General features: G+C 32.4%; 5 protein-coding genes and 2 long non-coding RNA genes across 19 annotated transcripts; 4 read left to right on the plus strand and 3 right to left on the minus strand.

The window, feature by feature from the left end:
• Nucleotides 1–793: 793 nt before the first annotated feature.
• On the minus strand, nt 794–33,368 carry LOC148620668 (myotubularin-related protein 10-B-like). 7 transcript variants are annotated; one of them, XM_088574354.1, is made up of 17 exons: nt 33,257–33,368; nt 30,356–30,379; nt 27,470–27,511; nt 25,421–25,484; nt 24,696–24,835; nt 22,840–22,915; nt 22,425–22,507; nt 21,730–21,786; nt 20,344–20,431; nt 19,866–19,995; nt 18,123–18,210; nt 17,642–17,730; nt 17,026–17,043; nt 13,591–13,718; nt 10,450–10,599; nt 8,895–9,067; nt 794–3,040 (listed from the first exon to the last, which is right to left on the minus strand). In XM_088574354.1, exons 1-17 carry the CDS (start codon nt 33,308–33,310, stop codon nt 2,216–2,218), a joined length of 2,229 nt encoding a protein of 742 aa, XP_088430480.1. In that variant the 5' UTR covers nt 33,311–33,368; the 3' UTR covers nt 794–2,215. The 7 variants fall into 7 exon arrangements, with proteins under 7 accessions (XP_088430480.1, XP_088430479.1, XP_088430482.1 ...); XM_088574353.1 differs by lacking the exon at nt 30,356–30,379 and adding an exon at nt 32,072–32,110; XM_088574356.1 differs by lacking the exon at nt 30,356–30,379.
• LOC148620669 (complement C1q-like protein 3) lies at nt 4,837–6,245 on the plus strand. Its single transcript, XM_088574360.1, has 3 exons — nt 4,837–4,955; nt 5,421–5,474; nt 5,803–6,245. Exons 1-3 carry the CDS (start codon nt 4,880–4,882, stop codon nt 6,222–6,224), a joined length of 552 nt encoding a protein of 183 aa, XP_088430486.1. The 5' UTR covers nt 4,837–4,879; the 3' UTR covers nt 6,225–6,245.
• A 4,191-nt stretch (nt 33,369–37,559) lies between the features above and the next one.
• LOC148620670 (uncharacterized) lies at nt 37,560–38,590 on the plus strand. The gene has a single exon (XM_088574361.1). The coding sequence runs from the start codon at nt 37,623–37,625 to the stop codon at nt 38,316–38,318; it is 696 nt and encodes a 231-aa protein (XP_088430487.1). The 5' UTR covers nt 37,560–37,622; the 3' UTR covers nt 38,319–38,590.
• Nucleotides 38,591–40,536: 1,946 nt separating this feature from the next.
• Nucleotides 40,537–63,048, minus strand: LOC148620671 (lysosomal acid glucosylceramidase-like). Of its 3 annotated transcripts, none has more exons than XR_015920934.1 (10): nt 62,482–63,048; nt 50,556–50,747; nt 50,031–50,174; nt 49,274–49,407; nt 48,115–48,287; nt 47,438–47,675; nt 46,464–46,685; nt 45,209–45,374; nt 44,447–44,563; nt 40,537–43,595 (listed from the first exon to the last, which is right to left on the minus strand). XR_015920934.1 is itself a non-coding variant. In XM_088574363.1 (10 exons), the coding sequence occupies exons 1-10, from the start codon at nt 62,540–62,542 to the stop codon at nt 43,493–43,495; spliced, it is 1,539 nt and encodes a 512-aa protein (XP_088430489.1). In that variant the 5' UTR covers nt 62,543–63,048; the 3' UTR covers nt 40,537–43,492. The 3 variants fall into 3 exon arrangements, 2 of the variants coding, with proteins under 2 accessions (XP_088430489.1, XP_088430490.1); XM_088574363.1 differs by having other exon boundaries at nt 45,220–45,374; XM_088574364.1 differs by lacking the exon at nt 62,482–63,048 and adding an exon at nt 51,872–51,989 and having other exon boundaries at nt 45,220–45,374.
• LOC148620672 (uncharacterized) lies at nt 52,412–63,169 on the plus strand. Of its 4 annotated transcripts, none has more exons than XR_015920937.1 (9): nt 52,479–53,094; nt 53,361–53,726; nt 54,930–55,148; nt 55,432–55,500; nt 58,659–58,701; nt 59,224–59,399; nt 61,266–61,401; nt 61,839–61,965; nt 63,043–63,153. XR_015920937.1 is itself a non-coding variant. In XM_088574365.1 (6 exons), exons 1-6 carry the CDS (start codon nt 53,016–53,018, stop codon nt 59,381–59,383), a joined length of 990 nt encoding a protein of 329 aa, XP_088430491.1. In that variant the 5' UTR covers nt 52,412–53,015; the 3' UTR covers nt 59,384–59,495. The 4 variants fall into 4 exon arrangements, 1 of the variants encoding a protein (XP_088430491.1); XR_015920935.1 differs by having other exon boundaries at nt 52,782–53,094; nt 55,378–55,500; nt 63,043–63,169; XR_015920936.1 differs by having other exon boundaries at nt 52,782–53,094; nt 55,378–55,500; nt 61,857–61,965; nt 63,043–63,169.
• Nucleotides 63,170–63,792: 623 nt separating this feature from the next.
• On the minus strand, nt 63,793–110,270 carry LOC148620673 (uncharacterized). Of its 2 annotated transcripts, XR_015920940.1 has the most exons (5): nt 110,251–110,270; nt 88,915–89,243; nt 65,902–66,007; nt 65,144–65,222; nt 63,793–64,052 (listed from the first exon to the last, which is right to left on the minus strand). It is a non-coding gene; the product is annotated as an uncharacterized LOC148620673 (long non-coding RNA). The 2 variants fall into 2 exon arrangements; XR_015920939.1 differs by having other exon boundaries at nt 63,793–65,222.
• Nucleotides 103,579–113,026, plus strand: LOC148620674 (uncharacterized). The gene is made up of 5 exons (XR_015920938.1): nt 103,579–103,712; nt 104,663–104,708; nt 106,740–106,808; nt 109,379–109,487; nt 112,171–113,026. It is a non-coding gene; the product is annotated as an uncharacterized LOC148620674 (long non-coding RNA).
• The last annotated feature ends 17,238 nt before the right edge of the window (nt 113,027–130,264 follow it).

Raw genomic sequence — 130,264 nt, forward strand, 5'->3', positions numbered from 1 at the left:
CAATTTGCTGTTAATCCGGTGAAAGCAAAGCGAACAATGTATTTAATAAAGAGATAAAATATTTCAGAAAAACTGGTAAAAATGATTATTTTAATACTAGCAATGTTTTTTTGTTTTTCATGGAATATAAGTTTAGTCTTAGTACTTTTTGTAGATAATTGAGCTAAAATATTAATGTTTAAATGCAAAAGTTTCTTCTGAGAACTAATAAAGTGTATATGGTATCATTTATATGCATTTTGTAAACCGGATAAATATCGGCAAAAAAATACCGAAACGTCATCAGTTGGTGGGATATTTCAAATACATATGTACGTCAAATCTAAAATCGTGGCCTGAACGTGAACACTGGAAACAAAAACGATCTACATTCACAATGTAGCAAACCGAATGAAACATTAAAAAAATGAAGATAAGGAAAACAATACGTCACACCAAAAAAACTCGACGCAAGCACCTCCTTTTATTTTTCAAAAATTCTACACCCCTAATTGTTTTGCCACACTTTGCTTTCTTTTTTATGCCCCTAGGCCTGAAATCCAGGATCGACCTTGGACTCTGGTTCATTCAGAGAACCACAATTTTGTTTATTCATTCGTTAAAAGTCAGTTTTAATTATTTGCTTTATGTTATTTGAATTTTTAGTTCTGCTTTAGAATACATGTAAGATGTGGATGTTTGTCTTTCTTTGGTTTTCGCTGAATATTTTCTTTCAAACATCACTTGAATTACTACTCGGCCGAGGATGACAATTCTCTGCCTTCCATATAAAAAGCTTAAAATAAGGAAAACATTAATTGTAACCATTTATTATTGGTATTGGATCAACAAAAACAATTATAAAATATATTACTATAAGATATACAGAGCTTCAAAATAAAAAAAATTCATAACTATATTTCAAATATATATCATTGTTCTTGTAGTACAATTTTTTACCACTTTCACATTTCAGAAAATGCTAAGTATTTCAACAGAGAATTTGTGATTCTAAACTTTTTGATGTAATGTATGATCATATTACATTCAAACTGGTCTAAACTAAACCGTGAAAATCGAAATACCAGTCTTAACCAGACACTTTTAAAGATACAAATTAAAAGTATTAAGGACCTGCAGAAGCATAGCACCAAAGTCTTAGAAAGGATGCCTAGCCATGTTATTTATTTAAACTTATTTAAATTTGAGAAAAATATCTTTTTTTTGACATAAATTTTAGGTATGGCATGCAGTACCAATTAAAATTATTGTTACAGCACTAGCAGTACATGCCATACAAGGCCCTCTGACCTGGGTAAACTGAACACTTGTTTGGTTTAGATAGGTTTCACTGTTTATTCAAGCAATCCACAATGTCTGTATCATATCTATACCAATCATTCTACAAATTAAGAAACATTAAAATCTTTATCTAAAAAACAGATCTATTTTTGCATGAACTGAAAAGAATATCTATTGGACTGCCAAGTTTTGCTGAAGAATTTTATTTTATCCAGATTTACACAACAGCTCAAACTTGCCCTTTTTACAGATCTACAATAAACTGGGTTAAGATAAAAAACAACTATATTTTCAGTTTTTTGTAGTTGCATAACATGATATGAATTAAAATCTATTTCTGGGTGTTTTAAATATATATCACCTGTGTCTTTATCCATTTAGAAGTCTTTTTTTTTTCTTAATTCCAGAAAACAGGCAACCTTTTTTATGAAAGAAATTGTGAGAATATCTTCTTGAAGTTTTTGGTCATGAGCAATCAGAAGAAATGGTGAATAATAAGGAGAGATGGGAAATTAATCGTAATTAATTTGTGAGAAGTACAAAGTGTAAAAACACTCTGCACTTCTCCAGCAATATTAACTTGTTCATATTTGTGTTTTTCTTTATGTCAGAGGGCAAAGTATCATAAGTTCTCACAATACACCAGTTAAAACATTTCTAGATTTTTCCACAAGAAATAAGCAATCTTACCATTCTTAACAAAATATCATAGAAGATCTAGGAACTGTGTTGGAATAGCTTTTTTGTGAAAATACTTTTACCGCACTACTTTCTGAAACCATAAATTAAACAGAAAACATTTATGAATAAGCTACATGCGCATCTTCAATTCTGTGAAGACAAAACACAAAACAAGAAACTTGAAACAATTGCAGCTCGATTAAAGTAAACAGTAATCCCACAACACTAATACATTACGAGACCAATGATAAACTTAGTCCTCCGAATCTCTGTAATCATTGTCTATAGTACTATTTTGTAAGTAAACACTGATTGGTGTAAAAATCAGTGATGGTTTGTTCTTGGTTCGCGGCCCTGGAGAAAACGGGAATGATGATGTCAGATAAGTACTATCCAGCATGCTTTCTGTTTGGTCCTTCTGTTTATCAGAACAAAAAATCAGATTACTGCTCGGGCGACGCTTGTGAGATTTCTCATTTATTGACGATAGTCTGTGTTGAAGGTGAATAACTTCTTCCATCATAATGCATTGTTGGAAATATTGTGATGGGTTACCTCCCCCTACTATTTGGGCTGGCGTTTGCCATCGTAAATAGCACTGTGCCCAAAGTTTCGTCACAGCTTCTCCTGTAACTGGCCGTAAAAGAGTAGAATTTACATAAGCAGATTTATCACAATCAATATCATCATAAAACTTATTCAGTTTGTATAAATAGGCATCATTGCGCGACAAAGTACCATTAGAGCTGTTTTTCTGCGGCACCAATCCCTTTGCAGGACCATTCAATTGAGATCTACACTTTAAAACATACAATGGATTATTAAATATAGCTTGATCCTCATTACTAAACTGTAAATTCCAACACCACACAGGAGGAAGGCGGAATTGTCGCATCACACGATTTTCAACGTTGTAGCGAGAGCGTTGATGAGCACCATCAAATAGGAATGTCTCAAACAGTCCAAGCTGTACACTGTCCCACAATGAGGTCAGATAGGTCTCTGTAAATGCAAAGGATGATGGGAATTGCTGTAAAAGTTGCCATACACAGTCAAGAAATAGCAAAAATACTGGCACCTGAAATGAGAAAAAAAGATTTTAATTTCAACATTACCATTAAACAAAGACTCGTATCTGTTAACCCCCTAACATTTTAAGGGATACTCCCACATTTGAGCTCTGTCTCCCATATAGAGTGTGTATCCTGCCAGGGAGACTTAAAACTCCTACTCTGAAAGATTTCTCTTGCATTGTATAGCTGCCTTTGAAAATACAAATTCTCCACCAAAAGACTATGACAAGTGTACATATATATTCCCTGCATCCTGTCATGAAAATAGTTATTGTTACTATTTCTATTTCAGTGATTTATGTTATTTTTTTTATATCTTATAGTTTTAGAGCAAAATCAAAATCTTCACACATAAAATATCAGGAACATCTCCCACATACCCATTCTTCACACATAATCTCCAACATACAATATCAGGAACATCTCCCACATACCCATTCTTCACACATAATCCCCAACATAAAATATCAGGGACATCTCCCACATACCCATTCTTCACACATAATCCTCAACATAAAATATCAGGAACATCTCCCACATACCCATTCTTCACACATAATCCTCAACATAGAATATCAGGAACATCTCCCACATACCCATTCTTAGAGGTTAACAGAAATGAAGACTTCATTATCATGTTTCTATAATCTTAGAGAGCCACACACAAACATTGATGACAAACTTCATATATGATCATGACCTTGATTTAAAAAATCATAATAATATAAAGCATTTTGAAAATTAAAGAAATTGGGTTTTACATAATGATAGTCCAGGTATAGAATTTTAAGTGTGGTGCCAATACTTTGAAATATTGGCTAAAGTGCTATTCTCTGTAAGAATCAGGCAGTCAGAGAATCATGAGAAAATTTCATGAAATCTTATTCAAAATGCCATTTGAAATGCAAAAATACCAGTCATTTCTTTTTTAAGTGTCAGTAATTCAAGAGTAAATTAAATAAAATATATTGCAATTTCATCGTCAAAGGCAGATTACTCACTTTCCCCTATTATTCTATTGTAATTTTCTACATCCTCTGACATGTCTAAGACCAACCAATTGTTAATCTGTCTTCAATAGACCATATTCTATGTGCCCCCATTGACAAATTTGTTTATTTTTTCTGAGCATGATTCATTATTTTTCAATTTTTGCTTAATAAATCTGACAGACGAACGACAGACGACTACAGTAACAGACGCCTAGTGATGAGAAAAGCTCATATGGCTTTTTAGCCCCGGTGAGCTAAAAATAAAAGGCAAAAATTGATGAAGTCATAAGTAAATACACTGGTCCATTAAAAAATAGAATCGAAACTATACAGTGAAGATTTGAAATATTGAATTCCATTTAAAGTGAAAAAATGCAGGTCCAATATTCATGAGACAACCATTTGAGAATATTTATTTTCATTATACTGTACAGGACAATCTAGAGACCAGAACATTTATTTTTTTCTATTTTCTAGATAGTGGAGGCCAGAATAATTGTGTTCCAATTTAACAAAAACTGCAAAACTGCAAAGCCCCCCGGAATCAAATAGCCTTCCCCTTAGTAGAATTTTAAGAAAGAAAAAAATGCCCATAAGAAAGCGTCAAAAGTAAAAGTGAAGGGTAAGTCTGCAGACATCAACATAATACTGTTTTGTCTACAACGATCATGTCATCCTTCTGAATTCCACCTGATGAACTGATACCTTTGCATGATATATAGTCATTAAATGTATCCCATTACAGCCACAATGAAACACATGGGAGCTGTAGGGGTATAAAATCCTACATTTGTGAAGTGATACATCAAACACCTTCTGACCGACTGACTACAACTAAAAGCAGATAGAAGGATGTGGACTGTTTTACTGGTATTTCTGTGGAGTGGGGCCATTGTCAGAGCTAATGGGTCATACTGTCCTGAACTTGGTGAGTACACAGACATACATTCAAAGATATGTTCGCTTATGTACAAATAAATATTGAAACTAAATTGTAGGGTTTCAATGAAACTTTGTATATTGTACACTGTATAACTAATTTCAAAAGTTAAGGAAGTGTAGTATGCCATTTGTTTTTGACAAATATTCAAAAGTGTTCTTTACAATGGACTTTATCACAAAAAGAACCCCACCCTAAGTTAAAACCAGCCATTCCCAAAGAAGAAATTTAATAAAATTATAAATCTTCAAAACAAATTACCCCCTTAACTTAAAACAGGCTACTCTCTGGTTCAAGTGAAAAACCAATATGTTTTTGTTAATTGTCATAATTTGTAATGAAAAAGTAAGTAATTATTCCTTTAATTCAACAAAAAATGTGTGCTTTATCATCTTTGAAAGCTTTCCACACAAATCATTATTAAACACTAAGTACCATTATTATATATTTCAGAAAAGTCTCTTTTTAAGGACCTTCTGAACATGATGATGAAGCTGAAACATACTGGTAACAATATCAACATTTAACTATATATTGTTTTAAAACTTATCTTAAAATTTCTTGTTCTCAAGTTTCATTTCATGTTATACATTGGAAAGTTTCAGAAAAAAAATAAAGCAAAGTTTCTTAAACATTGAGACATTACATAGCCTATCAGAGCATGGTTTTAATAATAATAATAAAAAACACAAAAAAACTCATTTTTGGATTCAAAAACTCATTCTCCATTCATATTGCAATCTATCAGATCAGTTGAACTTTGATTAGATATGAAGAAAAACTATTAATCTCTATCATTTCATTACATTTCATTGCCTTAAGATCTTTATTTCAGATTACAGAAGCACTACAAAGAAACAAACAGTGACTTTTACTGCATCCCTGGACAAACCAGTAACTGTCCCCAATCATGGTATAGTAAAATTTGACAAGGTGTGGACCAACATAGGGAAAGCTTATGACCCCAGTACAGGGATCTTTACAGCTAAAGTTACTGGAGCCTATCACTTCTCTTGTACTGTTATGAATGCAGGCAAAAGCTCTGTAAGAGTGCATCTGTACCAAAATGAGACACCAACAGTGGTAGCATACACTTACGACAGTGATAACTATGACACCGGATCACTGAATATCAATCTTGCACTGAAAAAGGGGGATAAGGTCTCCATAAGAATGAGCCCACGTAATGGTAAAGTAGTTTACAGTGAAAGAACTAGTAATATGAGTATGTTCTCTGGATTTTTAATTGCACAATAAAATGTATTGAAACATTAGAAATTGTTTTCTTCATTTTTTGGATATAATACCAATTTGATTAAAATTAGACCTATAATTTATTCCTTTTAGTCACTGCATATAGGATCTAACAACACTCCATTTTACTTTCTGTTCTGATGACCTTTCTGATCAGCCAATCAAATATCATCTTACATGTTTACTGTTTTATGTTTCAACTGATAGGTCTGATTTAATCTAAACTGATACATGATGACACACAACAAGACACATTCAAAAGAAAGACAGGAAAACAACCAATCACACATTTTACACAGAAAATATGTTTCAAACCTCAACTGAATAAATTTCACTTTTTCCATACTCATACAATATATATAGTAATACTAAAAAATGTGACCTGAAACCAATGAGCCACAGCTCCATCATTCTAAATTAAAGACAGTATTTAACAAAATGCAGAAAACATTAAAATTTTTATTTATTGTGTTTGAGAATATAAATGATGCAATCATACATGGACACTGTTTAAAGTACCATTCTGTGTAAAAAAAAAATCATGGAATGTGCCACATCATTTTTTTCAATTTAGTCTTTTTTTCTCAAATAAATTCAGTACATTTAGAAAACAACCGAAAAGCTATTTAAATTTATCCTGAAGCATGTTATGATAAGCCAACCCTGTAAATTTTTTTTCAAAATAATTTCAAAAGGAACCAACTGACACCTGTATCATGAAAATCAATCAACAATAAACTTTTTCCTTCAGTTCTAATGATAACACCTATTTTCTCCCCTTAAGCCCAAATTTTCCAAAAATGGTAGGCAAACACCTCCAAAAAACATAGAGCCCTCTGCCATGTCCTTAGGAACATGTGTAAAAACTATTGAAAAATCTTTTTAAATTTAGTCCCTATGTTAAAGCATGTCAAAGAACAAATATTGTGATATTTTAACCCCCTGCTGCAATATTTTAACCCACTTGTTATAATATTTCCCCTTGCTGCAATAAATTAACCCCCCTGCTGCAATATTTTCAACCACTGCAACATTATAACCCCCTTTTATGATTTTTAACCCCCTGTTGCGACAAATTAACCACCCTATTATGATATTTTTACACCCTGCTGTGATAAATTAAATCCCCTGTTGCCATATTTCAACCCTCTGCTGCAATATTCTAACCACCTGCAATGCTATTTTAACCCTTCGTCATGATATTTTAAACCCCTGCTGCAGTAAATTAACCCCCTTGTTATGAAATTTTAACCCCTTGTTGAGATATTTTAACCCTTTTGTTTAATTCAACTTGAAGTATATATATTTGGGGGGGGGGGAATATCATACATGGGGGTCAAATTATTTTAACGGGGGTCAAAATTTCGCTATGATATTTTAACCCCAAAGTCAATATTTCATAGGGGTCAAAATATCATATGACAACGGTTTACAAAACAAGTGCCAAGTTGACAAAACAAGTGCCTGTTTTACAAAGCAAGGGCCCAGTTGAGGCTAAGTAAACAATTCAGGTTTCATAGGAGATGTATCTACCAAGTTTATGTGATGAACTGGGACCATTACTAATTCCACTAAGTTCCTAGTGATTAGGTAACAGAAATAACAGTATGAAACATTTGAAATTTAATGGGATAGAAACATAGAAAAAGTAAGATGTAATGGTCAGAAGAACTATAAAAATGTTTTTTTAAATAACTTTGCAATAATGAAGAGAACAGATTTTAAATGAATATGTAGTATAGCAAGCTCACAAAGAGAATACCCACCCTCTTCCACCACTTCAAATGCAGTTGAATGTATAACCTGTAAGTCCCCTGACAGTAACTATATCTCTTCATGCACGTCTAAATAAGTTGCAAATTCTTCCTATTATGTTTCATCAAAATCCCTCAAGCGGTTTTGGAGGTGTTGCGCTTACAAGATTTTTACGTGTTAAAAACACTTAATTTGGATTATCGTCCTTTGGAGTCCCCTGACTGTGACTATTTCTTCATGCACACCTACATGAAAGGCCCAACCTTGCTCAAATGTTTCATCAAAATCCCTAGAGCAGTTTATGAGGAGTTGTGCTTGTATGATTTTAACTTGTAAAACCCCCAAGATTGATTATCTTCCTTTGGAGTCCTCCGACAGTAAGTATATTACTTCATGCACATCTACATTTGATGACCAACTATCCAATAAAGTCTCATCAAAATCCTTTGAGCAGTTTAGGAGGAATCATGCTTATGAGGTTTAAACATGTAAAACCCTTTAGATGGATTTTTTCCTTTTGGAGTGCCCAACAATTACTATATTCTTTCATGCACATCTACATATGAAGCTCAACCTTCCTATAAAGTTTCATCAAAATCCCTTGTGCCGTTTAGAAGGAGTTGAACTTACAATACACAAACAGACACACAGACAGAAAGAGTGAATCCTATAAAAATAAAGTTAAATATAAGAATATTTCAATTTTTTATTTTGGAACCAGATGAAATCAGGATTTAGGACATTTATAAACATGGGTACAGGGTTATGACATCACATTGTTTTCTTTTTTGTTTCTGTTGGTATTGTTTTCATTTTTAACTGATGAAGTAGTCTGTACCTTTAATACATACTGCAAATTTAAGTTAAATCTGACCGATACAGGAAAATCATGTGAAATAATTTTGTCTATGTACAGACCCTATCATTGTTCCCATGCTGTATCAAATTGTTGTGTCTCTGGAATGGATGTCCCATCATCACCCACTCACGCTGGACCAGTGACTGGAACCCAACTTGAGTCCGGAAATTAGGATCCAGTAGAATCTGTGAAAGACTAGAAACAAGGCAGGCATAATTCCTACTGTCAGATTCTGAAAAAATAGTATATTAAACACTTAAATACAGCAAGAGAACTACTGAATCAGTCAAAATTAGCTTTTGGTAAATATGAAAAGCCTACATTAATCATTTTTTCAAAAGAATAAACTATAGGAAGAATTGCCAAACAAAAATCTTTACAGTCTTAAAATAATAAAAATACATATACTTTAAATACTATACCCATTACTTGTGTAGACCTGCACACAGCATCACAATCAGATTTTCATTATATGCATGGACAATACCCAAAGAATGTAATAATGACAGCATGCAATAGTTTAAAACATATTTATTCTAATATGACATGCCTCAAAGCTCTTTAGACCACAGCCGTGGTAAAAAGTGATTAACACATGACCAACATTTCATGCAATACACAGGCTGCGTCTTTTCAAAAATATGAAGAAACCAGTCTAATTAGAATCAAAATAAATCACAAAAACTCTATTCTATCATTGTTTTACCAAAAGCTGGCTATTTATGATGTTATTTATTTTTTAAATATTTGTCAATTTTTTCCAAGAAAAGAGGTGCATGTCATAAATATATGTATTGTATTTTAATAATAAATACTCTATACTTTTCTAGTTTCAGATTACACAATGTAGGTACCATCCACAACAAAAAGGACGAAAAATGCTGAAAATGTCGGAAAATATTTGTCAAATTTCTCCATGAATTATTTACTATATAAACACTGAGCAAAGTTTGAATGATTTTGGTTCTAAACATATTGAGTTATAAATTACAAAAAGTAGGTAATGTCCACAACAAAAAGTGCAAAAATAGGCTTTGCTTAACATGCTGAAAGTGTAGGGAAAAAATAAAAAAAACACATCTACAATATGAATATAAATATTGTGCAATGTTTGAATTACATTGGTTCAATACTTATTGAGTTACAGACTACACAAACAGGTATATCCTAAGTAAGACAGACAGAGCAGAGGGACTACTAGACATGCTTTTACCATTGAAAACACAGCAGAGGCATAGCACCCAAATCCTTGGTATGGCAGAAGTTATTTTAATTTTTTAATTTTTTATTTTTAATTAGTTACTGAGTGAAATATCCTGTTTTTTCAATGTTTGACAAAAAGTTTATGTACTGCATGACATACCGACAAAAATTATTGGTACTGCTTCAGCAGTACCTGCCCTACCAGATGCTACGCCCCTGCACAGGTAAAACTTGAATTTGTGATGCATGAAAATAAAGATTTATGGCAATGTTGTCCATCCCTCATAGAAAACAAATTTCAACAGAAACATTAACCTGGGTGTAACAGTAATTATTTATCTTCCATTGTCACCAAATTCTTCAGGAGTACAACCTTGAAATGTCCTTGACCTTACAATAACCTTGACCTACCTTTGATAACGACAGTTTTCTGTCTATTTACAATATTGTCCAACACTTCAACAGATACCGACAAACATTGAGACACCAATGACAACCATTTAGTGTTCTCCAAACTTGACATCCAATTAATATCCTGAACCAAGAAATCTTTCTCAGAATCTATAAATAGAATTGATATTCTGAATAATTAATTTGTTTTGTTTAAGGTTTTGTTGATGTTATTTTCTTTGTTTTTTGTCCTTGTTTTTGTATAAAACAAAACCAAATCACTGTTTTGCTTTTGAAACAACACAAAGAAAAAGAGTTAACAAGAGAAGCATTAGGCCATGATTAATACCATTCATAATTTTTTTTTGACAAAATTATATTATTCTGGTGGCTGTCTTTTCAGCATTTCACCTTCACCTTAACAACACTTAAAATACAGTTAAAGTAATACAACATTTCATCAAAGCATCATCAGGAAAAATTTGCAACATATGTTTTCATGCCTTTTTAAAGACATATGGAAACATATGTTTAGGACCAATATTAAAATTCATGTTCTGTGCCTATAAAATCAAATGGAAACAGAAGTTTTTTCTAAATCATATGAAAACCATACCTTAATTATTTGTACATTCAGTCCTATGGAGGACATATGATTACCATTTGATTTTTATTTACCTTTTTTCCATGAACTATTTGTTAGTCCTAAACATATGTTTTTCATGGTGGTCCTAAACATATGAAAAACAAATGAGAAACATTTTTTCAGGTGTTTTCAGAACATATGTCTGTGTACCTGATTATACCATGCTGCATCCAGAAATTACTGCAAGTTTTTAGCAAATAAGATTAAACAACAGAGTGTGATTCTTTTTTTTCTGCAATTACAAAAGTATTACTGAAATCAGTGTTTATCATTAGTGATACACTGAGAGATATTTCTATGAAAAATCATGCAGGTCTACACTAAAATTCAGTAATTTTACATACAATCAACAGAAAATTTCATGAAAATTTGCCATAGACCTATGATGAAATAAATGTAGTTTCCAAAAATGTGAAATTTTCATATTGTTGGCCATTTACATTTTATATGTTAATCTTTAATTACTTCTTTATCTATAAAACATAAATAGATTGCAAGTTAAAACATGAAGTTGCACATACTGTCACGCTAAGTACCCTCCCATTCATTTCACAAAGAGAACAAAATGGCAACATCGCACTAAACAGGGGAAGTTGACATTAGACAGCAACCATATTGCCTACAATGGTGCCCTATTTATATAAAGTCATACACAAAATTTGGAATAAATCCATCCATTACAACTCAAGATGATTGTGACAATTGGACAGCAACCAAAATTGCTTACAATGATGCCCATCTATATAATAAAGCCATATACAAAATTTGGAATAAATCCATCCATTACGAGACCAAATGATTGTGACAATTGGACAGCAACCAAAATTGCTTACAATGATGTCCATCTATATAATAAAGCCATGTATAATTTGGAATAAATCCATCCATTACCAGTCCTGATGATTGTGACAATTGGACAGCAACCAAAATTTCTTACAATGATGCCCATCTATATAATAAAGCCATGTATAATTTGGAATAAATCCATCCATTACAAGTCCTGATGATTGTGACAATTGGACAGCAACCAAAATTGCTTACAATGATGCCCATCTTTATAATAAAGCCATATACAAAATTTGGAATAAATCCGTCCATTACAACTCCAGATGATTGTGACAATTGGACAGCAACCAAAATTGCTTACAATGATGCCCATCTATATAATAAAGCAATATACAAAATTTGGAATAAATCCATCCACTAAAAATCAATATAATTGTGACAAGAATTCAGGCAGACAGATGGACGGACGATGGACAAACAAGATGATTCCAATATACCAATCACTCAATGACTTTGGGTATAAGTAAGCAATAATTTCTTATTGTGAAGCATGTTTTTTAAGTTGTGTTCAATGATTAAAATTCATCACATATTTAAAGTAGAAGTTATAAGTAAGGATACAGTAAGTTGTTCTATGTATAATAAATATAAAGACATTCTATTTCAAAAATAAGAAATATTCATTGAGTATAATACTATCTAAGAACCGTGCAGAGAGTCAACACAATTTTAATTCTGCTCCTTAAAGGAATAATAAACCTAGAAGCAATCTCTGATTAGTCTGCTTAAAAAGGAACTAAACTGAAATTAAATCATCTCTTATAGTAAAAAAAGCTAAGAAAAAAAACTAATATCTAAAATATGTTACATTTTTGTATTTCAATACAATTTTTGTTTTATTCAGACACACATGATGCTGAATTTGTCAGAAAAAAGTTATTAACAATAAATGAACCAAGTTCTATTTTTGCATGATTCTTAATTTGACAGATACATCATACTATTTACACATGTACAAGTATATGCTAATAGAGTCCCACATTTTTACCTAGTTCACTATATCTGATTTTGTCACCTGTTAAAGTAAGTTATGAGAATGCAATGGACAATTCAGAAACAGTACAGCATTCTGGGATTGCTACTGTTCCTGGTTGGTCAAGACATATTTTACAAGTTTGCTGCACCATTGCAACTTGTTTAAGAGGATGGAAGTTGAATTTCTGATTGGTCCATAACCCAAACGTAAGTTCCAATCAGATTTCTACACTTCATGTTCCACATAAGCATTTTCTTTGATTTAAAAAAGCTGACCTGATTATGATACATTATAATCAAAATCATTGTACCATGGCATATTGTCGAAACCAGGGAACTACGATAATAATTAATTTTATTTTTACCTCTCAATGTACAAAATAGGATCTAAAAATAGTTCTATGATTTTTATGAGTGCCTGTCATAGATTTTTTTTAATTACAAGAATATACAACTGTGGTGGGATTAAAGTTCGTAGATGTCATACCACATTATTTTTTGTATGGACCCAGTTTAGGCAGGTGTTTGGTTAATCAAGATTAGAAATACATTTTTACTTATATAAAAGGAATTTAAAAAAGATTATTCATATGAATATGCAGTGTTCGGTTTGATAAGGTTTCACTATATATTAAATCACAATTAAGATTTTGTTTAATGACCAAAAAAATCTCTATATAACAAGTCTTACCAACCTATAAGGCACAATTCCTTTAACTTTTCAAAACTGCTCTGTAAGTCTTTGAGAGAAGGACAAGATTTATTCAGGTCAATGATTTCAGGAGGTCCTTTGTTATCTGCCATTTGTACTGCTGTAAGCAACCTGCAAAAGTAATTGAGCAATGAAACAGAAACTGACTACAGTGCAAAAAGTGCCACACACGATAATCATATTAAGTGCAACGTATGATTATCATATGAATCAAACATAGTATGATTTATGATTGACATATGTTTCAGTAAAGATATCAGAGTTCAACACTAGCAGTGGTTTGATAGTCTTGTGCCTACCTAATATAAGAGACGATTACCTTGAAATCTTAATTGTTAGTCCTTGAGACTACCTCAGTCAATTCTTAAAATGACAGGACATCAAAATAAATTTGCGGACCACCCAATTTATCCATCAAAGAGTCCTGTGGACTACCTAGCGAGTGTCAAACCTTGGATATGATTATCATATGATTATCACAAGATGATCATATAGTAAGCCAATATTTACATATGAGAATCGTATATAATCATATGTCAATCATGTGTTAATTACCACATAATAATCACATGATTACCATAAGATTATGATGATTTGAGTTACATATGATTATCATATATGGCAGTTTTAGCTGTGTTCCTGGTACATTTAAGCAAACAAATATTACATTTCCTTCTAACAGTATATGTGTGATCATAAATAAAATTTAAACAATTTTAACCAGTTTATATAGGAATAAAGGAACTATTTGGGACATTTATTAAATTTATACCGAAGTAAAATAATTTATTACTGGTAGTTGAGGTTAACCAATCATTATACACATCATACAAACTGTAATGTAAAAAGTACAATACCTGTATAAATCTGAATAAGATCGACTACATGAACTAATTGTTCCTTTGAAACAGAATGTACATGTAGATTCTGACAACATACATTTCTATTTTCTGATCAAATGACCTCTTATAAGACAATCAGATTCCAATTTTGAAAGCATTATTCAAAACCAAAGAATCTGAAAATGTCACCTTTACAGAAAATAGAATTAAGTTTGGTTAGATCCTAGAAACAGTGACTAAATGAACAAAAATTGTAGGATGTCTGGCCATTAATGCCATTATTATACACCATGCCATAGTTTGTGGTAAAATATAGTGAATTACACAGGCAAATATTTTTCACGTGAAATTCATGTTAATTGAGCTTCACATGAAATTCATATGAAATTAACATGAATTTCATGTGAAACTCACTAAACACGAATTTCATGTGAACATTTCATGTGAATTTCATGTGAAGGCTCCATTCACCTGAATTTCACATGAACTCTGTCACTTAGTTTATTTTCTCAATTCAGGTGAAAATCATGTGAAATTCATGTGAAAATCATGTGAAATAACTTTGCCTGTGTATATCTTAATTACATAGATATACATTTTCTATGATTTGGTCCTTTTATATACTTCTTGGAAAGCTAGATAATGCATTGTGATATCACACCATGGAGGATGCATGTTGTCATTATTGTAATATCTATGAAATCTCATTGGTTGATAGGAATGTAGCAGTATAACTTAATAACTCCTTTTCTTTAATGTCAACATTATAACTAACCTACAACTTTCTTGTTCATCTGTTATGATTTTGTATTTAAATAATTTGAGTAAGATAGTTTGTGAAACTTAACTTTCACTCATCATAAAACATATTAATATAAATAAATACTAATTATCTGTTAATCATGCATTATTGCCACACCTCCATTGTAAATAAAAATAATATTTGTATAAATGCTGTATAAATAGTTAGTTCTGTTTAAAAGTTTTTTGGGGTATCTTATTTAAATTGTCATTTTTATTAAAATTAGACCAACTTATTATTTCATTCATTCAATCATTAAAATTAGGATCTAACAACAATTCATTCAACATTGTTTAAATGACCTTTCTGATTAGCCAATCAAATATCAGCTTTCATGATTATGAAAGTGTTACTTAGAGGGAAAACCCAGAGGATTCTGAAAAGATAATCTGAACAGAAAGTAGAATGGATAAAACAATTAAGGGTCTAATTTGCATAATTGCAACACTACAAATGACAAAGTAACAGCTGTTTCGTGTGTCATACTGCACATCAACATTCACAGAAAAAATCTTAAGTTACAGTAAACTGAAATAGAGTGATACTGATTAAAAACAAATCTAGCTAGGCTTCCAGGTGATTTCAGTAGCTTTCTAAGTAGAAATCTTCCCTACATCATACAAATGTATATTACTTAATTACAAACAAACACCTGTGTGATCTTTCACATTTGAATACCTTTCATTTACGACCATCTTGTCATAATTTACCCAGTGGTTCTGTTGTACGAAAGAAGGACACATTGGTATCAGGAAAATTTCTACCCACAGAGCTTATCACCCAATAACCCACAGTTAGATGTATAAATATCACTCTATTTCAAATCGATATAAATACTTAATGATCATCAACATAAAACTTATTTGAAAATCAAAAGAAACTTTGTAGGAAGTTGGGTTTCATCATAGCATGTGGCATAGCATGTGGTTAAGTGTCTTTGTTCATGCAAAATATCACAATGTCATTTTCAAACGTATAAATATAACTCTACTATTCAGCCCTTGATATATTAAAAAAAAACATAAATTAATGAAATAAAAATACAAAATTCATGCCATTTTTTTTTTTCCATCTCATGCAAGGCAAAAAGCCACTTTAATCATCAACACCTACAAGGTTATTGCCTTTTCTGGTAATAAAAAAAACAGTCAAGTACCTGAACTTGAATATAATATACTGGATACTTGTGGAAAGCCAAACAGACTTTTCTATGGATGAAATTAATGTTAAATTTGTATACTTAATTCTTGTATGAAGACTTAATGTGAATTTTACATCAAGTACTGGTATATACTGGGTAGCCGAAATCGAATTTCTAGACATGAATTTAACGTTAAATTTGTTCACATAATTTTTGTAAGAGGATTTAATGTGAATTCAGCATCAAGTTCACATGAGGTTTAAATTAAATTTTTTCACATAATTTTCACGCCAAACTACTAGCCAATCAAATCACTTGAAATCAAAGACTTCAGGTAGAACTGAGGTATCAAAGAACAATTTCAATTAGGATGTGATTTTTGAAGCTAAATTACGTAACATGGCAATTTTTATTCTCCTTATTTTACAATTTACTGATACAAACACATATCTCACAGCCCTCCCACTTTGTAAACAATTAAGCAGGAGCAATGTGGGATTAGTTTTTACTGTTTTACTGCATAAATATGTATAAGTTTTGTCGAAATACAAAAATACTCCTAACACAGAAAAGGCAATAAAGCACAAATTACACTATATACATTTACAGAATATTACAATAGATATTACATACATTTTGAACATTGTTTCCCTGTCAAAGTAATGAAAGATAGAAAGTCACATAATCAATATCAATCAATGGTCAGCAAGAATAAAAGTCAGGCAAATTGGGTTATTTTAAACTCACAAAGTGTATTATAGACGGCAAAAAAGTCAACAAAACATAATATTATAGAACAACATGTGGAAAACGAAATAATATAGTCAATTACCAACCACAAATTTTAAATACAATGAACAAACAAAGGCTGTCAAAGCTTCCCAAAAACCATAAAAAGATTTATACCCAAAATTTAAGGTGCTGAAGCTACATACCAAATAAAAAATCCTTCCATTGAATAGATTTCACAGAAATAGCTTACAATGAATTACACAGTACTAAAATTCAGACTAATGAAGTCATATTCTACTAACAGGAAACAGTTGTGTAGTAAAGAAAAAGTCCAATGAACAGTTCAACCCATCATGCTAAAGCTGTATACTCAATATCAAATTATATCCATGAAAGGCACACAAGTTCTTGAAACAGCAAAAAAAAATAACTGGGCAGATTTAGACATGTATGTGTATGTAAAACTAAATGCCCCATATTTCTAGAGTGAGGGGCACATAAGAAAACAAAATATTACCTTTCTTCGTAAGTTGCCACATCAGACTGAGGTAAAAGGTTTGCCATTCGCACAAGACTGACACCATTAGTATGTGTATAGCACCAGGTCTGTAATATATCAAAATATCTTTCAAAGAAAGGTGTACTCTCATAAAACCTCATCTGTTTTCAAGAGGAAAGGTTCGGAATAATTTACAAAATTGAAGAAAAAGAAAAAATACTCATAAGCACTCGGTTAACGTGTTGTTTGATGGGGACAGAGTCCCGTTTTTTTAGCAATATAATGCTTTAGTTGAATCAGATAACTTCACAAATGTAATTATCAGTACTTTGCCTAATGCACATCTATATAAGAGTTGGATTTTTTTAGAAAGTATCACTAATGGATCAAATCACAGAACGACAGATGGACACAGACAAAAGAAGACAACCTGGAGGATTTAAATATAAACCAAATCATTGCTCTGAAGTATATTAAGATCGTGTTTCTATGAACTTACTGGTATCCGTCTGTCAATAAAATGTGACGATGCTTTCATAAGGTCAAAGTTCAATAAACCACATGGCACAACAAATCTTTCTGGTAAACTGAAAGTATCACAGCATGAAGTATTATCACAAATACATGTATGGAAAATGCTTAATTTATCAATTCACAAATGATATCACTACTGCATTTATGAATTTCTACAATAAACTCTGCACAATAGATAATAAGGAATATTAAGCTGAACTTTGATTAAAGGTGAAATTTTTTGTTGAACTGTGGTGCTTGCAAATTCTAAGTTAAGAATCCTAGTAACATCTGGTTTTAGGAGTTAAAATTTGAGATCATAAAAGCGAAGAATCCTATACACAGGCAAAATTATTTCGCATGATTTCAACACATATTTCACATGATTTTCACCTGAACTGAGCAAATAAACTTACTGACAGAATACATGTGAAATTCATGTGAATCAAACCTTCAGGTGAAATTCATGTGAATCAAACCTTCAGGTGAAATTTATACAAGTTGTTTGCATGCAATTCATGTTAAGTGAATTTCATGTGAAAATCACATTAATTTCATGTGAAGTCCAAATGAATTTCATGTAAAGCTCAATAAACATGAATTTTATGTGAAAAATATCTGCCTGTGTATACTGGTACATAAATGTGTCAGTAAAACAACCAAGTTCAACATATAATAAAGTGGATATTTTTGGAAAAAAAATCTTGAAAAGAAAGGTGTTTCAACATGAGACCAGCTGTATAAGGGAAAGGGTAATATCTTTAATATCCTGTGAAATTTCTTACACAAAAATAAATGTTTCTCTGTTGATATTATTCATTGAAGACCAATAGGTGACCTAGGGCTGACATTTTCATCCTGATGGGGTTTTTGTCTCTTTGACATATACATCATACCTATTCTCGTTATATTCTTGATTTCATGTGGTACAAAGTAAAATTATTCAATTACTGATACCAAATTTAAGTCTTTTTTTGAACCTACAATATTTTCTAGAGTTTAAATTTTGCTATTTTTCATTGAAAAATAATCCATTTTAGCAATTTTAGATTAACTGTGACTACGGAAATTGTAACAAACTCATCGAAAGAAATCAAAATGTAATAACTGTGATAGTATCTGTCATAAGATACCAAATACAACATATTTTATTATATCATAAATATGATATCAGTTTTGACAATTAAAAACTGTCAAATAGAGCTATTCATCAATGTGGTTGAGGTACATATTTCACATATAACTTAACAACCAACAATAATCCTTGCAATTTTATTAATATTCTGACCAAAATTGGTTTGTAATTAGGACGCATCAAGGTTACATCAAAATCATGTTGGAGTATCTGCTCTTTAACTACAGTAAAACCTATAAAAACCAACCCTAAATAAACCAGAAACCTGTCTAAACCAGTCAAATATAAATATAACAAGAATGGATATGGTGAATACGTCAAAGAAACAACAACCCAAACGGAATGAAAAATGTCAGCTCAAAGGTCACCCCTGGGTCTTCAATGAATGACAAAGAAATTTTTACAGCACAGGGCAGGCTGCAGCTGGCCCAAAAAAACATTAAACAGAGGTACAGCAAAAAGGTTTCCATCATAAACTCCAGCAAAGCTCATTTAAATAAGCCTTATTTCAATTTAAACTTGTGAAAACAAATCCCCTCTGAAACTGAACAAATCTTTGAGTTTGGTGTTCAGTTAACTTTCCCTGATTTATACCTGGTAGACATATTGTAGTTATTGTTGACATCTGTCACCCACCACTTATTAGAGCACCGACATCGATTTATCTCCCTTTCCCAATCAGCTGGACTATCATATAAAGGTGTGTCCACTGAATTATCTGAATCTGAAAATACAATTCATATGATTTATAAGATGGTCAAATTATTGATAGATAAATACAAATACATTGATCTAGAATGTTAATATAAACTAACTTGACCTCCTGAGTTTAAATTAAAATGCAAATGCATGATATCCCATGCATCTTTATGTAAGCTTCACTATCAATGCCTTAGTTACATTATCTGAATATTTCTGAATTTATTTCCTGACCTGATGAGTATTTAGAATCCTACTAATAGGTTAAAATTTTTTTCACTGTTTTTTTTTTATGAGTCATTCATGTTTCAGATCCCCTACATATACATGTAAAAGCCATTACTAATGCTCCTTCCCAAATACATGTACTTACTAAACTGTTGATATTCTCTACCATAGTAGAAAGCAAACAACAGGTTGGACTTTGTTGGATAGGCATAATGTACTATTGTGTTCACAATCTGAAGAAAAAAAAATGATTGATTGATTGATTAGTTTATAAACAGAATTTTGACATAAATTTGCAAATTACATCACACTTAAGCATGAGAACTAATGATCAACCAAGGGAACCATAATATGTAATAGACAAATACTCAAACCCAACCAAGATGTCTCACTTTCTTCCTCTTACTTAACTGCAAGAAATACAAGCATGTTATTATATGGACAGTAATACAGAGTTAACTAATATCATCTTTACATTTTGTACTTGGATGAGTACCAGAAAAACCAGTAATTATTATGTTATGCACTTGTTGTGTAGAAGCAACTGGCTAATTCAAAAGATATGAAGCAGCTGGGTGCCAACAACCACTAATTCTCAAGTTATCTTTTGACCAGACAGTAGTAACTTTACTTTTTATATGTCCTTTTTTTTAATGTCCCATGCTTTGACAGTAACTTTATTTCAGTAAAAATCCTGCTCACATTCATAAGCTCAACTACCATGAGCCATGATAAAGTCTCTATCAACATTAAAATGCTCTTTTTCCTTTGTTAATCAATTTGCGTTTATTATTCAACTGATTCCAATTCTTTACTGCCATTTAAAAAACTAAGTTTTTGTGACAAACATGTTAAAATTAACCAAGTAACAACTATTAATTCTTCAATACACAAGTAAATATTTAAGAATCCCCTGCCTTCTTGCTAATGACTTTTTAATGAATTTATCTGTGGTGGTGTTGATGGATTTAATTTACAACTCATTTTATCATGAATTGATATTATCCTAAATTCTTATTTTCTTTTATTATTAAATTTAAAAGTAGGGTTTAAATATTTGAATTATGCTAACATACTAAGAAGAAATGCTTTTCATCATCAAATAAGTTACATGTACTGCATAATCTTTTTTCTCTCCCTAATTTTAAATGTCTCTCTTTTTCTATCATTAACCTATGCTCACTAATTCTCATCTTTGTTATCAAAGTTCTATATTCTGTATTTTCAGATAGAAAATAATTTCTAGAATTTATATTGTTCTAGACTCTATATTCCTATAGCAACTATCTACCATCAGATCAGCTTCACTTTATCTTATTAGATTATGTATGCATGGAATAATGTATGTATATGTGAAATTTAAGAAATTCTAATCAGTATTAAAACAAAGTATAATTTGACTGTAAGGCTCTTAATTATTATGGATTTTTGAAAAAAAGAAAGAAAAAAACATAGAATTTTACAGGTTTAGCCTACTTTGAATGTGGGGCTTAATATAAATACATTGAGTAGACAATGTATAAAAACTTACCATTTTGTTCTGTTCTTTGGGTGTGAATTTAAAACCAAATACATGGACACTGAAATTCTGTAAAAATAAGATATTTACATTTATAACTGAACAGCTACACAGCCAAATGTGCCACATATGATAATCATATGGTGCTCGATTCATATGATAATCATATGGTAATCATATGACAATCATATGATATTATTCTCATATGGTAATTTTGGCTTAAAAACATATGACAATCATATGATAATCATGCAATAATCATATGTATACCGATTATCGTATGGAGCTCAATTTATATGATAATCATGTGATGCAAACCATATGATTCTCATGTGTGGCACATCTGCCTGTGTACATCTAAATAGTTATCAACTAATAAACACATAATTTGGGAATTAGTAACACATGTAGTCCTTTCTAGTTACTGCTTTACTCTGGTCATCAGACATATTATCCAACAGGAAATAACACACACACCATACAGGCTGGATGACTCAGATATAGTGGTATAACCCAAAGAAATTAAACTCATTTTTTGTTGCTGTTGAAAAAGGTAATTATCAAATTTCAATTTTCTTCAGTTTTGAAGATTTTATTTTACCGGTCTGCCTCTCCTTTATTAGGCACTGAACCAGGTGAGTTACCTTATTGATTTCAAGGTATTTTGATAGGTATTAACAGTTGTACCAGGGGAAGATAACTCTTACCTTACAATGGATTTCCAGGTATTTAGTATAAGTACTGACTGTTGTTCCAGGTGAAAGTTTTCTACGTCTTCCTCCAGATATTACTGTAATATAAAACAAGAAATGTGTTCATTTTGTATTTAATGAAAAAACCGAATGAACAAGATCATATGTCCTATACCTCCACACTGAAGAAGATGCTTCTGGGTTGGAGATTTTTGTGAAATGATGACAATTTGGCCAATTTTGACTGTATGATGAAGGAAGTTTCACAGAAAAGCTGTTTCAGTATTGCATTTAAAAAAAAATCAAAGTTCACTTGACATAAATCCAACAAATTTGAGGAATCAAAGTAATAAGACTTCATTTAATTGTTCACAGAATTCCAGAATATTTTTTTTTTTACAAATAGGAGTCAAATAGTAAACAAACCTACTTTGGTAAATGGTATCGATGGACGTCAATGGAATGTCAAGGTCATCTACCAGCAGGTTTCTCTGTCTATTGGATGTCTGAAGTAAGAAGTCAAATTAATTATTCTTATATATTTTGTGAACAAAGTACTTTTGTTTCTGGGATCCAATTTTTGTGGTTTTCATGGAATTCCACTATGTGTTAATTTCCATCTAAGATATAAATAATGGAATAGAATTTACAAGTTCAAAATATCACAAAGCAAAAAAAAGATTTGCAAAATCATGCAAAATATTATAGCCACAACATATGCATGATATGATAGGATTGTTGTTTAGGGAGTGTGGTTATCTAATAACAACATAATTATCATGAGCATCACAATATGAGATTGTCAAAGAAACAGTCATCCACCAAGCAAAGAACAATTAAATTCCTACAGGTCACCACAAGGTCTTCAATGATGGGCAAAATCCATAACAAAAAGCAAGCTGTTAAAAGACCCCAAAATGTATGAAGTGAAACTATTCATAAAAGATTAAAATCAACCCAATCTATAGAAAAAAATATAAAACAAATAACAATGAACATAAAAAAACACTGACAACCACTGTACTACATGTTCCTGGCTTGGGACAGGCACATAAAGTATGTGGCAGGGTTAAGCATGTTTGTGAGCACTCAACCCTCCCCCTTTTTGTAGTGTGGCATGAGTTAAATTTGTAAGCAATCTCACCATGCGAGGTCATATTTATGAAAATAAATTTATATAATACGAATTTTGTTGTTCTAGAGAATATCACTGACTTTGAACACTGACAATCACCTTCAAAAAGTAATACCAACTAACTGTAAAACCTTAGGTTAGCAGAGACTGAAAAAATGTCCCAAAAAATAATAATAGGATAATGAATTGGAAAGAGTGAATAACAACATGAGTGCTAAATACACTTAGATTTAACTAATGAATGGAACTTGTTCAAGGCACATGTTAAATCTTCATGCGTTCTTGCCTTGGCACAAGTAATTATATTTTGATTATTCACAATAACCAATTGATTATCTTATTAATTATATAGATTTTACCCTTAATTCATTACTTTTTAAACATAAATTTTAATTTTTTGGATCAGCGAATACATATCTATGTTGAGATATTTTGACAAGAGAAAGTCTGAAAGTGAAATAACCACATTTTTTTTCACAGTGTCAATAATCATTTTTTTTTTACACAGGGAACAATTGATAAATCAGTGCTATCTATTTATTAAAAAACGGTGTTCTTTGGTACTCATGCTAATATTTTGGTTATTCACTCTATCCAATTAGTTATGATATAAATAACACATTCATTAATTTATTCATTCTTTCATTCTTTCAATGAAGTTATACCTTCTATTCTTTTAACTTTCATACATAATAAGAAAAACAAAACTATATAGAGAAAATTGCTTCTTGTAACAGTTTTAAATTAAAGAAATAAGATAGTAAGACTGTTCTTTGTTTCTTGAATTCAGACTTGACAACAATATGCCCTATTAAGATTTTTACACCATAAAGAAGCATTCTTATTTGTGGGACAAAAATCTTCACATGGCATAGTGTTACAAGTCTGAATTGCTAGAGCACTTGGTCTATGCTACCAAGTTGAATAGAATCCATGTTGCTCACCATCAGTAATATACAAAACAGTTGCTAGACACTTTAGCCATTAACAAATTGCTTCAGAAATTATGACATTTTTTCCAACCCCCATTTGTTGCTTAAATTTTTCAAAAGGTTTTGCACTTGTTAAAATAGGCTCTGATAATCTATTCATTCACTTAAACCATAGTAACTTTTCATTTAAAAGGAAAATAGACTATCAGAAAACATTACCCCTTCATAAGAAGATCTCTCCTCAGTTACGAATGCCACTTTAAAGTTAGTCAGAAACAGTTTGCCAGAAACACCAGACTTTCTGTCAGTGAATGCCATGAAACTGAGAGTCTTGTCTGCTTCAGCTACTTTACTCTCCCCTATAAAAGAAAAAAAACACTTAGGGTTACAAACAGTATATGTATCATGCAGCACATACATGTACTATCAATATTCAATTTCTTTCATATCTAATTAAGCATATTAAGTTTGGAAATTAGCAAGATGACACTACTGAAAATAATTTAATCCTATTACAGTGAGTGAAATGGATAATAGAGGATCAAGTTAGTCATCCCTTGATAAACGACCATTACCTGATGAAATTTCTTAGTTATGGACAGTTATAATTAGCAAGGGGACATTCTTTTATTCTAAAAGTTTATTCATCTATTTCTGATAGAAAGATCAAATCTCCTGTAAATTGTCAAATTAACTAACTCGGGCAGTTAATCCAGCTATGGTCATTCTAACAAAACCAACTCAATTCCCTGAAATGAACTATTTGCTCACTGTAAATGGCTAAGATTCCTGACAACAGACATTTTCATAGGTTTAAGAATAACTTTCATAGTTTAATAAGGAATGGGATTTTTGTTGGTACTTATTTACATATATGCTGATCAATATTCACCAGGAAAATAATAAGGACCAGTTCAAAATACAAAATACGACAATAACATTACCTGGGAGAAGTTTGGGTGCAAGGTCAGTCTGGAAAAATGAGGAGGCCTTTTCCTTCATGTCATCCTACAATGAAAAATAATAAAAAAAACCAATTAAACAAGTTAACAATTCATTCATAAAGAATAATCAACTCAACAATGGTTTCTGTTTCTTTTTATTTCTCCACTCTCCACAGTTAAGATGATGTGAGTGGAGTCACAGTGTCTCCACTCTCCAAAGTTAAGATGATGCGAGTGGAGTCACAGTGTCTCCACTCTCCACATTTAAGATGATGTGAGTTGAGTCACAGTGTCTCCACTCTCCAAAGTTAAGATGATTTGAGTGGAGTTACAGTGTCTCCACTCTCCAATGTGAAGTTGATGTGAATGCATGGAATCACAGTGTCTCCACTCTCCACAGTTAAGATGATGGAGTGGAGTCACAGTGTCTCCACTCTTCACAGTTAAGATGATATGAGTGAAGTCACAGTGTCTGCTTCCAATACAGTGGAGTTACCATTTCAGAACTTGTCAATATCTATATACCAAAAATGTATTAAATGATTCTTGCAGTTTAATATCATTTCATTTACTGTGAAAGTATTATTGTTCATGGGGTACTAATTTTCATGGTTTTCCTGGGCTAGGTAAACCAGGAAATTTGGTTCCCAACAAAAAAGGAAATTTTCCATTCGTCTGTATGGCAGAGTTGTCAAATTCATGAATTCAAGAATCTACAAATTGATAATTTTTCCCTAAATCACAAAAACTGATACCCATGAATAGAAGTATTTTCACAGTAAGACAGAAAATAATAGAGCAGTATTGAAGCAAAAGTTTTTTCATTACTGTAGAGTAAATATGAATACTGTAGAGTACTGTAGAGTAAATACGAATACTGTAGAGTACTGTAGAGTAAATACAGATACTGTATAGTAAATACGGATACTGTAGAGTAAATACGGATACTGTAGGGTAAATACGGATACTGTAGAGTAAATACGGATACTGTAGACATGGTCGAGGAAAATAAACTCCACTATGAAGAGGCTATTGTAAAATCTAGGAAAATTACAGTGTACATGTATGTTATACATTGTTTCTGTCACAATTTTCATTACTTGGTACTTGTTCCTTGGGTTGTGACTTGAGATATTAGTTTAAATTTGGCCATCCTTCATTTCATGGGCTACATTTCATGAATTGTGACAATATGGTGTACTTTGGACTCTTCTATATAACTATACCTTTAGTGAACTTCTTAAATCATAATAAATGCTTCTACATGTACATGAAATAAATAAATCAAATTGATTAGCTCAGGTCCTACTGCCATAAAAGCCCTAATATAAGACAGACTCAGCTTATGCAAGAATTTCACTGGACAGAATTACCTAATATTTAATTCTAAATAATTACAAGTACAGGATATGTGGGCCAGTGGATCAATAGTATTCACAATTAAATACAAATACATGTACCTGTATTTTTCAGCTGACTTTTGAAACAACTGCCATACATCAAGAAACCATAAAATAAATTCAAATCTTTTTCATATTGTACAATATTTACAAAACCTACCACACTCAACCCAATTTAATTAAACAAGTACCAGTCCATAAAAAATCATAATGTGGTCAGAGCATCCTATATCACTTACTTCCTTACAAGAAAAAAGTACTTAAAAATATTTAATTATTCATTATTTCTAACTTCCAGTAATTAAGATTTTCAATGAAGAAAAGATTTACATTGTCATTTACCGGTTATGGCAGAAAAATGCAGTTTTAAGTGTTCTCAATAACTTAAGATTCATAAAATACATGTACATAGTGTATACATGTGATTTGGGTTAAACTTTCAGGAAAGCTCTCTTTTTCTTATCTTAAGTTTTATAAGTTTCCTATGACTTTATTTCAAGTTACATGTATATAATGTACTTATTTGGCTAGTCTAAATGCTTTATCTCAAATACATGTATAAATCGAGGGCAAGATTATGTACATCAGTACTAATTCCAATACATGTATTTCAATTCACAATAAAGGAAACATTTAAAGCAATACTTGCCTTTTCTGTGTCATCCTCTCCATCAATGTAAGACTTAAAAGTCTGTAAAATAAACATCTATTTATTAGAATAACACTAGTGAAATTGACTGGTTTTTTTTTCAAATATGTCCTGCTTCCTTGTACATGAAAGGCAACTTAATATAATTGGTAATCAGCCATATTTGTCACCCTTTAATAAGAAATGTCCTGTTGCTTCTATAATTTCATGGTGCATGATATTTCAATACTAAATGTTTCACTGAAAAACTGAAACAAAGTGTCCTAATATAGAATTAACTTATTTAAAATTGAAAAAACATATAAAGTATTATTTTAATATGTATGAATTTTTTTTGCTATTTTTTAAAATATGTACATAAATCATATTAAGATTAAAAATGTATTGATCAAATAACTGATTGTAGTTTTCCACCTATGTCAGATATTTCATGAATTTCAAGACAAGAATGTTTGATCAATAAAACAGAATCTGCTTTGTACAAGTCCAACATGCTGAGCTGGATTTTCAATGGGCTACACTATCTCACTAAAGCACAACTGCAGTAAGGCATTTTACCTGACTAGGACACATTATTCTGGATCTGAGCCAACCAGTGGTCACTTTATTTCCTGCATGCTGTGTGCTTGGTAGAGAAGCAGTGATTACCAATTTTTAAGTCTTTGGTATGATTTGGCCAGGGATCAAACCCATGACCTCTTGAACCAGAGACAAGCATGCAACCACTAGACCATCAAGGCAGTGAATTCTACTTCAAGAACATAACTATCAGGTTGTTGACATACAAATATTTTAATTTAGGCCTAATGTGATTGGCATACATGTAGTACAAAATGTACCTAAGGCCAAAAATAATATGTCTGTTTCCTGCTACCCTACCTACCCTATTTTTTGTGCCTATCCTAAACATTTTATGGCATTTTTGGCTCAAGCACTCTTAAAAGCTAGATTATTTCCCCATTAATTCAATGTAAAAATATTTTTGAAAAATTAAATAATTTTTTTCTTGCTGGTAGCAGGAAACAAGACTATAATTTTTTTTTTTTTGGCCTAAGTCAGTCGAGAACATAATATAAGTGAGAACCATTAAGCATCTGACAAAATCACAGCACTTGAAATTCACCTTATGGCAAGTACATGTACATTGCAGAGACATTTTTTTTCAATATTACATGTACATGTAAACAATACAGCTACAGATAAAAGTAAAACAGTGTATTCCTATAATGTCTGGACAGCTAAAAATTTTTTTATTCTTATGTCCCCTAATCCACTAATGTACACTCTGGATAGTGAAAATGACATTGCATAACTTTTTTTTAAATTCAATACCATATTTGGTAATGCCCATTACAAGCATAAATAGTAATTAACACAATTTAAACAAATTCTTCAATGGTTGAAATGGAAATAAAAGTGCTAAAATGATAAATTAAAATCAACAAACACCAAGGATGGAGACAAAAATGACAGAGTTATACCATCATACGACTGAAAAATGTTTGCTGTGGTATAAAAATGGTAAAAAAACCTACAGATAATGTCATACTTCCATCAATTACTGGTTTCACAATTCAACCATATACATAAACTACCGGTACTCCTGCAAGCCTTCATCCCATGGAATATCAGAAAAAGCCATTCATGCTATTTTATAAATGTTATCAGCACATGTATACCACAAATACCCAATCACTACACCACTTTCCATCTAATATACACGTACATGTAAGCATAACATATAATTAAAGCAAGTTCAACTCAATTGGAATCTCGTCCACTACTTGTTTCCCATTGTATCAGGTTTATCAAACAGGAAACATAGCTGATAATATCAGGAAATAAACGTGTACAAGTCATCATCACAAAGTTTCATATCAAATTTGAAGATATTTTGCTCAGTAGAAATTGAGAAAAATGTTTGTCTTAAATTTCATGGAATATTATAAAGTTTAATTCTCATAAAACAAGAAAGTTTTGGTCTTGAAAAACAGAACCTTATAAACTTAGTATCACTCGACATTCCAAGTCTTCACACCAAATAAATGTATGAAGTCATTCTGGGCAGAAGATACTTAAAATGGTAATAGTAATATGTGGTAGTCTAGGATCTTGGATCCTCAATTTCTGACTAAGACCTTTAAAATTTTCTTTAATTAGGTCCTAGACCATCAATCCTTTTCATCAACACTTCACTGTGGACTTCAAGAGTCCACAAGAAGAAAATGATACATGTAGGTCCCCAATAAGGGTAAAGGTAAAGTATGGTATGTCAAGGATCTTAGTATACAAACTAACTCATCCTGCATCAGAAATAAAGGATCCTGGACCACAGATCAGTAGTTATGACTCTTCTTACAATTATGAACAAACAGTTCATATAAAATAAGCTTTTGGTTAACACAGATTTTTTATGTGATCCTGCATTCATGTTAAGGAATCGATGTTCACTGGTTTATTTAAGAATAACAAAGATTTCAAACGGTTAAGATCTTTCAAGCTAGTACAATATATGAAGAAAAAAATAGAGGAGTCAATGTGTTTGGTTTTGAAATATTTGAAGGCATTTGAAGTTTTGGTGAGAAAGGATTTCTCTAGATTTTCCATAGGTTTTGTCTTCGAAGGTTTTATCTATTAAAAACACTGAAGAAGTAACAAGAATTTCATAAAAACTTCCAAAATTACATTTTAAGGTATGTTTAAAGAAATTATGAAAACAAAAGTGGGGGTCACTGGGCAAAAAATATCAATACTACGGAATGAATAAAACCAGAGGAGTCTGAAAATCTGATAAAATGGTTGAACATGACCAGTGAACATCCTAATATGCACAGTTGAAGCTAGTTAGTTTAGTTCTGGTTACACATGAACTATAAAGTTCAGAACCTTGACTTGGATATTGGCATAGTACTGTTAAAAATAAACATAAAGAAAATTTGATAAACATTCGATAAAACAATGTCTTGATATGTGCTTTATGCTGGCCAATACTAGTACTGTAAATTTTGAAATTATTGTAAAAAATGTGTGGGCTTAAATTTAAAACTTGCATTTATTGAATTTTAAGCATGACTGTAGATGGATTTTTTTCAAAACCATATCTCAAAATTACATAAATTAAAATAAAATCATTTTAAGGCTAAAATGGCAAAATCACAATAATTACATGAAATAATGCACACAAAAATTCTGGATTTACTTGTGACTGACCAGGCTTAAGGCATGTCTGATTAGAAAATCATGATTCATCATTTTACAGACTAAAGGTATGTTTGATTAATGCATGTCCATACATGTACCTATAATTTACCAGTGTACAGATACATCTAAAGGTGTGTCTGATTAGTACTCTTTAAATCATGATTCACCACTGTACAGATTCAAGATATGTCTGACTAGTTCACTAGTAAATCCCTTTTCACAAGTGTTGTCTGATGAGCGAATCAAAATTCAAATGTGTACAAATTCAAGGTGTGTCTGATAAATGGATCATGACTGACATGTACAAAAATGTACAAGTGTACAAAAGATTCTAGTTGCTCTTTAGTGTCGCACTCAATTACAAGTACAGTGTTATTAGCATAGGCTAAGACCAGACACAAGAACGAAGGTAGGTATTATAACGGTGAATACACATGAGGGAAAATTTAACAGGAATTTATAGTTGACTGTTTATAAGTGAAGATTCAGAGTCAAGTATTCAAGGTTGAAACTCATTGTACTTTACACTTAACTACTTGTTTTTCAGGCCTAACTCATTCCCACTTCCACAAAAATATCCCCTCATTTTTTTTTCTTGTATAATCTCATTTCACACTTACTAACACATTCATGTACAAATATGTACATTGCAATCAATATCCCTGCTAATATCAATTTCATGAAATTTAATTTAAAATCCTGATTATTAAATATTGATAATTGTATGTAAGGATGTTTGAATTCATTTGCTTTTGATAAAGAAACAAAAACATAAATATGGCTTGCTCTCATGAATAATTTAGACATTTCTTGCTTGAAGAACAAGAAATCAACTACAAGAAGTAGACATTTTAGCCTTTCACAATATTTTAAGAAAATGCAAACACATTTTTCTCCTTAAAAAAGTTGTTTGGAACCAATGGCTCCAAAAAACTGTCTGAAAATTATACAGAAAAAGAAACATAAATATTATACATGTACATGTGTACATGTATAAATGTACAAGGGCTGAAGTACATACATGTACATTTAACTACTGTGTTAAGTATTTTTTTTAATACATGTATTTCATTAGACATATAGGTATATGACAATTGATTTTCCAGATTAAACATTCTGTCTTATTCATTGTTTATGATTTTCAACATGAAGGACCAACCATAAATTGGGACATTTTGGTGACAGGTCATACATTTGAAATTTAATATAAAAAAATATGCAAAAATAAAACACCCATCATGTAGAAAACACCAATATATTTATTTGAGATAATTTATCAAAATTGAATTTATAAAATTTTGATAGAAAATTACCAAAATATCCCAATTTGCTGCAGTACACATAAAGTCTTTGTGATGAGCTTACAAGGGATGATTGGATGGCAGGGAATTGACAACCTACCTCCATGCGATGATAAGACTGTATTTCGACAGGCATTGTCTATGTGTGAAAAAGAGCACAGTTAATAATATTGTCATAGGACCAGCACATGTACAAGATCATCATATATTTGCTTACAACAGACATTTCTTCATAAATGTTGGGCTGTAATTTTAAGGTGGTAATTGAGTGGACACATGCTAATTTTCCAAAAAGAAATTTGCAGTCAAAATATTTGTTTGTTTGCTGACATCAAACACATGTACATGTAGTAAGAAATTTCATGTACAGATACATTTATTAACAAAAACAGTTAATATATTATAAAACAGAAACTAAAAGTGGAGTAAATGTGCATATACATGTATGTAGCCATAACACACTTATGAAAGAGTAACCAATAAGATGCATAAATAAGGAAAATTGAATATTTCTGTACACATGTACACTGAAGAAACATTGTACATTGTATACATGTAAGTACATTAACAAAAATGTACATGTTGGAGACTTACATGTACAGTATACATGTACTGTATGTACACATGTACAGGCATTGTGTATATCTTCAGTTTTGCCAATGTTTGTAATAGCCTACACTAGGCTAATGTCTGCCCCATACCAAAGTTTGTGATATTATGATACATACTGGGGCTACAAAAATAGCCCTCAACATTTTCAACTCATTCTTAAATCTACCACTACAGCAGATAACCAATGTCATATAAATGATTTAAACAAACTTTTGGGAAACTTCAAGAAAAAGCGAACAGGTAGTTTCATTTTGTCAAAAGCATTCACATTTTAAATTAAAAAAATGAACTTAATGTAAGGTATGTTTTACTTGCAAGTGTAAAAGTAAACAAACCATGACAAGAAATCAAGGGAGAAGGAAAGAGACTTACCCAGTGGAAGATTGCACATATTCACTGTACAATATGTACATGTAGAATGTACTGATGTACATATACATAGGTATGTGAAAAACTGAAAATATCCGTGTGTTCCCAATCAAGCTACTGTACCAAATAATATGTCATAAATACCAGTACCAAATAGAGGACCTAATCTCTATCAAACGATCTTTTCTCTGTGGTCGAGGACTGTCTGTCAAACACTAATTACCCTCCCATGGCCAAAATTAACAATGTAAAACACTGGAAATGCTTAAAACGATTAAATCAAAGGACGTTTCATAGTTCATACCTCTTTCTTCTTATCTGGCTCATTTCTATATAGGTAGGATTTAAAATTAGACATAATAATTGCTAGATTTCAGCCCATATCCTCTTCACACCCACTTTTCAAACAGGGAAGTAACTCTGAACGTAAATTGTAAATAGTGCAGTTGTCTCCCCTTAATATTTTACCGTACAATTTCAAAAAATACTGAAAACTCGTATGTTTTACCGATTATGTTTGTTTGTAGCACGTGGTGTGTAGTTAAATCATAGATCTGAGATAAAATTTTCTTTTTTAATTTGAAAACTAATCAAAACCTATATGAACTGTTTATTCACCAATAAAGGGCCCATAAAGGGCATGATTACAATACATTTTGTTTGACATACAACAGTTTTGATTGACCATATACAATAACATATAATATCAACAGTTAATTTACAAACTAAATAATTGTCACATTTTTTTAGCATTTACTTGCATTATGAGTAATACATCATAGTAATCAACACATAGTGTTTAGTTATCATCCTGGCACACCTCAGTTTCATTTACAAAATTGGATTATGATAATGGAGATTATAATTATGATCATCTAATTATTATATGAATAAAGAATGTAAATGTATATTCACTTAAGGGCATATATATTTGCAATAGTGATAATAATGCATTAAAAAAGAAAGAAAGAAAAGAATAAATAAATAAGTGCAGTGGACATAATTCTCACTAGAAGCCTCCTTGTGCCCAGTGCAGAGAAGCAAGTCTTTTGAGTTGCTTCAAGACAAAGGACACCAAGGGACGGTGCTCTAGGATTCAAGTGTGAAAATTAAGGATCAAATTTGCATATACTGGGCTTTTAATTACCCAAAATTCTTACATTACATATTACAATATAAGCAGAAAAAGATATGGGAAGATATTAATGATAGATAAAAAATAATAATAATAATAAATAACATATACAAACAGAAAAAAGAAAAATTATAATTTAAACACCACTTGATAGAACAAGATCACTTAAACCAGATGAAATAATAAAGTTTTCACAATTTAAGATCCATATCAATTTGTTTTCATCACTGAGGTTAATAAAATGTGGACATGTAGATATTATTAACTCATATAGTATATCTCTCTCTTTTTTATTTGATGAGCATGAAAAAAGAAAATGTAGTTCATCGTCTACTTCTCCTGAGGCGCACCTGCGACATAATCTATTTTGTCTAGGAATACCATGATAACGCCCTGTTTCTATCTCTAGTCTATGAGATGAGATGCGCAGCTTTGTAATTTTTCTCCTTTGCTCAAAATTTACTTGAGATAAGTATTTCTCTAGCCCAAAATTGTTTTTAATTTTAGCATATACATTAAGTTTGCCTTCACTGTTCTATCTCAAATTTCTTACCCATGTCTCTCTATAGTGCTGAGAAAGAGTCAGTTTAGAGATTCGTTCAAATGAGAATTGAGTCATGTTTGCTAGACTATCTTTTATATCCTGAACAATGTTCATAATGTATTTTATTGATCCATACCATGAGGGTTAATTTTGTCTAAACAAATTTTTAGATTCTGCATAGGCCTTTTGAAGCAATGGAGAGTCCGACTGTAAATTTTCTAGTCTATACCAATATTTTATCATCGATTTGATAATATCAAAGTGAAGTGGAAAGCGACCTAGTTCTGACAATACTTCTAAATTTGTTGACCTTTTATGAACACCCAAAATGAATTTTGAAAATGTTACATGAGGTTTTTCACATATAAGTCTTTGGTATATATCATCGAGTCATATATGCAAATATATATTTAACTCCTTGATGCCAGTAATTTAAACAGCACTTTGATAAACATGGTCACGCTCCTTGGTTTATGAATAATCGAACCGTCCGTGCGAGACCCGACAGGGTAGTCAAGGACGTTAAAAAAACCCTTAGCAGTATGAATAATCAAAAGATCCAAAGAATCAATTGAAAATATAAAACAAAAAACAAAAAAACAAAACGTACGAAATGGTACACTTTTGGTTACATAGTAAATGTCTAAAATAGCGCTTTTTAAAACTTATTCGTTTTCCCTATTTACGAAATACTGCAGTATTTCAAATTTAAAAATACGTAAAACACCGAGGCTTCATTCCTTGCATTGCATATGGTAGAACCTCTCGGTGATGTAGTTGGCTTTCTCTTTCGATTGATTTGGTTGTGGGTACTTCTTGCATACAACTAATATTTTGATTATGAACTTCTTACATATTTGATTTTAATGCTGTTGATGAGAGGTTACTCCTTGAAACACGTGTACAGCATATCGAAATTTACAATATATAAAACTGGTATTTTTTGTATTTAAACCATCAGGCCAGGTTTTAACAAGAGTACAATTATATGTTTCAATCAATATCAATGCATTTATAACATACATAGGCACCTATCGTGTTTTTTCGCTATAAATCTCCTTTCTTTCTTTCTTTCTTTCTTTCTTCTTTTAAAAAAAAAAATTGGCAAGATTTTTTACTTGCCACTGTCCAAGTGCAACGATAAGCTTTATTGCATCCGTTGCACTTTCAATGTACTGTAGGTGTTAGATATAATATACATTTCTTACTTTTTATAAGTAAACAAGTGATATTGTAAACCGCCTGGGCTAGCTGTTGCGCCCAATGGTTTACTATGAAGGAATGCAAGCTTGGAATGAATGCACATATAGCGATGGATTAGACGTGTTTATTCATGGTTTGTATTTAGTTACTTTACATGTAAAACGTGTTTTAAGATGAAAATAATTAATACTATAGCTACTTATGTTTTTTTTCTTTCAGTTCCATCGCTAGAATGTGCATGGACACTGAAAAGGTTTAACCGACAATTTTTTTTATCTTTTGAAGGAAATTGAGTGTTTCGTCCTAACTGCTTTGTGCACTAAAGAAAAACGTTTAAAGATAGCAGGCATATTTTTATATGTATTAATGCTTGGTTGTTTTTGTTTTTATTTGTTTCGTTTGTATTTTTCCTTGGAAAGATATATGACCTGATAAACACTGAAGGATGTCACTTGTATGTACTTATAACTAGCTAACAACAAGGATGGGTCATACACAAATTTATACAGGGGGGGCGGGGTCCAGGGAATTATTTGCTCAATTTTGCCAAAAACATCTTAAAAAGGGGGATCCACTGAACCCCTTGAACCCTCCCTCTGGATCCCCACTGGCTATACAGTCATGCAGTTATATACATTGATCGTAATAACTATATATGCCTTGCAATTCTAGAAAACAATGCTATACTGATGGAAAGTTAACAATATCTATCCAGCCTGAAACTTCATGTCCCTGTTTGTCAGCAAAGAACGATGCGGTGTGCTTTGGGTACCCCATTAAAATGAAAATTTTGGACGCAATGCATGGTTTTTCAAACACTACACGACTAAAAAATAATTTCTGTTCACAACTAAATAATCTTGAAAATAAATGTGAAATCTAGCCGTTCTAAAAACAGAAGTCTATAAATAATTCTTGATATAGGTCAAGTTTAGATATCCATATGAGGTTGATTACCACATATTTCAAATAAAATCAATCTAATTTTAAAATTCAGTTCATCTTGCAAACCATTGTATCATCAATAAAAATAATATCGTTAAAGTATTTAACTGTTTCAAGTCAGTTTTGAGCAACAAAAACCACAAAATGGCGTAGATTTTATGTTAATTATGTCTAGACGCACCCGATTGTACTTCATTTCTCTTCCTTCATCAACGCCAATTTCGCACCAAATCAGTCCCCAGAGGATATATGGTCCATAAAATGCATAGATTTGTTCTTGATTGGTGTTAAAATTCATTTACTCCCCTAATTTATGTCCCTGTTTATCAACAAAGAACGATGCGGTGTGCTTTGGGTGCCTCTCTAAAATGTAAATTTTGGACGCAATGCTTGATTTTTCGAACACAAGACTGATAAAATATAAAAACAAAAGCTTAAAGCTTTAAAAAGCTTCAATTTTGAGGTGTGTCATGGGGTTAAATTAAAATAAACCCAAAAACTATCTAAGTTAACCCAGGTTAATAGGCAGGGGTACGTCCTTTTTCTTCAAAATAAGCAAAATATCTTCGCTTTACTACAAATTTTTATTTTGGACGGAACTTTGAATGCTTCTAACATGCTTGTAGAAGCCTCGAAATATCAGTGGCATAAACAAGAAAACAATAATGGGCTTTTGAAATAAATTACAAAGCACATAGCCATTTTTAGACAGCATCAAGCTAAGCAAAAGCACTTGCTTCCGCATGGGTGTCTTCTCAGAGGTCCGCGTTCTAAACATAACTTCTCAATCAATGCCTACTTTCTGTTTCACTGATATTGAACTCCAAAGCATTAACACGCAAAATGTCTGAAGACGCTGGCACTGAAGTTAAAAATGATACCGAAGCTACTGACGAAACAAAAACAGATGCGGTGGACGAGGAAAAATCATCAGAGACCGAGGAAAAACCTGCTCCCACGAAGAAAGCAAAGTCATCCAAGAAGAGCTCGAAGCCAGCTGCAGCCGCGACACCTAAAAACAAACCTAGCAAAAAGAAATGGAAGCAAGCTCCTGTGGGACATCCTCATTATAGAGACATGATCAGAGATGCTTTATCAAACATGAAGGAGCGTGGTGGAAGCTCTAGACAGGCCATCTTAAAGTATATTATGGGAAATTATAAAATAAGTGTGGATGAGAAGTCTGCAAATAACCACTTGAAAATGGCACTCAGAGCTGGTGTAAAAAATGGAACTTTGGTACAAAGTAAAGGACAGGGTGCTTCAGGATCATTCAGACTTGGAGAAGCGAAACCAGGGATAAATAAAAAGAAGGCAACTTCTAATAAAAAGAAAGACAGTGCTGCTCCGAAAGAGAAAAAGACAAAGTCACCTAAGAAAACTAAAAAAGCAGCCTCTCCAAAGAAAGCAAAAAAGCCTAAAGAAAATAAAAAAGCTAAAACCAAAACACCAAAGAAGAAAGCTGCTGGTTCAAAAAAAGGAAAAGCTAAAGGGTCAAAAGCTAAGGCTTCAAAAACTGAAGAAAATAAAAGTGAGTGAACTCAGGATTAAATGCTCATGAATATTGTGTTCATATGGTACTGGTTCTAACCCAAGGAATATTAGAGTAGTGCAAATGTGTTGTGTTGAGGGTTTCTTTGCCATTGACAATTAATTGTTGTGACATTTGTGTAATAGCATCCATTCAAAATGGAATTTTACATGTATATGAAGTGTAATTGCGTGGATTTATGAACATGAGAGTAAGCAATTATTGTAGAAAGTATAATATTATTTGTGTGATAAAATCAATTAAATTGATATAAACTGTTTCATGTATTTTTGTCTTTTAAGCATATTATTGTATTGTACGAACACAAAGAGAAAAAACGAGTTCAGAAGTGCACAGGTCATTTTACGGTCACTGGACACTGGTCACTTTGTATACCAACACTATTAAATACCAGCATCCCTAGGGCCAGAACAACTACAATATTTCTATGTATATCATGCACACATTTGATGTTATTTGAGAGTATTTCAACAATATTTCATGGGCTTTTTCTATATTGGACGTCTGTAAATACAACAATATAAAAAAGATCCTAATCAGAATACCAATAGTTTCGTTATCAAAATTAAAATGCATTATATTTTATTCTTAACATTAGATAAAGATTAATTAGAAAGAAAAAAAACCTATTACTTGTTTAAATCAATTTATGGAATTAAAAAAAGTATATGATTAAATTCGATACACACACAATAAATCTAACTTCGGTCATAGACTTCTCGGGGAAACAATGGCATCAAGAGCAAGCAATGTAAAGAGAGATAACTCTATAACTTTTGGATATATTGTTACATCCACATAAGTTGTTTTTTTTTTTATACTTTTAGGTAATCTTCAAGTACACAGGATTTACTGAAGTAAAAATTGTTTGTTTTTTTTTCAATTATACCCTGGCTTAGCATTTAAAAAAATATTTGGCACTTCAGAGATTTGAAAGGGAGTCATGGGCTATTGTTTGTCTATTTATTCTACCTCAAAATGCATGCAAGTTCAGAAAATTTTTAAAAGGCAGGGTCCAAAAACTGGAACAACCCTCTTGATGTAGATCCTATATCTGTCGCAGTTGCTGATAAAAAAAAAACTATCATAGGACTAGCTTTATTCCAAGATTTTGAGAGAATTATTTTAAACTGCAGATTATACACAGTTATATTTGTTTTACTTTGTTCTCTTAAAATGATTGGGTTTTACGAGTGCTGACTTCATTTTATTTGAAACATTATATAATGACAAGGACCATACTTGCAAAAAGGGGGGTAACTCTAAAACTGCAAATTAGGTACATATTTTGTGATATTACATTTTTTGAATTTACGTCTACGTGACTACATCATTTTTGTAGGGATAGGCAGTGGCATAGCTACAATGTGTTTCAAGAAGCAAAATCTTCGACATGCCTGCAATATAAACCAATGGAAATAAATCTTCCACCTTTTCTGAGATTCGAAAAGCCTCCAAACTGATTTGGCCCTGGCTTTGCTATTAACAGGGAAACAGAAGTAAGAAACCTTTGATATTATTTCAGTTCAAAGAATGAAGGTGTCAATTATGAGAAGGCCTACTTAATATTGTCAATTAGTTATTATGTAAATCAGTTTATTTCAGTCAATTAAGGTAGTAGGTAGAATATTCAGGTTGGCGTAAGAATAGCCTTATTATAAACACAAGTAGTCCCCAAAAAATCTCTATCACCAGGGTACTTAACCCTCGACTAAAAAATCTCTATCACCAGGATACCTAACCCTCGACTAAAAGAAACCACAATCACCAGGGTACCTAACCCTCGACTAAACAAATCACAATCACCAGGGTACCCAACCCTCGACTAAACAAATCACAATCACCAGGGTACCCAACCCTCGACTAAACAAATCACAATCACCAGGGTACCCAACCCTCGACTAAACAAATCACAATCACAATCAAGAAGAGTTACAACACAGCAAATATGTAAGAAGGAAATAAAAAACAAAGCAGAGGAGGCCAAGGTCAGAAGTTCTTTTTTGAAAGGATAAAACAGAACATAATAAAAAAAACACCCCACAAAAATGAAGGATGCTGGAGCTTGCTGGCTACTCTGTAATTCGGGTGGAGGAACGGAATTCATACCTTCTATGTTGTTGAAGAAATTTACACACATTTGTATCTTCTACTTTGAACAAGCATCACTTCTAAATACACAATAATTCTATGCAAATACAAAACTTTGGTATGGTATTATTTTATTCAACAAAAAAGGCTATTAACAATAACAAAAGTAGTTTGAGTTATTCCCCTTTACAAATATATATATATATGCGTACATAAACTACCCTCGTTCATTAATTGCACAAAGATGAAAAATCAAAAGATATAAAAATGCTGAACTAATTAATTAGTAATGACTAGTTTTGTTTTTAACATTCAAATATTCAAAGTAAATGAAAAAAAGATGAGAAGGCAAAAATATATATAAAAACATGTATTTTTACAAATGCCTTTTTAAGAATCAAACCACTACTTTCAAAAGACTATTTTTTCCCATTGCATTGTTGTATAACCATAGTTTTTTAAACAGTTATGTATCGACTATGTTGCAGCATGTAGGTGTACTTAAAGGTAATTCATTTTTAAAATTTCAAAATAATGTAATTATTACCAGTATGAATGTTTTCATTCACTTTTTTCTTCACAGCTTTATTTTAATTGGGAATCATTTATGGTTTAAAAAAAAGATATTAAATGTCAAAATCAAAGGTAAAAGAATTGCAATTAACTGCGCAGCGGCAGATCCAAAGGGGTATGCAGGGGGTTGGACCCTCCCCCCAACCCCTTTTGCTGGAAAATTTGGTAGCTTCTGAGCAAAACTTGAAAAAAAATTGAGAAATCTATGGCATCAAACCCTTCTCTTTTTCTTGAAAGACCCTTTTCAAAAATCTCTAGATCCCTGCTTATTGTGGGAGTTTGAGGATGCACCAAAGGGAGATATAAGATCTATAGGTTTATCAAATCAAAAAGACAGGCAATACTTTGGAATATGAAAAAAAAAATGAAAATTTTGCACTGCTGTAGCACAAGGTACAGTTGGTACAGTTCCAACTGTACCACAATTTATCTGTGGAACAGAATACCTTTATCAAAAAAAGTTTCCTTATTTTGTATTTTTTATGTATAAAGTATAGTCCCTCTAAATTTCCTATCTTTTTGCAAACTATAAAATATTACATCTTTTACATAATATTTCAACAAAAAATTAGATTTTGACTAAGTGATTTTGAGTGTCAGGGAACACCTAGAATTCAGGATTTTGCACCGTTTGCCCCAGGACTTCTGGGAGCCTTTATTGGCCCCCTGACCCCATGTTGTATAGCCACTTAGCTTTGCATTGTCAAAAGGACACTTTGTGTCTCTGGGAACCATACCATTCATTCATAGTGTAAAATCATAACAGTGTAAAAACATGACTATAATCACTATGATACATCACTCCTGTTATTGTACTCATCACTTGCAAAGTGCTTTATAGTAATCATTCACACTTCCTTCTTTCCGCTACACAGTGGAATACACATCTCTTATCCATAATTCCACCTGTACAACTTAATGACATTGAATGACACTTTCACAGGTCGTTATTTTATGTTCCAACTATACACATCTAATTTTAGATTTTAATATGTTTGTAATCAAAATTACTTGAAAACCTAATCAATGACCTAAGATCTGCTCAACACCACATTTAAGGAATAGTAATCATTTGATCTATTCAGTCTAATGCAAAACACATGAAGTTGCAAACATTGTCATGCCACGTATACCCCAAGTCATACAGGAGTTGATATTGGAAACCAACCAAAATCACTACCAAATCTATATAAAACCTCACACCAAATTTGAAATCAATCCATCCAGTGGTAGCCAAGATTTTGTGACAAAAGTTTTCTCCGTCATTCCAAATAGTGAAAAAAGAAATAGGAAGTTGATATCAGACAAAAATCCCTGACCACATATGCCCCATATAACAAATTTGAAATCAATCCATCTCTTGGGAGCAAAGATGATTACAACAGAATTTGTATGGATGGAATGATGGACAGACAAACGAGGTGATTTTAAATAAACTGCCCACTCACTGAGTGAGAGTAAAAATATAAAAAAAAAATAACTGTACATTGTAAAATAGAATAAATGGTATTTTATTGTCAATACTAATTTTATCACAGTTTACATCAGATAAGCATACCTGATTATTTTATTGGCCCAGTAAGTTTGCTGTTGCTGTCCTCAACATTTTTTACTTTTTTTGAAGCAAAGAAGATTCATTCTTAAAAAGTAACATTATTTGTTCAGTTGTAATAACCATAACAAGTATGTACATGTATTGTAGTTAGTATCTGTTGTGGATTTCCCTAAAATAGCAAAACATTGTTTTGTTTGGTATATTGTGAAGGCACTCTTCTGTATTAAATATTCATTATCAGAGTTAATTTGGCTTATCAAAAATCTCTGAATCCAAAAACATCATCTTTCCTCATATTGCTAGTGCTTAAGATTTCTCCCATTTTTATATTGAGGGGTGGGGGACTGGAATTATTTTGGAATAAAAAAATATTTCAAATTTGAGCAAAAAAAATCCCCCATTACTAAACAATACAGATTTTCAAACAAGATTTTTTTAACTCCAACTTCGGCTTGAAAAAATAATTAGTAATGTACTTTCGAGAATAAAATTTTTGTAACTAACATAAAATGAAAAGAAAATGGTCTGTGTCTAATCTAAATCTATTCACAGTGTTCTTTGCTTCATTGCTTGATATTCTTCAAAAGAGAAATAAATGGTACAGTATTCCAAAAAGGGTAAGATGAAAATTAAGAACCTGATATAATTTTCGCATACACAAAATACTGCAAAGGGTTTCTGGCATGTGAAAATTCACCAAATTTGCTAATGAGCAGGCACAGTGGAAGCAGAAGACTGCCATGAAATTCAAGTTTTGATAGTAACAAATGTCCACTATATCCAGCTCACAGTCCATCAGGAGCATTCCAGATACCTTCTCATATTACAAAGAACTGGTGTCATTCAACATATCTAATTTTGGTAAAAATTCAGTTTGACAGCTTTGGCACAATAGAGCTTTAATACACCACACTACCCAAACCAGTATTTCCGTAGACAAGATTAAATCCACCAGATGACGGTCTGTATTGAGTGACTGGCATAAACTAAGTTGATGTAACCAAGATCTGGATAGTGTACTGATATAACTCCATCTTTCGATGACCTGTGTATTCCATGAAAAGAAATGTAGAACAGTAGAAAAACTTCTAATTATACTTTACTTATAAAAAGGTTTTATTTTCTTCATATGCAAATTGCTTCCTGGCAAAATGCCTGTTAGAGGTCAGTAAAATTGGTTTTGAAACAATAATTTACAAAAAAAAAAGTTTCTGGTAACATGTAAACAGATATGACAAATACATATAAGGTGAAGTATATATACATGTATATATTAACTAAATAAATGAAGGATTTTTTGTAACGACACAGTTTTAATTTTTTAAAATTTTATTGTTAAGCCAGCTTTCACTGTATATATAAATCCAGCAAATACCATAAAATCAATGTTTAAAAAAAAATAAATTTGTATCAATCTAAATCTGTATAGGATACAAATGCGCAATTATTTGTTTACATTCTACCGGGAACTTTTTTACCCCAACATGGTACTGAGTACTGAATACAAGGTGGTACCTGATTGGTTGGATATGGCTTGAAATTTATTTTCATTTCAAAGCTTACCCATTTATGATTGATTTTATTTTGGTAATAATTAATAAAATGTTATAGGGTTGAAATGATTTCTCATAAATGAAATCTAGGTGCTTCATTTTTTTTGCAGTGTATTTTGTGCTGAATTTTCAAGAGTCCATAACAACTGAAATTTAGGTCAACTTTTGCCGCATGACCATGTACTTTTTTTTTGTGCAAATAAAAAGTATGCTTTTCTAGTTTTAGGAACAGAAACTCATTTTCTGCTAATTTGTGTTGTTTTCTTGAAATTAATTTTCAAACTACATAGGTACCCTATGGAAAATGCATTACAAATAATTGCGCTCTTGTATCCCATAATACCTGTTTAGTACAATCAAAACAATAGAGTTATCTCCCTGGTGAAATGCTGTAATTTCTAAATCTACAGTATCACTCCCCTGTATGTTAATTCTCTTTGATCCTGGCATGATAAATTTACTGCAAAATTTGAAGTGAAAAATTCTATAGAAGGCCATTTTTGACATTTGAAATAACATTCTACAACCATAACTTTTTTTCAGTCAAATGAAAAAAAAATGGACCAAAACAATACAGTTCTAACACAACTTAATTTATGATATCTATTTGGAGACAGAAATGGAAAATATGATCACAAGTGCAAATGAATTAAAAGATATACTAGTTGTCTAGAATTTGCTTAGCCTATATTGCAAACATTTAATATATAACAAGAATTGATATTGTGTGAATATGTTACGGTGACAACAACCCAAATGGAATAAAAATGTCAGCTCAAGACAACCCATTGTCATCAATGAACAACAAGGGAACTCTCACACCACCTGGCAGGCTGCAGCTGGCCCTAAAACAACATTATACATTGGTACATTTGCCCTTATAGGACTCCAGCAACATAAAAGTAATCTGAAAATGAAACAAGGCACGCATGATAATATTCCATGGCCTGTTAACTGCATAGTTTCTTATTGATTCCTCATCATAATCGAAAAATTTTATTTTTATGCTCAAAATATTGTTTTGTCAAATCCTGTGAGGATACAACAAATACTAGTAGCCCTTTACAACAAACATGTACCACATAACATAACAGGAGCAATCTACCTTTAAAATACCTAAAATGGCCCATGGCATAAAACATGGGCTGCTTGTAGAATTCATCTTTTGCAACATTAACTATGTCAACAAAGTTCTTCACCCAGTTTGGACCACCTTCCATGTCAAGGGCTATGTTCCAATCTGTCCATCCTGTTACCCAGTTGTTAACATCCTACAGTAGATTATTGACAAAAACTCCCATATCACTCATATGTCTGTTACTACACATGTAAAAGATATAAAAATTACTTCACATGTAAAAAAAATAAAGAATAATACACATGTCAAAGATCATGTAAAAGTATTAATATTTGATCATTTTCCGCTATTTTCGTGATGAACATAAAAACATGAGAAATAACACATATGAAGTTGACTTTTAACACTGCATAATGCTTATCATTTTTTGAAACTGCAAAATTGATTCCTGTAAATGAGTTCACTCAACTGAATATGCAAAAATAAGAAATTGCAAAATTTGATACACTTACAGTATGAAAATTACTACCTAAAACAGGAATGAAAACCAAACAAATAAACTAACTTTATAAAAGCAAAAAACACATTGGAGGAAAAACATATCTGTTTCCTAAGAGAAAAATTACATTTAATTCTAAAAAGGATCTGAGCCACTCACACTATGAACTAGGCCTGAAAATTAGTAATTGTGTAACATCCAGCTTATTTTTTGTTATGGGAATGTAATCAAGCAAAAGAATCATAAAACACAATCAAAATCCAACAGAAAAGAGTGAAGATTTTTAATTTCATGATTTAGTATGCTCCTTTTGTATTATTCATTAAAAAAAAATGTAAAGAGAGGCACCACTGGTGTTTTTTTAAGCAAAATTAAGACATTTCTTATCAAACGGCAGATTTGAGGCCCACCTCCTTTCCATATCACAAAAGATGACAGAATAATAATATGAGCGTCAATACAAAAATAACAACCATATACATAGCAAATTTCATTATCCTGTACACAGTCATATTTCAAGAAGTAACATCTTATCAGCAGCATTTAAATCAAATATATAAAGGAAGATCTAAATCAATAAATTAATTGAATACAAGAAGTACTCAAAATCAAAACTATCTAAATAGGAAACCAAATCCATCGCAGAGAGGTGATTTCTTTGCAATTCAGTTCAATACCTGAAAATAGCCAGTATAAAGATTTGGAAAGGCTTGGGATTTTAGTGTGCTTTTATGTGTTTGCATTCAAAAACTCATAATGATAGAAAATTGTAAGTACAAGTACCTGTATAATATCATGAGCATAACTTTCTGCTCTCTCCCAGCTCCCAAGGAGGACTTTACCAAAAGGTAACAGGGAACCAGCACAAGCCTCTGTGGCCAATAAAAATTTGTCTGGAAATTTTTCATGTGTGCTAGTCAGAGCTACAACTGGAGTTAAAAAATCCTCATACCAGTGTACAGCAATGCCCGATACATATTTGTAGGCATCAGGAGTGGAGAACACCTAAAATCAAGATGCTAGAAATACTGTATTACAGTAAGGCATTTTTGACTGAGAAAGAAAATAATCTAGTGAAATACTAATATTATGTGCAGCTGTCCTAAACAAACATTAGCAACACTAATATAATATTGCCAAGGAATATCACAAAAACATACTGTATTCTTTGTATCTACCAAGTGTCGTGAAATTCGGTTGAGTAGTTTCAACATGGAGTCGTTACATTGCCAAAATGTGTGATTAACAGGTGGGCAAGACAAAAAGAATAAGTCTCCACACCATATAAGGGAGAGATATTACAAAACTGAAGATAATACAAATTGTCAGTAGCTCATATTTCTTTTAAAATTCAATAAAATAAACAGTTTAAACATGATTTTTCATAAATGAAATTTATTGTATCTTGCGAGTTGTATGCCAGTTCATATATCTATAATCATAAGTCTGAATAACAATTTATTATCTAAAATTGAATGGATGTGAATTCTAAAGAAGGCATGTCTCTATGTATACTGATTGATAGCCACTATTTTTGTGAGGTGATCAGAAGTGTTTAAATAAAAGCTTGCTATTATTTTACTACATAAGAGCATACACTTAACTACATTAATGGCATAAACATTTGTGACCTGTAAAATTTTAAGGAACATTTTGCAAAATTTTGCACCAGTAAAATTACCCGCTTCACATTTTTTCTTTGGATTTTAAATACATATTTGATCATTTCACAGATATATAAACACAACATGTTAAACCTGTTCAGCCCAGTAGGGTAACAGAAATCTAGCATCATCTAAAATCATTAGCTTTACATGTTGGTATCCATACTTCTCAAGGGTGGGACCAAGATCTAAGGCAATAAAATCTCTCTGTTGTATGGCAGTCCAACCCATTGCTTGGAAGCTGAACTGTGGAATGTACCCATCAGTTGGTTCATTCTGGGCAGTTAAACCCCAAATATTAATACCATGCTCAGCATAGGCTTGTAAAAATCTATAAATAATGAAAAAATGTTTAATATTACTTTGATAAATTTTGACCAAAACAAAATAGCAATGAATATACACAATCAAAACTAATGCAGTTGATTGTCCATTATTGAAAGTTGAGAATTCCCCCAAAATTGAATTTTTGCATCTTTACAATCTGATTCAATTTTCTAGAAATATATAGATATTGTGAAATTGGTTGCTTAAATATTGAATTGTAAATTCATTTCCTTCATATTGAGTTCTTCAAAACTTCTGTATTTGGTACCAGCATATAACATCACCCAACACAGTAACTTCTTATGAAGAAAACTTAATGACTCTCTTTTAGGATTATATTGGCAAAAAAGTTCATTTAAACAGTAAAACAATCTTAGTTGTTTTGTAAAAAAATAAATACTAAGTATATATATATATTTTTTATCAGTGCAAATGAAATTTACTTGACAAAATAATGAGCCCAGGTTTTATAATATTTCCCTCCAGGAGCCCCTATCAATGTACCATTTCCAGTCATATTCTGGTTAGTTTTCATCCAAGCTGGGGCACTCCAAGGGCTGCCAAATAAAGTAATGTTTCTCCTGCTCAATTTCTGTGCTGCTTTGATGAAGGGAATCTGTAAAATGAATACTTCTTTATTTGTTTCAAATCTATTAACAGCTTATATCTATCTCATAAAATTAGCTAGAATAAGATACAAACAATAAGAAAGCTAGCTAAATGAATAGCCCTGCTCAACTGCACCTAATTCAGGTAAGGTTACAACCCAGGTGTGTCAATAGAAACCATCAACCAGTAAAATAGAATGGCTACTCTATTTTAAAAAAATTGATGAACTCTTGCAAAATTTTACCTGCCACTTTTTCTTTTTTGTTCCTGCTATTTAAAATACTACTGACATCCCTGTTACCTCATTATCATCCTTCATATGATCCCTATTAACATTTTAACAGAATTTACCATGGAGCAGCAAAGGAGTTGCACTTACAAAATACTGTAAAGATACTAATTTTCACTATTTTCATGGTGGGCAGAAAACCGCGAAAAACTACCTGAGAAATTAATTTTGAACACTATACATGTGTATTGCGCTCATCATTTTTTTAAAACCGCCAAAATTGACACCCATTAATATGTTCATTTGGCATAAACCACGAAAATTAATATGTTTACAGTACTGACGTGTAATACCTTTAAGTTATATTATCACTAATATTATCTATCTTCATTTCCTACACCTCTAGATATCTTATCTTGCTAGAAGATTTCATAAAAAACCATTGAGCTCTGAAGGAAGAGTTGTGCTTACAAGATGTAAGGACATATGAACAGATGAACAGAGTTGTAAATTTTTATTGCTTGTTTGTGAGAGTTTTTTAAAAAATTTTTATCATGTGATAGGTTGATGATGATCGAAGAAAATATGGGGTCAAGGCAATCACAAATCATGCAATACGAATAAAAAAAGCATATGTATATACCAGTTATCATTGGACATCTTAACTTAATCAGAAGCAAACTTGAATAAGAAAATGAAGCTGAACGACAAGGATCTAAAACCCAAGTCTCAGGGAAAATGGGAATCATAATTTATAACCATACTTTATATTTCAGATCCTCCAAGGCCACTGTAAAATTTTGTAACATGAAATCTCCTGAATGGTCATCATAAGAGTATGGTCTGGTGGAGAAATCACAGCTAGCCATTGGTATTCTACCTAGGGTATACTCTATACCTGTTAGACACAGAAAAGTAGAAAATACTGTAACAAGCTCACGAAAGTTATACCCCCTACTCACTTCACTTGAACGTAACACATGCAATATCCTTAGGTTGGATTGTTTTTCACATGCAGACACATGTAACATTCTTAAGTTGCATTGTTTTTTACATGCAGACATAATATTTTAAATTTTCATTTTTTCATGAACATCTACTTAGTATCTCAACATCACCATAAAGTTTCATCAAAATTCACAGATAAGTTAAGGAGGAATTTACAAATCGAACATGTACAAATTATCTCCCCTAAGAGAAATGAAAGAATCATTTTCTATAATGCAATAATTCATGCATTTTATAGAATGCCAAGCCTGTCTAGAAATTTATCTCAAAACCCAGTGTGTGGTTTAGAGGATGTGCTTACATGATGTAACATAAATATGTAAAACCTTACGATGAATTTTGTGATTTTAACACAGGTACTATTGAGTGATAAACAATCAATAAAAAAAACAGAAACAACAGAGAATTTTTAAAGGTAAAACACCAATGTACACTGCTGTTTGAGTTCTAGTCTTATCTGAAACTTAAATCTTTATTGTAGCCCTACCCCTTTATACATGTATCAGCACAAACCTCCAGGGGAGTAGTAAGAAGCCAGCAGCATATCTTGGGCTGTTGGTGACAGACTAGCAATGTTAATACCAGCAGCATCTGTAAAGGCTCCACCAAATCCTAACATTGTTTGATAAGTTATGTTCTTGTTGATGGTGAAAACCACTGTAATGAGAATACACATAATGAACAGCATCATAAAGACTTCAAAGCTGATTTTTATGGTTCCTGTTGATGCAAAATTTTGAAACAAAACCGATACAAGACATGAGTTATTCATGGTAAAAAAATAGGAAACTTGGAGAAAAAAATAGGAATTAGAAGGTAAGGTCTAGATCTGTAACTTTTGATATTAGAATTTTAGATAAAAAAGTAGGAATTCCTATTTAAAAAGGCAAAAATACATGTCTGCAATACATGTAAATCTAATTTTACATTCACTATAAATTGTTTAATTAAAAAAGTCATCAATTCATGTATAAAGTATTTAAAATATAACTGCTTCTTTAAATGCACTTGACTGGAAATACATGTCTTAAACTAAACCTTTGCTATCTGCAGAAGACACAAATTCTCCACAAGTCTTGTTCAGTCTCCGTCCTTCCTGTGTAGATGTGTACACAGTATATTTCCCTCTGGGTAGAGGAACATTAGGCTCCACTGTGTCACAATAAGAAGAGTTACAGGCACACACAAATGAACTCTGTCCAAAATGTCTTCTTTCACATAGTTGTATACCTGTGTAAAAGAAACCACAAGATGAAAAGGTAAAATTTCAAATTAGTAGATCTTTATGAATATCAATTTTTGAAGCATTTTCAGAAATTCAGGGTCATTCTGTCATCAAAACTGAGAATCTCATTCGTAATGCTTTACATTGACATCATTGCTATTTTCTAACACAAGTGCTGGATTATATTATACCACTAGTCATTAATATTTGTTATTTCATACCAGAAAAAAATTAGTAATTTCAATTGGATAAAACCTTTACATATGGTATTAATTAACCTGCAGTATAAAGTTTTACCAGTCAATATCATCATATGATAATGCTAGGTTATGAATTTAGAGTTACATCCCCTTATTAAAACTCATTCGCGATCAAGCAGTTGTCAATGTAAATATGCAGAAACACAATTTTCATGGCTTTATGAAAAAATCAAGGATATGGTTCCTCAATGAAAGAAACATAATAGTTGTTGATAAACTGGTCAATATCGTGATATTAAGACTGTCCACATGGCAGCAGTAACGACTAAGACCGTAATAATGACCCAGCTGACTTAACACTAGCTGCGAAATCGTAGCTATTGATCTTTTTTTTTATTTTGTGATCTAACGTTAAGAAAATACAAAAAAAAATAGTTAGAGCTACGTTTTGCAGCTAACTTAACACATGTGCAGGATTATACCACTAGTGGCACCCATGCTTTCCCGGGAAGATATGATTTAAACATAAAAACCAGTCCCTGTGTATTGTAAATGTCACCTTTATTACACTACGACGGTGATATTGGTTGGTAGGAAAAAGAAAACATTCAAAAATATGTTTTAGTTGTAACATTATTAGAATATTATGGGAACTGTAGTGACCCTTTTGGTATTCCAAAATCTGGAAGGACCATGCAGTCATGTTGCATTGGGAAAATACAGTCTTTTTCAACCAATAACACACTAGGTTAAAATCTTTAAAATAAAAGCTTATATTTTAACAATAAATATGTAAATAAAATTTTAATGGACAAATCATATTTATTTTAATGGACAAATCATATCACGGGGCACAGAGTTAAATCTGCTTGTGTTAGTGGAAAAAAAACACTACTGTTTGAATATTCTTTTTATAAAAAACATTTTACCTTCAAATAAAATTAATAGTGTCGTTAAAAAGAGGATCATATCTCAGGAAAAATAATTTTTCTCCCCAGACAATGGGAACATACAAACAGGGGATAGTAACATGCTTATACAGTTTATCAGATCGGTACAGATACAATTCGCCACTTAACATACTAATCAATTCACTAATATATTTGATATTTGTGATATAAACTCGGGGAGGGCGCACTAAAATACTTCTTTAATATGGAAAAACGCTGGGATTCTCTTACTCCATCCTATTAAAATATTTTGCTTTTGAAAATGATTTAGACCTTTTCATATATTTTTTCAGAAAAAAGAGACCTAGCTAATCCCATATAGATTATGATACACTGGGTCATATGATAACAATATTCATCACGCATGTACTCTACAAACACGAAAATAGTTGCAACAGATGTAAGGACAAGATGTTTTTGGCGTAAAATTTATTGGCATATCATGCATGTTTGTTTTTCCCCACCTACTGACATAATTACAAGCTGGAAAATGGTGCATATTCCAGCGGCACGTCCTATCACCTTTAAATTTCAGTTTGACCTGGAAATGAAAAACAATTGATGAAAAGGAAATAATGTTAAGCTTTTTTTATATCAGAACGAGGTCACTTTGAATTAATGTAATACGGAAACAAACTATATCACACTTGTTTTTTTTTCAATGTAAATCCAATATCACTAAAACACAATTTTAATGGAACTCTTTTAATGAACGGAGCTGTATTGTATTAAAAATATCCTTGCAATTAGCGTCATATTGACAGGTTCATCAAACTCCAGAGATACTGATTGTGCTCATCCGATCATGAAAATTTTTTTATTATGCGTTAGCTACCTTTTTGTGGCTTTTTTTCATACAAGACACATATAATATGATTATATGACTACCTGGGACTGTATTTGATTACTAAAAATGTGATTATCCAAACAAAAAGTGGTGATAAAGTGACAACTTGTACCCACCAGGGAGCGTACAATATATAAAGTCCATGGACCCAAATGTGTACAGAAGCAAGCTGACTTATGGAAGAAATTGAATCACCATCGTAAATTACAATTACTCACCAGTCACGTGTTATGGTTCCAAGAAAAAAAGCGGAGAACGTGTATTATTTTCATAGTGATGACACATTTTATTTTCATGGAATTTAAAATCACAATTCTAATTTTGATATCCCCAAGTATATTACGTATTAGCACAGGTATCTGTACATTATTCATAATATTTAGCAATATAGAGATAAGCTTATAAGTCTTTATTTCATATATTTTAAGATATTGCTTTATATTGATTTTTGTTTAATTTGTAAAGAGGATCAAAGTTGAATTCAAATATGATTTAAAAGATAGTGGTTGAAATAAAATATAAATAAAGACGCGTCCGAAATTCAGGCCCCCCGATATCAGAATACAAATATATGCATCACATGAATGACAAATATTCAAACCAAACCGTTTTTTTTTTCAGGTAACATCGACGAGGGTGATCCTATAATTATACTGAGAGGATCGTGTAATGCGACGGCAGATGCTACATCATACAGCATAACATGTTCTGCAAATACAGTTCCGTTTGGTAATACGGCAAAGTTTTTTATGGACGGTGACTTCGTCAACAATATACGAAGATACAATAATCGATGTTACCGGACTGTGAATTCTGATGTTTGCCAGAGGAATACATGTAACTGTTCTGGTGATGGAAAATCTTATACTTATATTTATTCGAGAACAGCGAGAGATAATGCCTCATTTGGCTGCTCAATGAACTTTGTTATCAAGAACAAAATACAGACTCATGAATCTCGTCTAATTACAGTCAAAGACATTAAAGGTAGTAGTAGATATACCAGGGGCGGATCCAGGATTTCATGGAGGGGAGGGATACTTACGAGAATCAGTATAAAAGGAAACCAGATTATGACATGTTTAATGAATGAATATGATAAATTGCCACATTCAATACAATTTTTAGCAGATTACGATGTTTTTTTGTTATTTTCTTTTGGAAAAGGGGGCGTATGCTCATTACGCCCTCACCAGGACCAGCCACTGTGTACGTGAATGCCATGATAGGCGCGGCGTTTTTTTCTGGATTTTGATATGCACCTTCTCGTCACGTGATATTGTTCGTATTCTGTGTAAATCCGAATTCAACAGATTTTTAAAGTTCGTTTTGTTGTTGTATTTTCCCAATACTGTCCCAGGTAAGGGGAGGGTTGAGCGCTCAGGGACATGTTCAGTCCCGCAACATACTTTATGCCTGTCCCTAGCCAGGAACCTGTAGTCGCGATACAAGTTATATCATATTGTTAAATGAACTGTTTGGTTAATAACTGTTGTATAAAAATAAATTAATTTGAGATTAATACTGTAATCTGATTGGTTAAAATAATTTTGTTATATCTAAATGGATAAAAAAATATTCAGTTAAATCCCTATTCAGTTAAATTCAGAGCTACTTTTTCATGTTTAAAGATAAAAATATGTTTTAAAATTAATTTATAAGAAATGGCTATAATAAAAATTTTGTCTATTGAAAAATAACATGAATTTTCCATGTGCATATTTTGTTTATTGCACTTCGCGCAATAAACAATATGCACATGGAAAATTTATGTTATTTTTCAATAGGCACAATTTTTATCATAAACAATTCTTAAATGTATTTAGAAATTCAAATGTATTAAATCTTATGTGATTAACAGTTTGCAGCAAAAATATGTACTTAAAAAATGACTGTTATAAATTGTTTCGGTCTATGAGGAAATAACCTCAATTACGTGGTGCACACTATAAATTAATATTTAGTGTGCACCATGGGCATTGAGGTTATTTCAAATAGCCCGAAAAACATATAACAGTCGTTTATTATAATTTAATTTTATTATCAAAGTTAAGGTGCAAATCAGTGAAAAAGGTTAATGACGTCACAGTCACGGTACAAAAATTTGGTTTATGAGATGATGGATAAAATATTTTATCCAATTAGAAAGCGTGTTACACCTGAAATTATTATCTTATATCATTTATATAGATAAATGTGCTACTCATTCAAATCAAGAAGACAAAGAGATTGGTCACAATTGCAGTTACATCGCCACAAACATTACGGAGGAATACTCAACCTGTAGCGAATACAATGGGTCTGCTGAATATAAAGGGAAATTCGCACCAACACATCTTTCATCAGTCAGATGGGTACTAAATAATAAAACAAAGGACAACATCACATGCATCTGTTTAAATCATGAAGGTGAGATATCTACTACATTTTTACACGTACACTGGTAATATGAAATTCAATATTTGACAAAACACCAAACAAAAATGTGTCAAAATTCCAATTCGGAACGTCGAGTGATTACAAAATAATATTCCATGTTGCTATGCATAATTTTAAAAAAATGTATTTTTTTTTTTACATCCTTAATTTTAAACGGCTTTAAATTGATTATATTATACGGTTAATGTGACTTTTATAGGTGTGGTTCAAACACCAGTATTTGATAGAGTGTCTATAGTTACTCTCTTATCAGTGGTACCTGCGTTATTGCTGTTAATTACGTTTGCTGCACTTAAGTACAGGTGCTTTAAACGCAGGAAAGGTAATTATAATAATCAATGATTATAATTTAACTTAGAAAAAGTCGATCACTCTAATAAAAAGTTCAAGAATGACTTATTGGAACGTATGAAATCTTTGATAATTTGCAACTCCGTACTGTATCTATGTGTCAGGAGTTTTCGGCGGAACTTCATACTTATGTAGCAGTCTTTCTAAAAATCAGACAAAAGGTGATTCATGCATGTTAAAAATCCACCGAATTTAGTTTTATTTCTTGTTTAGAAACAGTTACTGATCACATAACCAGTCTTATTTTTTTCCATAGGCTGTTGCATTTATGAGATAAAAAATATATAGATTGTACATAAAATTGACACTTTGAAAGAGTTATCATTCTTGATTTGGTTTCATTTGGTTAATTTTGGTGGGAGATTAATGTATAATTATCTAAAAAGTGCAGATCTGAATGCAGAAATGATTTTCGTTATGTGAAAGTATAGCATATGTTGACTGAAAAAGCATCGTTTGTTTGGGGAGTTTTTTACACCATGAATCACTTTACCATTCGCAGTGTCTGAATTTTATGTGGACATTTCCTTCTAACACCCCACTTTTAACGTCAAAATTAAGTATATATTTTGAAGTTCCGCCGAAAAAAAAAACATAAACAAAAACAAAAACATAAAACATAAACAAAAACCAAACTTAAAAAAACCAAACAAAAAAACAAAAAAACATTAAAAAAAACGCATTTCCGGGCACACGAAATTGTATTGTGTCCAACAGGAAACTGAAAAAGCATCTTGTGTAGATTAGATAACAGTCATGCTTTACATCACAAAATTGCAAATGTCCATTGAAATCATTCTAATTTAGTCCTTCCGGTCATGTTGTTACGGGAGATTTAAGCATCAACGATAACAAATCTCTCCGTAAGGTCCTTTCTAAAGGTCCCAAGTACAGTGAACCACGCTTCATAAATTGGAATTATAACTTTAAAGTTCTTGTGGATGCCGTGGAGGACTACGCTAGAAAATGGATTAAACGAAACCGAGAAGACATTGATTTACTGTCAGAGTGGGTAAAGGCTGTGAGTCTTTAATTTTGAAACGTATGAAAATTTTAAGTAGGTCTATGAGTGTCAATGCTACATCAGTCTTCAAAGACCCTATGTAGCAAAAACATTGTCTACTCTACATGACAAAGCCCAAAATAACATTGTTTCTGTCTGCAAAACGTATTACAGCCAATGTTTATTATCATAAGTAGACATAGAGAATAATAGCAGTGATAAGACCTATACTGCCACTACACTATGCATATTCAACAAACGGTCGGCATTCCTATGGGAACAAATTGTACTCCTCTACTGGCTGACCTATTCCTTCACTCTTATGAAGCTGATCTGATCCGAAAGAAGAACATCATTTAGCTAGATCCTTTACTCTCAGTTTCCGCTATATAGATGACGTATTATCGTTAAACAATCCTTGTTTCGGGGATTTGATACATTGCATCTAACCCAAAGAACTTGAGAGAGTAATCAAGGGAACCAAGGTTATAGCAGTAATCAAAAGAATGTAATCCAGGGACAAAGACCAGACAAGGAAAAAGACATACACAACAAAGAACATAAAGTAACCAAAATTATACATACAAAGTAACGAAAGCAAATGAGCAACTCGGACTCCACTGAAAACTGGAAGCATGGACCAGGTGCACCGGTAGGGTAAGCGTCCTCTGCTTTTCTAGAAACACCCGCCGAGTTGCGCATAAAAAGTCAAGTCCGGGGTAGACAAACGAGGAAAGGAAAACTATAACCCGTTGAATAAATCAGTTTTCATGGTGCAGATGGATACACCATAACGATCCACGAGTTCATGATGACGACCATAAAACTTCTGCAGTGATGACTTTAATCTTGTAGCAACATAACTCTGTTCCAGAAGCCTATTTGTTAGAGTTCTAGCGCGATACAAAAAGTCTGCGTAGTTTCGGTTGCAGCACCCCTTCTGCACCTGCGAAAGGATTTTTCATATTATAACTCATACATTATGCCAGAGCTTGCAGAAACTACGCAGACGTTTTGTATCGTACTAGATTTCTTACAATTAGGCTTCTGGAACAGAGTTATGTTGCAACAAGACTGAAGTCATCACTAAAGAAGTTTTATGGTCGTCATCATGAACATGTGGATCGTCACGGTGTATCCATCTGCACCATTAAAACTGATTTCTTTCTACTGCTATAACCTTGCTTCCCTTGATTATTCTTTCAATGTGTCATAGTTTTCCTTTCCTCTTTCATCTGCCCCGGACTTGACTTTTATGAGCAAATCGGCGGGTGTTTGTAGAAAAGCAGAGGACGCTTACCCCACCTACGCACGTGGTCCATGCTCCCAGTTTTAAATGGAGTCCGAGTTGCCCATTTACTTTTGTAACTTTGTATGTACTATTATAGTTATTTTATGTTCTTTTTTGTATTTGTCTCTTTTCCATGTCTGTATTTTGTCCCTGGATTACACTCTTTTGATTTCCGATGGGATCGTGGTTCCCTTGATCACTCTAATCATGCGAATGAAAGAACAGTGCGAAATCTAAAACGTATTTTCTCAATTTGAAAAATTAAAAATTACACAGGAGGTGATTCATGTATATTTCTTATTCAGAAACAGTCACATACCATATAAGCAGTTTCAGTTAGTCATTGTGTCGTTGAATTTTTTTTTTAAATATATAGATTGTATATGAAATTGGGTCTTTCAAAAAGTTATCATTCTTGATTTAAACGATCTAAGTGCGAGATAAAAGTATATAGTTTTCAAAATTCAAATACATATCTATATACAATATAGCATATGAAGAAAACGCTTCTTTTTCTGTACCCTGAATGACCTCGGTCTTTGAAAATATCTGAATTATATATGGATTGCTGAACTTAGAATTCATAATGCACACACCAAAGATGGAACAAAGAAAACGTAAAAAATGATAAGTGTAATATGAACATCTTTTCTAAAAAAAATATTAGCATTTAGATAGCAAGTCAAATTTCTTTCTTTTTGCGTTGATAATTTTTCAACATCACGATTAAAGCAGTGAAAATGAAGGAAAAAGTGTCGAGCTAAAATATTTTTTTCAGCCCAATAAGTAGCGTTGATATGACTGCAAGAAAATAATATTGATATTTATTTCATAGATATACACGCTTCAAGCGATAGAGAAGATGCCAATACAAATGGGTAAGTATGAACCATTCGTCACCAGTCATTTTGATTAGAAATTTGTTTTATTATCATAAGCTATAACTCATATAATATAAACATCTATCAAGCTGAGTTTTTTGTGTGTGTCAACGTAACACAACTTATCAAAATTAGAAAGAGAGAACAAAATCGTGTGTAATTTCTGTTGCCAAATTATTAACAAACCTCAATGTGCTAATCAAAATATAATGAATACATTTCTGTAATGAAAATGATAAATTCGCAGGATTAATTTTAATTCAAACATATAAAAGTGTTTTACAAAAAGTAACTAAGATTAAAGCCCAAGAAATTTGAACGAAAAGATTAAATAGCAAAACAAAGAAAACACAGAAAATCACATTTATATTTGCTGTTTTAACAAATAAGGAAATTAAAACATACCCAAAATTAATCGGATATAGATTAGCAAAAGTAAAGAAGAACTGAAAAGTAAACGCAGATGTGAGCGGTTTCTGTATTCTGCAGAAATCTGTATTTTATATATTTTTTCTATAGATACATGGATCTGGATGACACAAACAGAGATCCTTATATTTATGCAATTCCTTTAAGAACGATTTATGAAGATCTACATGGCAGGGTATCAAGACATATTTACACTCCATTCAACATCAACATTTCAGAAGGATCAACCGGAAATGCCGAACGTCACTAAAACATAGTCAATCAAAGTAAAATGCTACGAATAGTTCTAGTTTACTTCAACAAGTACTGGAATTGTATTACTTATAATTACATCTCATAATTATTAAACTTAAATGTGTACAGTTCCTTGTAGTCAGCCGCATATCTTGACCTACACTTAGATATCAATGGTAATGGAAAACTATTGACCAAACTATATGACAAACGCCATTACTTCTTATTCCGTATTGACAACTTTCCTTTCATCTGCGGCAACATCCCTTCAGTACCTGCGTATGGAGTATTCATATCACAATCATACGTTATGTCAGAGCTTGTCGCAACTACGCATACTTTTTGTATCGTGCTAGTCTTCTTACAATTAGGCTTCTGGAACAGGGTTATGTTGCTACAAGATTTAAGTCATCACTACAGAAGTTTTATAGTCATCATCATGAACTTGTGGGTCGTTATGGTGTATCCATCTGCACCATGAAAACTGAATTGTTCGAAATGTCATAGTCTTCTTTTCCCCTGTCCTCTACCCCGGACTTGATTTTTTAATGAGCAACTCGGCGGGTGTTTCTAGAAAAGTAGACGACTCTATCCCTTCCGGTGCACCCGGTCCTTTTCCTAGTGTTTGTCGAGTCCGAGTAGCCCATTTAGTTTTGTTACTTTGTATGTATGTATTTTTTGTTGGTTATTTTATGTTCTTTGTTGTGTGTGTCTGTTTTCCAGTCTTAAAGTTTATATAGAAGTCCGTTTGAGTTTTATAAATCTTCGAAAAGTTGTAAGTTTTATTTTGATATGCATTCAAGTGTGTATTTTTATTTATACAAATGATATCACAATTAAAATGTAGTAAAATCAAGAAAAATTCGAAGTTGCTCATTTTTCCTCCTCTGTCAGAAATCAGTTATGTTTTGACAAATTTTGCTATGAAACAAAAATGAGCTAATTTTATTTTAAAATTATCATTTAATTAACTAATCTTAAAGAGTCCTCAATCTAGCGATCCTGCAATAATAGCATTTATAATTCAAAATTATGGATGCAATAGGTGAAGTATAGGAATATGGAATAATCACAATTGATTTGTCTTTAAAATACGGGGGAATTCTGTTCGTGATGTTTTTTGTCATGGAGGATGTTAGCCAAATTAATTATATACCTTTGTTGACAAACGGTAGTGGAAGTAATGATTGTTTTTCTTTATCTTGACCTTTAACAAAAACTGGTTTAAAGAAAACAATATCCAAAATGATGGCCACAAGTCTGTATAATGATGAGGTAGGTATAGAAACAGGAGTGTCAAGACTCCCTTGTTTTGTAAAGAGAGTGTAGTTGAGTAAGAGGTATAGAATAGAGCTTAGTTGGAATGTGATAAAGTTCAAGAGGTTTTTGTATAAAAAAAGAAGACCATCTATGGATACATCATGCATCTTTGGTGATGTATAGTGGCGATGGTCAAGACTTTATCCGTCATGGATTTTTGGAAAATAAATTTATGTTAAAAAGCTATTTTCTGTTTAGAAAATAGAGGGAAAAATATTCCAAAAAGACATCAAAGCATTTTCTACTTATTTTGTTCATATTGCATAGTGTTATTCCCTAATAAGGACAGGGAGAGTCACCCTGAATGTTGCTTTATAAGGGGCAGTAACATCAATATTGTAAACAATGGTGAGCATGGGTTTGTAAAGCATGTATAAGGGACTTAAGATGTCCATGTTGGGATTAATTGTGGGGAATCACCATAGTTTTTAACATATTGTGCCTAATGTTAATTGTTCGTGATTTCCTGAAGGGCTGGACCACGAATATATTGCATAGTGGGACTTATTTGTTATTTAACAAGATTAGGTTATGAAAACAAGTAATAACAATGTATTGTTTTGTAATTTTACAAGCAGCTTATTTCGAGCTCTTGACTGTGTATTCACAGACAGCACTAGTTGTGAACACCAAATTAAAAATAAGCGTCCAGAAAAATGCTGTAAATGCTTTTCTTGGTATTCAATACGCAGCTCCGCCTATTGGACAACTCAGGTAAATATAACACTAACAATATTGTAGAAAGATTAAAGGCTGGGAACCATGAATAGCTTTTGGATGCAACTTGTTGTGTTATAGATAAAATACGTTAAGTAATAATTAAATAGCAACATAACCGTTTGAAGAAATTTGTATTGCACCACATACTGCAGCATTCTTGTATAAACTATTAAGTAGCACTCCAAATAAGAATCATGCAAATGTGATTCATGGTGGGAAAGCCTTCATATTTTTGTTTTTGATAAGGAGTACTACTTATCTAATTTAAACCGCCGTGCCATGAATAACTATAACTTCTTGATGGTAACATCTATTTTCTGCACAATGGTTTATCAATTTCTCATTTTATCAGGAGTGTAATTTCCATTACTCATTGTGATATTGCAGTCCTTTTCCCGTTCTATTTACATTCAGATCACTTTTCTATTTAGATTTCGTCTTTATTTAAGATGGAACAACCCGGTTGAAAGGAAGCCATGGAATGGAACATTCAATGTTCCACCCTTTAACCTGGGTGTTCTCAAATATACAAATCCGAGTTTTGCATGTCCAGATACGGTAAGATACGTGTAATCAGAGACCATGTAATACTAATAAAGTAATATAAATTCCCTTGTCGCAGTGAAATTCACCCCACAAACTAATCTAGAAAAATATGGCCACTGCTATAAGAAAATGAGCCGTCCAACTTTTAATATTTTATCAAATTCTGAAAAACAATAATCATCAATTGTAACTAAATACAATTCATCAATAACACGTAGATCTAAGTAGAAAATACTATATTTTCTCCAGGAACAAAACCTGAAATCTATGCTCAAAATATTCGGAACTTCGATTCCAAAGTATAAATGTACTTTACTAAACTTTCTATTATAAAATGTAAAATCTTTATCTAACTTTACTTCGTGTGAAATTATCCGTAAATTTATCCAAAATGTTACTGATAAAACTTTATTCGAATTACTATAAAATATCATGAATTAGAATGATAATTTCTACATAGCTAGTAATTTATCTTTGACTGAGAATAAATAAATGCTTTTGAAAATACTTTAAAACTATTAACGATACCTGAAAAGTAGCATCCTCCCAAGTCAGGGTTTTGAGTCCACCCTCGCTCCATCAAACCCATGACATGAATGATTATATGAATAATATTCAGGAATGAAATGGTTAAACAAACTATATGAACATGACTCCACAAACTAGACACACACAACACATAATAGAACTATATAGACCAAATACCAGGTGACAACCTGGTACATTAAACTTTCTCTGACTCAGTAATATTTACCAGAGCTATAAGCTAGAGGAGTGATACGTACGTCATCAGGAGACGGTTATAAGGTTTGCGGAGGAGTATGACACGTAAGAAGTAAATAAGCAACTGTAAACAAATTGGGATCGATCAAAATAAAAGAAGGCCTTTCAATTGTTCCATTCAGTAACTGCATGTGGGTGACTGAATGAAACAATGGATATGTCTTATTTTAATTCGAAATAAATGGCATATAACGATAATATGCACCGGTTTGGTCAGCGTCACCTGCATTTCCATACTAGCATTAAACAACCTATCTTTTTCTGCATAGATAAACGGTTACTTTGCATTTGTTGTTGTTTTTTTAGACATCTGAAGACAGTTTACACCTGAATATCCGGTCACCAAAAGACGCTGGCGTGAAACAATATCCGGTGATCCGAAGAAAACAAAATATTGTGGTATTTAACAGCAATTGATACCACATTTATATACATTATTAATGTTGAAAACAGTATGGTCACTTGCCCTCGGCAATAAATGTATTGATAATGTCCTCTACACCAGCAACTATTATGTTTTTTCATTGAAGAGTTTGAAGCAGGCATTACCACTCTTAACATTTTAACATGCATTAGTGATTACTACATTACCATATGGTGTAAGCAACAAGAATAGATCATTCTTCTCTGACAAAAAAGAGTAATCAAGTGAAATAATCTTGTTTTGTGTATGCAATGCAAAATATCAAATTTTAGCAACGAAAAGATTCCATGAATTTGTTTCATTAAATTCCATTTAGCGGTGGAGGGAGAATAAAATGAAGATATTGCGAATTCCTCCGCGTAACGGAAGGAAGGGCGGAAACCTCTATCACTATAAAACCCCACTGAAATTAGGGGGTGAAATGATTCCTCTGCTTTACAATTTTTTTTTTAGAGTTGACGTCTTATTTCTGAGAAACTAAGGTATAGATTTATATATCATAAGACTAGTCACATACAGATACATAACTATGGTTATTTTCTGAAGATGTTCTTCCATGCATGTGTTGAACTTTACTATGCTAACCAACAGTGTGGTTTCTATCAGTAAAATGGAGTAAGGATAATTCTGTACTGAAGTTTTAAAGTCTGAAGTCCAACAATTCTAAAAAGAAACTGCATATTTGTTATAGATTGTATTAAGTTACATATATTAGAAATTTCTTTACATTCTTGTATAATATATCTACACAGTGTATGTCATGCAATTAAATCTTTGTACTCAAAATTAAAAAAATCAAAGTTGATACAGCTTGGAATTTTAGGATGAGAATTCCACCATGACCGATGTGGCCTTTTCGGTCCTCATTTTATTCGAATCAGTCTGAACTTTCCTATGGAGAAAAAGCACATTGTGGTACAATTTCAAAAAGATCAGTTCTGTTTTACTCAAGTGATCATCGAGACATCAGGAAAATTCTTTTTTTACCCCAATTTCTTAATCAGATCAAATCACAAACCTTAAAAATACCCTTGCCGTCTTTTTGTATGGCACCTTGTAGTATAATCTCAAAGGGATAAATCTACTTGTACCTGGTACTGAACTTACCAGAAATCAGGAAATATGCTTGTTTCAGGCCCTTTTTATCACATACTTCCTTAAGGGTTCAAATCTTAACCAGCAATACCAGTCTTACCTTAATGGTATAGAAACCTTTGGAGCAATATAAGAGGCATTAATTTGCTTTTATTTCCGTTGTATGTATATGTTCAATTCTATAAAATGCTCTTGGCCCACAATTCCCTAACGGTTGAGGTTATATCTCCCAAAATCAATACTTACTTTCCCTTGGGATTTCAAAACTTGAGCAAACAACTGATACTTATAGTAATAATCACATGTAACAAGTGTCTATGAACATGCATCGACAACAGGGACTCAGTGTCAAATCACAGCCCATTTTTTTATGTCGAAATAAACACACAATTAATCAAATTTTATTATAATTGGTGGAAGAGTTTAGTTATTGTGTGTAGAATGAACAAATACAGAGTTGGTCAACTTTTATCTTGAATACCATGAATAATACTTGTAGTACATGTTGTAGCTACATAGATAGAAAACCTTTTCAGTGACAGTTGATTATATGATTGCTGTGATAGGGCAATATAGATATGGATACTACAAAAATGTCCAGTGAATTAGGGTAGGCTTCTGTAAATTAAAAAAAAACTTCTGCTAGAACAAATAAAATAGTTACCAGATTTTCTTACATTAACAGTTGAGCAATTAATGCTGTTCAGAGCTCCTACTGGATACATATGCAGGTTTTAAGACTTGATAATCTCGATCACGCAATTGCTTCTAATAAAAAGCACACATGTAGTAACATGTAATACCAATATGTGGAGAATATTTGGCATTTAATGAATTCTTGTTTAAAAAATATCTGCTTGATAGTGTATATTTATATTAGAATCTTACGGTAGTAGATCCAATGGGGATCCATTTTCATTTTGTCCATCATCCCTGATCAGCTGATTGCTCCTTGGTGATTAATTACCTGACATAAAACATTACGCTATCTGTTTAGACAGCCATTAAACAACTTTTTATTCATATATATGGCTTTTATATTGAGTTTTAATTATTTCAAATAATCTTTAATTAGCGATAGTCAAATAATAACCTTCAGTCAGCAGGTAAGACTTATCGTTTTAAAAATAGCTATAAACTGGCAATCAGTAAAATTTCTAGTGGAGTCCGAGTTCGTATTTGCTTTTGTAACTTTGTATGATTTTAGTTACTTTATGTTCTTTGTTGTGTATATCTGTCTTCCATATCTGGTCTTTGTCCCTGGATTACATTCTTTTGATTACCCTATAACGTTGGTTCCCTTGATTACTCTTTAACTACCAGGCAGTGATTAAATAACTGATTTCCTGACATGTAACATTTTCTAATTTTTCCAGAGACCCCTTCTGCATATCCTGGTTTTGAACTATTTTTTATCAGTCTTTTCATGTTGCTGAAGCTGGTACGTTGAAAATTCAAATTTCATCTTCTCAAGTAGAGACATAATTTAAACCTCGAATTACGTGTTGGATGACACAAATACATGTACATATGTACAGAAACCCTAAAAAAAACAACAGGTTTGTCTACATGTAGATAATATTTTGTCAATGTTTATATCTAAGTGTTTTGAATAAAAACTTAATGGAATTGAAAAAGAACCTTACCTGATTTGAAGTATGAAAAGATCATTCTACATCCAAAATAGTTAAACTTCATTTACATTTGTACATTGTTGAATATATGTAGCTTCTTCTTCTAAGGGAATCATACCTGGAAATACATGACATATTAAGTGTGTATAAAAAATTGTGTGGCCTTTTGGTTATTTTCAATTGTAATCTACATAGTACAAAGATACATGTAGAGACAGTGACTGAAAAATCACAAATTCGGAGATCATGGTGCAAGTATTATAAGATAGAGTTTAGTATTGCATGTATATACATGATATTTGAGGGTCGCTAAAATTGCATTTCCATGTGAATGGAATATTTAAACTTTATTTACTTTATTTAAACAAAATCATCCACTATAAATGGTAAATTTCAAATTAGATGCATTAAACTTTGTTATGAATTGGCAATATACATTCATTCTAGCATATGCAAATGTAGTATGAACTATAATTCTTTAGTGCTCCATACATGTAACGAGAATGGATATAGTGTATATGTCAAAGAGAAAACAACCCCTCTGGGATGAAACATTGTCAGCTCAAGGCCACTCATGGGTCTTCAATGAATGACGCGGAAACCCTCACACCTTAGGACAGGCAGCTACAGTTGACCCCAAACAACATTATACACAGGTATAATATTGGTTTGGGGTATACATTTATATAAACTGTAGACCTACAAAAATACTCAATAACAGTTAGAAAGCAGGAACTTTATACTACATTACCTGGCACCTAGTATAAATGGGACCACAGCAACTAAAAGAAAAGTTCCATAAATAAAAACCATAGAGTTTGTAACTACAGTATATATACATGATTATACACACATATATATACATGTACATAACCAAGGGGCTAGGATCAAATTTACTATAAAATGTATAGTTATAAAAAGTCCAGGATGAATATATGGGTTAATACCGGATAGGCTTGAAAAAGTAAAAAGTCAGGTTATAAATTAATTATCATACAAAGAAAGAAGTTCAAAACATAAAATTTGATCCTAGCTTCCCCCCTCATAGAAATAAAATGGTTGCTTCCCAACATAAATACTTTGAAAAAAGGCCCGGAGTGGGAATAAATAATATTACCCCAACGTGATTGAAAATAAATTTTATGACCCGCAAAGTTTCAAATACACGTTTTAAATATTCTGACTTCTGGGAGTATCATTTCAGACATAATATTGTGAAAACATCTCATCAAAATCAAGACAAATGCTTCGATAGTAGTACGAGTTCATTGTATAAACGAGATTCTGGAGCTGGAACGTTAAATGTTAAGATTGAGGATCTTGATTTATTAATAGGAAATAAAGCGTATTCTTATAAAGATAAATCTGCATTTGGCAACACATTGCAACCATGAAAAAAAAGCTTTTATTCCCCGAACCAAAATAATTTATTATCTAGTAAATATAACCTTTTTCATTTCAAGGGTCGATATTTAGAAAGTTCTCATTTTTATATTCTTCATATTAATGAAACTTAAGTAAAAATCATACTACACAATATAAAATTTTGTAGCATAAGATACTTGGCACATGTAGAGTTTATTCGCTGCTATTTTATTTTTATATTGGTATTCGAGCAATAAGTTTTTTCTTCTTCACTTACCATATTTTGTTCTATTGCTTTTAGTATATTCATGTTGTTCAGTTTATTTTACTGTTTCCCAGTCATTTTCTTGTATTTTTATTTGATGCCAGTTCCAGTTTTTTTAGTATAAAAATAATATTACTAGCTAGGTTTAATTAAATATAATTGAATATGGATAATCTTAATATTTTGAAAAAAAAATAAATGAAAAGTCTGGAAAGGTTTTTTTTCAAATTCATTAGTTCCATACAAACTATTTGTCATTTCTGCCAACATATAGATAAAAGTCCAAAAAACTGTGTTTTTGACAAAATTACTGAGTGAAAATCTATGGTTTCCATATAGGATTGAGGTAGGGTTTTTTTTTAAAAGCTAATGGACAAAAACAAATCTAACATATGTTGCACATGTTGTTTTGCTGAACAACTGAATTAGCAAACCTTATAACTACAAGACGTACCGTTAAAAAGAAATACATGTAAATGCTGTAACCATAATTTAAAAAGCATAAGTAAATATTTTAAATTTTTGTCTTGTTTTTATTTTCTAATCTAAAGGTTTTATGTGTAATTATATTTTATTATGTTGTCTACATTGTAGATATAAATCATATTTCCTGATCACAGTGTTGGTTGAGTACTTGAATTTTGATATCTCAATGAATTTTCTATGTATTTTTATATTTTTGGCCAACATTCAAGGAGCCACTGTAAAAAGTATCAGGAAAGTGTGAAAGCTCAGATAGCCAAGGCGACTGCAGTATCCCAATACTTTGGTCGTTTGGGTGAAATGTCTTTTTTTATTGTGGAGAATATACAATATATGGTATCTGATTTCTTTAAAGAACTTTATTTGCCCATCCTATTTATAATTCGATAAATCCAAAGAAACATCATATTTCACGCGCTTGGAAAAATAATGCTCTCTATCTAAATATTCCAGGAATGCATCACTTCAAGTCGTTTATTGGTTATATCCGCGTAAAATTCGACAAAAATTCTTTGTCTGTCGAGGACTCGTTTCCTAGGCCTGTGATTCTTGAACAGTACCAAGTAATGGGCGTTCAAACTGATGGTTCTGTAATACCTGTCCTTGTTAAAGAAAAACTAGACTGACAGCATGACGTAAATAATATGTTAGGAAGAATACTTGTATTGGGTAAAAATATCTTTGCGACTTCAACAGCAAAGTTATTTATTTGCTAATAGATAATGATCGAGTACTTTTCTCTTGTTCTCTTGTGTTAAACGACTTAAAAACGGGTAGCCCTGGAACAAGTTCAATGTTGTCCGTATTTCTTGAAAATGTCACATACAAACTTGTAAATACGGAAAAGGTGTTAAATCGATAAGAAATATAATGTGTAACATGTCGGTTACATTCAAGACAAGTTCCTGCAGGGCTCCCTGGTATGTAACTACCTCCATGGTATACTTTCGGTCACTTCTGGTATAAAGTTGTTAACTTCTAGCCCGCTTTACTCATCATCAAAGTCACTTCTGATCAACAGTGGTCTATTTTCGGTCCACGTCACTTCCGGTTCATACGTCATATTCGGATGTAATATAGCGGGTGTGCGTAATGGGTTAATAATCCAGTTGAAAATTATTTTTTGTAAACGACAAAAGATAATACTCAGACATATTATACAAGAAAAAAAGTTTAAGATAAGTATGTCTTTCAGTAACAAAATATCAGATAATTATCTTGATAGGTTTCATATATAAATATTTACCCTGCATAGACCAAATTGTGACGCAAAGAAGGCCACAAAACATTTTCTGTAAAAAAAAATCAGAACTGTTACGTTTTAATATAATATAATACACTCTAAAGGAACTTTGTAGGGCTATTTTTCATGTAGACGTTATTCTTTTCCAATTAAATGGAAACTCTTCTTTCCATGCACAAAAAATAAAAGCGTAATTAGCATTTTAGTTTTAAAACACTCAAATATTACATCAAGCTTTTTGAAGTATAGAAATTGAGGTAAAGTTTAACAACAATTACATTATACAGTTATTTCCTGACGCAATCACTTTAATTTAAACGTTGGAAAAATATTAAAATCTACAATAATATATATTTATTATACAGATATCAATCATTATTAATTGCTATTTTGGGGAATTGCTACATCGCATCTACCCCAAAGAACTTAAAATAAAGGATACTACAGACAATGTGAAGTCAGCCTCATATCTTGACCTACACTTAGAAATCGATGGTAAAGGAAAAACTTTACGACATAATTTTAATTAAAAATTGTCTACTTTCCTTTCATCTGTGGCAACACTCCTTCAGCACCTGCGTATGGAGTGTTCATATTACGTTATGCTATAGCTTGCCGAGACTACGCAGACGTTTTGAGTCGCGCTAGAGTTCTAAAAAATAGGCTTCTGGAACAGGGTTATGTTGCTACAAGATTGAAGTCATCACTACAAAAGTTGTATGGCCGTCATCGTGAAGTCGTGGATCGTTACGGTGTATCCATCTACGCCATGAAAACTGATTTGTTCAACGTGTCATAGTTTTCCTTTCCTCTTTCGTCTACCCTGGACTTGTTTTTTATGAGCAACTCGGCGGGTGTTTCTAGAAAAGTAGAGGACGCTTACTCTACCGGTGCACCTGGTCCATGCTCCCATTTTTAGTGGAGTCCGAGTTGCTCATTTGCTTTTGTTATTTTGTATGTATGATTTTAGTTACTATATGTTCTTTATTGTGTATGTTTGTTTTCCGTGTCTGGTCTTTGTCCCTAGATTGCATTCTTTTGGTTGTCGCTATAACCTTGGTTCCCTTGATTACTCTTTCAAGAACAATTTTATTTTGTGAAAGGTGGATTGATAATCGTGTTATGACGTTTTATGACTTCTCGGTTCGGGAATTTGCAGTGAATTATCGAAAACTTTTACACTGAGAACATTCAGTAAATAACTGCTTTCTATATGATAATGCCATATGCATATTAAACTATCAGAGTATGTACTACATAAAACGTTTAGCACGGGTCATATTTTAATATGTCATTATATGATTGTGTACTTGAATTTTATGGAAGTATTTTGATTAACAGAATATATAAAATCAGGTTTGTAAAGAACACATAACATTTGCATATTTGAAAAAGTTGAGAAGTCGGGTGTATGTAAAACTTTCCTCTTACTATTTCGAAAAAAAAAGTTTAAATATACTTCCTGCAAAATGAAAGAATCGATCAATTTAATTGAACATAAGCTAAAATACCAAACCGTAGTGATGTTGGAAGTGATATTAATCAACTCAATAAAATTTCTTCTTCTAAGTTGGAGTTTAACTACTGAAATAAATATATTGAGTACTAAAAGCAAGAATCTGTATGTGGAACTATAGCCGAGCAAAAAGGATATTCACCCTTGTAGATAAATCGAAGTAAATTCAAAAGTAGTCCGTTCTTTAAAATAGGATGAAGTCAAAAAAGTTTGTTCAGTCAACAGGATAGATAGGACATAATCGTTTGTAAATGTCACAGTATAAATATTTATATATATTTTGGTGTATTTTTGATTGTTATATTTAGGTTGTTATTCATTTATTTAATACCTAAATATACTTTCGTTTATTATCTTATTTACTTTTGAGTATATTCCTATACATTCAATCTTCATCTCATAATCATAATCATTGTTATTGTAATCATCATGTGACGGTTGAGTGGACCGCTCTCCGATAACAGGTTCCCGCTGCACGGACTTTACTTTTCTTTTATTAAATTGTCATTCTGCACTTCGACTTTCGCCAGAGTGGATCATCTTATCGACATCCTTTATTGCAGGTTAGTCAATTGTAATAATCTTTGTAAAATGTTTGATATTTGAATTTAACGGCGGTATGTTTCATATATTATTCATTGTTTTCATTCTATTTATAATTCATGTCCTTTATTGCAGAATTAAATATCATCGTTGACAACTGGCAATCATACTTATTTTCGCCTTGCCCAACATAATCTAATGGTGAGCATAATTTCCGGTGACATTTTGGAGGCTCCAGCGAGATTGATTGCTAAATTGTCAACGCCCGTCTGCTTTAGTTTTGGCCCAACGACCATTTATCTATTTACGTTAAGATATTATACCAAGTTCACCAATAGTATGGCTCTACGACTTTCGTATACCTACGACTGTCATCATTAGTTTGGTACCGCATTTTCCATTTTATTGTTGTCATGGATATGTTGTAAACTTGTCAACTTTAGTGAGGGCACGATGACTTTGTGAAGTCTATTATAATTCTAGTTTAATCGTCGACACTTCATTTGGTAATGCGATTATATAACTAACGTTGTGTTTTGCAGCTTGGTATAAATTATATCCTGTGAGTTACATTACGAGTTTCGCTTGAAATATAAGTGTTAGCGTAAATGATTAGCTCCGATAAATTTATATATATACAGCGCTGTTGTGAACAAATTATACGTATTTTTCCGGTGAAAGTCCGATGGATTATGGAGATTTATTTCTCATTCATTGCGCATTCCATCCACATATAACTTTATCAGCTCATTGTAGTTTATTCTGACCGTTATTTCTGATGTCAAACTGTATTCAGAAAATTTACCGTCCATACTCGTCAAGGACATTTACCGTAAATATTATACAAAGATATTACCGTAAATACTGCACAAAACAACGACAACTATAAAGGATAAGTATACCGTAACTGTGATTGGAGATTTCAGTGAACCAGTACAATATAAAAAAACTGTTAATTTTTCAATTTTATAGACAGTAAATTTTATTAATATTTATTTACATATGTGAATTTATTCATTGTTTCTAGATTGATAAATTTTGATTATATATTTCAGCTCCTGCATGATCCTGTTTCTCTTGTTTCTCTGCACATTTAATCAGACTTTGACAGACTAGTGAGTCATTTTTCATCTTATCATTCATATATTCATACATTTAACCCCTATTCGATCATGAGCAGAGATGTGAGTTTTACGGACACTGCTTTAAAGCAGAGGGGTCAAGATAATCCAGAAAAAACTTTCTAATGAAGAAATTCAGAAAATGATAAAATATCTGAATCAAAATACCCAATATAAGGTTGTAACAGATACAGAATTTGACCTTATTAGACATAGCACTCCAAGAGAGGTAGTTAAGCGAGACCCAGGTCAAACTTCAGGTAAATCGCCTCCCCTACACCTGTCCGAAAATACACCCTTGTACCTCTACAGAAAGACGATACGATATCGGCTGCTAGTAATTACAACTGGCAAAGACCGCGTTTGCCTACGTTTTCGGGTGAGGAGAAATCGGAAACCACATTTGATGTGTGGAAGTACGAGGTAAATGTTTAATACGAGAGAAAAATTTTGAGGACACTTTTGATTCAATCTATGAGAAATTCATTGAAGGGTTCGGCATGAAATTTATTATTGACAATACCGGAAGTTTCCTCTCCTGATCAGGTTTTGGAAAAATTATAGGGGGTCTATGGTAATGTTTATACCAGCGAAGCCTTACTGCAAAAGTTTTATACGGAACGACAGATGCCAAACCAATCGGTCGCGAATTATGGCATGAAATTGCAATCGATTTTGCACTCCGCAATTGATAAGGGTCAGTTGTTTACACTTCAAAAAGATGACATGCTCAGATCAAAATTTTGGTCAGGCTTGCATGATCCGCTTCTCAAGAATGTAAGTCGACATAAATATGATTCCGCAGAATCCTTCGATGAATTACTTCGCGATGTTCGGGCAATTGAATTAGATCTGTCGAACTCTTCGAGAAATGAAAATATTGCATCTTCCGGAAAAGGTGTTCAACATAGCTCGATGTTTACTGATTCCAAGTCGATTTCGGATCTGGTTAAGAAAATTGATCAGATTGGTACTCGCATAGAGTCGATAGAAACCGAACTCAAGAATCTCAAAGACCAGAATAGTGTTCCTCAGAATGCCTACGGTAATCACAATCGTGGCAACGCGCAGAGATATGGCCATCGGGGTGGCTATAAAAATAATAGAGGAAGAGGTGGTTCGAACCGACGTGGTTCATTCAACCAACAATCTCAGGTTCAGGGTTAACAGAACAGTAAACCGTCTTTAAACTGGTAGGAGTCTTGAATGAAGGGCGAATTGGGGACTCTACTGATTTGATACAAGCCCTGTAAGTGGTGATTTATTTGAAAGGTTAGTTGGCAATGCCAATGAAAGTGATGTCATAGTCAATCAAGTAAAATGCAAGGCACTTCTTGACAGTGGAAGTATGATTTCAACTATTGCTGAACCTTTGTTAAGCAGGTTGAAACCTTGTCCAACTTTGAAAAAGGTTGATAATTTATTAACAGTTAGTGTAGCTAATGGTGATCGTTTAACTTATTTAGGCTATGTAGAGATAGTTCTGGAAATTCCATATTTAGTAGGGACTTCTTTTCCTGTTCCCATGCTAGTGGTTGCTTCAACGGTGTATAATAGTCAAGTTTCGTTAGTACTTGGGACAAATGTATTGAATATTTGCAAGTCCAATATGTCTGATGATTCTACTTTGCCGAAAGAATGGGACACAGCCCTGTCTTCTCTTGCAAGGAATTGATTGAGTAATGTAAACTCGATTAACAAAAAGGTTGTTACCCTAAAGCCTAGAGCTTCCATGACAATCTCGGGTATGGTATGTAATGCAAGTAAGGCTGAAGTTACTGTTGTTACTGAAAACTCAGAAAAATCTTCCTTTGATGGAGTTGTAGTTTGTCCTAGAGTTGTTTCATTGAAGAAGGAAGGTAAGTGTAGAATTCCTGTTAGAATTAGTAACATGACAGCTAAAGCAATTCAAATAAAACCGAAGTCTGTATTATGTAGTGCTAGTGAAATCAAAGTTATACGACACGTCGATCATTTCAATCATATTCCGGATTTAGCGCGAGAATCGGCTAATAAGTCAGATGCTGGTAAAACCGTGGATATGTTGAAGGGATTAAGTTTGAATATTGACGATGCCTTACCAGATGAAATTAAATCGCGTCTGATTAGTATGATTGAGAAATGGAAATCGGTGTTTTCGACCGGTCCTACTGATCTCGGTTTTACAAATCTAGTTGAACATGAAATCAAGCTTCATGACGAGACACCATTTAAGGAACCGTACCGACGTATCCCTCCGGGAATGTTCGAGGAATTTCGGCAACATCTTCGAGAGATGTTAGACGTGGGTGCGATACGGGAATCTAATAGTCCGTTCTCGAGTAACGTTGTCCTTGTTCGGAAGAAAGACAACTCTCGTAGATTCTGCATTGATTTTCGGAAATTGAATAGTCGAACTATTCGCGACGCATATCCTACAGCTCGAGTAGACGAGACGATCGAGAGTCTGGCTGGAGCGACTTATTTTTCCAAATTTGATCTTCGGTCGGCCTATTGGCAGTGTGGAATTAGGGAGGAAGACAAGAATAAAACAGCGTTTTCGGTCGGTCCGCTTGGATTTTACGAATGCAATCGGCTCCCATTTGGTCTTACAAATGTTGTTGCATGTTTCCAGAGAATGATAGAAAAATGCATGGGGGAACTGCATTTACGTGACTGTCTTGTTTTTCTTGATGATATTATAGTTTTCTCCAAGTCGGTGGATGAACATTTTTCTAGGCTAGAGCGAATGTTTCGTTGTCTCAGTGACAATGGTCTTAAACTGAAAGGTAGTAAGTGCGTATTTTTCCAGACTGAGGTAAAATACCTTGGTTTTGTAGTATCAGTTGATGGTATTAAACCGGATGATGAGAAATTATCGGCCGTGCAGAACTGGATGAAATTACCAATGTCAGAGAGTTACGACGGTTTTTAGGGTTTACTTCCTTCTACCGGAAGTTTGTCAAGGATTATAGCAAGATAGCTAAACCCTTGAATGATCTGCTAATAGGGCATCCGTCCGGGAAGAAACAGAAAGGTCGGTCTAAGATTAAGAGTAAAATACCATGGAAGTGGACTGCTGTAGAACAGAAAGCTCGAGATGAGTTAATACATAAGTTGACGAATCTCCCTATTCTTACGTATGCTGATTATATGCTACCATTTATCGTACACTGCGACGCGAGCGGCGACGGTTTGGGCGCAATTTTATACCAGAAGCAAGACGGACACAAGCGCGTGATCGCATACGCTAGTAGAAGCTTACGAGGCGCGGAGAAGTTATATCCGGCACATAAACGCGAGTTTCTGGCTTTGAAATGGGCCGTCACGGATAAATTTCACGATTATTTAGTTGGTAACCGCTTCGAAGTCAGAACCGATAATAATCCGCTGACGTATGTGCTCGGAAAAGCTAAACTTGATGTTACGTCTCAGCGATGGATAGCATTGTTGGCTGATTTTGATTTCACTATCACCTATAGATCTGGTAAGTCAAGCATTGATTGTGATGCATTATCTCGGCTTAATTCGAAGAATGAAGGTAATAAAGGCATAGGTTCCATTATTGATGAAAAGGTTGTAAAAGCTGTTTGCTTGTCCTCAGTAGTTTCAGATTGTGGTTTGGCCGAGAGTGTATTGATGGCTAACGACTTAGACACTCTAGGGTGTGACATTGACCATGATCCTAGTTTAAGTGATATAAATTGGTCAGATGAGCAAAGGTCAGATAATTGTTTGGATCAGGTGATTGAAATATTTTTGTCTGGTCATAAACCATCAAAACGACACTTAGCTAAAAAAACAAAGGGGGGGTAAGAAGGTTACTAAATGATTGGAATAAGCTGACACTATCAGACGGAGTTCTTTATAAAACGTGTGATTTGAAAGGTGAAAAGGTAAGACAGCTAGTTTTACCACGTGTATATCGTGACATAGCTTTACGCGGGTTACATGACGATGTTGGTCACCAAGGCCGGGACCGTACATTATATTTGGTTCAGTCCCGTACGACTCCGTACCATCCACAAGGTAATGATGAAACGGAGAGATTTAACCAAATACTTTTGAATATGCTCAGTACGTTGAACGATGATCAAAAATCGGATTGGAAGAGTTATGTTCTCCCATTAGTACACGCGTATAACGCGACGCGTCATGAGAGTACCGGTTATAGCCCACATTTCTTGATGTTCGGTTGGCACCCTCGGTTAACTTTGGATATATTTTTCGGAACCGCTACCGATAATCTTTCGGGTCGTTCGCACGATACTTATGTCAGTAAGTTGAAGAAGCGTCTTGAGTTCGCTTACAAGACAGCGACACGGGAGTCTGAGAAATCGGGAATGCGTCACAAGGCTCGGTATGATCGAAAAGTTCGGAGTTCAGTTTTACATCCGGGTGATAGAGTTTTATTAAAGAATGTGGGTATCCGTGGAAAACATAAACTCGCCAACAAATGGGAACGGCGACCGTTTGTTGTAGTACAGCAGCCTGATGCTGGTATACGGGTATATGTGATTAAACGGGAACATGGTTCTAAGCAAATGAAAACCGTTCACAGGAATTTATTATTGTCTATTGGTTCACTGCCACTGAACGACAGGTTTACGTGTTTTGAGAACGACAAACAGACTGTGCATAAATCAACTGTTTCAGATAAACGTAGTCCGGATACTAACGGTACCGGTGTTGTTGAACCAGAGGTAGACGTAAATTACACAGATCGATCGGGGTCGGATTCGGAATCGGACGATGACGATTTTATGGTCGCTGTTAACACATCTACACGTTCGAAATATAAGGATTAAATCCTTTGGCAAACGAATTTAGTCCTGACAGTTTGTATATTGCACAGCCTGATCGTGCGCAGGATTCGTCGCTGAATAGGTGTTCGGGTGATATGCATAACCTATGAAGGGAAGTAGAAATGAGTACTTCTGATCATGACCGTAACATCTCAACCACCCCGAGCATTTTTAATGACGTTTCAGGTTCAGTTAGTAATGAATTTAGTTCTGTTGAGTTGAGTCCGTCAAGTCATATTTCTGAGGTTGGTGATGTTTTGGGTCGCTCACAAGTTGAACCGGTCCCTGCTCCAGTAGTTCGTAGGAGTGGGCGAGTTATGAGACCGCCTGATCGCTATGGTGATTTTATGTATTATAAATAGTTTTAAATGTAATGGGGGCAGTTGCGAGGCCTTGCCACCCTCTGTACTCTTTTAAGTTTACTCATAATCTTTTGTTATATGTTAACAGTTGTTTTTTAGTGGGGTTAATCTGTTTATTTCAGATATAAATTCTTTAGTATATTGCTCAAGTCGTGGTAGTTGTTTACAAAGTTTAGCTTGTGATAGTGTATTTATATATCCGGGTGGAAAATTTTAAGGATTTTCCAAGACGTTGAGAGGCATCTTAGTTTAACCCAAGGAATAACGATAGTTTATTTTGTTTATGGTATTCCTGATGTATGTGAATTGGTAAGGGATAAGAACTCCAAGTATGAGAAATCTTACATTGATACAGTTGTTGATGAGGAAGTTATCGTTAAAACTTATATGGATAAACTTAAGATGGTGTCTAATAGGATCAGAATATGGGTCATCATTTAGTTTTCGCAACTATAGTTACCAAAATCTTTGAGAAATGGAACACTCATAGATTATCTGTTGGTAAAACTTTATATTTGGCTTATGAGACCCAATACCCTAAGATGCAAGAACGGCTTAATGCTGTTTTGTTGGCTCTTAACCAAAGGATTGTTGCATTGAACGTTAAGTGGCAACACCGTTATTATATAATTACACTCACCAGAGATGTCAAAAACGGGAAAATACGCTATAAATATACTAAGCTGATTGATGGTGTCCATCCTTCCCCGGATGTCGGGCAGAAATGGTTTGATCATATAACTAGTGTTATTGCTGAAAACGAACATAGACTGGCGAGCGTTTAGATATTTTGTAATGCATTTATTTTGTATGCTTTATAATTTTACAATGTTCCTGTGTAGCGAGGCCTTGCCACCTATACAGTAACATGTAACCTGATTTAAATTCGAGGACGAATTTCCGTTCTTGAGGGGCGACAATGTCACAGTATAAATATTTATATATATTTGGGTATATTTTTGGTTGTTATATTTAGGTTGTTATACATTTATTTAATATCTAAATATACTTTCGTTTATTATCTCATTTAGTTTTGAGTATATTCCTATACATTCAATCTTCATCTCATAATCATAATCATTGTTATGTAATCATCATGTGACGGTTGACTGGACCGCTCTCCGCTAACAGGTTCCCGCTGCACGAACTTTACTTTTCTTTTATTAAATTGTCATTCTGCACTTCGACTTTCACCAGAGTGGATCATCTTATCGACATCCTTTATTGCAGGTTAGTCAATTGTAATAATCTTTGTAAAATGTTTGATATTTGAATTTAACGGCGGTATGTTTCATATATTATTCATTGTTTTCATTCCATTTATAATTCATGTCCTTTATTGCAGAATTAAATATCATCGTTGACAACTGGCAATTATACTTATTTTCGCCTTGCCCAACATAATCTAATGGTGAGCATAATTTCCGGCGACATAAACAATACCCGATAATTTTTTATGTAGATAATAAATTTATGAGATCATTTTCGGTACCTTTGCTACAGAATTCTTCTACAAAGCTCATTTGAAAGCTAAATATCTTTCTGTGCAACGGAAATAATTTTCTCAGCACATGTATAAAATACAGCCTTGAAATCACTGATATATACATGTTTAAATGTTTAGAAAGTTTTGAAGTAAGGCACAGGAACAAATTGTTGGAATTTAATGGCACTGGAGTATACAAACTGGTGTAAATATTTCAAACTGATATCATCTGTATTGAAAAAAAATGCTTTGCCGAGCATGATGTAATTTGTAAAAATAAAAATTGCACACAAATATTCACATAATTAATTTTCTAGGCATGGAAAATAGCGATTGACTTTTTTCTAGACGTTAAACTACCGGATTGAAGCAATCCCCCAGGTGAATCAATATCAATTTGAAGCTTGAAAATCAGAAGTAGTTCAAATACTTTAGTGACTAAAATGGTTTAGATTACATCTCTTGTCTCATATCTATTAGATATTACATACATCAATAACACGTAGGTCTAAGTAGAAAATACTATATTTTCTCCAGGAACAAAACCTTAAGTCTATGCTCAAAATATTCGGAACTTCGATTCAAAAGTATAAATGTACTTTACTAAACTTTCTATTATAAAATGTAAAATCTTTATCTAACTTTACTTCGTGTGAAATTATCCGTAAATTTATCCAAAATGTTACTGATAAAACTTTATTCGAATTACTATAAAATATCATGAATTAGAATAATAATTTCTACATAACTAGTAATTTATCTTGACTGAGAATAAATAAATGCTTTTGAAAATACTTTAAAACTATTAACGATACCTGAAAAGTAGCATCATCCCAAGTAGTTCAAATACTTTAGTGATTAAAGTGGTTTAGATTACATCTCTTGTTTCATATCTATTATCTTTAATAGTTTATTTTACAATATTGTGATGTAAAATCGCATCAGTTTCGTGTTGTTGTTCCCTTCCCAGTGTGTGAGGTCATGCGTGGACGACCTTTTTTAATATGCTATTCCCTTCTTAACCGAGCGATTCGCGCGGCATATAGGAAAGAGAGTGATTGTAGGTTTTATAAGTTAGAACAACAAGATCTTGTTCAGCGTGTCGAATTAGTCCAAAACAGGGTCTTTTAGATTTATTTAAAGTTCAGGCACTAAAGCATTATATAGTGTCGAACGTATTGAATGTTGGATTGTAGTTTTACTGGTTATGATCATTCCGTAATTTTATTCTGCGGCCCAGAAAAACCTTAAAAGATGAAAAAATCAATATGCTGACTTTATTTTTGTTATAGAAATGATGATAACATTGACATTGAAGGTTTTTTATTTCCATCAAGACGAAGACTTTTTCATTTTTATTGAACTGCAGTATTCTAAAATGATTATTTTAAAGACGAGTTATTCCAAGTTGATCCTTTAAAATTCGATCAAGATTTAAGAATGTGATCTCTTAAGATGTATAATATTTTCAGTTGAGATCTTTCCTCAATTGCTGTAGTTAACTCTTTAAAAGCCTTTTGCGATTATTTGCAACCCTTATTTTAAAAATGCACATTTGATTTCAAGTGGGACTATTTGACTAGGATCAATTTGAAATAAGCGGTTTGGACTATATTCATGGTAAAACAATAACCCTATCTTAATAGTACATATAATAATCGCCTTTCTTTAAACAGAATAGAATATTTAGTCTGAGGACTAGTTTACGATAGTAATTTCACATTTCTCCAACATTTGATAATGTTACAGTGTATCCATCTGCGCCTTGAAAACTGATTTGTTCAACGTGTCATAGTTTTCCTTTCCTCTTTCGTTTACCCCGGACTTGACATGGATCAATCTTTACGACAAACGTGATGATTTTTTATTCCAAATTGTCAACATTCTATTCATCTGTGGCAATATTCCTTCGGCACCTGCATATGATGTGTTCATACCACAACTCACACGTTATGCCAAAGCTTGCGGAAACTACGCAGACTCTTTGTATCGCGCTAGACTTCTAACAAGTAGGCCTCTGGAACAAGGTTATGTTACTACAAGATTGAAGTCATCACTACAGAAGTTTTATGGTCGTCATTATGAACTCGTGGATCGTTACGGTGTATCCATCTGCGCCATGAAAACTGACTTGTTCAACGTGTCATAGTTTTGATTTCCTCTTTTGTCTAACCTGGACTTGACTTTTTATGATCAACTCGGCGGGTGTTTCTAGAAAAGCAGAGGCTGCTTACCCTACCGGTGCAACTTGTCCATGCTCACAGTTTTTAGTGGAGTCCGTAAATGGTTTGTTTCCATGTGAGTATCTTATGATTACTTACTGAGCAAGTTATTGTTGTGTAATTCGTTACTAAACTTCATCAAAAGAATGATCTTTCAACTATAAATTCATGAAAGGAACTTCTCCGTTACGTTTGTAAAAATATTTTTAAAAATTAAATTAAAAAAATCATAAATTAAATGAAAAAATATGGTTCATTTCTTTCTTCAACCTGTCTAAGTCAAATATCCTTTTTGTGTTGTAGTTTGATGGGAATTAAAAAAAAAACCTTAATTTCGTGTCCATTTTTTCCTTCTTTGCAATTTTATTTTTGGCCTTTATTTACCGGAAAGCAGTAAACATTTGAGAATGTCAGTCTACTGACCACGTAATCATTATCATGTGTGGTGCCATTTCTCGTGATCTTGGTTAATCATCCAGATTTTGGAGTCATCTGCATAATGACCTAGCAAATACTCCAAGCCTTCAATTTCAACTTCTGTTACGTCATTTTAGTTGTTCTAATTCAGTTTTAGATAATTAAGGGGATCATGGATTTCCTTGTCTAATCCTTTTCCCAAATTGAACTCTGGCATTTTTTACAAAAGAAATAAATACCAAGAATACAACCGTTCAGTCCGTTGACATGATGTCGTACAAAAGCCTTAAAAAATAATGTCCTTTCTATGAATAGCCATTCAACAAGTCCACCAATTAGAACTGTCCTGGCACATTTTCCTTAATACATGTCTATCGACATAAACTGTACAAAATGTTTTTATGTCATTTATTAGGAGGATAATTACTGTCAAGCACAGATGCTTAATTTCTCATCTAAAATATCCTAAAGACGAAACAAAATTAAAAAGGGAAATTTCAGAATTGCAGGTTATTACTCATTTAAATGTATACTGTATCTTTTGTTTCAAATAAAATTATTTTGTTCGTTATCATTATTTTGATCGTCTGTTACTTATAAAAAAACAACAACGATGAATGCTTGACACACCAATACCCCACACCGTTTCAAAATGATAATCTAACACAAAAGAAACATGGGTATTCAAAGAAATTATAATTAGTTCCCATTCAGTCAAACAAAAAAGCACATGTTAGCTGTTTAAGTTGATAAAGAACTTTCAATTGTCTTTAATCAAATTTGTTTTATTACCATAAGATAAAACTTTTAATTGAAATAATTCGACAACAATTTTATTTGTTTTTTTTTAGAGTTCCTATTTTTTTATATTATTCTATATAAATTTCCTAAAGCCCTCATGGAAATAATCCCAGTGCGGTTTGACGATTTAGATACTCATCTCCTCAGACGGTCGTACTTGTATAATATTATAGTTTTCAATTTCTGTAAACAAATGCTCAGATTGAAATATACAAAAATTCTCTACCGAGAGGCAGTTAGGTTTCCTATAATTGAACCAGTTTTTTTACCCCTTAACATTTCAGAATTTTTCAAGTTGTAATTTCTTATGCTTTTAAAGTTTTTATTTTAATTATGGAGCTGTATCCAGCAAATTTCCAAACCTGAGTCTAACATATGACTCTCCACTTTATGCAAAACAAACTTTTTTGTTTGACATATTTTTTTACAGCCACATCAAGATGTGCTCGACAAAGCTCTTTATACAATATAAGTCAATTTGATATGCCACTAAATATCCAACAATGGGTTTTACAGATCTTTCCAATCTTCTCGAAAAATAATTTAAAAATTTGAGAAATTAAAATGATTTATTGAATGCAACAGCCTATTATCACAGTGATCCAGCTAGAGAATTCAAATAATGGGGAACACTACAGTGCGACTAAGAAGAGAAATATTACACACCTTGTGTATTCTTTTAAAATTCGTTGGGGGAGTAATCAAGGGAACCAAGGTTATAGCAGTAATGAAGAGAATGTAATCCAGGGACAAAGACCAGACATGGAAAACAGACATATACAACAAAGAACATCAAGTAACTAAAATCATACATACAAAGCAACAAAAGCAAATGAGCAACTCGGACTCCACGTCATCATGAACACGTGGATCGTTATGGTGTATCCATCAGCACCATGAAAACTGATTTATTCAACGGGTCATAGTTTTCCTTTCCTCGTTTGTCTACCCCGGACTTGACTTTTTATGAGCAACTCGGCGGGTGTTTCTAGAAAAGCAGAGGACCCTTACCTTACCGGTGCACCTGGTCCATGCTCCCAGTTTTTGGTGGAGTCCGAGTTGCTCATTTACTTTTGTTACTTTGTATGTTTGATTTTAGTTACTTGATGTTCTTTTTTGTATATGTCTGTTTTCCATGTCTGGTCTTTGTCCCTGGATTACATTCTGTTGATTACCGCTATAACCTTGGTTCCCTTGATTACTCTTTGAATTTACAACAGACACTGAAGATGACAGTTGACCGTTTGCATTTAGTACTTGGATTATTACAGTTAGTGCCTATTGGAATGTCAACATGATGTTGAAAAATAGCTTCTCCAAATGTGACAAACATGCTTTTCTGTATAGCACACTTTACCTGTCTGCAATGTTTTAAAAAATATGTGAATTTTGTGACCACGAATAACATGATTTTTCAAATCAGCAAAAGATATACGAATAAGTCCTTCCAAACGAAATTTCAATTTATCAAGTGGCACTGTAGTGTAAAGAGTTGAGAAGTCTAAAGTTTGGAGAGAGCTTATTTCCGAAAAGCTACGGGATGTTTTAAAGTTAATCTTTAGAAGTTTTAAGTATCCACATATGATTAATACCACTACGACAGTGCTGTCCATCCTTCACTGCGGACAAAATCTTTGTATGGCGAATCGACATCTCCTCCTTGGAGCCAGATGAAGATTCAGCTACAATACCAGTTTTAGTATGGATTCCTATGAAGTTTTGGAATCCAATACAAGTAAGGTATGTCGTCACGGTTGTTTAGGATTTCATCTATGTCAAAAGCATTTTACAAAGTTATTACAAAGTATAACACTGATAATTTGTATTCTAAATGCTACCCTATTGTCATTCTTTGCTGCATTGAGCATATAATAATCAATTTGGCATGGAGTACACCGCCAAGAGATAACCACCGACTGACACATAATGTGTGTCTCTTTTATCACATTTCAACAGAGATTAAGTGTACAATGAATCTGTAGTTTGAAACCATCGCGAGCAAATAATATGTTACCCGTTAAAATGATATAAAGTTCAGCCGTATGGTATTTCGGTCCATTGAATCAATTTATTGTGACTTAAATATATTTGAATGTCTTAAGAAGACTATGATCGATATCTTTGTATTGAATTGTTTTTCAAACAAGATATGACCAAAATGCCTTTCAATAATATTTTACAATACCACAATAAGAACAAAAATATATTTTTATGACCAACGGAATCTTTTGAAAAAGCGCCAAAGTATAAGATACAGTTACGTGTTACCTAAAAAGACAGTTTAGCTTAGAATGCTTATCGATGTTATATGTAAGTACTTAAATAAAATACAAAGTTAATGTCCCTATTTGCAATGATTTTACAAACGTAAGTGCAATCCTCGGTTGAAGGGTATGAATAACTCATATTAGCAAACAATTTTAATGTAAAAACCTCCCGTCATACCAACAGGTAACTGATTCATGATAAGATCGGTTAAATGGCCATGTGAGCTATTATAATTACTTTGTGTCCATAGTCGCCATCCTTCTTCGTCGTCAACAATTTTTTAAACTTTTCTTTTTTGACACTACCGGACCAACTAAAACTAAACTTTGTTTGAATGTTTCGAAGAGTATTCTGCTTAAAATTAATTTGGGCATTTTTTCCGTCTGAAAAAATGGCTGCCGTCACAAAAATATAACAGGATAAGAAAATATAAAAGAGGACCAGACAGCAGTTTCTTTTGCATATTTCTACTAAAACGTTTGTTCTAAATTTGTTCTTTGTGTATGAGGATTAGGAATTTCTATCCAAGAAAAAAGATTACCACTTTTACGAAAAAATAGAAAGTGGCTTATAATTATCAAGCCAGGCGTGCGATACAGGCGGACCATAAATTTTTAAAATTGTAAAAAAAAGGTTTCCAAGCTATGGTTTGCTAAATTTAACCTTAAATTTGCCCCTGATTCGTAATCCGTAATCGATCTGTTTACTATCATTTCCTTTTCTTGACATCCGTGATAGATCTGTTTACGATCATTTCCTTCTTTTGACAGTATGATGAGATGATAAACTGTAATTTGTAAACGGTTGCAAGGGTCAACTTTGCTTTGGTCAAATAATTTCATGCTTAACTAAAAAATATTTTAATTTCAATTAACGCTGATTTTAAACATATTGTATGCCCGTGTCATGTAGTACATTGCGGAGATTACTATTACAAAAATCCCATAACGTATTTTAAATTCAGATAGTAAATATTTCACACCAGACAATTAAATTAGTTAAAATTGTCGACCATGAATAAAAAACCAAACAGATATATCTGAATTTTATTTTTTTTTAATCGGAACATGATTTAACACCTTAGTCATTTAATGTGTCGACAAAAGGTTATAAAATAAAACTATTCTAATCAATTAAAATTTTATTTAAAAAGAGACTAAAATTAGTCGTTATCGTGTTTGAAAAGCTTCCAGAGGTAAAATTCAAAACTGAAACTCAATTTATTGATTGTTAAATCATGTCCAATCAGGATGACAAATCACACTTTGACACAAACATTACAAAAAACTGTACTAATAATAGGATGCAGTATTTCAAATCTTGTTCTATCTACATTTGACCTCAATTCCATTGCACCTGAATTACAAGTTCATGTAATTGTTATGTTTTTTTTTTGGTTTCTAATCAAGTCGCCAATCACGATGTTAGCTTGGGACTTCTTGTACACTCCGTTGCTTTTAATAATATCTTTTTTTATTTAAGTTTCTGAAAACAAGGTTTGGATAATTATTGTTTTTGCAACTTTTCATGCTATTAAGTACGAAGCATAGGTGACTAATTGTTTTTGTACGATTTCTTCTGGCTTATTTTCAAATCCCTGAACATGACGTGTCAGGTGGTTATCATTTGTTCTTGGTATCATTTATATTATCATTTAGTTCTTGAACACCAACTGTCGCTGGCATATTGTTTTACACCGTTTTAAATATATTATTCTCCTCCGATTTCTCTGGAAACACGTTGTTTTTACTCTTTATTATTCTTTATACTTCAATCAACGGACCATCATATGCAAGTGAACAATTACTGTGTAAAAATATAAATATTGCTGCCATTGAAAAAGCATTCGTAAGTATGAGAAAAAATTAATAGATGTCTACTATTTTCAAACCATCACAGAATGGAAAGTAAACCCAGAAAGATATATGTATTTAAATGAAAAAAAAATATACTTCGTCTACGTAAAAAATTATGACCATAAAAGTACACTGTAAAATGGGAAATTTTCGTGAGGGGTTTATTATCGCTTTTTGTCGGGATCTTGAAAAAATAGCGAAAATATCCCTGCGCGTAAAAAAGTTAAAAAAGTTTTCTATATCTATTTATTATGTCAACTTAATTAATTTAAAAACCATTAAATGAATTTGGTTTTTCAGGTAACAATGAGATGCTGAATCCCAATTTGGCGAGAAATTCCATTTAAAATATGCTATTGCCATCCATGGTTGCCAATTTCAACATGCTCCGAATTTTGATGAATTTTATAGTTAAAATTATTAAGGATACGTAGAAATCAAATCTGGAGGTTAGATGGACAACTTGAAAGTCTTTTATATGATTAAGGCAATTTACCAGTAATATTTCTAGATGCTCAGATATGGATGAAATGATGAAATAAGGTTTTTGTGTTGTAGATAATATGCCGAATCTAATTTAAATCTTGCTGTTTCGAAATCATTCAAGTGTCAATATTGTCAATATTTCTCAAAATTACAAAATGCTCGGAATCCAATAAAATGGGTAAAATGATATGCCAATTACATGAGTTGGGTTCTCTAGACATTTTGATAGTCGTTGATTTGAAAGATTTTGACAAAATTGGTGCTAAATATTGGGGAAAAAACATACAATGTTAAAATTATATTTGGAAACATGTGGACATGCGGAACGATAATTGGAAAACTGAATGAAAATAATAGCTATTGGGTCAAAATGGCTGTCGAATAACAAAATAAATATCAACCTTCTAAGAAATGCATGAACTTCGAACTACTGTGTACATTATGATATGCAAAACAATGTCAAGAGATTAAACTTGTAGACAGTTCTAGACGGCTGCTAAAAGAGCCTCCGAAAAAAAAGTTTGATTTCGATGAAAATTGTTTTACTTTCCAAATCAATAATATGAAGTTCAATTGACAATTTGAGTTCTTTTCTGTATCGCTTGCCTTCTTCAAAATGACCGTCAACACGTTTGAAACCTTAACATTAACATATGCGGATATTTTTAGTCGTTCCAATTAACTAAATACAGTTAAATTGACAATTTGAATACCATATCGATTAAAATCTCAAACGGAAGATTAATACACCTTTCGTTGAAATGTTGATTTTGATAAGGTCGTTGATCTTTCATTTTTTATCAAAAGAAGCTGACAGAAAATGTGTGCACTAATATCTCTCGAAGACTCAGATGTCGCCAAAACCGCGTATATGTAGCAAGGAGTGAAACAACTTTCCAAGAATAATCATGTACATCTCGGTCTCCACTTTCAATTTGGCAAAATAAACACCAATCGAAAACTTGAATTCATATTGGCATTTATTTCCTAACTTAAATGGCGGCCAACTCAATCCGAAACTCAATAAAATCACCCTATTTCGCCAAACAGACTGGATGGATGGATATTATTGTAAACAAAACGCCTAAGGATTGTGACAGAATAACTACTATCTTCTTTATCTTATTATCTCTTTAGTTAAATAATTTTAAGAATTTTTAAAAATTACCGAAAGTGAAATTAATAATTAGAATTACAGTATATTCCTGTCGCTGTTAGGGAAAGACCTTAACAATCAGAAATGGTGAAATAAGTTATTAAACTTCGTTTTGGCGACTTGATGATGATAGAGAGAAAAAGGCGTAATTGCAATATTATAAGTTTCCGATATGCTTCCTGGTGGAAAAATAAAAGCAGATAATACCAATTTAATCCGTCACTTTGCACATGTATTTCAATGACAAAATAGTGTTTTGTTTTAATGAGTTCTTTTAAAGAGAGTGATAGCTGCAAACAAAATGTCTCTGATTCCCAGTTTGCTTTTTGAAATTTGAAAGAATATCATAGAAGTGTTCTGTTTACAAATTGTTGAGAAATTCCAACTACTAGTTTGTTTCAATATGATTAACTTCATAATATGAAAATGCACAATAACAATATATCGCCCGTAATTCGTCCGTTATGACAAGAAACAGGGTAATATTAATACTATTCCGTACTTTATGATCAAATAAGTTGGATTGAGAGAATATTTTTTATAAGTTGAACTGTTTGATATGTCTGTATTCGATAAATTTTACACAATGATATATAAATGTAATAAAACATTAAGTTAGCCGTTGTGATGACTTTATTAACTTATACTCACATATTTTGGCAAAAGTTGCACTGTGGCAGTGTTTTTCGTAGTAGCAACATTTGGCATCTGACGCAATATTTTCATATTGACTGCAGAACGATGTTCAAAAGTTGTCGTATTTCTTACATCTTGGTTTATTGTATTTGCGCTTTCAAAACCATTTGTGACATTGAGGTTTTGAAATTCCTAATATCGGAGCAGCACAGAATATTTTCTGTGGCTTTTCTTTACCATTTTTAACCTCAATCACTATGTCCGAATTCATTTTGGAGACGTAACATTTGAAAACAATCCATTACAATTTGTGTTTAATTCCACATTGTTTTCAACAGCTAATCCTACAAAAGAGAGTAGAATAATGAAAGTACAGTAAAAAAACATAACAACGGGGGTTTTAGAACTCAAAACGTAACGAAGTTTATCATCTAGCATTCTCGTTAGTGGTTATCGTGTTTTGAATTTTACTTCTACTAGAAATCGATGATAAAGTAAAACTATTTATTTCTTTTGTAAATGCCAGAGTTGTGTAAATTGGAAAAAGGGATTAGACAAGGAGATCCATGATCCCCTTAATTTTCTAAAACTGAATTAGAACAACTAAAATGACGTAACAGAAGTTGAAATTGAAGGCTTGGAGTATTTGCTGGGTCAATATGCAGATGAATCCACAATCTGGATGATTAACCTAGATCACGAGAAATGGCATCACACATGATAATGATTACATGGTCAGTAGACTGACATTCTCAAATGTTTACTGCTTTCCGGTATTCTGGCTACAGAAACTTCTCAATCCTTAAAACTAATTCCGCTTGTAAAGCATTATTAAATGTACAATACGAGATCAAAAAGTATTTGGTGACCAAATTGGGTGGGGAAGTAAAACTTCAAACATTAAGGTGCATTGAACTTTTGGATTTTGCCAATAACACGGACATTTTTTATTTATGATTTCATGTTAGAAAATACACTTTTAACCTATATCGAATATTGAGAAAAATACCCAAGTAGAGCATCAAATTTTGATTTATTTTAGTATTACGGTATTGTCATGAATTCCAGACTATTCTATGAGAAATCAGTAATAAAAAAGGCCAAAAATAAAATTGCAAAGAAGGAAAAAATGGACACGAAGTTTTTTTAATTCCCATCAAGCTAAAAAAAAAGGATATTTGAGTTAGACAGGTTGAAGAAAGAAATGAACCATATTTTTTCATTTAATTTATGATTTTTTTTTTTATTTAATTTTTTTTAAATATTTTTACAAACGTAACAGAGAAGTTCCTTTCATGAATTTATAGTTGAAAGATCATTCTTTTCATGAAGAATAGTACATTTACGGACTCCACTAAAAACTGTAAGCATGGACAAGTTGCACCGGTAGGGTAAGCATCCTCTGCTTTTCTAGAAACACCCGCCGAGTTGATCATAAAAAGTCAAGTCCAGGTTAGACAAAAGAGGAAATCAAAACTATGACACGTTGAACAAGTCAGTTTTCATGGCGCAGATGGATACACCGTAACGATCCACGAGTTCATAATGACGACCATAAAACTTCTGTAGTGATGACTTCAATCTTGTAGCAACATAACCCTGTTCCAGAGGCCTACTGGTTAGAAGTCTAGCGCGATACAAGGAGTCTGCGTAGTTTCAGCAAGCTTTGGCATAACGAGTTGTGGTATGAACACATCATATGCAGGTGCCGAAGGAATATTGCCACAGATGAATAGAATGTTGACAGTGCGGAATAAAAATTCATCAAGTTTGATCAATAGTTTTCCTTTACCATCGATTTCAAAGTGTAGGTCAAGATATGAGGCTGACTTCACAGTGTCTATTTTATCCTTTGTCTCAAGTTCTAGTGGGTAAATTCGATGTATCAAATCCCCAAAACTAGGATTGTTTAAAGATAATACGTCATCTATATAGCGAAAGCTGAGATTAAAGGATCTAGCTAAACGATATTCTTTCTTTCGCATCAGATCAGCTATAAAGTCAGCCTCATAAGAGTGAAAGAATAGGTCAGCAAGAAGAGGAGCACAATTTGTTCCAATTGGAATGCCGATCGTTGTTGGAAAACGTGTCATCCACACTGGACAAATATGTTGTCGATTAAAAGTTCCAGCATTTTGTAAACATCTTCTGTATAAATGGAGGACCATTTGGAATTATTTCTTACAAAGTATGAATAATCTCTACCAACAATTTTATATTTGTATCTAGGTGTACCATCGTGTTTTGGAAATCCACGATGTATGTTTTGAAGTAAAGAAAAATTTATGAAAAAAATGGTAGGTGTTTGTTTACATACATTTTTGGAGTGAATTCTTTCAACCAGTGAGTGATAAAATCGAAAAAAAATCTCTCTTCCGGAAAACGGGATTTCCCATGTTCATTTTATTACCCAATGAAATTGCTGACAGAGTGTCATGTCATAATTAAAGATAGAAGAGTTTTCTCTATAGATTGACCAATGATATTTAACCATCTAAGGTGATTAACTGTTTCAAAGTCGGGATCACCGTTTTTTTCGCAAACTTTTGAGACCATACAAATGATATGTGCTCGTCGCTGTCAGTGAATAAAGAGCTATCTCGCCGAAATTCCTGTTGATACGTACAATAAATGGTAAAATTGAGACAAGAACATGGTCCTTCAGGTTAGTTTTGCTATCAAATGATATATTTTGCTTTATTTTTGATGCGATTTGTCATGAACTGGTTCAAGCCCCCCCTCCCCCCCCCGCCCCTCCACCTTTTTCAAGCGTGTGAAAGACACTTATCTCAGATTTTATATCACTTATATCACACAATCTACTTCGAAACAGAAAACATTGTGTTCAGCGTGGTACAACCACTAATTCTTACCATCAGTATACACCACGTATGCACATGTATGTCCCTAAAATGCAGACTGGGATGCCCCATTCTTTCTGTTTACATACATCAAGGAGTTTGAAATATACTATAAAAATCACTGCATACATTTTTGTTAATGAACAAAAAATGAATTTTTTAAACATGTAAGTGTAGATATCCTTAGAAAAAATACAACCATTATAATTTCCTTTCACCAAGGATTGTTAGAATATATGAAAGTATTGATTTCATCAGAGCTTAAAAAAAAACAGTTTTCTGCATACTTTCCATTCATGTTAAGGTAAACATAAAGAAAAACATATTTCAGCCTTTCCAAAAAAATATATTCTCGCTCTCATAATGTTTCACTAATTAATGCATGATTTCTACAACATCTTGACTGGTACATCTATTTACATCTAGTGAGTAATTGATATTTACTTGATTTTTGTTTTATTTAAAGCATCCTAAATATATTGATGTTATTGTTATTCTTGATTGCAAAAGATTTAGGAGTAAAAACTTTAAAATCAAATTAAAATTTTAAAAATGTTTTATTCGCTGTCTAACGAAACTAAATAGAACTGTTTATCTAATTTAGAGTTTGAATGATTTGTGTATGTATAATTAAGATAACAAAAATAATTAGTTCTTAGGGAATTGTAGATAGATATGTGAATATAACAGTATAATTCTTCAACATATTTAGAGGCGGCTGTAGGTACTTTTACCCATCTAAGCTACTGAAAGGTGCCTCAAGAATTTTAAAATTTCATAGTATAATAAAGAAAATGATAAAAAGTACCTTCTACAAAAAAAAAGGTATATGAATTGCAAAGAAAAATAATGAAACCCCTAAACATAAATGTACATGTATATGTAACTCTTTTGTCTTTGACAAGTTTTGACATTTTGATATAAAACTGATATGTACATGTATGTGACAATTTATACATTTGTTATTAAACATTTTGAAATATTTATGAATTCTTTTTGGCAGTTTAATTAACTATTTTAAAAATCATAATTATGGAACTATATTTTGTTATATCAGTTGTACAAACATATTTTTTCTGCTTTATTAATCAAAATCAGAATTTATTTGAGATTAGTTAATTTCAGATTTATTCATTACTGACACAGAGATATTTGTTTGCAAATTAATCTATCAACAACAAAAATAAGATTAAAATAGATTTATCACAGTGACAACTTCATATTTAACAGCACATAGAGTTATCCATACATGTTTTAAAAACTACGAAAATGCTTCTATTTACATTTTTAAAGGTATATGTAACATTGAATATACTATTTATGATAAAACACCTCTACAAAACTGTAAGTTGCTACATGTAATTATAATTTAGTTTCATGCAAAATCAAACTGTCTCTTTGAAATGAATTGGTATGTGCTATAGAAAATATAGATTTTGTTTATTTGTCAAAAACTTGATACAATAAACAATTAATATATCATTCATTATTTATAATAAAAGTTTTTAATATACATACATCTTTTTTTCCTCAAAAAATATAAAAGAGTCCTGAGTGACAGTGTTAGCAATATAACATGATATGTGAAGTCAATTTATTGATTTCATGTATTAACTTTCTATGCACTCTTAATATTTCCAGGAGCATGTAATTTTTAAATTAACTGAAAAAAAGTCATAGGTTAAAAGTCCTAATATTTGCTTTTAAAAAAGTCACAGGAAAAATATTGTTGTGTTACAATGATTGAAATCATAATTATTCCTAGAATACATCTTACATCCTAGTAGGTATGTTTTAATGCACGTCGATTTTAACCATATATTCTCAGTTACATGTATTTTTATTGTGGTGTCTAATGACCATTTTTAGATGTAAAGCAATCTAATTTGCTATGCAGATCAGGTTATCTTTTTCAATACATGTAGTAAATGAATTAAGAAACCAAATGGCTTCCTTGCTAATGAAAATAAACTGTTTTGTTATCATATTTCATTCCTTTTATTTATCTTTGTTGTTGATAAAAACGAAACTTTCAACTTTTATGCATTTATCAGACATTTATGCAAAAAATGTAGAATTATTTGATTTCAGTATTAAAAGTTATAAAAGGAGTGATAAAACACAGACTTTTTATCTTTTACAGGTTTTATTTTCCATGAGTCTCCAAATACATGATACGTGCATAAATTTTAACTTTATATTCCCAATATTTGATTTTTATTAACACATCTAAGTGTAATCCTTATGAAAAAAGTTTTTTTTTTAACTCAACTGTAATTACCTTTTAAAATTAAATTAATATAATTTTTCCTCTGTTAGAATGTTGGGACCAGAAACTTTGCATTTTATGTACTCTTTTGATTATAACTGAGTTCATTTGAAAAGTCCTTTGAAAGTAGAAATAGAATTCAATTTTTAAAAAATCCTCATTATAATTTCTCTTCCATTTCAACAACAAATTATATACACAATTTTGTCCTTTAAAGCATTAATTAAAAGTTAGTTTTTACCTTACAGGTAAATCAATTTTCTACTACCACTGTCCTGGTGGACAGGTAAATTTGACCTGAGACACCAGAATTTATTTACCAATTAGTGAGTTGTATATTACAAATAACAGAATCAATTTAATAAAATTCATACCTGCCATACCAGATATTCTAGGTATGCCAGGTATTTATCAGACTATTCTGCGAGCTGTACTGTACATAGAATGCCTCGTCTTTAATATCCTTTCTAAAGGTCCCAAGTACCGTGAACCACGCTCCATAAATTGGAATTATAACTTTAAAGTTACTATGGATGCCGTCGAGGACTATGCAAGAAAATGGATAAAAAGAAGACATTGATACTCCGTCCCAGTGGTTAAAGGCCGTGAGGTCTTTAATTTTGAAATGAATGAAAGTTTTCAGTAGGTCAATGAGCGCCAAGGCTACATCAGTTTTCAAAGACCCCGACGTAGCAAAACCATTGTCTACTATACATGACAAATATGTTGTCGTACCAGCAGACAAAGCCCAACACAACATTGTTTTTGTCTGCAAAACGTTTTACATCCAATGTTTATTATCAGAGGTAGACGTAGAAAATATTAGCAGTTATAAGACATATACTGCTACCACTCTCTCCAAAGAAGAGATTGTGGAAAACCATAAATCTGTGCTATCCTCTTTTGGTCTCTCTACCAAGGACGATGATTGTGATTTACCGTCTATGTACTGGATTCCTAAACTCCACAAGAACCCATACAAACAACGTTTCATAGCTGGATCTGCAAAATGTACCACCAAACCTCTTTCAAAACTTTTAAATTCTATACTCACAACTGTCAAAGAGGGTCTACAGTCCTACCACAACACTTGTTACTCCCGTAGTAGTAATAATTCAATGTGGATTCTGAAAAATTCGAAAGATTTTTTGGAGACAATCAGTTCAAGACTATTATCTGAATATAATAGCATTAAAACCTATGATTTTTCAACACTGTATACTTCTATTCCCCAAACTCAGTTAAAATCCCGACTTAAAAGCATTATACATCGTTGTTTTTCCAAAAAAGATGGTACATCTAGATACAAATATATCTTGAGAGAGATTCCTCATGCTATGTAAGAAATAATTCCAAATCATCTTATAAATATACAGAGGAAGATGTTTACAAAATGCTGGAATCTTGGTAGAGATTCCTCATGCTATGTAAGAAATAATTCCAAATCATCTTCCAAATATACAGAGGAAGATGTTTACAAAATGCTGGAATTTTTAATCGACAACATATTTGTCCAGTGTGGTGGACGTGTTTTTCAACAAACGGTCGGCATCCCAATGGGAACAAATTGTGCTCCTATACTTGCTGACCTGTTCCTTCACTCTTATGAGGCTGACTTTATGGCTGATCTGATCAGAAAGAAAGAATATCGTTTTGATAGATCCTTCAATCTCAGTTTCCACTATATAGATGACAAATCATCTTTAAACAATCCTAATTTCGGGGATTTGATACATCGTATCTACCCAAAAGAACTTCAGATAAAGGATACTACAGACACTGTGAAGTCAGCCTCATATCTTGACCTACACTTAGAAATCGATGGTAAAGGAAAACTATTGATCAAACTTTATGATAAACGTGATGACTTTTCATTCAGAATTGTCAACTTTCCTTTCATCTGTGGCAACATCCCTTCGGCACCTGCGTATGGAGTGTTCATATCACAACTCATACGTTGTGCCAAAGCTTGTCGAAACTACGTAGACTTTTTGTATTGCGCTATAACTCTAACAAATAGGCTTCTGGAACAGGGTTATGTTGCTACAAGATTGAAGTCTTCACTACAGACGTCTTATGGTCGTCATCATGAACTCGTGGATCGTTATGGTGTATCCATCTGCACCACGAAAACTGATTTATTCAACGGGTCATAGTTTTTCTTTCCTCGTTTGTCTACCGCGCACTTGACTTTTTATGAGCAACTCGGCGGGTGTTTCTAGAAAAGCGGAGGACACTTACCATACCGGTGCACCTGGTCCATGCTCACAGTTTTTGGTGGAGTCCGAGTTGCTCATTTGCTTTTTGTACTTTGTATGTATGATTTTAGCTGCTTTTTGTTCTTTGTTGTGTATGTCTGTTTTCCATGTCTGATCTTTGTCCCTGGATTACTTTCTTTTGATTACCGCTATAACCTTGGTTCTTTTGATTACTCTTTAAAAATACTACATATAGTATTTTGTCAAATATATGGGTTGATTTGAGGTATCAAATTGGTTATAAATGCTCATAGGTAAAGAAGAAGTGATATTTATTTCTTAACAAAATTAAGTCATAGTCAAATGATGCCCTCTTATAATGCAATTAGGTGTACAAGTGAAAATAAAGTGTGTTATACCTTCTGGTATTGTAAATTATAATTCCTGTTATTAAAAGGAAGTTGGTATGCTGATACAATGTTTTGCTTTAAATCCTTTAAATTATGACAAAAGAATTTTATTTTGTATAGGATAGATCTTAATATTTTAGTAAAGAAATAGTTCAATATTTTATATTAAAATAAAATTTATCAGAAGAACAGGATATGTTCACTCAATATGTTACAGGAAGCAAGGAGTTTTTATTATCCAAAAAGAAATCATCACAGAAACAAAAATTAAAACGTGTTATAATTTATACTACTTTTTTGCAAGTTAACATACATAATTCACCAATTCCTAATATCTAAATTTAGTTTTTTTCTTATTTTAATAGACAGCAAAATATTTACTAATCCATTTACTGCATCCGATCTATTAGACTGAACCCTTACATTATTTCAGCAAAAATTTAATAGTATTATTCATATATTTTCTTCTAAGATAAATATTATTTCAAATACACCCACAGATTATGTATGTTCCAATATTTTTTTTATTATGACAATGATTGAAATCTTAGACACATGGAATGGTATGATGATATGTCTGAGGAAAGGTAGCCATACACACTTGACACTTTCTAATGACAGATCTTTTCCCGATTACTTGTTGCCCTACAAAATTAATATGGAATATAACTAATTTTTCCTGTGTTCTAAATTCTGGAAACTCATTAAATTTGACAACCGTACCAATATTTCATCATTTTTGCAGTGCTAATGGGTAAAGCTGAAAATGGTAACAATTATGTTTTAGTATAGTTTGCGTGAGTTCCATGATTTGTTTTTATTGGTAAATTGAAATCATTACAATCGTATATGATTTCATGTAGTGAATTTTGAAATAAAAAATGTATTTTTGTATGATTTTGTTTAGAAATTTAGAATTACAGTATTTAATATTTTTGTGTAATAAAAAGAGAGGTGAGGCGTCAAAAGGCAATAAGTACTTATTATTTCCAAATCATACTGAAACTTCCGAACACAGTTGCCTCCCCTGTCTTAACCGACATTGCAAATAAGCTGCAGAATTGCATTTATCACCACTTCGTAAGTAAAAACATACAATGCAGCTCAGAAATATATCGGTGCTTCATTATATGAAATATCTAAATGTTTCAAAATCCAGAACTTGAGATATCGTCATTTTTATTTCACAAGGCGGCTAATTTTTTCCAAGGGGGTGGTCTAGAAAAATCTGACAGAATTTCTTCTGTGACATATTTTAGCTTTTTTATTGGTATATTTCAATGATTAAATGAACAAAGATTCGCAGCATATCAGCGTATTTTACCGGTGTAATCGACGAAGCTGTAACGAGTCGAAAAGTAAAAAGTATCGCCATTCTGGGGTCAGTTGTCACGTAAAGTTTGCGGATTGGCGTCGCCATTTTATTGACTTCGCTTTTCAGCTGACCCGAGATCAAAACAGTAGACTTTAGATTATATTACTAATTACTGGTTATATTTCACCTGTTTAGTTTGTGTAGATAACCGTTGTGAGGACCCTGCCCACTATTATAAAGATCTAAAGGGACAGATCCACAAGGTAACTATAGTATTTTCAAAGTCTTTCGAGTTTCGATTGAGATTTTTTTTATTCAATTTCATTTTGATTGGAATTTATAAGTCTACAAAATATTAATGGTAAAAAGGGGTAAATGGGTTTTACTGTACTTTGATGTATGTGCATATATTTAGGTAAAGTGAACTTCATTGGCTACAAATTTTGCGCATATCTAAAATGTAAACCACAATAGGATCTATCCTTGTAAATCAAGAAGCACTAAAAATCCTATAAACAACTTTTTAAATGAAACTAATCCTGTTTCTGTTTAGCATAATTAATTCCCATCTTCATTGCTGAACCTGTTAACTTGTTTGTTTTAAGGATCCTTACTCAAATTAAACAATACTTAAAACTCAATAGAACTTAAGGAGGTAGACCTAAGATAAGGAACACAACTCTTAGAAATCACTGGAAAGTTTGTGTTCAGTACTTGACATCAATCTCGTGTAAGCATCAAAGTAACTTTGACTAATTTCATTCTGTTTTTAATGAAAGCTTGTTAGGCATTTGATGAAATTAAATATGATACAAACATATCACTAATTTCAAGAGTTATGTCCCTTACCCTAGGTCTACCTCCTTAATCGTTTAATCAAAAGTGTCTAGAGTGTGTATTATCATTCTTGTGTGTATGTATGCACACTGATATGCCCTTTTCCTGGACTGTGCACAATATTTTGAATTTTCTAGCTTGAATACTCAAACGGTATTATGCAGCTAATATCTTCATTACTGAAACCTTTCTCGTTTTTTTATATGAATAAAGCTAGGACAATATAAGATACACCATTGTACATGTAATTTTCTTTGTACTTAAAAAGCAAATGATGATATGAAATAATGGAAAAACACCCGACAAAGAGGGTTTCTTATCACTATACGATGTGCAAGTATTTATATGTACATAATGGAAACAATATTATTTTATCAAAAGCCCCATCTAAACATGTAGTCTTAAATTTGACCTGCTGACCATCAGAGGAATATAAAACTTATTTTTCTGTTCCTCGTAATACATGTTGATTTTATTAAGGGTGTTTAAAAATACATTCAGTGTAAAATGTATTGGTTGGAGAAATAATGAGTAATATTGTTGGCCTTTGTCAAAACTATCTCATCCATTTTTAATTGGGAAAATATTTGCTTTTTTAAACTTGGAAACATTTCTTTGTGGTCATTTGCTTTATTTTTGAGACGTTATGAATTGATACATATTGTTTAACTCACTATGTCTATACAGACTTCAGTTCACCTGAGCTGCACACTTACATGAAATCTTTTATTTGCTTATGCTTGAGTCCTTTCTTAGACAGTTGTTGTATCTTTAGTTTGATGAATCTGCACTTTGTATAACAACTCTCTTGTTTTGATTGACCTGATACAGAATTTGGTCACATGAACATGATCCTTCAGAATTCATGAAAATTCCATGAAGGTTAACGTTGATAAAAAATAGTGGTTATTATCAGTGCAAACCAGTGATATATCTTGACCAATAATTCAATTTAATAGCTAAGCTCGTTTTCTGTTTTCTTGGACTGCTTTGGATAATTTAAAAAAAAAAGTACATATATTATTAAATTATCAGGAAATACTCCATTTTTGAATAATGCTCAGTAAGAGTTTAAAAAAAATAGGGGTTAAGCTAATGTAAAGGGACATTACATGATACAAGTTTTTTTTGTTTATTTAGTGTTCTGTTTAAAGATTAAAAAATCCGAAAGGTTAAGTCTGCTCAGAGAAGTTCGATATTCATGTTTTATAAATACATATTTTAAAACAGTCTGTGTTAGGATAAAAAATAGATTTTGGAAGAAAAATGCCAGTTTGAGCAAAAGGTCAAATTTGGAGAAAAATTATTCATTGAATAACACATATCCCTTGTGTAATACAATAATGGTTTTTATAAGTAGATCAAATCACTACATATTCGTTTTTTTACAAAAGTTATCCTAAAATCATTAGATTGATTTGAACTTCTTAAACAAACTGCATCAGTGTTCACACTTGTATTAATGTAAAAGGAATGGTGATTAACATATCCATTTTCCATTTGCTTCTTAGTGCTTTGTTCGTTCTCGAAATCACAGTGACTAAACTTATAATAGTACTGCAAGTAGCCCTTAGTTTGTGCTTTTGTGTTACTTAAGGCTAGAAACCACTAATTCCACTTCCCATAAGATTCAATGCTAATTTCACAACATTCAATAGCTTCACTGGTATTTACCATAACTTTAACTTGCAGAGGACAATATATCAGCATGATTCTACTTATGTTAACTCACAATCCTCATAATGACATAAGGGGTTAGCATACTTTCAGTGCAGCACTGGTCGTCGAAAGTGAAGGGTTTATAAATACATGGGAGGTCTCAGTGTTTTCACAAGTTAGGGGTTTATTTAGTATTTATGTTTTATTTCGTATTTACATTGCTTTATGTAACTTGAGTTATAATGATGTTTTGGGGATAGCTACAACCTGTCCTGTGGTGTGAAGGTTATAAATTCTTATGTAAAAGTTAAATTAATGCCTTGAATAGATATTTCCCCAAAATTTGTGAAACTATCGATGAAGTTAATAAATGGGTAATCAATATATATATTACTAGGATTTATATTTAGATACAATTGCGGTAAAATTCGTGTCAGGTTAGAACTCGTTATTCGTCTATTTCTGTATATGTAATCGATATATGAGGGTAAGGCTGTAAGTTTGTGAACCAATTATTTCGAACTGGCATATAAGCAATCTTTATATTTTCTTTGATCTGTGTCATTGCATAACACTTTCAGCTAACGCGGCTGTATTTGTACACACTTATTTTATATTTTTTGTAATGTATTGTAATTGTATTGTATATTATTGCAAGAAATTGTTTGTGCTCAATGTTTTCCATATTCCGTTTTTATACATTTTTATATTTTATATATACATATGTTATTGTAACGGATAGTGTTAATGTTGGTATATAGACGATATCCCCTCACCCCTCCATAGTGATTTTTTGTAGATTTACACAAGGTTCATAAATAATGTATTTAAACAGATTCATGCCTGTTTGACAAAATGCAAGAGCAGTGCTAGCGATAGTAAAGGCCATGAGTGGTGAAATGCTTAAACTTCATAAAAACTATGTTTTCAATTGTAAAGAAAATACAGATACTAGAAAATTTTTGTTACTATAAAAAAGTTCATTTTAGGCCTTTGAATGAAAATATGGTTTATAGCGTTTTAACAAACAGATATTCCCAAAAAGTCGAGAAATATGACACATCCCCTAAATATCCATTAAAAAGTTCCTCGATTTTGAATGTGAACTCGGGGCGGTATACACCAGCGAACCCATAGAACCAAAAAGAGAGCTGTTTTTGCTCCGTGGAGAAGGTTTGCTAGAAACATATTGGATTCAAGACCCGACTCTAATGTTCTACAGTTAGGTCCTTTCAAATTTTCTAAGCATTACAATTACCATAGAGCATGATAAGGATGAAAATGTTACACTAACAAAGTGAACTAAAGCTTACATTTTATTACAATCCAGAGATTGATGGTAAAGGAAGAAACAATGGTAATTTTCAGATTTGTTCTTATCATTTTGTTTCTATAAGATCACGAATGACTTTCCTTTTCTTGAAAATACAACGAGTTGACGTATAATTGCGAGACAAGTGAAAATTATCCTGCAATGCTTCACTTGACTGGTGGGACAGTTTACTTTTATCACATAAGCATCAATTAAACACTTTTTAAATGAAACATAAGACACATTAATCTCCTTTAACCATAATCAGTTGAAACTCAACATGCTGAACCCCTATAAAAGAGCCGAACAAATACAACGTGTTTGTTAAAAGCAAAAGTTTTCTTTCATTTTAAAATTATACTACCAAATTGTATTAATTGTTTTTTGTTGTGTTACGATTAAATGCAAAACAATATGCCTGCATATTTTCAGTTTGTTTAAAAATTGAATTTCTATTTTTTATCTTTCATATGGGTTTAAAAACGTTGACTGTATAACGAGAATGGATACGGTAAAATATCAGGCAACAACCCCACGGGACATCAAAATATCTGAGCAAGGCCACACATGGATCTTCAATAAAAGAGGAAATCCGCATACCACATGCAGTAAGGCCTAATTAGTACACTTTAAGAGACTTCTACACAAAATGCTACATTTGGTCATTTGGTGATTGGGGTTAACAAATTGAATACAATACACCCAGGCTCTAAATTATTTAGTGAACAGCGAGCAATGAGTGAACACAAAAATGAAGTGGACTCAGATATTTTTATTGTGGGTAAGCATTGCAATGTTTCAATCCCTAGTGAATCTCCATTACATAATAAAAATACACTTATTTAATGAAATCTAGGTTCAGTCCTTTTAGAAATATCAATGTGTGGTAAATTAAGTTAAAATTATTGTTTTAATTCCAAAATGAGAAAGCAAAACGGTTTTCATATCTGTAGAGAGGGAAAACAGACCGTTCTATTTCAATGAAAACATAATACCAAAACGAATTTCCAAAAAAGAGCAGCCAACAAAATCAGCGCAGGATTAGGATGACCAGAATATATTTAGACAACCAATGACATTTCAAAAAGAGATTAGACTGGGTGGATATTGAAAGGTATCACTATACAAACAGCACAAACAGTATAATATGCACGGTCACAAGGAATCAAAATAATTGAAAGAGTGGATATATTTTTATTGCCACTATCAGGACAGATGAGATTAGAGTGTGGAAGTGCAAACAGGACAAGCACAATTTTATCTCAAATGTTAGGAAACCTCATTTTTTTAGCTAGCAAGAAAACACAATGTGATGCTAGCGGATAGAAATTTTTCAACATGCATATAACCAGACAATTGAGCATCCTACATCTGGTAAATGTAGAGATGAAAGAGTAATCAAGGGCACCAAGATTCTAGAAGAAATCAAAAGAATTCAATCTAGGGACAAAGACCATACAAGGAAAACAGACAAACACAACAAAAAGGTTTAGTAACTAAAATAATACATACAAAGTAGCAAAAGTACCCCTGTACTGGGAGCATGGACCAGGAGCACCTGCACCTTTTGACAGAACAAACCCTTTTGGACCCCATCCTCTATTACTCTCATTCAATTTTACTAGAGAGAATATTTTTCTTGATTCGATTGTAGCATTTAACTAAATGCTATCTTGCTTTTAGTCGTCTTCAGATTATATGAAGTTGAAAAGCTTTGACAAAAGAAAATTTCTGCTAATCTTTTCAAGAACAATTTCGTTGTGTGTGTTTTTTTTTATTGTTATTTTATTTTACATTATGTTAATTCAAAATGATTGGTGCTTTTATTTTACAGGAGGTGTATTTAGACTATTTGCTTTTGAAATAGCAAGAAAAGAAAAAAAAATATCATCATCCACTTTTAAACAGTTTTACAAACACCAAACTTTTCAACTTCTTCAAATATGCAAAGGGTATGTTTTCTTCATAAATTTTGTTTTATAAATTCCTTTTATTGAAATATTTTATTTAGATTAAGTATAAACATAGAATGAAATATTAATATATAACATGTACTAAAAGTGATATTTTGTACCTGTTGGGATATTTTTTAATGCATATGCCATTAATGTGTATGTTCTAGCATCAAATAAAATACACACCCAAAGAAATGTTAGTCAGATAAACAAATCAAACTGCAATTAAGTAGCACTTCAGCTACGAATCATGCAAAGTATTATTCATGGTTGGTTGCCTACATATTTTTTTCTATTTTTGATATTTTATTTAACATGTTACATTTAACAGGAATTAACATGTGTTTTTCATATACCCCTTGTTCTTAAGAGATATGAAATGTATGGAATGTTCATTAGAATTCATAATTAAGGGAGATAACTCTGTAAATGGTCTAAAATACAATGGAAACTTTTAAATTCCTCTAAGAGCAGACAGATTGAAATGAATAGTTAAATCTTTCATCATATTGTCCTATAAAGCAACTTGATAACACAAATTAAGAATATGTAGCCTTGTTGGGGTGTATAGCTCATTACAGAATTTGCATGAATCTTAAAAGGACTACTACTTAAGTGGTTTGTTGGTTTTGGCGTGTTGTTCATATAATCACTATAATTTTAATATTTTGTCAACATCAAAATTACAGAGATCCCTTCAGAAAGTAACTGTTTTATTGTGAAGGAATTCTTTTTTGGAAATTTTACCTTAATTTCTATACTTCAAATAGTTTGATGTTATATTTTACTGTTTGAATGCCCAACTAAAGAAAAAAAGGATGATTAAATTGGAAAAGAATAAAATCTACATGAAAAAATACCTCGACAAAATGGCTTTAAATTGCCTTGCTCTTACATAACTACATATTATAGTACATTAAAATGTAACAGTTTTGATATTTTTACAGAAAATGTTTTATTGCCTTCTTTGCGTCACCATTTGGTCTATGCATGGTGAGTATTTATATAAAATAATATATGAACATAATAATTGAATATTTTGTCATTGAAAGACAAAATTTATATTAAACTTTTTTTCTTGTATCATGTGTCTGAGTAAAATATTTGTCGTTTACAAAATATCATTTGATTTTCACATATTTGCGCATACTCTCTACGTTACATCTGAATGTGACCTATGACCGGAAGTGACGTGGACCGGACATAGATCGATTATGATCAGAAATGACCTTTGGTGGTGGGTAAAGCGGACTGGAAGCAAACAACTTTTAACAAGGAGTGACCGAAAGTATATCATAACAGGTATTACCCATACCAGGGAGCCCAATAGGAATCTTTCTTGAATGTAACCTGCCGATGTGGTATACATCAAGACTATTTCTAGAACTACAGACAAAGTTGAACTCGTTCCAGGGCTACCCTTATTTAAGTCGTTCAACCCAAGAGTAAATTACTCGATCGTTATATCATGTATGAGCAAAAATAAACCTTGTCATTTTTTTTCCAAATTACAAATTACAAGTTTTCTCTATATTATTAATGAATGTCATGTTGTCGGTCTAGATTTTATTAACAAGGACAAGTATTACAGAACCATCACCTTGAAATCCCATTATTTGGTACTGTACAAGAATCACAGGTGATGCCCACTGTCCAGGAAATGTTTCTCCGATAGGCAAAATATTTTTATTGATTCATACGAGGATGTTACCAACACACGATTAATTACTAAACAACATGAAGTAATGCATTCCTGGAATATTGAGATTGAGAGCATAATTTTCCCAAGCGCACGAAATACCTCTCTATGGAATCATCTACTTATCAATTGCATGGAAATGGATTTTTTTCATTTCTTGAACAAATCGCAAAAATGTACATGTAATGAGAACACTGAAGATTTCACGATAGTTCTCTGTGGAAGATCATTTATTCAAAAAGGAAGCAAATATTTATGTCAACAAAACATTTGACGTAGAATTGATGAACAGAAAGAATGTGACAAGTGTTTATCGAAAATTGAAAATACAATGAAGAACGGAAGAGCAGACCAAAAAAAAAGGACTCGAGTTCTATCACCGATTGATAAAACAATAAAAAAGGCAGACCAACACTGCACGAAATTAGAAAAGCAGATGTAATTCCAATAAATCGGAATGAAAGACCATATATTGAATGACTGTTAAAGTACAAAACAGATGTGTGAAGAGACAGATAATGACTATATTTGAAGAGGACAAAGAAATTACATGAAATTAGGAAGATTTAACAAAAGGAGCAGGGAGTTATGAATTAAATACTAGTACATACTATTCAATCAAATCGGTAACTTTTTGGTTCATGGCGCTTCGGCTTACATGTAACATTTGTATGTGAAATCACGCATATATGTAATTAATCCACACAATCCACCTGAAAAACTATCATGTGTAAAATACATACTATACTAGTCATGATTTGACCAGATGAACTAACAATATTCCCTGTTTTAATATTCATCAATTTCATCAATAGTTTTTAAAGTACATAACCGTTGTTAATTTAAAAGTAAACATTTATCCACTTTAGGTCATAACATATGAACATATATTATATAGATATCTAAATAATAGATGGTAAAAAAAAAAACAAAAAACGATAACCCGTACAGAGAACTTCGTTACACTTCGATTTCTGAAATCCCAGGGGTTATATTTTGATGACTGTTTCTTTTCACCTAACTATTCTTTGATTATTCTACTATCGTAGGATTAACATATGGTAATAATCCAGAAGTTACATTAAACATATCTTGTAAAGGAAGCAAGACTGTGTTTAACTGTTATGTCTCCAAAATGGATTCGGACATACTGATTAATGTGACGAATGGTAACAAGAAGAAACTGACAATATTCTGTGCTCCGTTATTGGGTATATCAAAACCCACATGTTACAACTATAGTTTAGAAAGCTCAGATACGGTAAATCAAGATTTTAAAAGAAATACGACAATTGTTGAAACATCGTTCTACAATCATTTTCCAGATGTTGCGTTAGAGGCCAAATGTTGTTATAACGGAAAGCTCTGCCAAAACGCAATTTTCGACAAAAAATGTAAGTAAAAGTGAGTAAAGTTGATCATTACATTGGTTAACTTAATGTTTTAAATTACAGTTATATTAATTTCGTAACATTTGTCTTATATCGAAATTCAACAGTTCAATTAAAAAAACATCAAATATTCTTTCAATCCAACTCATTTGATCATGAAGTACGGATCAATATCCATATTGCCGTGGTTGTGTTATAACAGACAAATTTTGGGCGGTATAATGTTACTGTACATTTTCTTATTATTAAGTATATCATATCTAAAAAGAATTGGTAGTTGGCATTTCTCAACAATTTGTACAAAACACTTTTCTGATATTCTTTCAAATTTCAAAAAGAAAACTGGGGATCAAAGAACTTTTGTTTGCAGCTATCACTCTCTCTAAAAGAACTTTTAAAATGAAATAAAACATGCTTTTATTATACAAACTTTCATGTCAAAAGTTTTGAAAAAGTAATACAAATGTGTTTTAATATAATTGCAAACACTATTTGCTCATTGAGATACATGTGCAAGATGAAAGATTAAATTTGTAATATCTACCTTAATTCTTTGACCAAAAGGTATATCGGAAACTTATTGCTGTTTCGCCGTTCCTTTCTCTCGTTTTCAAGTCATCTTAAAGTAGTTTTGGGATTTATTGTATTTTAACCGTTTCTGATAATTAAGATCTTTCCCTAACAGCGACAGGGGTATACTGTAATTTTGACCATTATTTTTACATTTTATCAAAATCTGCAAAATCAACGACAATCAAAATGTCTAGAAACTTGTGTATTTGGCATATCCTTTTACCCATTTTATTGGAATCCGAGCATTTTGTAATTTCTAGAAAATTGATTGACATGTCAATATTGATACTCAAATGATTTCGAAACAGCAAGATTTAGATAGATTAGATTAGGCATATTACTAACAACCCCAAATTTCATTCATATTGAAATATTGGTTGATTCGTATGCCTTAATGATATTAAAGACTTTCAAATTGTCCAGTAATCCCCAGATTTGAATTTAAACGTATCCTTAATACTTATAAAATTTTAATTTCATAAAAATTCCAAGCATGTTAAAATGGACAACCATAGATGGCAATAGCATATATTAAATGGAGTAACTCTCCAAATTTAGATTCGGCATCTCATTTTTACCTAAAAAACCAAATTATCTAAATTAGAGTTTTTAAATTTTTTGGCGGGAAAAACAGTTGCCATGGCAAACAGGAAAGATAGTTTCTGGCTTATTTTTTTTTGCCAATGTACCATAATGCAAGCCCTGGCAATCTATGTTTCTGAGATATCACAATGTCCTATATTTTGACTTTTTGAACGATTTTCGTTGCCATTTAAAAATTGTAAACTTTTTTTAGTTTCGAAAAGCGTATGTGTAATCTCGAATTAAATCGCATATGTGTGTAAAAATTTTGTAAGAGTCTGCCTTGTGGTTTCTAAAAACTCGTCCGAAAACATTTGTTGACTTGAAAACGAAGAATGACGGCAAAATAAAAATATCTAGATTTTGTTTAACTTGTATAAGTTAAAAGACATTTAATGTAATCAATCAATAGCCTGATTAGTTGCCAATATTTGATGCAAGTACCATCTCTACATTTATTGTAATAATTAACACATTTATTCTACACCTCAATGAACTTTTCAAAAATTTCGAGCCATCTTAGCATGGTGGCCTCTCTTTATTTTCATTACGTAAGTCGACATCCCGTATGTCACAAAGTGGCCAGTTATTTTTTACATGGTTCAAGTTTGAATAACCTACTAGCGGATCATATGAGCATACAGTCCATAAACCAAATGAAAAAAGCAAAACATTATGAAAAGTTATGCCATTAAAATTGCTTTCCATTTTCTTTGTTTTTGCTTCTTTTATTTTTTTTTATTTAGTTCTTTCTGATCCTGGCTTAACTTCTCGAAGCTTATTGTAAAGTATCTTAAGAACACATGAAATCTTTTTCCTATCTTTTCTTCCAAACTGTGTGAAAATCCAGCCTAAATCTATAATACGACTTTAAATAGCAATGGATTATTTTTTGTTCTAATGCATCTTGAAGACATGTCATAGTCCAATTCACTGAAATAAGTTTAAAGTCCATTTTCGAGGCTTCTGATAATTTCTTGATATCTTGTCTTCAAGGCACGAAAAAAATTTCGTGTGTCTCGAAGATATTTTTGATTCCAAAGAAATCGGAGGAGCATTATAAATTTAAAACGGTGTAAAACAATAAGCCCACGATAGTAGAACTAAATGATAATATAAATGATACCAAGCACAAATAATAAGCACGTGACACGTCATGTTCAGGGAATCGATAATCAGACAGGAGAAATCAACTAGCCACCTATGCTTTGTAATGGATAGCATGAAACGTTGCAAAAACAACAATCTCCAAACCTTGTTTTTGAAAACTTAAATAAAAATGATATTGCTAAAAGCAACGGAGTGAAACAAGAATTCCCCAGCTAACATCGTGATTGGCGAGTTGATTAGAAACATAACAATTACATGAACTTTAGGCCTGTTTGTTTCAACGAAATATTGCATATTTCCATTCACAGGTGTAAAGGAAATGAGGTCAAACGTGGAAAGAACAAGATCTGAAATACTGCTTCATATTATTATTACAGTTTTTGTGATGTTTCTGTCGAAGTGTGATTGGCTTGTTTTGTAAGTTTTTTATACAAGATAAAGACTAAGTTTAGACTCCTTTCAAGTATTATTTCAATTGACAAGTTTGACGTTTTGTAGAATGGTTTTTTATTTCTACCTTTCATAGACACATTACATTCTAAGGTGTTAAATCATGTTCCAATTAAAAAGAAATAATTCAGATATATCTGTATGTTTTTTTATTCATTGTCGACAATTTAATTGAATTTAATGGTCCCATGCGAAATGTTTACAATGTGAATTTAAAATATCTTACGTGAATTTTATAGAACAAAATGCAAAAACTGCTGGCTGGTCCCCTTTGTTCTATTTTTGTGACGGCGACCGTGTTTTACGACAGCAAAATCCGAACATTAATTTTAGATAGAATACTCTTAGAAACACTTAAACCAAGTTTAGTTTTAGTTGGTCCGGTAGTGTAAGAGTGGAAAAATTTGAAAAATTGTTGACGACGAAGAAGGACGGCGACGACGACGGACGCAAAGCAATTGCAATAGCTCACATGGCTATTTTGGGCAGGTGAACTGGAAATCTGGAATTTCAGGTTAAAAGATCTTATCATGAATCCGTTACCTGTTCGTATGACGAGAGATTTTTTACATCAATATTATCTTCTAATATGAGTTAGGCACAGCCTACAGCCGCGGTGATTCCACTAATACATTTTTTCTTACTTTTGTAAAATCATTGGACGATTGCTGAAAAGCGGTAAGATGTGATTTTTTTTAAATAATTCAGCGAATTAGATCAAAATACTTACCTTTGATATCGATAAGTATCCTACACAAAACTGATTTTTTTTGTTAGGTAACAAGTAATCTTATATTCTGGCTCTTTTTCAAAAGATTCCGTTGGTCATATATGTTTTTTTTTCTTATTGTGGTATTGTAAAGTATTACTAAAGGGTCATTTCTTGTTTGAAAAAAAAAACAGTTCAATACAAAGATGTCGATCATAATCTTGATACTTATAGATACATTGACATGTATGGTACAATGAATACATTTTGATAATTAAAAGGACCGAACTACCACATGACTGAATTACACTACACATAGCGACTTGTGGTACTCTAACACTCAAGTCGGAGTTTTAAATCCGTGTTAGTCGGTGAAACACGGTGTCAGTCGGATTTTTTCACGGTGAAATGTGAGTATAACACCCATCCAGCTCAGACATTGTATATTCCAGTTGTTAATTGTGTACGGAGAACCACCGACCTGGGTGAAAAATCACCCATTACGGTGAAGTTAATCTCATTGATCTTCACCGACATTATGGACTTGAGTACCCAAGCTCCCAGGTCACTGACCTCCAAAATTCATGTGGGGCCCCAGTAACTAATCCAATCGCCGAAATCGATACTAGATGATTTGTCCAGCTTTAATCCAAGCCGTCGGCACAATAAAACAGCGGTTGAGACGATTAGCACGTGGCTGACAAATGTAACGTGAAAATCGTAAAAAAGACATTTATCATTGATACATACTTCACAACTGTCTTGCATTGAGTAATCATTATTAATTGCAGTCCATGAGATGACCAGACACGTATCGGAGACATTGTAAACAATGTGTTCATTTATATTTCTAAAAATATACAACTATATATGTGCGAGGTTCGTCAAGGGTTTATTTTTATACGGGAGTAAACATCGGTCGGCAATACTTAACGTTCGAAACCGTTTAACAAAACTTATAATTAAAATAAAGACATATGTAGGTTGTATTTGGAACGTACTTTATATAAGAAATTTCTCACAGTTAACTTGAAGCATTTTCGAGGCCGAAAACGACGAGAGATGACGCCGTTTCGTACTGGCTTGGACAATATCTTGTAACTTATATAATTATTACTGACAATGTTCTCAGTCCTGATTAATGGCTTCTACATTACAGTTCTCGTGTACACATTATCTTGGGACCTGTAATTAGTTTCTTTTATTTCTGGAAAAGTCGTTCATTTATTAAAACTATCAGAAACAAAAGCGTCACCAGACTGTTTTTACAAAAAGTCCGTCACTCGAATCAAATTACAAAAAAAATCAATACTTTCAAAATGTTTTATTCATATTTATAAAAAGTAATTATCAATTTACAAATGCAAAATTAAAACATCAAAAGATTGCATTATTACTTGATAAAAATACGAAGTAATTTTTGTACATGATATCTCCCACTCATTGGACGTAGATGTAAAAAACAACACACCAAAAAATGATAACCATTAAAAAATATTAAAAAGAAGAAAAGATGACGAATTTTTAATGACATGACTAATTTTTTTTATCTTAACTAGAGTGCTCCGTATTACACAGTCAAAAATGAGTCACATTAACTTAACGTTAAGTTCATTTAACGTTAGGTTAACGCTAAATAAATATTAAGTTATTTTAATTTAACACTAACTTAACATTGGAACAATTTAATGTTAAATTAACATTAAGAATTAACACTATCTAACATTAAGCTGCTAACGTTAACTTAACGTTAATTCCTAACGCTAATTTAGCGTCAACAGTCGTATGACTGGTTTATTTGGTTCGGATCCTCAAAAGAATTTTAGCACATTGCCAGTACTTAGAGATCATATTCCGGGTATTAAAAAGATCTTCAATATTTTAATATCTGAAGAGGTTTTGTGTCTACTGTTAATACCTAAAATGAATCCTCTATTCCAGAGACAGAGAATAATACCGGCACTGTATTTGAAACTGCCTGAAAACATCCAATTTAAGACCGTATCCTTTACAGGAAAGTGTCGCCTTACGAAGATTTATAAAAGAAAGCGCCATGTTGATACTAGCATTAACATCACTTATATTTTATAGTTTATGTCGCTCACTGGTAGGTTCATCGTTGTCTGTTGTATCACGATCATGATTGCAGCATTTGTGTCAGTAATAGTATTCGTCTCAAACAGTATTTTGGCAGTGATATTTTTACTACTTCATGTACCTCATCCTTTTTATTGTGAAAAATGTCTCATTTTCTGAAATTTGGACGAGTAATCATGCACCATGAGTTTTTCGATAACTGTTCTTCATTTAACTATTAGAATTTATTTATTGTTGGATTGTAATTGATTTTCTAATTTTGTGATAAAAGTTAAATTTTGCGTCCAGGTGGGGCTGTTGTCTCTTTGACATATTCACCATACCTATTCTCATTATATAGAAACAATTCAAATATGAAATTTTCTTCAATTAGGGGTCAGTCCGTCCCTCTAAGAATCAGGCAGTAAGTGAAACGGTATGAAAAAAAACGTCCTTTTGATAGTGTAATTTGTCTATTTGCGCCATCAGAATCAAGGAAAACAGACAAGATTTTCCATATCATGCTGGACATTGAGTTACAATTTCAAAGCACTGAAAGTGAACATTTCAAGGGCGAATAACCCTGTTAAAAACTTAATTTTAGAATATGTATTGAAATACTTTTGAGCTAATCCAATGATGTAGATATAAAATAATTGTCTTTTCAAATAGAGGTAGCATCCCTGGATGATATTTTATTCTCAGATCGGTTGGGTTTTGACATGCAGATTCTTATCATAGTACATGTATAAAGTATTTAATCCATTAGTTGTCACACTTTATCATTATGTAAACATGAATACTTACTAGAATTGTTTAAAGCAATGTTCACAAATCATTGCACGCGCTCTTAGCTATTATGTTCGCAAATATTTTTGATTGATCATTTTTACTGAAACTAAAATCAAAAGTTTATATATAAGATGTATAAAGGCATTGTATTACAATTCCTCTAAAACAAATTTAACTTTAGCAAATTTTAGAAATGAAAATGGCATCAAGGGTAATGTAATCAAGGGAACCAAGGTTCTAGCCGAAATCAAAAGAATGTAATCCAGGTACAAAGACCAGACATGAAAAACAAACACAAATAACAAAGAACACAAAGTAACCAAAATAATACAAACAAAGTAACGAAAGCAAATGAGCAACTCGGACTCCACTAAAAACTGCAGCATGGACCAGGTACACCGGTAGGGTAAGCGTCCATGGCTTTTCTAGAAACATCCACCGAGTTGCTCATAAAAAGTCAAGTCCATGGTAGACGAAAGAGATAAGGAAAACTATGACATGTTGAACAAATCAGTTTTCATTGCATAGATGGATACACCGTAACGACCAACGAGTTCATGATGGTGAGCATAAAATTCTGTAGTGATGACTTCAGTCTTGTAGCAACATAACTCTGCTCCAGAAGCCTACTTGTTTAGTGAAGTCTAGTGCCATACAAAAAGTCTGCGTAGTTTCTGCAAGCTCTGGCATAACGTAAGAGTTGTGATTTGAACACTCCATACGCAGGTGCCGAAGGGATGTTGCCACAGATGAAAGAAAAGTTGGCATTTCGGAATGAAAAGTCATCACGTTTGTCGTAAAGTTTGATCAATAGTTTTCCCTTACCATTGATTTCTAAGCGTAGGTCAATACATAAGGCTTACTTCACAGTGTCTGTAGTATCCTTTATCTCAAGTTCTTTGAGGTAGATGCGATGTATCAAATCCCCGAAATTAGGATTGTTTAAAGATAATACGTCATCTATATAGCGCAAACTGAGATTAAAGGATCTAGCTAAACGATACCCTCTCTTTCGGATCAGATTAGCTATAAATTCAGCCTCATTAGATCGAAGAAATAGGTCAGCAAGTATAGTAGAGGGGCATAAGTTGTTCCCATTGGAATGTCGACCGTTTGTTGAAAAACGCGTCCACCACACTGGACAAATGTGTTGTCGATAAAAAATTCCAGACGGTAAATTACAATCACCGACTTTTGTAGAGAGACCAAAAGAGGATAGCAAAGATTTAAGGTTATCCTCAATCTCTTCTTTGGGGAGTGTGGTAGCAGTATATGCCCTATCACTGCTATTATTTTCTACGTGTACCTCTGATAATGAATATTGAATTTCTTAATTTCGATGGTTCTGCAGTAGCCTTTTATAAATAGAAATTTTGGATGCAATGGGTGAAGTACAGGAATATGAAATAATTGGTATGGATTTGTTTTTGAAATATGGGGGAATTTTGTTGGTAACGTTTTTTGTGATGGATGGTGTTAGCCAAATTAATTGCGTTTTTACCTTTATTGACAAAGGTAGTGGAAGAAACGATCGTTTTTCTTCATCTTGACTTTTCACACAAACTGGTTTAAAGAGTCTATTGACACCAATATCCATGGAAACAGGTCTGTATAATGATGAGGTAGAGTCAGAAACAGGAGTGTCAAGACTTCTTTTGTAAAGGGGTGTAGGAGAGTGAGAGGTAAAGGATATAGTTTAGTTCTAATGTGATGAAGTCCAAGAGTTTTTTGTATGAAAGGAAGGAGACCATCTATGGAGACATAATGTAATTTAGGTGACGTATAGTGGTGATGGCCATGACTCCTTATTCGCCTTGGATTGTTGTCAAATAAATTCATCACATTTATGCTATTGCTATATATACATTTATCAAAAACTGCATTGAGATCAAAGTTGTAAATAGCGATGCACAGTGCTATAAGTATTATTCTTTTGAATTTCATTACGATTCATTTAATTTTTTATTACGAATAATTGCGGTGAATTCAAAATAGATTCCTTATTTTGTATCTGATTCATCGGGAAAGTTCATGTTGCACCTATTGAAATCCCAAATTCATTCGGACGAAATATCGAAATAGCAAATTCACAATGATGTAATGAAAGCACAATAGACGAAGAACAAATTAAAAAACACACATACAAATGTATACACAGAAAAACGAACAGCACGAAACCAACAAAAACACGTTGGTTGACCTCTGGTAATCCGGATGGATACGCATTTACAGGTATTTGCAAGACATCGCCGTGCTGACCGTTGAAGTTGAACTCAAGTGAATAAAAGGAGAAATATTTATGAAAGATGCATCTCTTGTCACTTTATGAACAGATACTCAATGTGAACATTCATTTCATGATAACATCCAAATTTTTTTTCGTGACAACCTTCATCTAAGGGTAAAATGTACTTGTTTTAATATCTTTGAGCAATTTGCTGATCTTTATCTAGAAAATCAGTGATATGGTTGTTAAAATATCGAGCAAAGCTTGTAAGTATGCCAAAAGCAACTTATGCCGGAGCTACATAGGGGAATGGGAAACTTAAAGTGGTCACGTCATGATGTTAAGTTGTAATACAACGTATTTCCTTTTTTTTCAATTATGAGATTAACCTAAGTCAGTCTTCAGTGTGTGTTATGAGTGTCCCTTCTTTCATTTTTAAGGGTAGATGAGATGAGGCTTGATAGCATATTTACCTTTAAGTAAATTGAAAATAGTATTTTACTAAAGAACTTTATCGAACATAACGAAAAAACATCAATTGGTTTAAGAATAGATAAAAATATGTACGAAATAAATACAGAGGAGATTGAAAATAATTATAGAATAGTAGGATTACTTGAGACAGCACAGGTAAAAGAGTGATCAAGGGAACCAAGATTCTAGCGGAAATAAAAAAAAATACTATAATCAAGGGATATACAAGACATGGAAAACAGTCTTTTTTATGTTAAAAAAGATGAGAGAAAAACAACACTATTGAATATTTTTTATGTTTGCTTTGAGTTTGAATTTCTCATTCTAGGATATAATTACTTTTCATCACTATGGCAAGCATTCCTTTAGAAAGAATGCAGACCGGGATATATCCATGCAATCTGTAAAATTGTTATCAGTTACTGAAGGAAATAGAAATCGATAAATTTAAGGACAGCCTGTTATATTTTCTGTCTATGACGAATCTTAATAACGAGGTGCATACTAAATAACCAGCGAAGTAGGCTACTGAAGTCTTATAGAATAGACAGTAAAATACATCAGCTATTCTTATAATTTATAAGAATATAAATTATATCATATGAATATACCAAAGAATGACAATACCATCAAAATTACCAGAAATAATCGGTCACTGCAATTCTAGTGTACTGGGTTTGAAGAAGAAACATCAAGTTCTTAATAGTTAAGACTTGATGTAGTGTAAAATGACTTCGTTTTACGTAGGTTTGCACTTAGGGGCCGAATATCTGTATTAGATAAAAACAAGATTCAAAGACAATGAATTGAAAATCAGATATTTTGCGAATAAATCTATTAAAGGTAGTTGATAAATCCATCGGAATTTGTTTGAAAGAATGTGCTTAATAGACTATAATTCCATTAAAAAAACTATATGAACAACACTACTTTTATTTAAGAATCTGCAAGTGGTATTATATTTTAGTACCAAACTATTGTAACGATGAAGAAATTAAAATGATTTTAGAATATTGTGAAATCGATAACCCTGGTACAAAAGCTTTGCTGAGAGGAATTTGTTGTGTTCGTTAAAATCTGACATTTTATTATAAATACGAGCAAAAAATACTAGTTGCGAAATGTAAATATAATAGGAGGATGCTTCGGGAAACCACTCTCTAGGAATGGAAAATTAACAATAGGGAAATCAAAATAGTCTTTTTGTCATAGATTTTTGTTCGAAGGCTCCCCCATTGTCTAAATCAATAAAAGGTATACGGGTACTTTTTACATAAGACTGTCAACTAATTCTTTCCAATAGATATTTTTAGCATAGTTTTCGAAGGATTTTTTACGGCAAAAATATCATCAAGACATCTCAATGTGTTATTAAATTCACGCAAAAGATAATATTTTGAAGGATATTTAAAGAGTTTTGACATGAACTGTGATCATAACAGTAGAAGAAAAAATAGGCCATGAGAGGAGCACAATTAGTCCCATTGGGAACACCAACGACCTGAAAGTAATACGGAAACGAATGTAAATTTTGTCAATCAAAAAAATTAACTCATTGATTATATATGTATATCTAAATATGTCTTGTGAATGTATATATATCCCGTCTGAAATTACTGAAAAAAGCATTGAAGTCATTACAAAAGAAATGAGTTTTACAAAAGATCATTTTATTAAATATGACAACTTGTCGTTAATAAGTTAATGTGGCAGTGTTGTATACTTGATTAAAACGTCATAACTATCTACCGAATCAAACTAATACTGAAATTTATGAAGCTGATCTAATACCTCAAACGAATTTTTGATACTCCAAAAATAGTTAACACCAGAAAAGGTTAGAACAGTTGTGAATAGAGTCATCAAATGGCAACAAATTGCAATATGATTTTTTTTTAATTTCAAATAGAGAAAAAAGTGAAAACGGGAAATGTGTCGAGGAGATAACAACCCTCCCTTAATGTAAAGTAAAGTAAGTAAAAAGTTTTTGTCTCAAAAGTGGAGTCTACTGTCCCATGAAGCGAAAAATATACGTGTCCAGCACGATGATAATCACATGATACCGGTACCCTGAACTTATAAATAACAAAATTAAAATTACACAGCTTTAACAAATGCTATATATTTCTGATTTTTGATAGGCGCAAAAGATGCGGTGAGTTAAGCTAGTTTGATTGGGTCCCAACCTTCCCTAATCTTTCGTCAGAGTAAATGATGGAATTCATAGTAACACAAAATAAACGCAACACAATTCAAAAGAATTCCGAATCCAAAATAAATACAAAAATACCAATCATAAATATGTTGCAAATTCGGTGTGTTGAACCATGTTGTATATTTGGTGGAAATTAGAAATTGTTTTGAAATGGTGGAAATGTCAGAACAAAACTAAGAACACGAAGTATTCATTTATTTGTGTATGGGTATATTTAGTTAAACTCAGCTCTATTTAATGTTATATTAAACAATACTTAGTTTATGTAATTCTTAGAAAAGGATAGTAGTACATACCGAGATTTGGAAGGAATTAATTGTTTAAAGAAAAGTAATGTGTCATGACAGTTTTATCTGCAAATCTTTTTGGGAGGTCAGTTGACAAACATGTCAAGAATCCGAAGCGTCAATAATGGGTTTATTCAAATACATCAAAAACCAGTACAAAAGACCTGAACGTGAAAACAGGAAACAAAGACAATCCAAATTGCAGAGATGCAAATAAAATAAATGCAAAATGTAAAAGATGTAAAATACATATAAAAACTGAAGTTAAGGAAAACAAGACGTGCAACAAAAAGTAACTTCCACAAAACCCGGAAATGACATCAGGTGTTCCGAAATAGTAAGCAAGTCCTGTTCTGCTTGCAGCACCCGACACATTGCAAGTGAGAATAAATCGGTAATAGTCCGGCAACAATACTGCAACCCTACTCAAAAGGGTCCCATTAAAAACAATTTCGCGATTCATACTGGGGCCATATGATAATGTTGAAATCAGGGTATCACAAGCTTGTAAAAACATTCACAAAATTTTTACCCGATACAAGGAACCCATTTTTAAGTGTACATGTACTTGTAAAGGGTTGATACATGCGGGTATCTCTTAGTTTTACCGTAGTAATCTACACAACGCACATAAAGCTCGTAAATAGCACCGAGTTCCCCACTTCTCACTGTACTACACGCCCTTTACAAAACAAGTCTTGACACGTCTATTTTGAACCTACCTCATCATTATACAGACTTGTTGTCATCATTTTGGATATTTTTTTCCACAGTCTCTTTTAACCAGGTTGTGTCATAGGTTAAGATGAAGGAAACTGTCATTTCTTCCACTACCGTTTGTCAAAGAATAATTAAGGGAACCAAGGTTATAGCGGTAATCAAAAGAATGTTATCCAAGTACAAAGACCAGACTTAGAAAACAGACATACACAACAAAGAACATAACGTAACTAAAGTCATACATACAAAGTAACAAAAGCAAAAACTGGGAGCATGGACCAGGTGCACCGGTAGGGTAAGCGTCCTCTGCTTTTCTAGAAACACCCACCGAGTTGCTTATAAAAAGTCAAGTCCGGGGTAGACGAAAGAAGTTGGAAAACTGTGACAAGTTGAACAAATCAGTTTGGATAAGACTTCTGTTTGTTTTTTATACTTTTAATAGAATTACTTATTTAAGTTTGAACGCCAGACATATAAGGTTATGACACTGGACGAGAAGAGAGGAGAATCCCAACTGTCTACATTATATTGATATAGTCTAATTAACGGTCTTTTTTTTTCTTTTTTTATTTCTTGATGACATTACAGCCTAATAAGACATACACCGTAGGCTGCAAATTTGACCAATAAATAGTACGTTTGTGTAAATGGATTAAAACTGTCAACTGGTAACAAACTTACCCATGTCTAGCACATCCCAAATATTAGTTTTAATCAGCTTATTACTAGTATTTTGACGATGTACTTCAAGGATGACTGAACTATAAGTGGTGAACGCATAACCATGAGTTATTCATGGCGAGCATCTCTTTACTTACAGAACAACTGAAATAGTATCTCTTACTATATAAATGAACATACAAACTCTTTAGAATAATCCAGTTATGGTTTAATGGTATAATGGTAATATGGTACATCGCACCCAGAGCAGAAAAAGAACTGGAAAGCCTACATAGGACCATTGGTACACGCCTACAATTGTACACCGCATGAATCCACAGGTTATGTCCATTTCTTCTTGATGTTTGGACGGAATCCACGTTTACCTGTCGATGTAGCTTTTGCTTTGAGAAAGTGCGGTGGTGGAACAAATTACATTGAGAATCTAAAACAGAGATTGGACCATGCATTCCATGTGGCTGCTGAAGTCTCCAAGAAATTTCAGCAGACAAAAAAAGGGCTACGACAATTCTGTGTGTGATGCTACAATACAGAGAGGGGACCGTGTACTTGTGAAATTAGTCGCCTTTGAAGAAGGGAGACACAAGTTATCGGACAAATGGGAGCATTATCCATATATTGTTCTAGACCAACCCAACCCGGATATTCCTGTTTTTACCTTGCATAGGGAAGATGGTGAAGGAAAAAAGATCGATCTTCATCGGAACCTACTATTACCAATTGGTGATTTGAGGGATACACGACCACACGAAACCATAAAAACCTGTCCCTAAACCAAGAAGGGGGACACGACAAACAACTCCTATCACGACACGAGTAAGAAAGTCAGATGCTCAGCGTTCAGTGGCTCACACAGATGACGACTCGTCAGATGAGGAACTACTAGAACTGGTTATTGTTGATCCAGAAGCAGGTGAAAGCAGCGACTCAACCATCACTGTAGTAACACCACATCTTGATTTGCGTATTGCTTCAACTGTATACGTATAATATGTTTGTATTTTGTTTGTCTTATGAAATAAAGATAGTGGTATGTGTATTAAATTTAAAAAGTGTTCATTTTTACTTAACGAGTTACGAAAGCTGACCGAGGACATTTTATTCAGTTCTGTTGATATTGGTTTCACTGTTTAATTCTGTAGTACAGTCAGATCTCGGTAGCTCAAACTCCAAGGGACCATTGAAATGTGTTCGAGTTATCGGGAGTTCGAGAAATTGTAGTTCGTATATTTCCGGATTTCTTTCGTTGCCGGTCCGAGTTCGACTTTATCGTTAGAAATTGCTTATTTCGTCCGAAGTTTTGTTAGTGCGTGGATCTTTTTCATTCGCTTTCGGAAGATTATGTTGATTTGTGGAAATTAAAAATGCCGTGTTTTCTTTTAAAAACGTCCAGAGTGCGGGTTCATTGGTCAATAATTTGTTTTCATCCGATTTTCTTTCAAGGTTTCATCATGCTGATTCGGAACATTCTCGAACTTCAATCAGTTTTATCAAAACTACCTAATTAGTGATGACTTAAATATTACCTGTAATTAACTAAAATGACACTGATGTTTTGTTTGTTTGTTTCTTTGTTGGGGTTTAACGTCCGAGCAGCAATATTTCAGCTATATTCAGACGATGAATATGAAATTGATGATAAAATGAACATGAAATGATGATGAAATGGAAAAGGGATGGGACACAAGGACAATGGGATCGACAAATTTTGATTGCCACTGGAAATAGGGAGATGGGTAGGGTCGGGCAATTTAGCCTCCTGTGGCGGAGCCCTATGGTTCCTACTCCGGGAGAATACCACAGTAGGGTTCTTTAACGAGAAACGTGGCATCTTTCCCAACACGGTGCACCACTATGGTTTGCGGTCAGGTTTTCCGTATTATAGCCTGACAACCCCAGCATGTAACACGCCAGGGGTACCCCATTCAACCACCTGGGGCACACATCCCAGTTGCTCTGTGGGCAGAGCGCCCTAGCCCCCGGCTAGGGTTCTGAGCACTATTTAGTCGCCTCTTACGACAACCTAGCGCTTCTGCAGGCCTATTCTTTTAACACCCGGACCTGAACGGGACAAAATGACACTGATTCTTTGCTAACTTTTCGCTAATAATCTGCCGAGTAATGTTTATCCGGTATGAGTAAGTGTGCGTTTTTGTGCCACATGATGAATGAAAGATGTGTGTTGAATGAATGGTTAAAATGTTAATAATACTCTAGTATAAGAAATATTCTTAAACTTAGCTTTCAGCTAAAACATACTATTTTTGTATTACTAGGTTATTTGCAGTTTTAAATAGGCTATAAATAAGTTGAATGAGTGCGTAATCGAGCATGTATGTGTTTAATAGTTCAGAGTCTTATAATAACATTTTTGTTTTTGTGGTCAATGAGATTTTTAACTGTATGAGTACACATCAATTGTTACGGTGATTTAAAGGTTTCGTTTACTCACAACCAATTATCTTGTTATACAGGTAGTGTTAGCTAAATGTGAGGTACCCTAAGACGAATTTAGCTTTTTGCACATTGAAGCATGGTAAGCTAGGTTGCTATGGTTTAGCTATTGTTTTGCTATAATATTGACCCTTGTCTAATATTGTATGTAGTATATCTTTTGGTTTAGTAAGTTACTAATATTGCGGAGTTTGCATTTCTATCGTGATTGTAAATGAAGTAGCTTCCAATCAGTATTTTATTCTTATTTTGATAATATTTCATACGTGTAGACAATGTACGAGTTACGAATAGTGATAAACATATAGAACATGTAAGCATACACAATTTGTTTTACTTAAGCTAATTAGGGTTACTTTATTATACGAAACACAATTTGTATACACAGTTATTAATGAAATGTAGATACTTGACATATGGTTACCAAATATCGTATGATTGTACTTATTTTTATAGGGTTTTTCTCCGGAAAAATATTGTGAATGATCCTGTTATATATTGCCGTCTTATGAATAAAAGCTCTGACCCTTAGTGTGTTTGATCAGCCCTCAGATGAAGTGCTGCTACTGAAGTATAGTTCAAAGAAATGCAAAAAAAAAAGGTTATGAAAATGTCGCGGTTGCTTAAAAGGTGCATAATCCATCTTTGTCAGTTTCATATCTAAAATTAGTCTGCCCAATATTTACGACTATATGATATATAGATTTATATAGAGGCCTTTTAAAAGAGGATATGTGTGGTCACAAGAAAGGCACATATATTATATAAGTTTGTGTGTAGATAATCTTGAATCGTCATGTGAGGAGAATGACAAAGTGTCGCCCTTAAAGGGAATACTTCAATGAAATTATAAAATAAATATATTACGTGTACACAAGGCTTCATCGAAAGGATAAAACTTAAATGAATGTGATATACTTTTAACTAATGAAACTTACGAAAAGTCCGAAACCGAAAGAACTTCCGTTTCAAAACAAATATATGTCAATACCTTTTCTAAAGCTTAAGCTTGGCAAAAAGTAACAACTAATACTTAAGAAGCAGTTTTCAGAGAAGTATTGTTTTAGAAAAGAAGTAAATATGTGAATATAAAAAAGACAAAATCTTATCGAAAACTTTAGAAAATAAAAGGAAATTAATTTGGCATATTTGTAATGTGGTATCTCGTCGTTTATTTGAAGTGTAGTAATGATGGCTAGAAAATGTTAGATAAGAATAACAAGGAAAATTTATTTGAAAATATGAATGAACGCTTTACAAGATTGTCAAGGATGATCGATATAACATGTGGTTCGTTATAATTATCATATGTTTATTAAAAGTTCAGAAGTAGGCAGTTCAATTTTGGCAATGGAGCAGAGGATAGCACAAGCTGCATTAAAAATAAAGCATCGCTCATTTTTATAACGAATTAATAAGTATTATGACAAATGTAACCAAGTGATTAAATCAAGAAATAAGTTTTTGTCCTTAAGGACTTCTTATGCTTCAAATTATTTAGTAATGACTATTAGGTCTCATTGGGGTTGGAAAATACAACAGAGTTGCATAAAAAAAACATCGCTCATTTTCTATACAATAAGATCCCAACAATACATCTGGGGTTACAGGGTTTTAACTAGTTGAAACATTTCACAGGTTGATATATATATATATATTAATAGGTTAGCAATTATTTTTCACATATAATTGTTGTGCAAGGATAACCGCATACCATGCACTTAGTAGTCTTTTTAAAACCATTTAGACACACCAGGAAAAAATACATATGTTCACATATATTCTGGGCATGCGTGGCAGTTAAATTATATAAAAAGACGGCGACTGCGTCAACGTTGTAGGTCACCAAATATATCTGCAAGGCGAATATCAGTATTTTTTGGTTAAGCTGGATATATTTTGCAGTTCTGTTTACTCTTTGGTTCGAGGCATGATGCTATTTGTTAAGCTTCATATTAGAGTTTTAAAAAAGTGAATAAAATAAATGAACGATGATATGTATAAGAAGAAGATTGCAAGAAAGAAATGACAAAATGTATCACCACACAGAAAATAAAACTGTCCACATGTAGTAATCATGCATGCATTTCTGTAACAGATTCACCTTACAGACAAATTTTTAGAAAACGTACAATATCTTAAATCTCTTAAAATGAATTTATATGACTGATATATTTGTAGCTTTAAATCTTTATATAATAGAAAAATATTTTACCTCCTGATATCCATTCTCAGTATATCAGTTTTTTTTTTTTCTCAATTTAACACTTTATATATTTCTATTGTTTTCAATGTTTTCTTAAGATCTTTCACCGCGTTAGGAACTGACCATTTTTTCTCGATTTAAAGGGGGGTGTGGATTTTGCTGAAAAATTTTTTCCAACACAATTTTTATTATGCAGCAGCCAGAGTTGAAAATTTTTATTTGAAAATAAACATTGTTAAGTAGTGGGGGATATATTGAATCATAATTTTTTGTCCATGGCAGAGTAAAAAAATGCTAAAATTTGAAATAATTTTATCTCATTCAAAATAATACCAGCACCCCACCTCAGTATAAAAATGGTCGATGCCCAAGGATATCATATTCACAGCATTGTTTATCTGTTTTTGATTCAATATTAAATAATATTGAACGAATAGTTTACCAAAGTTTTCTAGTCATTCCAATCATTCTTTTGCGTAAATCTCTTTGAGTGTTCTTAAATTTTCAAATAGCGTGTTGGAATGTGAGAGACGGGACGCACAGAGAGACAACAGTGTATCATAGTACGTCCGTAAAAAGACGACCATATGAATTAATTCTAGCAATTCTTTAGTCGACGGTACTGCTACTTCGACGACATAATTGGATTGCAATATACATAAAATTGTTACGGTAGCAACAAGTATGATACTATAGATAACCTCATTTTAATTGCCTGAAAACAGACAATCTCTATGAATTGGTCGTTTTCTCTATTTCTTGGACGTTTAGATATAAGTAAGCAAGCAAGCAAGTAAATTCTTTAAAGATGGAAACCCAATTAGAATAATTCTAATTTTCATTTTGGCCCTCCAAAGTTAAACGAACATGTAGCATAGCTACAATAATTTATACAACAATGTATAGACAGTTTTATAAATCAATTTGCGTATTGTAAAAAAGGGTTGAAAAGTCATTTTTGAAAGTTTTAAGTAGGTCAATGAGTGCAAAGGCTACATCAGTTTTCAAAGACCTCGATGTAGCAAAAACATTGTCCACTATACATGACAAATATGTTGTCGTACCAGCAGACAAAGCCCAAAATAACATTTTTTTTGTCTGCAAAACGTTTTATATCCAATGTTCATTATCAGAGGTTGACGTAGAAAATAATAGCAGTGATTAGACCTATACTGCTACCACTCTATCCAAAGAGAGATTGTGGAAAACAATAAATCTGTGCTATCCTCTTTTAGTCTCTCTATCAAGGACGATGATTGTGATTTACCGTCTATGTACTGGATTCCTAAACTTCACTTCAAGAATCCATACAAACAACGTTTCATAGCTGGATCTGCAAAATGTACCACCAAACCTCTTTCAAAACTTTTAACTTCTATACTCAAAACTGTCAAAAAGGGTCTGCAGTCCTACCACAACACTTGTTACTCCCGTAGTGGTATTAATTCAATGTGGATCCTGAAAAAATCGAAAGATCTTTTGGAGACAATCAGTTCAAGACTATTATCTGAATATAATAGCATTAAAACCTATGATTTTTCAACACTTTATACTTCTATTCCCCATACTCAGTTAAAATCCCGACTTAAAAATATTATACATCGTTGTTTTTCAAAAAAAAAGATGGTACACCTGGATACAAATATATAGTTCTTGGTAGAGATTCCTCATATTTTGTTAGAAATAATTCCAAATCATCTTCCAAATATACAGAGGAAGATGTTTACAAAATGCTGGAATTTTTAATCGACAACATATTTGTCCAGTGTGGTGGACGTGTTTTTCAACAAACCGTCGGCATTCCAATGGGAACAAATTGTGCTTCTTTACTTACTGACTTATTTCTTCACTCTTATGAGGCTGGATTTAGAGCTGCTTTGATCAGAAAGAAAGAATATTGTCGTTTGGCTAGATCCTTCAATATCAGTTTCCGCTATATAGATGACGTATTATCTTTAAACAATCCTAATTTCGGGGATTTGATACATCGCATCTACCCAAAAGAACTTGAGATAAAGGATACTACAGACACTGTGAAGGCAGCCTCACATATTGACCTACACTTAGAAATCGATGGTAAAGGAAAACTATTGACCAAACTTTACGATAAACGTGGTGACTTTTCATTCAGAATTGTCACCTTTCCTTTCGTTTGTGGCAACATTCCTTCGGCTCCTGCGTATGGAGTGTTTATATCACAACTCATACGATATGCCAGAGCTTGCCGAAACTACGCAGACTTTTTGTATCGCGCTAGAAGTCTAACAAATAAGCTTCTGGAACAGTGTTATTTTGTTACAAGATTGAGGTCATCACTACAGAAGTTTTATGGTCGTCATCATGAACTCGTGGATCGTTATGATGTATCCATCAGCACCATGAAAACTGATTATTCAGCTGGTCATAGTTTACCTTTCCTCGTTTGTCTACGGTAACCCCGGACTTGACTTTTTATGAGCAACTCGGCGAGTGTTTCTAGAAAAGCGAGGACGCTTACCCTACCGATGCACCTGGTCCATGTTCCCATTTTTTAGTGGAGTCCGAGTTGCTCATTTACTTTTGTTATTTTGTATGTATGATTTTAGTTACTTTATGTTCTTTGTTGTGTGTGTCTGTTTTCCATGTCTGGTCTTTGTCCCTGGATTACATTCTTTTGATTACCGCTATAACCTTGGTTCCCTTGATAACTCTTTAAAGTAAATCTAAAGAATAACAACATATTATTGATGCTGGTGATTCATTTTGTGTTATGTCAATTATTTTAAATTGTATCTAGGCAGAAATATGCAATTCCTTGAAGATCTTAAAGTAAACAGTCGGGTACTAATACAATGACAATTTCATACATAAGTTTAGCTTTTTGGTAGTTAGGATAACAGTTTTAAAAGTGAAGAAAACATGACGAAACAAAGTAATCACAATTTAATATGATTCCAAGGATTCCTTTTTGCAACTTTATAATCATGTCAGAGTCTTGTTTTGAACCACCTCCCCAAACTGCACTGCAATAACTTTTGTACGACTTAGCGATGTGTTGACCAGTCATGATTGGATAAAACCGTTTATCCAAACAACCAAAGCAGTAATATGCAAACTATGATGATATATACAAAATCCACCCGCCATTGATGAAAATATTTGAATGAACAAAATGCATATGACCATAATAGAAAAATCCATCAATCATAGATAACAATAATTGCAGAATACATTGAGACTAATATAAAACTCTATCATGAATAGACCCTCACGAACTGTGCACTTTCAAACAATTTGACCTGAATAGTTCAATCACACCACCCGCCAGTGTGTACATTGGACCTAGACGCCAAGACAAAAATATATTTTATTCAGATACCACTGAATAATTTCCTAAAAAAAAACTTCGAAGAAATGTACTTCGATCCAAAGATAAATTTATTTTCTCCACAATATAGATAAACAAAATCGTACAAAAATGTTATAAGCAACCGTCTACGATTATTTAGACAGTCAGTATATCTGTTGGAGATAACACCTCACCCTCCAACAGAATCTAGTGACTGTCTAAATAACCATAAGAGATCACATAGGAGCTTATAACTTATTTTATTAAAATGAATATTAAATATACGTATGTGTTTTCAGAAACCTCTAATTTAATTACAGGTTTTGAACCGCAAATGCAATTGTTCATTAACTTAATTCTGACATTTTGTCAATGAGGTGTACTATACAATGTACCTGGAACATCGAGTCGGCATAAAAACATTTAAAAGCGTGTCATTGCTTAACAAGTAACTAGTGATTCCACAAACATAAGTTTCACTAACGAACGTAATGTATTAAAAAAAAACAACTTTTTTAAAACTCTACTATGAAGCTAAACTAACAGCATCATGTCCCGAACCTAATAGTAAACACAAATACAAAATGTATTCAGCTTACCCAAAAAATACTCAAGTGCGCCTTGCAGATATATCATCAACGTGAAGCTAGCCGTCCAGAACTTAGCCGTCAATAATATTCATGAATATTCATAAGATTTGTGTGCGTTCAAACAAAAATTTTTAAAATTTGAAATACGCGAATCGATTTCGCTATTCTTAATATTTTGCGTGCAGAAAATAATAATAATGATAGAACATACGTGTAAATCTGTTGACAATGGCGTACTTATACATGTGTAATGATGTTGTGAAATATGGAAAAAGAAGTTAAGTATAATAAACTAATGTATCGAATACGCAATAGAGGTGGATCCAGGATTTCAGGTTAGGGGCATAATAAGAACGCTTAAGTAAGAAAATTATGTTGGTTAGAGTTTTAAAAAAGTCAAGATTTCAGAAAAAAAAAGAAAAAAAACTTAAAGGGAAAGGAGGGGGGTTATGGGATCAGCACCCGTGTAGTTACTTTTTTCAACATGTACACATGCATATTTCTCTGAAAATTATCTTTTAATCCTAAGAATTAGACTCTTAAGTATAATAAACAATATTCAATATCTTATTAGTTTTGAATGATAATAAACGAAATACTTTGATCTTGGGAACTATGATAATTTCGCTTATTGTCTCCCTTAAAGGTCATTATACTAATAGTAAAAAAACTCTGTAACTTCAAAAATTTCTTTTAAAACTTTAAAAGAGAAATAATGTCTTTTTAATAAAAAAGTACACTATATGAAATTTGTCGGAATTTTGAATTATTTGGAAGATTTAAAGTTTTCATGCACTTCACTGTTCAAAATGATTGTATTAAGAAAGTATTCATTTCTGCAACAAAATTTGTGTTGACAGAGCTGTAAATGCTCAAAAATAAACATTATAATTTAATGCATGAAGTTAATACATGTATGTGGAAGTAACACCTGTCTAATTTATATTCAACTCGTCTTAAAGATGTAGGCATAAATTTTCACAGTTAATAAATTTATTTTTCTTTGCACTTTCCCCACGGGTTTGAAACAGGGGGAAGGGTAAATAATACCAACGTTGTGAAAAGTTTTACGGGATATTTGAATAATCAAATATTTTTTTATTATTAATTTGACTTTGCTCTTGTATCTATTCCGTGACTTGACTTTTTCAAAAGACATTTTATTTTGAGTTTAAGTCTATACTTAATTAAATAAAATGCTCGTTCAAGTTAAATATGTCCTATATTCGAGCTACACGAATATCATTTTGCAGTTCAGGCTATGATAAATATCAATATTTTCCATTAAACTCATTTTTTTCTATAATTTGGATAATATCGTGTAAGTACGTTCACCGAGATATACATTTTATTTGTTTTGAAATCTTCTAGTAAATGTTTGCCCCTGCCTTATTTATCATCGCACGATTTATTGCTTTGTGATATCAAGTTCAAGATCGAATAAAAAATCAACAAGTAGTGATGAATAATGCATGTGTTTGGCGGTTTTTTATTGCCTTAATCAAACTTTGTCCACTATTTCCAAGTTGTCTGCTGCGCTAGCAGCATGATATTTGGTTAGAAATTATTTTGCGCTAATGTAAATGTTGGTCATTAATATGCGTTAATGTCGTTATTTTACTTTGTCATATTCTGAAGCAGTGTCGTCAGCCTTTCAAAGCTTACTTGAGAATGTGTTTACACTAAGTCTTATTGAAGACTCTTTGGTGATTTCTGTTATTATTTACTATTTTTATAGGGGTTATGCGGTTCACCATATCTGTTCCTTTTTTATATCTCTTCTGTATCGTAACGGCTTTCATTTTAGTTAAAACTAGTGTTAACAGATAATGCCAAGAAAAGTCTGTAAGATTATTGGATTTACTGTTTAAAAGAAATCTTTAAAGTGTGGGACGCGGTCGATTGTTGTGACCTTTTTGAACATAATTGTAATTGGGAAGTAGAAATTTTAATCAGATTTCACTATCTTTTTGAAAGGTAAGAAT

Source organism: Perna viridis, chromosome 3 (genome assembly GCF_037379345.1).
Source record: "Perna viridis isolate PV_CMFRI_1.1 ecotype Kerala chromosome 3, ASM3737934v1, whole genome shotgun sequence".
Classification (NCBI taxonomy): Eukaryota; Metazoa; Mollusca; class Bivalvia; order Mytilida; family Mytilidae; genus Perna; species Perna viridis.

Bases quoted from the DNA above. Each gene is read 5' to 3' on its own strand.
- LOC148620672 (XM_088574365.1), top strand. From the start codon at position 53,016: ATGACACATTTTATTTTCATGGAATTTAAAATCACAATTCTAATTTTG. The intron at 53,095-53,360 runs GTATCTGTACAT...TTTTTTTTTCAG, and splicing joins TATATTACGTATTAGCACAG to GTAACATCGACGAGGGTGAT. The intron at 55,149-55,377 runs GTGAGATATCTA...TGACTTTTATAG, and splicing joins CATCTGTTTAAATCATGAAG to GTGTGGTTCAAACACCAGTA.
- LOC148620669 (XM_088574360.1), top strand. From the start codon at position 4,880: ATGTGGACTGTTTTACTGGTATTTCTGTGGAGTGGGGCCATTGTCAGA. The intron at 4,956-5,420 runs GTGAGTACACAG...TATATATTTCAG, and splicing joins GTCATACTGTCCTGAACTTG to AAAAGTCTCTTTTTAAGGAC. The intron at 5,475-5,802 runs GTAACAATATCA...TCTTTATTTCAG, and splicing joins GATGAAGCTGAAACATACTG to ATTACAGAAGCACTACAAAG.
- LOC148620671 (XM_088574363.1), bottom strand. From the start codon at position 62,542: ATGGGTTTGATGGAGCGAGGGTGGACTCAAAACCCTGACTTGGGAGGA. The intron at 50,175-50,555 runs GTTTAGTTTAAG...TTCTCATTACAG, and splicing joins GTCTTCTGCAGATAGCAAAG to TGGTTTTCACCATCAACAAG. The intron at 49,408-50,030 runs GTTTGTGCTGAT...TGTGTCTAACAG, and splicing joins TTCTTACTACTCCCCTGGAG to GTATAGAGTATACCCTAGGT.
- LOC148620668 (XM_088574353.1), bottom strand. From the start codon at position 33,310: ATGTCTAATTTTAAATCCTACCTATATAGAAATGAGCCAGATAAGAAG. The intron at 25,485-27,469 runs GCAAGTATTGCT...TTTTCATTGTAG, and splicing joins GAGAGGATGACACAGAAAAG to GATGACATGAAGGAAAAGGC. The intron at 3,041-8,894 runs GTCTGTACATAG...TTCTCATTTCAG, and splicing joins AGCATGGGAACAATGATAGG to GTGCCAGTATTTTTGCTATT.
- LOC148620670 (XM_088574361.1), top strand. From the start codon at position 37,623: ATGTCTGAAGACGCTGGCACTGAAGTTAAAAATGATACCGAAGCTACT.